The sequence below is a fragment of the Pecten maximus genome, chromosome 10 (genome assembly GCF_902652985.1).
Source record: "Pecten maximus chromosome 10, xPecMax1.1, whole genome shotgun sequence".
NCBI lineage: Eukaryota > Metazoa > Mollusca > Bivalvia > Pectinida > Pectinidae > Pecten > Pecten maximus.
The window spans coordinates 26857358-26985318 of NC_047024.1; the positions used below are offsets into that span (position 1 = coordinate 26857358).

Sequence of the window (127961 nt, forward strand, 5' to 3'; positions counted from 1 at the left end):
ACTGCTTTGTATCTGCAATAGGGTTCTAACATTTCATTCCAGGGTTTCTGGTGGTCAATTATTGTTTCCATGAGTTCGTATAGAATAATGTTTTGGAAAAAAAAAAAAAAAAATTTTTTTTTTTTTTTTTTTGTTGTTGTTGTTGTTGGGTTTTTTTGTTGTTGTTTTTTTTTAATTTTTTAATTTTGGACCTGGACTTCTTTTTATTCCAAATCTGTTAACCTCATTTTAATGTATAAGGGTACTAACATTTGTTTTGAGGGTTGATGTGGGGTTTAGCTATTACTTCCAGGAGTCAAACATGTTTGATAATAATGATAGGCTCAGTGCTTTCTATGATGCAAAACATTATTTATACTTTGTCTATTTTACCTTTAGGTATTACAACATGTTTTTGTTAAAATACCAATATATTACAATATGTATTCAAGTTGTTGAGCTCATCCCCTAATGCCAGTGATATACACTATGTAAGGCGAGCGATGGCGGTATACTTGTTATATAAGATATTAAACTAGTTTGCAAAAAGTTAAAATTGCATTATTTATCTTGAAATTAGGAAATAAATCAATATTAAGTTAATATCACAAAAATCCTCTCCACGTGGCCATGTTATAGCCATTGAGAATTGTGGAAAATCGGAACATATCTAGGAAAACCCATTATCATCATATACAAATACAAAAGGTGCACTGCTAGATAAGCAGGAGGCCAGGAGACTATATGCATAGCGGTGATGTTATTAAGAAAAATGAAAATACAATGAATATATTTATTTATATACATGTTCTTTAATATTTCAGCATTGAGCCTTTTGATACTCAAGAAGCACAACAATAATGTATAATTAGGTATGAAAATCATAATTTTCCAATTTAACAAAAGAAATCCAAAACAGGTATAAATCTCTTCTGAACTTTGATATTCATCTGACCACAACAGTTTGTGTCCTTAGATATGAAACAATTTCGTTTTGATTTTATTCTAGAAAAATGGAGTTCCATGGAATGCTGTGCTGTGATTTTCTTCTTGTATTTGGACTAGTCGTATTGCCATTGGTGTCTTCTAGTAATACCAGTGAGTACTTTCATTTTATATGACATTTTACTACGCAATCTCTTAACTCGACTCCCACCTTCCATTTCACATTGACCACCTCTCTCTCATATTAATAATATGTAGTAAAGCAAGTTTGAATTGACTTGATAATTTCTTATAGTGCATCATATACTTACATACTTATCTTTTTGTATTTACAACAGCGGGACCACCGACTGTGACAGCTACAAATACTAATCATTTTTCAACAATTGGTGTGGATGTTGACTTACCATGTGATGCGCACGCATCTCCAGCCATTGAGTCTGTCACGTGGTATCTTTATGTTGGTGAGGTATCTACCACAGTGGTGCAGATTGATGATGTTTCGTATTCCGGAGGTACCGTAACCTATCCGGCCCTCACAGTCATCAATCCGGCCCTTAATGACAGCGGCAGGTACTATTGTGAGGTCGAAAACATCCACGGTGTTGCTCTCGGTCAAGTGCTAACACTACTGGTGACTGAAACAACAGGTATTATTAGACGAGAAATGTTCTTATATAATGTTATTACACTTATATAATGGTATTACACTTACATAATGTTATGACACTTATATAATATTATTACACTTATATGATGTTATTACACTTATATGATATTATTACGTTTATATAATGTTATTACACTTATATAATGTTATTACACATATATTTACTGTTATTACATTTATATGATGTTATTACACTTATATAATATTATTACACTTATATGATGTTATTACACTTATATAATATTATTACACTTATATGATGTTATTACACTTATATAATGTTATTACACTTATATAATGTTATTACACTTATATTTACTGTTATTACATTTATATGATGTAATTACACTTATATAGTGTTATTACACTTATGTAATGTTATTACATGGAACTATATATAATAAAATAAAGAAGTAAAGTAAAGAAAGAGTATGATTCAATGTATTTATATTGTCTTTCTTAAGGCAAATATAAACTAACTCTCCCTACAGGTCTTCCAATAGTAACGATGTCGAAAGAATCTTACACTGTGGGTGCTGACTCTAACGTGATCCTTGGCTGTACCGTAGTGTCAAACCCGATATTGTATGCCATTCAATGGCGCTTGAACGGAAGTCAAATCTTTATAGATGATATCAAATACTTTGGCGGAACAAACACGGACCCAAACTTATCTATCATCTCTATAGGCTATAACGAGGGTGGTTATTATACCTGCGAGGGAACAAACAGCTTCGGATCCGTGCTGAACGGAACCACGGTGACGGTAACATCAGGTGAGGCATTGACATTAATTGGTAACAGTGTGTGAGAGGGTGAATTTCTACTGTCAATAGGCAGGTACAATCACGAAACAGAGTGTGCGTGGGTGAATTTCTACTGTCAATAGGCAGGTACAATCACGAAACAGAGTGTGCGTGGGTGAATTTCTACTGTCAATAGGCAGGTACAATCACGAAACAGAGTGTGCGTGGGTGAATTTCTACTGTCAATAGGCAGGTACAATCACGAAACAGAGTGTGCGTGGGTGAATTTCTACTGTCAATAGACAGGTACAATCACGAAACAGAGTGTGCGTGGGTGAATTTCTACTGTCAATAGGCAGGTACAATCACGAAACAGAGTGTGCGTGGGTGAATTTCTACTGTCAATAGACAGGTACAATCACGAAACAGAGTGTGCGTGGGTGAATTTCTACTGTCAATAGACAGGTACAATCACGAAACAGGGTGCGCGTGGGTGAATTTCTACTGTCAATAGACAGGTACAATCACGAAACAGAGTGTGCGTGGGTGAATTTCTACTGTCAATAGACAGGTACAATCACGAAACAGAGTGTGCGTGGGTGAATTTCTACTGTCAATAGATAAGTACAATCACGAATTAGAGTGCGCGTGGGTGAATTTCTACTGTCAATAGACAGGTACAATCACGAAACAGGGTGTGCGTGGGTGAATTTCTACTGTCAACAGACAGGTACAATCACGAAACAGGATGTGCGTGGGTGAATTTCTACTGTCAATAGACAGGTACAATCACGAAACAGATATCAGCAAATAAGCAAGCGGAAGAAATATACATGTATTTCATTAAAATTCATAGAATATGTCAACAGTTCGGTAGGGGGTAAAATTACTGGTTTGATAGAAGATAATATGTTTAATTGAATATAATATGGTCAACAGTTCGGTAGGGGGTTAATAACTTATTAATGGAAGATAATATGGTCAACAGTTTATCTACCGATTATCTAGTTTGTTTGACGGATGGAATCATATGTGTTGAACAAGAACATTTCTTCTTACAGGTCTTCCGAACGTAACAGTGTCACAGACATTATATTCTCCCACGGAAGGGGGGAGTGTAACATTACTCTGTAATATAGTAGCCAGCCCTTCTGTTTCTACTGTCAGTTGGTCCCAAGATGGCGTTAGTGTAACTATAGATGGCGTCATTGTCACAGGTTCAACCCCGTCTCAACCGTCTTTAACATTACACAACATCTCTTACTGGCAAAGTGGCGTATACGAATGCACAGGAACGAACGCTTTAGGATCCAGTACAAAAAATCTGACCGTGAACGTATTACCAGGTGAGCGACAATTTAACATGTTTGTACTAGAAGTTGAATCAATGGTCATAGAGGTGGGGAGGGGGGGGGGGGGGGGGGGGGGGGGGGGGGGGGGGGGGGTCATGTGATCACCTGATATGTACTTCCATAGAAGATTATCGAATGTAGACTCAAAACATATGTTATTAAAAACAGACCATAGTCAATGTTCACTGTAAAATATAAACTTACCTTCTTACTAAATGAATTTCATGATGGAAAGAAAATGGCTCTGTAAATGAAATCTCATCTAACGCGTTAAGTTATAAGATGAGTGTCGTCTGGTAATATGCAGAGTATATTTTCAGCGCTCGGTATGGAGGCCGACATGTAAAAATCAGTGTTGGCCATTTCCTAACATCGAATCGTTAACAAAACCATAATTGTCATATACAAACTACATATACTATCAATCTTATTTTATTTGCATAAGTATTTTCAGATTTATTTTCAGATTTTTTTTTTTTTTTTTTTTTTTATCTCAGCCATATAAACTGTGTAACAAGAGGTTGATGATACAATAGAATTGCGAAAAATATATCACATTGTAAATAAATTGCAATCTAGGTAGAGACAGTTAGAATTTAGTAAACGTATGCACACTTTTACCCCGGTACTGAATGGTTGATTATGATAACAGGATATTTAATCTCGCTATATTCGAAATATTTAACCAAAGTGCGAAAATAAACATCAAGGTAATATTTGTATATAAAAACAAAAGTAAAGAATTGTTGATTTGTGTGTCGTTTGTACAATCCTATAAGCTTTTGTCTAAAGTACGATAAATGAAATAGGATGTTTCAACCACAGGGGCTCGGTTTCGGGTTTTTGAATAACATATGACATCAGTAAACAACCACAACACTATAAATTAAGTATTCATGTATATGAATACTTCATTGATAGTGCTTTTCCACCAAGGGGAGATAACCCACTCCAGTTGTTTACTGATCTCATATTTAACTCAAAAACCTGAAACCGAGCCCCTGTGATAATTTCCTATCTTTGATGGTTGCGTTAACAATAGCTAAACATAGACTTTGAAGATGTTATATCGCCTACAGTGTAAACCGTAGCTGATTCTCACAAAAATCACAAAATTGCACCAAAGGCTTAGAGTGGTATCTAGCATAACACCAACCAATGAACGAGAAAGTAACTACAAAATAAAAAAAGCGGAGCACGATAGAATTCCTTTAGGATGCATTTAATTTTGTATCTATCCACTTCGATTCAAAAGAAAAAAAGAGACCGTCATTGTTTTGGAAGATGGTACAGAAGATATTCAACTGTCTTCAAAGAAAAGTTACTATTTGTAAGCGATACAGCAGCTTTAAATGACAAATAAACTAACTCTACTATTCAAAAACACTGATTCGGTTCAAATAAACTGTAATATAATACATAGTCAAGAGGAGTCAAGAAGGTATTTAAATAACAGATATTCAACCATCTAAGTATCGATTCGAAGGAGATTTAGTATCTGAAGTAAAAACAACCTTAAAAATCTTGTTTCTTCGACAATATCAAAGACGAAACAAAACAGAAAAAAAAGAAAAACAAGCAAATAAACAAACAAAACAGTAAAACAAACGATATGCTAGAGTGTCCTTAAATAAAACTATCCAATTCAACAGAAACAACAACAGTAGCCGAAACAACAGTAGCCGAAACAACAGTGGCCGAAACAACACTAGCTGAGACAACAGTAGCCGAAACAACAGTGGCCGAAACAACAGTAGCTGAGACAACAGTAGCCGAAACAACAGTAGCCGAAACAACAGTGGCCGAAACAACCGTAGCTGAGACAACAGTGGCCGAAACAACACTAGCTGAGACAACAGTAGCCGAAACAACAGTGGCCGAAACAACACTAGCTGAGACAACAGTAGCCGAAACAACAGTAGCTGAGACAACAGTAGCCGAAACAACAGTAGCCGAAACAACAGTAGCCGAAACAACGGTAGCTGAGACAACAGTAGCCGAAACAACAGTAGCTGAGACAACAGTAGCCGAAACAACAGTAGCCGAAACAACAGTGGCCGAAACAACCGTAGCTGAAACAACAGTGCCCGAAACTACGACATCTAGCGGTATGTGTGCATACTTTTCATTGCATTGGGCAAAAACATCAAATGTATTATTTTTACATATATATTAATCGTATTTGTCATAAAGATTTTTAAAATCAGATTTTAGACTCTACCAAGATCTTTCCGAAAATAAGATCTATAGTAAACATGTCTCCCATTCAAATCGGAATTGACATGCAATTTTCTTACCCAATATATCAAAGCATGACAAGCAGTTGTTGTATATTGTCGATTGTTGTATATCCTTCATGCATTTAATACATTGATTCATCGGTCAAAAACGGACAAATTTGGAAAAAAAGGCACCCGCCAAGTATATAGACTTTTGATTTCATATTATATTTTATTGTCAAGATGGTACAGACAAAGGGAATTGGGCAACAGGACAAGCATATAAAAGCCCTCACCTTAAATATAGACTTCGAAGATACCATGTTGCCTGTTAATAGATAAGTCTTGTTCAGGGAATAAATTATAATTGTTGGATATTTTTCATTCAACGCTTACAACAGTTATTGAAACAACAACACCACCGCCGACAACAACAACGACCCCGCCCGTAACAACGACAACACCGCCGACAACAACAACACTGCCGATACCTCCGACGACAACGACACCGCCGACGACAACAACACCGCCGACAACAACAACACCGCCGACAACAACAACACTGCCGATACCGCCGACGACAACGACACCGCCGACGACAACAACACCGACGACAACAACAACACCGCCGACAACAACAACACTGCCGATACCGCCGACGACAACGACACCGCCGACGACAACAACACCGCCGACGACAACAACACCGCCGACAACAACAACACTGCCGATACCGCCGACGACAACGACAACACCGCCGACAACAACAACACCGCCGACACCGCCGACAACAACACCACCGTCGACAACAACGACAAAGGTTGTTATACCGCCGAATTCCAACGTTGATCAGAGTGAGTATTTGGCTTTTGACTTGTTTACATCTCACGTGTATCGGGGTTATGTATCGATATATGATATATGTACCAGAGCTCCTTAAGTTAACAATGCCTCCGCTAGGTATCGCACCTGAGACTAACGTCCTACTGAAGATGATACAGAAAAAGAAGTATTTACCAGAGACGCAACTAAATATGTTGAATAAAGCACAGTTAACCTTATATCAAAACTCTCGCTAAAATTGTGATTTTGTTTCGTTTAGGACTAGTTGACTTAAACAGCCAAGCCAATGAAAGTACTTCTGTAAGTGATGTTACCACTTCTATATCGTCAACGTTAAACGTACTAAACACCCTGGCTCGAGACAAAGATATATCCAAACAATTGGTAAGTCATTGTCTCTTTCATGTTTTAAAGTTCAAATACTTTTATTGATAAAGATAAATAGGAAAGTACGATTAGGGTCAACGCATACGAGGAGATTCATCGACACTAATCATTCATACATTTCAATTTGTGGGGAAAATATTCCATATTACAATCTAGTATCTACCATTTTACCTCTGAACTGCGGTGTAGATTCCAGACAAAGTTGGTTTTAACATAAAATAGAACAAAAGATATTGTATAATAAGACGTAGTATACATACATGAATAGGGGTAGAGCCAATTCGATTGTTTAACGTTATCTAAAGAATGGTGTCTATGTATGGAATATGTTAGTGCTGGCTACTTACATTAGGAAATAATTCAGCTTCAGTTCAACCGCCGAATAGAATGATATCTTAACCCATAGATAGTTTACTGTTTAGACCTAAACCATCTCACTTCTTATGCCTTGGAAGATATTATATTTCCTAGATTGGAATTAGTAAATTCCAAAATTATTAATTTTACTGGATAATTAAAAGGTTTTGATACAAACAAATACTGCATCCCAACAGCAGAAACTTTTTAATCATGTTTGACCTCTACTGTAACAGGAATATGTTGCCAGTATAATGGAAAGCAATGTCAGAGTCACGACTTCTCTAAATGGTTCGTCGGAACAAAATAAGCAAGTTACAGAAGGTAATGTAATACTATATTTTGAATAAAATAAAATAATTCCAAAAAAACGAAAACCAATAAAATGAGGGCTGGAAATTATATTTACAACTTTAAATGCTGTGAATGTGTAAATGTTGATAGAGTTAAAAGTTATTTTGATGAACAAAGAGTAATTTATAATGTCATGATCATCTCTAAAAGTTACATCTTTGTATGTACGTACTAATACGGTGGTTCCATATTAATAGCTACAAGACTTGTGGTGGGTTTGTATACATACTTGATATCATAGTTTGGTTTTACTAAATCTCCTTATTTATTATATCATTTATACACTCCTTTCTACTTATTTCAGAATTACTAAAACTGACAGATAGAGTGTCATCTTTGTCACACACCTGTACTGGAACTTGTCCGGTAGGTAACTTTTGTCACATACATGTACTGGAACTTGTCAGGTATGTATCTTTTGTCATACACCTTTACTGGGACTTGTCAGGTAGGTAACTTTTGTCACATACATGTACCGGAATTCGTCAGGTATATGTCTCGAACTTAATTGTTTTATCATTATTACTTAGTCACGTTGTATGTCGTAGGTGTATTTTGGAGGCCGCGATATTTGATCTTGATTTTCAATAGCGGATGTCGTCCACAGACTTATAAGCATAATGAACGATTTTGAGTTCGAATTACGAATTCGTTTATGTTTCGGTATTTTTTTTCTTGTTTTGATTGGAATGATATTTTAACAGAATGTGTCTGAGAGTTTCACGAAGGTCGAGACAACCACACTGACTATGATCAAGAGGGTGTTGGACGACGATGAGTACTTCAATCAGTCGCAGTCCAACGTATACGCGAATGGTAAAAATGAAAAAGGTGATGAGCTTCCGCCGACCTTATCAACTGACTTTGGTGATGTTACTCTACCCGTTTGGGGAACACTTCAGAAGACACTGGCAGAGGAAAAGGTCAAATTGGTTGTAAGTTTCCTATTCTGGTGGGGTATACTGAACAATCTTTTTGTCGGTCAAAATTTGAAATGTTGTCCGATTGAGCTGAAAATTGGTATATTAGGTATAAATGTTTTGACGGATGGCAATAACAATGAAATAATAATAATAATAAAAAGGAATATTGCAATTCGTATGAAGATGTTCATGTACTCACTTTACACAGATTTTGGTATAAAGGCAAATAGCTCATGCAACTCTTTCATCAATTTTGTTCAAACTTGGTGGGTGGTCGGGTGGTAACACAATTGCCTTTCATCCAGGTGGCCGGGGCTCGATTCCCCGATCGGACGTGAAAAGGTATTGTGTCACCTCTCCGCCCACGTGGGTTTTCCCGGGTTCTCCGGTTTCCTCCCACACTAAGATCCCTCGCGCGCTTCAATCCGGGCCAACAAGCGTGATTAATATAAGTTGTTATAATTTCGCAATTGTTGTAACATAAACAAAGTTTACATTACATTCAAACTTGGTCAGATAATGTAAGGTCATAAACTTTTTACTCATCACCATTGACTAGTGTATATTGCAAATGGTGGGCAGCTGGAGGGGATTGCTTAATTGTCGCTCGCAACGGATCAGTTATTTCGCTTCTGAATCAAGTATGCGTGATATTTCTATTGTTTAAAAAGATAATTCTTGTTTCCATCAGATGCTGACGTACAAAGATAATCCCTATCAGACCGGAACTTCCGACGTATCTATAAACACAGGTGTTTTGACCATTGGTATGTACCATGACGATAGAATTGTCGCTTACGTAGACAAAGAGGACCCCATTACCTTGAGCATCGCCGAGGAAGCAGGTAATTCAGAGATACCGGCTGGAGAGTGGGAGAACGTTCTGGAACTCGAGTCTGAAAAGGGGTCATATTTGACTGTGGTGAGCTTCACACCAGAGAAAAATGCAGCTATCGTTCTTCTGCGACTTCCAGGGACAGGGCCGTGTGTAATATATGGACTGGAACGCGGACAGAAACCGTCTGCCACCCAATTTGACTTCTATGTTAAAACCATCGGCCAAAACCGAGTGACCAAGTACAGACCGTATGGTTTAAAACATACTTACCGAGAGGGTGTCCTGACCCTCTCTGTTGAGGGCACAGTCGACACCAGTCCTCTTGTTCTTCTTACGCAGTGTCAAAGTAAGTACATTTGTATCACACTGAAAGCAGAAGTAAATGATAAAGTATGTCAGTATGAAGGCCTCACTAGACATATCAACACCCTTATGTATCACAAAAATGCCATTCATCGAAATGATATTAAAGTTGATCCGTATGCCAAATAGAGGATTATTGAAAAATGAATATATAAATCTAGTATGGAGGCATATTTCATTTAAAGCGTAAATAAATATGGCAACTAGAATATAGGGTGGCGCCACGATTTCTACATGCATATCTTCTTAACGAAATATTTGTATTGTAGTTCCTGACACAACGGTTGCTAAAAGAGACACATGTAAGTAAACGTGGATTCCTAGTAATCGTTATGTAATTTACACATTTCAAAGGCATGTCTATAGCGACAACTTCCTTTATAACACAATATTTGATTTTTTGCAACACTAAATTTGAATCTGGTTTTTACTATTGAGATTTTATTTTTTATTTTTTTTAATGCGAATGTGAGTCAACTTGTACTCATCACTCATGTTGGCCCAGATAGAAGCGCGCGAGGGGTCTTACTTTGGGAGGAAACCGGGGTATCTAGAGAAATCCCACATGGTCGTACAGGTGACACTTTTTACGTCCTTTCGGGAAACCGCCTAGGCGAAGGCAAGTGTGTTACCACTGAGCCACCTGACCACTTTTCGGATGTCATTCTAATAAATGAAAAAAAATACTTATGCTGTAGTAACGCACTGTTCACTCCAAGACGATCGTAATTCACCAATTTGAATCTGGATACTCTAATTTCCTTCCAAAGTAAGACCTATCACGCGCTTCCATCGTGGTCATCAAGGATGACTAATACCGATATATATAACTTGTTTTGTAATTGTAAATTAACAAGTTAATATCAAAATATCAAGCTGGGTTTTTTTCCGACAGTGCAAATGTATATTAATAGAGCATGTGAATTAGAACCATGCCGAAACATCAAACGTGAGCTTATAATTATAAATAAGACAATTTCCTTTTGAAACACTGTAGATACACATATGCAGTTCCTTGAAAACATCAATATTGTACCCACTTACACATTTTAAACATTGTATACATGTATCTTGAAACATTTGACTTCCTATAAGCTGAAATATTTCTATATATTTCATTACAGCCCAGACACTGACACAGAGGGTGGTAGGTGTAGATCTTCGTTATTTCGATACGGTGTCACAGACCTGGAGGAAGAATCCCAACCTCAAGGTATGGCATTGCATGCTTCCAATTTGTAATAGAACAACCTATGGTTAATAAAGAAATACATGTTTTTAAAATATGTGTGATATAATTTATAATACGCGGATTCATACAGTTTGCAAACAAAATTTTTTTCATACCCTGATGAAACTAAAAAAAAACAATGACATCAGTGCTTAAATAATAATTATGAATTGTGCAGTTGTATACATGTAACTGTTGACAAGCATATTATTAGTAGAACATTCAATGCAAACCTTGTATATTATTGTGTATAAAACATGCATTAAATACAATTTCTTTTGTGAAATAAATGATTTATAGATAACGGCGGGAAGCACAGGACGAGTAAATTTCCAGTCAAACTTTTTTGGTTCCTTCTCTGCTAGTACTTTATTGATTCCACCAAGTCCTATCCAGTTTGATGCTATTTTCCTGAATTTCGGAGAAAGACTGGCATCCACACCACATGTGCTCATCACAATCATAACTGTACTTTTGCTGTTTGTACTGTTATCCTTGGTGTTAAAACAACTTGATAGATCCGACGCCGAACTGGTAAGTGTTAAAAGAATCGATTTATATAAAAATTATATTTCTATCATTTGAAATTATACATGTACATATGGAATAAATTCATACATACAAAAATACAAAATGTACTGTTAATTATCTTGTTTTTTGTTTGTTTTTTTGTTTGTTATACAATTAAAAAGAAGCTCATTCATAGAAGGAACTGATCACATTACTTTATCAATACAAATCCGTCGTATCACGCTCATTGCAGTGGGATTACCTTCCCTTGATAGACAACAAACCTGGGCACATCTTTTTGTATTATTTTGCCGTTGCGACTGGTCTAAGTTCATCTAAATATCTGACAGCCACGGTATACATCAACATGATAGGAGAGTTTGGGGAGTCTGGACCGCGTATTCTGGTAGACGGCCGACGAAAGGTGAGTGATCAAATCAAAGTATGGAAAAATGAAATAAAGTATATCAAAGCGTCAATGTCACAAAGAAAATCATGTCCAATATAAAAAAAAAATATTATGCAAAAATAAAACATACACGAAAGAATTCTTCGGGTCATTGTAGGAATTAAGACTATTCAATTAGGATGAGAGGGTGGGGTGATATCTAGCGTAAAGAGAGCTACTATAGAATGGCTATTGGGAGTTATCAACAGCCCTGTAATCACACAAATATTCCTAAAAGAGGAAAACGAAAAAGTATAAGTGGGAAGATAATTTCTCTGAACCTGTAATAAAATTTTAAAAATTCAATATCAAACTTGTATGGTTATTCAAAATACAATAAACAACACGTGTTGATATTACAAAATTTCCAATTATGATCAAACTATGTTGAAGAATTTTGGTCGTGGATCAACTTCACATTTTGTGATGGCAACAGAGAACTACCTAGGCCAGATACAATCCGTACAAGTCTGGCATGACAATAATGGATCATCACCAAGATGGCTACTCAATAAAATTATTGTTTGTGACGGGATGGACAACGAGAGGTTTGTTGTTGTTGTTGTTGTTGTTGTTGTTGTTGTTGTTGTTTAACATCTCGGATTATTATACCATAAAACAACATCAATATTTCTATAGTTGCAGAATTTGAACAAAAAGAATGAAATAACGAATCAGGCATATTCCATTCCTAATTCACCAATAAATGGACATTTTTTATCAACAGGTATGTTTTTGGATGTGGTAAATGGTTGTCTATGGATACTGAGGACGCGCTGACATTCAGGACTTTACACATGATTGATGAGTCATTGGTCGACATGGACGCCGTATTCGTTGATGTCAGCACGCGCTACATGTTCGACGAAAACCTATGGTTCTCTCTCCCAAAGCGTCCGTGTTTCAGCAGATTTACTCGTGTGCAGAGACTCTGGCTCCTTGCTGCCATTTTATTTCTCTCCATGGTAACATCCGCCATGTTTTTTCGGTCGTCAGGGGATGACAGTCGTTCTGTAACAATAGGACCAATTAGATTAAACTACAAACAGATATACGTGGGGTTCCTATCTTTCATTATAACTATTTTACCTTCTCTGATAGTTGTGTATATATTCAAATACAGGAAATGTAAAAACGAAATGAGACGATATAATCGGTGCAAGACAGAAAAAGAAAACTGCTTACCATGGTGGTCCATTTTTATTGCTTATGGTATAATTGTCTTAAGTATTTCATCTGGAGCCTTCTTCACAATGCTTTACTCTTTGCAATGGGGACCGGACACAACTGTGGATTGGATTATGTCATTTTTTGTTGGTATTATACTGAGCATCTTCATCATGGAACCATGCAAGGTAATGTTAATATGCAACAATCATGAAGTAAATTTTATTATCCTGTGGTACCATGTGAAACAACACGTGGTAAAGCAGGTTACCGTTACATCATATATAATCAAGGCCGACTAGGAAATCAGAAATCAAAGTTTATATGGCATTAAAAATGTAATATACTGAAATGAAATCTCAGAATATTTACATTCTCCGACTTGGTGTAGAGAAAAGGGTCGTCTACAGGCAGGTGGTCTTAATGAATAGGGTCATATGCAATGAATGTTTTGCAATTGGAACCAAAACATATTTTTGTAATATAGAGATGTCTGTTTGTTTAATCTGAAATTCAACTGGTACATTGTATGCTTCATATGCATGCATCATTCTTTTCTAATGGAAATTCACACAACACAACAATTCAGGAGGCAAATCTTTATATTATATCCATGTTTTCATGTTTGATACAGGCCGCTTGTATGGCGATCGTCATGACAATGCTTTGCACAGGCGCAGCACAGAGAACTATGACAGAAATACCATCTTCTGACAGTATGCGGGTCGCCTACGGTAGGTCTGATAACTTACCCTTTTTCTTATCTTTTTTTAACAATATCGATATTAATTATCGTATGTTAATGACAGAGCATTCTACACAACGGCAACTGCATTTGTTGTAATATCGTGTCAAATGGCAGTTTCAAATTCGTAATTCTACATTAATACTACATCATATATTTAAGAAGGGCTCGTCAATGATGGTAGGGACTAGGGGTCAAATGGGGGTCAAAATTGTTGTGTCCTACGTAATCTTTCCATTCAGCGCCTTTTCTTCTATCTGCAATATTACTTAACTGTTGTATCCTCCTACATCTAGTATTGTGAAGCATACTTGGTTAACGTATGATTACTACTCGTCACAACCAACCCCACCCCCACCCCGCCACCACCACACCCAGTAGTGTTTGGGGTTTGGAGTGGTTTCTCATTTATGCTCTGTTCAGGGGACATTGAAAAGGCCAAGATCGTACCGTGTAGAAGTGGGGCCCTAAAGAATCGGAGATTTTCATCCATATCTTCTGTTTAGGTGACAATGAAGAGAAAAGAGAGAAGAGAACAAAGTTCATCGACTGCCCCTATGACGTTAAAAACTTCAAAACAAAACAAGCATATTTTATTTTTCACTTTACAACCATATGATATATAACGTGTTTGTTTGTTTACTTATTTACAGGTGATTGGTACCTAGATACGTCTTGTGTTGCTCCTCCGAAGGTCGGGGGTACACAGGCAGCTGACCTACACGAGAGAAGGCGGAGGTGTCGCCTGGATAAACGCCTCAACAGTGTCCTTCTCAGCTGGCTGTTACATTTCCTTTATATTTTTATTGTCGCCATCATATGCTCACACAACTACGCGACCATAGCATTCCATCAAAATGTCGCATTGGGCAATAGACTGAATTCAGACTCATCTGTAAGTAAATGTATATATTATTGTTACAATAAGAATAATTGAAACTCATTGTGTTATCATTACATGTTTTAGTTTTAAATTCAAAAAATATTAACCATGGCTGAAATTTCGTTAGATTTGACCGTATTTAGGACTTTGATATGTCACCAGAAATGAGTATGGTCATTAAGGCGCTTACATCGCAATGCGCTATATCAAAACAACACACTAACCTATATAGTAACCCTAAATCAATGTAAATAGCCATGAATTATCATGTCGTACAATTTGACTTGTAACACCATATGAGACATTATGTGACAAATATTATGTAACTTCTATTTTTTAGCCGAAAACAGTGCCGGATGTTTGGAAGTGGCTGGAGAATTCACTTGTAGACAAGTTATTTCCTTTCAAATATTATAATGGCGACGTCATGACGTCATATGTACAACAGTCAGCTGATCAGTTTTATCGCCTTGGCTTAGTTCGACTTCGTCAGGCGCGTGTTCAAGGTACGTTAACAGATAGACTTTCGATCATACGATTTGTTCAATATACTCTGCAATCTGCTCTAGAAAATATTCATGATAATTTAATACTGTGCTTTAGGTAAATTTTCAGAGTTATGGAAATTTAGACATTTCTTAAGAGAGTTCTTGTTTACTGTGTAGGTTCATGTCACATTCCTAGCGTCATGCAACGCTGGTTGGAAAGATGTCCCCCGGAAATGACGTCAGAGACGGAGGACCGAGCTACATACTGTATAGGCTGGGCGAAATACGACTCGTCGTGCTTCAATGAGATTGACGAAGATCAATTCGCTTATACGTACAAGACTGCGACAGAGACAGAATCACTTTATCATATGGGAATGGTGGGCAGCTATGATGGCGGAGGTTATGTCAGAGATATTGGTCATACGCATGAGCTCGCGCTCAACACAATATACCGCCTACGTGAGCAGACCTGGATTGATGACAACACGCGTGCACTTTTTGTAGACGCCGTCTTTCTTAATGGTGACAACATGCTTTTTAGTCACATCAAGGTTGTATTCGAACTCCCATCTTTTGGAGGTGTTTTCATGAAGTTCCATTCAACCACATCTAATCTATATCCGTATGTAGGATCGATGGATTATTTAGTCCTCATATTCCAAGTTATCTTTATAGTAATCGTATGTGTAAGGATTGTATTGCTGATTGTTTCTGTTATAAAGACGAAATGTTACTGTCTGACATCATTCAGTACTTGGATTGGAATCTTGGAGATAGTGTTATCATTGGCGGCTATATCTGTGTACATTCTCAGGATAGATCGTACCATTGAGGCAATAGAGAGGGTATTCAATGATATCGGTGAGTAAAATATCTTATATTAAGGACGTTTCTTAATTTAAATGGATAGTGTTTCTTTTTTTTTCTTTTTTCATCAACACGATGTAAGGGAGGTAACCAATATTTTACTATTCGACATCTGATTTGTATACTACATTGTTGAACATTATTGATAATAGTATACTACATATGTATACAGTCCATTTTTTCACCTTAGGGATATTGCTAAAAAAAAGGTATAAGCCTGTTGTCCTATACCCAATGATTTCTTTCAATTAACTATTTGTGAAATGAAACGAAAAATGAAATAAATTTGTATTTGATTATATGTATTTTATATACGCTTTTTGGGGTGGTATTCATGATAAAGGTGATGAAAACAATGAAAAATATAATACCGTTATTATTAATCACAATCGATTAAATAAAGCCAAAATATTAACCTAATATGCAAAGAACCCCTTGAGAAAGTACAACAGACCTATATATCGTTCGTAGTTACCAATTCAACATTTCGATATTTCCCATAGTAAATACGAAAGCAAATACGAAAATAAGGCTGTATGAAATCTTCTTATTTTAACGTAACTAATCTATTTTTGCAGGGTTTTTCGTGTCCTTCGAGATGGTGGAGATGCTGGATATTCTCTATAGAATGTTCATCGGGAGCGTTTGTTTTATCGCCATTTTGAATCTTTTGAAACCTTTATCGTTTAACTACCATTTACACCTAATGAGGACAGCAATTTCAATGTTTCGCATGGAGGTTCTAAATTTTTCAGTAATTGCTTTTTTGTTCATAATTGCGTTTTCCTGTATCTTTTACTTGATTTACGGGTACCATGAACCGGGATTCAAGGACTTCAAAACCACATTCCTCTACCTATTTCGTATAATGATTGGGATGATACATTTTAAGGAGATATTAGTGAACGAAAACATTGGTGTTACAACATTGCTTGGATTATACATAACTATATCAACTATCCTTACAATCAACTTTTTCTTGGCCGGCCTAAATTTTGTTTTTACGGAGGCTCGATCAAAAGCAGGTACAAAAGGCAAATATCAGTTTGACGAGGAAATAAATAATCACTTCTGGTGGAAAATGTCCAGCATGGCTAGTAAGGTACTTGGAAAGAAGGAATCGGTTCTGAAGAGGAGGAAATCCTCGTCTAATGGTATAGGTACGGTGTAGAGTCCAAAAAATCTAACTTTGTATAAAGTCTGTATTCTTGTACACAAATACAACGATACATTTGGATTATATGCTCTGTACATTATACATGCAGACCGAGAAGTGAGAGCTATCTTACCGGAAGTACTGACATTTTCTCTACTGTCTAATCCTTATGGGTTCCACTTGACATGAATTAAATCAATCTCATCAGACGATTTGGCCATATATAGTTTATTTCCAATAAGCCTGCTATAAATCCACTAATATGACGGTTCATTGATATACTTTGTATACTTAAAGTAACTGGTAGCTAACTCTATTTTTTCAATATTTTTTCATTAATCACAATATATGCATATATCATTGATTTTCTTATATTTTGTTCATTTATAGATGACGGCAAAGTTGAATCGTTAACGGAAGAGGTTGGTATATGTAAACAGCAAATCATAAAACGTGTGTTTGTATAGTATAGACATCCCAGTATGTATATACTGTAACTGTACACATTTTAGTGACACTAGTGATTTCATAGCACGAAACCATTCCGCTATATTATGGTTGCGCTAATTATTTTTCATTTTTTAATCTGATACAGTAATGCGCCAAAATTAATACATTTGCAATATATATACATTTCCTCAATTTGTAGAATAATTTTGTAGCAAAGTCTTCGTGAAATCTTTTTGAAGTCTTCTTGAAAGAGTATTCTGTAATTGATATTGATAAACTTGACTTAGCAGAAGTTTCCTCGAATGCTATCTTTACGTTATAACAATATGTAACTTAAGTTGTTAGCTCTTAAGTGATTTTAAGCTTGAATTACATATGTTTTTAATCATTATTATAACATTTATCTGTAAGTATTACGTTTTGTAGCTGAAGTATTTAGGTTTGTGTTGTGGGATTAAGTAAAACAGTCAGTGAATTTTGGACAAACTTGTGTATGTCTATTAAATATGCTGCTATCTCACGGTTAAAACAATATGGTTGGATTTTATTCCAGCTGGACTTCATTTTATCTTCGATAACTGATCGGGTATTGGTTGGCGAGAACGAGGAGGTCCGAGTAGAAGTGAGGAAATTAGCACACATCAATAGATGGTATAACAACCAGCCGGATATAGTAGAACTCGAGTGTTTCCGAAATGATACTCAGACCAATACTGAATTTGTGTAAGTAGAACTTTCCGAATCAACATATGAAAAGCCACACGTTGTATTTGCTCGATAACGTTGAGCTCTTAAGCAAAAAAATCAAATTACCTGATTTTTGTAATAATTTCACACATTCTCGTTCAATGTCAGTAATTCCATAACATATACCTATAATTTGTCTTTTTCTATTTGATAACTTATCTTCTGCTTGCCCTTCGATTGTGTAAGTGACCTAAATTGATTATCCGGATATTGCTTGAAAATGATGTTCCAACAGACGTCTTTTTTCGATTGTTTAAAAACATTTTTTAACTTATATCAAAAACTGGACACAAGCAGTGGATATTTTTCTCAGAAGTCTGAGAACAGCTTAAAATATGTTCTAAGGTATCAATTTGTAGTTATTATATTCTTCGAAAAAAGCAAAAAACCAAACTCCGAGAAATTACTTTCTTTACGGCGCCCAGGACGTAAGTATTATATTTATTTATTCATTTATATATTGTTTTATTATTGTTTATTTATTTTGTGAAATAATGCCATTAGAAACAATCTAACAGACATGTTAGTGAATATTGATCTATAAATTTATTTACAGATATGAGGACAAATTCGGCCAACTTGTGTGCAAGTTGTCCTGTTTGTCACTTGATCAGGGGGACGGAATTTTCGGGGCCAATATGAGCGTGGTGACGTCAAAGTGGACACATATCTACCCATGTGGTCAGGCTTCCCGCCCATGTAGCAGGGTCATCGTTCTGACTCAGAACTTGACCAATGGACCGACGGTAGGTACATAAGACACAATCTTAAAAACTATCTTGGGAAACTTTTGAGATATACATCGACGAATTTTAATTTAAATAAATCTTTTAATTGGAATTTTAAAAGTATATGAGGATATAACGAGGAAACCAAACCATTTAAACATATACTTATTAACTGAAATGTTTTATTCTATTTTGATTTTTAATGCAATGCTTTAGACGCTATGCAAAAAATCTCACAAGGTATTAGTTCCTTTCCAACAGATGAGAATTAGGTATAGTAGAGCCAAATTGAATTAGCGATTTTGACCTAAAGACACAGAACTTAACGTATCAACAGCTGATGATTCTATATTACGTATAGGGTTCAGTGTCAGTGACTGTAGCAGACAAGTCAGAACCACAGTTAGGGGAGAGTGATCTTCCCCTGTTTATGGTTGCCAGTTTTGATGGTGGCATTTCTTGGCAAATGAAGGCAGCATGGCGTAAAACAGTTGAGGTAAGCATAACTTTGTGTTAAAAAGAATTTCATTGGCAATTGTACCTCTTTTGTTTAGGATAAGTAGGACTGGTTTGAAAATTGAGTAAACAAATAGTGCTGCCATGTAAACGGAATCATAATTCTTACTCAAAATCGATAAATGAGGGGAAAGTTTGGATAAAATATAGACTTCCAAGACTCTGATACAATGAAATTAAGACCATGTGTTCCTGGGGAGTAAGCGTCCTGCTTCATCGGCGACACGTGTCATGTAAATCTCGGTCATATCCAGGATATGACAGACTCTCAAAACGAGAATAGTATACGGAAATCGTATATGTTCAAATTAAGTTATAATGTCGACCATAGTCTTCATCCGCCTTCATCTACCGAAAACCTGTGTGGTCAGATTTTACGTCAATGAAGGCGTGCAAAATACAAGAAGTAGAAAACACTTTTGACACAGGAAATTAGTTATCAAAATGCAGCATATGCTGAATAACACAACTGCATTATACAGCTCTTTTGTCCTTCTATGCCTCTTCAGTGAAGATGTGAGCTAAACTTATCTTGTACGGAAATTTAGAAGGACAGTGAGGAAAACAGAGGGGGCCTTAATAAGTGATTGACTAAAGAAATCGGGGCACATAGAAACCCAATTAGGTAAAATTGTGTCCCTTCAAAGACCAAGGACGAAGTTTGTATATTCTAAAATGTTATGTCACTATTCATCAGAATTAAACATGTTATATCAAGTAACGAAACAACTCCAGAACTGTAAGTCCACCAGCAGAGCTTACAAATCAGCAATCTCATGTGATTTCCATTTGTATTACCATAGTCCAACATAAAAAAAAAAAACCAAAGAAAGCGTCAGAAAATATCCCAAATTATATGTATGATAAGAGAATTGTCGCGTATGTAAATGAGTTTTTTTTTTCTCTCTATACGGTAGCTGGTAACAGACATGGCAAAAGTAAAATTATTACGTGCGAACACAATATCATTGCATTGGCATAAAATCTTACTGCATGCCAACAAAATACATTTGTATTATAGTGTTCGAACGGAATATGATTGCGCGGAACGAAATAGTATTGCGTGCGAACGGAATCTTGCTGCGTGCAAACGAAATATCATTGCGAGGGAACGGAATGTAATAACTTTGGAATCAAATATTATTACGAGGGAACTATATATTATTGCGTGAGAACGAATTAAGTATTATTGCCGTATGTGTCTTTCCAATATCTTGACTCCTTTGCCATTCAATGACAAAATAATGTCCCTGTCAAAAACACAAACGTTCTTGAATTACATTGTAATATGGCCTCCAAATACTGTAACATTTCAGCGTAATAACACATTGCGTTCACACGAAATGATAATGCGTTTCACGTTTGTCCGCACGCAATAATTTTATTTCCATCATGTCCGTTCTCAACCATCGTAAATCTTTGCTTCTATGTGAGACAGTTATCGTGGATTTATTATCTATACACTAAAATTAGGTTTATATATGTAATGATTTCCATGCTGTTTATATACCATTTATTTCGATATTGGTTACTGCATAGTTGATAATATTTACGGGATATAATTCCACTATAAACACGGTCGTTGAATTTAGCCCAAAAACAAATGCAGCGCAAATACTTGTACTATGAACTACAATCTATGATAAATATCGTATGCATCTGAACATACCAATTCCAAAAATTGTTTGTATATTTATTTCAGATTTTTGAAAATGTCGTGTTGCATAAAATTTAAAACCTGCGAACTAATGTTAACTGGACCAACCGCGAAATGAAAGCTCCGCAAAATTAAAAACAAAAACAAAAAAACCATTAACAGTACTATTGTTGTATTTGTTTTCCACTACAGAATCATCCGTGTATATGCTGCGATCTAGATTCCTGTCCTACACACCTAATAGCTGTATCATGTGATCAGTGGCCATATCTTCCACAGAGGTTAAAGGGACATTGGGAGTCGTGGACAATAGACAGGAGTAGATACACTCTTCAATCTGTCTTTCCACAACTCAGCATTAGCTTTGATAACGGGTCTATAGAAGACAGGGCCAGTATTTTCCTAATAGTGAGTTCTAATAAACATGCGGAATGAAACGATTGCTTTCCATTAAATAAAGCACCAGATGACAAGACATTATTTAGTTTGGGCACTCACTTTGTCAAAATGGTTCGACCATTTTAATGAATGTTTTCTTATGTCCACGTTTCTTACTTATAGTTACCAGGATAATATGAGTCATTTTTCTTTTTTTTTCTTCAAATAATAGTTACTTGTTTGGGCAGTATAGGTGCAAGTAAATCAATGAAAATTGCTTCCTATCTCTGTAGATTTGAATAACTCTCAACCGTTTTCGTCATTTCTTTTCATGTTAGTTGGAACCAACAGACTTCTTGCCGACAATCCATTTCTTGTCGTCAGAGACCTTTATAAAACCAATTACTGTGAGATTCTCCTGCACAGTTAGTGAAAGAGGTAGGTCGGGATGCTAATTAACTTCTAATTAAAACTACACGTGCATACATTAAATGGAAAGCTATGAAAACAGTAATATAACAATGCCGTTATTTGAAGATAATATGGTTCGTCCTTTTCAATGATAGTATTATAGCGTGAAGAACAACTGCATATAAAATGAAAACTACAGACAAATTGTGTTTTTAAAATTTGTTTGAAAAATACATTATATATACACATTTGTTTAACAATGTAGAACAATGTCGAGTCGAACTTGGGCCTTGAATGTTAATATTTTTAACAGGTTGATATTACACCATAATGACGTCATCAAAAGTTCTTTTTTTTAATGTGGGCATGTATTTGTTTATAATACCGTTTGCCATAAATTTTCGTCCTAGACTCTCCACAAAACGTATTTGTGCTAATGCAAGACGGAGATTTGAAATGGTCAAGAAAATGTACCATCACTATAGTACCAAATCTTGGCGAGCTAAACATTGAAGTTCAGAACATTAAAAAGGGGTAAGTGGAACATATCTTATATAACTTAAAGCTTCCATTCTTTTTTTAAAAAATCGTCTTTGTATGACTATAATGCTAAGAGTCTTAAGTGTACCTAGGAGGCGACAGAGGAAGGTCAAAATAAGTAAAAAAATGTGTCAAAATTAAATATTGGGATATGTACACAATTTTTTTTTTTTTTTTTTTTTTTCATATTTTTCAATATTGGATTTTACAAGAATGTCAAGTTCATATGTAACTTCTGAACCGTGCTACTATTGTATTGACCTCTGTGATTACGTGACATTTTGGTTTTGTTTGCAGAGTAAGAAGGGCAATAGCTGTTGTCCCATCAGACCTGAACAGGTATGTTTTCAAGCTCCAGCAGATTTAGTTCTGCTATATAAGGCCTGTAACATTAAACAATAGTAGAAACTAATTTTAGAGTGACGTAGGTAAATCATTAATCAGCTGAAAATATTGTTTCAGACTGATATTTTAACATGACTGAAAAGCCTTTCTTTTGACTGTTCAAGTTTTGTAAAATGGATTTGCAGATGAAATTATAAAATGAGCTATAAAATGTTATTGATTTTATTTTTAGAGTATATAATGTATTTGATTTCCGCGATTTTATCTGTCCTAGAAATTAGTTTTTAAAAACGACATAAAAGATATACTAAACATCCTTTACAATGGTTCGTACTCGTCATAATATGACACATAGTTATACATATGTAATATGTGTTTATATTGAACAAAACCAGCATTTTTGTTTTTCAGTTCCTCTATGTCAGTGTATGGAGTGAAACGTTACAACGGACTGGTCAACTATTCCTCCCATAGACTGGTCAGCGAGCTACTGAACTCATCCCATATTGACAATGACGTCTAATTTACCATACAGTCAACGTGCAACTCAATTCTTCACATATAGAAATTGACCTCAAATTTATCATGCAATGGAAGAACTCATCCCACATAGACAATGACGTCTAATTTATCAAACAAACTAGTCAAGTTGCAATTCAATTCAAGCCAATGGCCAACTGTATATATTGGCTTTCGCCTTCTAACAAAAATCTTGAATTATGGGATTTTCGGCATTGTTTTTTTTTGTTTGGTTTTTTTACAGAGGAAGAGAGATTGTTTATCGACATTCAAACGAAAGATTGATTCCAAATTAACAAAATGAGAACAAGAAGTCCCTTGAAAATGTAGATAAGGAGAATAAAACAATACGCTCCAGAAGGGTATGCGCGCCTTCTGCTACGACACCAACCATACATATCAAGGTCCGATCCGGGTTGTCATATTCTCAAAATGGGAGCTAGCGTGATGGCCTTGTTATCATGATACTGAAATACTGTATTGGTATCGACTTTATAATTGCAAGGAATTTAGAAATCGATTAACTTATTTAGTGAATGTTTTATTGTAGTGACAGACCTGATATGTTACTAAGGCTTCTTTAAATAATATACTTGAAAATAGAAAACACAAACTATTATTTATTAGAAAATGGATTTTCCAACCCGAGAAAAAAATAACCACTTAAAGTTTAAACTCATGCCCTCCAAAAATAATTTACCATACTCGTCTACATTGTGTTTCAATATTTTCTTTGAACATGTATATTTTATATGTCAATGATCGAGCGTAGTAATGATCCTTGAGTAAAAGTAAGATAATGGACAAATACATTACCAGAGCAGGACTAGTAATTGACATTATACACCACGTTCGCCTTGGAATCCCTCTCAAAAAGCATGATGTAATCGTGTGTGATATGTGAAATAAAGACAGATATATTCCTGATATAATACGGTGCTATTCATGGGACATTGGTGAAACTACATAGGTTTCATCAACATGAAGTTAACCTGTTATTGATCTCTATTTACCCCTGGGAGAGAGGTTTTATAACAATACCAATGTTGACAATATGTATCATGTTTTTATTTTTCACTGATTTTCCATTTATGTTTATTTATAGAAACTAAGCATCAAATCTTTTATACCCACTCATTAAAATATATATTTATACACTGCTTAATGTTACGGCTTATTAAATTCATGTATGAATAAAATTATTGAACAGTTGATGCAAAACATTTGTATTTTTTTTATTGAAAATGTTTGATATATTTGCCATTAAAGGAGTTTTGGGTCGACTTCAAATTAAGAATAACAGTAGCGTGTATGGAGCAGTGTCGTTACCTGGCAGGTTTAAATCGTCGGACAAGTAACTCCGTTATCGATAAATGTCGCGGGATAAGATTAAAAAGTAAGACTCGGACTTACCGAGAAGCGAGAGGTGTATCCGTCATCTTGTTGTTTTCTTAGTAACATTGTGGCGTAGTTTCCCCACCGTGGGTAAGGATGTTATTGCCGTCTCAAGAATGAAACCTTGTTTTGGTGGCATGCTCGGCTGGTGGTTCATTTCGCAATGTTGATGGCTATTCACAAATAAGTGTATTGCACAAAAGTTTTGGTGATCGATGGTGTTTACTGGTGTTGCACCAGTACGTTGCCTCACTGAAAAATGGGCACCAAAGCCGTGATGTATCCCATCTTATCCATTAATCTCTTCGCGATATGTATCGCAAACCTGTTAATTTACAACAAGTCTTATAGGTTTCCATCACAAATTCATCCCATTCTAACTAAGTCAGTACAGTTCAGCCTAAAAGCGGTCCCGTTCTGCAAATACATGTATGTGCTTTGCGAAAAGTGTCATCTATGTATGTATGCATACGTTATTTGCCTTCCCTCACCACATTCTGTCAGCAACAATACGAACTCTCTATAAATAGATAATCATTCCATAGCCCTAAGGTCCAACCATGCCGGTGATAGACTGGATTCCAGTTACGACGGCTTCTACGGTACCATCGCAATGTAAGGTTTGGACTGTTTGGGCAGAGACACCCAAAGTCCGTATTAATGAAACGATAGTATATGCTCAAATCCGTGTGGTGATAAATCTGATATCTGAATCAATATGCTTCAATGATTCGCAGCCTTCAACTGAGAAATTATATTCGATGTATAGTTTTTTGGGTGTTTTTTGTTTTTTGTTTTTTGGGTTTTTTTCTAACTGCTAGCTATTTCATGATTTAAGCGAGATTAAAGGAAATAGCTTTACGAGCAGACTTCATGTTTGAACATAAAAATTGTTTCCTGAATACGGGTCCTGGTCGCCTCCACAACAACCGTTTCCGCAAGGGTAGCAGTCGCTACGCGGGGTTGCCCTCTTCGGGAACGACCGGATGTTGACCAAGTGGCACAATACTAGCGATCATTAGTTCCAAGGTTCGTGATGTCTTCTTAGATTTGAGGACCTGAATGATGAGTTCAACAAAGTTTTGACATACACATGGCACAAAGACTTGTAACAACTACTTAAACGGTCCTTATTATACGTATTATACGTATATATGAAATACGTATTCGGACCATGGGATGGAACATTGTGCCAAGTCCCTGTGATACTTTGAAAAAGACTTCTTCTGGAGATGAATTCAATATTGTAAAAACAGCATACCTGATAGTTTTTAATAGAACAGTAACTTCTGTAACAGGAAACATCGTCATAACAATTAGGTCCTAAATGCTTCGTATGCATATTTACTCCAGATGCTTGAACAATATGCCGTGATGATTGATAGTACATGTACAAATGTATTGCAGTTCCTGAAATAGTGTTAGCTGCAGTGGGACTAAAAATCCGTTGTCCATGAAAAACGGCTGCAATAAATTATCTGCCCTCCAAAATACGCCATAACACCGGAATATATATATTGATCTCAGAATCAGATTACTTCTATTTCGACAAAGCCATCTGTACTGTTCTTCTAGCATTTCGCTCTGTTGGATCACAGAACCTGGTTTACCTGGAGTTTTCTCTTGGAACCAAACTTGGACATTCTAACAGATAGGTGTCTGATATGGCGTCAACATCAGACAGTGACACACCTATATGTTTTGTATCAGAACCAGGTGAAATTTGGGTTAAGACATGTGTGGTTTTATATTGATAAAATCAGCAATAAATATATTTAAATTGCCTTTATATATAGGTATGTCTGGCTAACTTGATCAATATAAGACTAGACACATCCCTGTGGTTGTTTATCAATAACCATTGAGATCATCAGGAACGTTGTTGGGTTTTTTATGAACGCCATATAAATAATCTGATGTCGAAGGATCAACAAGTCTGGAAATCGACAATCCGGAATCTTACTTTTTACTGCTTAAAAGCGACATCAACATATAACCATTACATTAAAACCAATTATATCGCGCAAATCTTAATTACTGCCTAAAAATCGGAAACCCTATTCTACAAACATGTAGTACAGATATATTTGAAGAAAATGCTCGCATGCATAGCGAATTTAGCATAGGTATTGACACTGTCACATTCAACAGGGAATTGCACTAAATATTTTAGACAGTTAATCACCGAAACATTTCCTCAACCCATGCACAGCTTGGTGAGCTTAAGATCGTGGCCAAAATCATCAAATTATATTTTCTACATTGTATTTGCTGCCACAATCTGCAACTATATCAACTCAACTTGAGACGTAATTTGCAAAGCCGTCAAGCCTACCAAAGCAGCAATCTGCAAATTCGCCCATTATCTCTGAGCCACAGTCTGCAAATCCATTCATTCTACCTGAGTTGCAATCTATCAATTCATCAATTCCAATTGAGCCGCGATCTCCAACTCCTCGACCATTGCCAGCAAGGAACATTCGTCTCCGCAGAGCCATGCTCCAAAACGATATGATTGCGAACTTTAAAGACCCAGCAGTAATCGAGCAGACGGTCTCATTTACATGTATGGATGAACAAGGCGTTGATGTACAAGGCGTTTCTAGAGACGCATGCACATAATTTTGAAAACACTTTATTAGTTCATCGACAAAAGGCGAACAAGAGCGCGTTCCATCCATCATGCCGACATTTCAAAAAGAAGACTGGGTGGCGATAGGGCGGATACTTGTGATGGCATTTTGTGATCAGGGTATCTTTCCAATACAAATTTCACGAGCATTCTTTGTCGCTATGATCTCTGTTGAAAGAGAGGTTTCTCAAAAACTCCTTTTAGAGTCATTTAAAAAGTACGTGACGGATCCAGAATACATCGTGATAGAAAAAGCTTTGGAAGGTGCTCTTGAAGATGACGAAGACAAGGAGGAGTTTTACGACTATTTAGGTCGTGTGGACTGTTCTGCTGTTCCTACTGCAAATACCAAATCCGTTATCATACAGGAAGCTCACACAGAGCTAATACAGCAAGGAAGGTATGCTCTTGATGCGATAGAATGAGGGTTGGATGAGGAATTTTGTTTATAGCCTTTAAAAAACGCCTATGCCAAACACCCCCCCCCACCCCTATGGCATCACCACTAAATTACTGGACCCCCCCCCCCCCCCCCTTTTTTTTTCTCAAAATTCCTGGATCCCCGCCTGAAGCTTCTGTATAATGCTAACTCAATTTTGACTTACAACAAATCCTTGCTGCAAGTACCTATGGTACATCCATCTATACCCATATAGCTGACCACAAACCAGCTGTTCTTCTATATACAACGCAACTGTTAGTAAATCCGTTTGGTGATTTCTTCTCCGCAAACCTTGTTCTTTCAACAATCGACGCAGATGTCTTTGACTTATAATAATTCAATGGTTCTGTGCTAGACACGCCAATATTTCTTTCTGGCTATATCCGAGAGCAGAATATACACGAATGTATTCATGGCGAGATTATCCTGGCAGCCCTTTTTAGTAGTTTATCTAGCCTGCCAGTGTTATTTTGAGAGGTATTTCCCCAGATGTTTACACAAAAATAAAAATGGGGATTCACAAAACAGTTAAAAAATGTCACACAAGAAGTCTCACTAAGGAATGGACTAAAACGTTTCAATTAAAAAATGTAAAAAGACAGTTTTTTATACACATTTTCTATTTGGCTATTCCAAGATAAACAATGATCTACACTGATACGCTGGTGCGTACCAATCAACATTGATTTGGTCTTGTCAGTATTTTTTTACACATTATATTTAATTTGCACCATTCGGAAATAAGTTGAGTATCAGCATTTAAGTTATCATTGATGACATCAATAGATTTATTGGAATATTCAAAAATATCACCTGAGAGTTTCTCAGAAGTGAAATTACGAATACATTGTATCATATCTGAAGGGTCGCAATTTACAGTTTCATCAACATATTGCTGTGATATATTTGTAAAGTAGGAATGGAATATATTACCAATATCCTTAGGATTGGTAATATTACTGCCATTATCATTTATAAATGAGCAAGTATTGTTCAAAGACTTGGGACATAATTTCCTAAAGTTTTTCCAGTAATTGGCCGAACTTTTACATTTATCTAACACAGCTCTGTAAAAGGTTTTTTTTGGAACTACGTATAAGTGATGTAACCTTATTTCTCCATTTTCTATATAAATCAACATGGTTTTTCTTTTTGTGATTATTACTTATCTGTATAGCAATGTTAATTTCATCCGACCACCATTCTGGAATAGAATTGTATTTAACTCTTTTTTTCTCTAACTGCTGAATGATTATCTAAAACATTAAGAAATAATGACTGAAAACCATAGAGCATATCATTCACTGAATCAAATACATCGAGGCATGACCAGGGAATACTGTCAACGTCTTTCTGGAAACTGTTGACATCAAAGTTTTTCATATGTCTGTATCGGATAGTTTTTATAGATTTCTCACTCTTACCTGCACAGTTCCGTATAACACTTACAGGAGAGTGGTCACTAATTGCAATGTCTGATACCTCAGAATGGGCAACTCTTTTGGGGGCGATTTGTCCAAATGTGGTCGATACAGGATCCTCCATTTTCTGAGTAACGGGTAGGGGATGTTATGACGTTTGTCATATTGAATGTGTCCGACATTAATGAAATAAAATCCTTGCAGAGAGGTGAATTGCTAAGAGTGTTAATATCATAATCACCTATTATAATCGATTCCTTGTCTTCACAATAAAAACTTTCAAGCGAATCTTCAAAGGTGTCCAACCAAGTATTAACACTACTTGGGGGCCTATACACAATCCCAATAATAATAGAGTGGGTGTATTCAAGTTTTAATTCAATCCAAAGAGATTCCTGGGACTCGTGGCTAATATCGTTTCGTAAAACATAAGGTAAGTCACTTTTGATATAAAAAGCCACGCCACCACCACACTTTGCGTCACGATCCTTACGGATCAAGTCATATCCAGGTACATTTGTATATGAAAATCTTTGTCATCATGATTTGCATTAAACCAAGTTTTAGTAAGTCCAATAACATCAACATTTGATGCCAAAAGAACTTGATTAAATTCATCAAATTTGTTACATATGCTTCTCAAATTCCATGATGAAATTTTCAAACCGGACACTTTGGAGTTAAGTAAAAGTTTTTCAGGAACAAAACACTTTTCAGATGTAGCTTTGTCAATGCAAGCATTATCAATGCAAGTATCACAATACCATTTGTAAATGGTTTCCGAGTCACCTTCAATATCATAGTCAGAGAGACATTCCTTGTGCCAGGTGGTCAAACAGCCAGTACAGTAGACCTCTGTATGTGTCATAAGTACAGGTTTAGTATTCTGTCTCAATAAACATAATAAATATTTTTTTCTCTCGTGTCCTATATACGCTTCCATACAATTCACAATACTCAAAGTCGACGGGTGTTCATTTAAGTCAGTTATAACATTTATTTCTGACGAAACTTTTCGCGTGAGGCAAGTGTGTACAAAGTACTATTTAAAGCATCTGACGTGTATAACGCATCCCCAATTGTGAGGCTGCACACGGTGGACAAGGGATCAGAAAGTCAGGAAAGTAAAACGTGCCAGAACAGACAAAAATATATACAGATGCAACAAATCCATACTTAATCAAGTCCATATTATATATTTGATAATTTTACAAGAGGCCGAGAGGACTTATATCCCTCACCTGGATATTGAATAATGTTTATAAGTAAAAGAACTTCTACATCGAATATATGTACGTAATATGAGATGGTGACACTATTATAAGAACTGGAAACCTAGGAAAGAAAGCTGTTATTGTCTTCTTATTTTCTTATGTCTCCTTTAGTCCAAATACAATACTCCAACATATGTCCCAAGTGTTAAGAGACCTGTAAGGTCTGTAAAAATTCAGAGATCCATTTATCTCAAGAATTACCATACTTGCATATCCCAGTATATATAGGAACATTTCATGTTGATCAAAATCAAAACAAAATACTCTAATAATTGAATCTCCTTATCTGGATCGACAATTTATCTGTCCAAATCTAAAACTACTCTCAAAACTTGTTCTCTTTGTATCTACAGAAGTATTGTAAAATTCAATTTTAGCTTATTTGAGATAGTCTCAAGTGACCTCTTGCAATATTGGGCCAGTAGCATTTTGAAATGAAGGGCTACCAAATTGTTCAAATGAATGACCTTGACCTACTTTCAATGTCACTAGCAGTCAAATATGCTGAAAGCATCAAACAACATCATCTCAGAAACCAAGAGACCTAAAAACCTTATTTTGGCCTGAAACATGCTGGGATGAAGGGCTGCAAAGTTCGTTCAAATGAATTACCTTGACCTATGTTCAAGGTCACAGGTGTCAAATGTGCTGAACTCTTTTCAAACTTCTCAAAAAGAAATTTGGTTTGGTTTGGTTTATTTTGTTTAACGTCCTATTAACATCTAAGGTCATTTAAGGACGGCCTCCTGTGCGTGCGACATGCATGCGTGTGGTGAGTGCGTATGTGTGTTTTTGGAGGCTGTGGTATGTTTGTGTTAAGTCTCCTTGTGATAGGCCGGAACTTTAGCCGATTTAAAAGAAAGAACCCGAGAGACCTGAAATAGGGCCTGTTGCATGCTAGGATGAAGGACTGTCAAATCTGTTCTAAATGTAAATACAAGAAAAAAGTTTTCTTTTTTGTTGTTTCCTCGTGTGTAAACTGCATATTCACAGTAATTTCAATTAAAATACTGAAATGCCAACAAGGGCCCTGACGGATTGCTACATATTCCCATTAATTATCAAATATCCATATTGCAGTCAAGAAAAAATATAAATTACACATGTACTATGATGCAACTCTTATTTCTTTCCACTTTCAATTTTGCTGGTTTAATAAAAGTGTAAATATGAATATAATGCTTATTTGTAAGCTTCTAATTGTTTTTTATGAACCCCACTAGCAGTCAGGGCTATTGTCAGAGATCAAATTTGTCCTTGAACTTTAGGCCCAAATGACCATGACCTTTGACCCAGCTACCTTGGTCAGTTGACTACTTGTTAAGTCATGACAAAACAGTGCACATGGTGAAAAGACATTTTGACTTTGACATTTAGGCATAATGATCTTGACCTTTGACTTCAGCATGTATGCACATCTACAAACATGGTAGTCGTTCATCTCAGCATACTACAGACCCAATATCAGGTCCCTGGGCCTCTTGGTTTGTGAGAAGGCATTTAAGTAGAAAAGTTGATAATGGACAGGCGGGCAACAGGCACATCACACCATGACATAATTAAGCTCACTTGCACTTTGGGTAGTAATCTGAAGGGTTCCGATGTTGATCAATACAGCCTTTACTGTAAGGCTGCCTTGCAGAGATTTAACTGTATAGCAAATTATTCAGGAAATTCTGACTATTTGGTGAGGGGGCTAACAATTTATAGTAGATTATACTCTACTTAGTATATCAAAATATTTTACAATTGATAAACTCTATGTAAACAGATTTACACTTGCATTTGGAAATCTTTTTTGTTTTTTTTTTATTTTCAAAACATCACTTTGAATTTCATTTCATCAATAAGCCTACAATCAATTGCCATAAGTATATATATTGTCACACAATGGCAATGTCATTTTGACACTTGGTGAAAATTAGGCAAATCTTAAAAACTTAAAGAGGTACATTTTTGTTCAGTGTATATGTACTTGGTAATATGTCCTTTCAAATTACACTTTGTGATCTCTAGCCAGGAAGCTGTAAAGGGTTTGTAGTAAACCGTCAGATCACAGGGGCATGTGTAGTCTTTTATTAAAAAAAATAGCCAGAAATACCAATACAGTTGTATATTAAGTCTTAAATATATGGGTATTTCTGGCTATTTTTTTAATATTATACTAAACTTGCCCCTGTGAATGCAGTGTTTGGATATAGATATTTTCCCACACAGTGCTTTCTCTCGACACATGACACAAGAGAGTTGTCTTCCTGTTGAACAGTTCTTCATTCAAGCTTAATAAATAAACAATTTTTCTTTCAGAAAGACCAGTCCTGAACAATCTTACAATATCATCTTTTTGCAGCATATACAATGCCCTTCCTCTGCAGGTAACCATTGACTGAGCAGACAACAATTATTACTGCGTGGGGGAAGGGGAATAACTCGTGCATGTGTTCACCTGAATATATACACCATATAATTTGTTCAAGTCTTGATCTTATGCAAAAAGGTGGTCTAGAAGTGAATTGAGATACCACACTTTTTTACACAATGATGTTGCCATTGTGTGACAATATGTATGGCCACTGACTCAGACTGTATAATACACTGTATTTGTAATATCAAAATGATTTAAATAGAACAGTGACATGTATTAACACAAAGCAATGTCACAATATGAAATATGCAATAGCAATACAAATATTTATTGCACATTAAAATATGTTTAATACTTTTTAAAACAATTTCTTTGTTTGACATGTAAAAACAGACACAATAGCAAATAAATAAATAACAATACCTATTTATAAAACAATTATCATATGTCATCAAAAGGTATCACATTTTCAGAGGTATTCAATCCTAACGCACCAGGATTTTCACTTGTTGCCAGGATATATTCATCCAACGTCCGTTCTGTACAGTCTGCTACAAACCTAATAAAGGGTCTCACATCGCCATTATTGGCTGTTTCTATTGTTTCATAATATTTTAATCTATCTTCAACTTTTATTGAAACTGGGGGATAGCCAGCCTGCATGAGTATGAGATTCATCAGAAGGCGCGATGTCCGTCCATTTCCATCATAAAAAGGATGTATAACAACCAGTTTAAAATGAGCTAATGCTGCATATTCTATTGGATGTAATTTCACTGCCTCCTCAGAATTTAACCAGATAACAAATTCGTTCATCAGTTTTGGAACTTCAGCTGGAGCAGGGGGTTGGAAATCTCCAATGAACACCTGAGTCAAACGTATCCTTCCAGCTTCAGTTGGATCAACATATCCTAAAACTCTTTTGTGTATTTGAAGTATGGCTTCTAGTTTTATCTCACCCACACGGCCACACAAAGTATTGTTTATGTACTTTAGCGCTGCATCTAGTCCTAAAACTTCATTTTGCTCCACCAGGGACTTGCCTCCTACTGCCAGCCTTGTCTCAACAATTGCCCGTGTTTGCAATAAAGTCAGAGTATTTCCTTCTATAGCATTTGTGTGATATATATGGGAGTAATAGGCCTCTTTTTTTGCTCTCCTTAAACCAGGATGGTGTAAAGGAACTCGGATAAATGCTTCTAACTTTTTACCAATTCTTTTAAAATTGGCGAGGTCAATTTCTTCAACAAGAGGTAGAATTCTCTCTCTGTTTGTAAGAGCTTTGGTATGTTCTGGACATATTTCCAAAGCCATTCTGTACAAGTGTTCAGCCTTCACAATATTTTTTTCGTGTTTTTCCAGAAATTCTCCATAGGTGGTGAGGGTGTCTGCATGAGAGGGGTCAAGTTTGAGTGCATGTTCATAAAGTCGTGTGGCCTTTCCATGTTTGCCCTGTGCTTCCATATCCATAGCCAGGTTCATAGCTTGTATGGCTTCTTTCTTCATTTCTGCCCCAAAAAAAATTGATATTAACATTTTTTGGGCAAGAACAACTGTTTAAAAATCCTTAATTGAAAATATTAACTAATTTATATTTCATTTGGTTAACAAATTATTCTTTAAAAAAGTAATTAGACTCTATATATATATATTTATTTAAAAAAAATATGAAATCAGATTACAGACTTTTGAACAGAACAATTATTTCAAATGCTATTTTATTTTTATTAATTAATTTATTAATGATATATAATAATGTTTAACATAACTTTGTATTTCTGATCATCTAAATACAAAAAAAATGTGATAAGTTAATCATATCTTTTCACTAAATGCATACAATATTGGCCACACTGACAGTACAGTTGTGAGCAGGTGAGGGAGTGCCGATGACGCAATTACCGGTTTACACAATTCTACACAGTAATATTCGATTATAGATCACCTGGCGCATTTTATTTAAATAAACCCGGTCAAATATATCAATTAAAGAAGTTGCCATTCATGAATACCTGGACTTGGCGGAAGAATGTGTTGTCGCACTCGTAACATAACAGATGTGTCATGCTGTGATACCGGCGATAGCAGTTGACGTTTGTCAGATAGAAGTGAAAGTAGAACTGTAGGCAATACGGAGATCAGACAAGCCATTGCCATTCCCGCCAGGAACACAAAGGAAATGACTGTTGACGACAGCATTGGGTTGGTTATGTATTTCGCCTTGATGACCTTGATATTGTCGATAACCGACATGTACTTATCGTCGGTTGCCGTTGATGACATTCTGCCATTTTTCCACGTAGCTTAGGGTGAAGGTCATTTGACAGGAAACAAAATTTGGCACGTTTTGATTGGAAGGTTTTCGCTTCCGGTTCCCATCAGGCCCTCTTCAAAATGCCTGCATCACGGATAAAGCATGTGCTCTTGCTTGTAGTTTAATATTGTTCGAATAACAGACGACTTTAAAATGGCACTTTTCTCAGTCTCCAGGTAATACACCCAAACAATTTCATTGTAAGATATACGCATAATATGTTTGACCAAAGTCGCTCCAAACCAGACATTGTCTGAAGCTTGGCCTTTGCATATTGTTAAGTCTACAATATATTATGTCCCACAGTTCAAGGGGTAGATACAATATTCACCTTTTTCAAACAGACAATGGTAAAGACAGTTTGCCACTATATGGAGAACAGTTGTACCCGTTGTGATATACAATTTATGGGATAGAAATTTATGGCCCTCTGTGGAGGGATATATCCGGAATTATGTTGCTGGTAACAACATGATCTATAATTATAATAACTAAATTGTACTATGACTTTTAACAGTAAAGTTAACAAATATCAAAGTAAAAATAACAGAAAAATAAAACAATTATATCTCCTTTGACAGTCACTTGAATCACAGGTGCCTGACTCGTTATATAAAATAACCACATATAAGAGTACATATTAATGAGAAAGGTTCTGAACTTCCTCAGGCTTGAAATCTGATGTATTTATTTCTAAGTACCATAGCTTCAATTGTATTGGGTGGATTTATTCGAAGTAGGCCTTAAATTGAAGAGAAATTGCCAATCTTTAAAATAAGCCACAACATGTTGTCGATTTCTCGTTATTAGTACATGGAATCGGGCGTGAAACTTCAAAATTCTCTCGATATATTGTTCACTCTGACAAGTTGACATATTTGCATGGGTCACCATACTAAAGCTTCGACTCCATTGGACATAGCTTTAAATACGAAGTCCACAGGTTAATCAAGTGGTATGCTTCATCACCGAATACAACTGTTACATACACTTACTTGATGTATACAAGCACCCTGTCGATGGCCCTTGGACTTTTTATGCATACTGATAGCAGATTTTCCACTTGAGTAGCCATTTTGTGCCAGCCGAGGTAAGTTTTGAAACAAGCATTCTGATTGGTTAAACACATTTCTATAACCAATCAGAATCTTATTTCAAAACTTACCTGGGCTGACACACTTACAGTATATCACTTTTCCACAGTCAAAAGTTCCTTACTAAAGTAGTCAGCAAGGTGGTGTGTAGCAAGCTAGGCGCAAAGAATTAATATAAGAAATAAGTTAAAAGCCAAACAAAGATTTCTAAGATGACTTGAGGTTTATGTATTGTATTGGGCTGGAAGTGCTCCACTAACTAGAGAGAAACAAATCAAGAATAGGTTGCTGACAAAAAGGTCTGCCCAAACATGACATCATACTTTTAATATACTGTATACCCTGGTCATATTCACCCCCGTTTAATTTTCGTCATTTTCCCCCTTTGATGATGGGGCGAATTTAAGAGGACGGGGAAAATTTCAAGCTCAATTAAACTAAAGGATTTAAAGTTATCGTACATAGGTCAATTGTAGTCGGATCCAAAACATACGGTTTACCCTCATACTTTTCAAGTGTTTTATTCTATACAATCACAAGCAACACGTGTTATATATTTTAATTTACACTAAATTTATAAAATAATTGTTTTATTCCAATCTATGCATGTGAAATAATATCTAGATCTTAATCTAGGCCTAGTAAATTTGCAACATAATGTTGAGTTAAATCGAGAATATGGGCTAAGATAGCATACTAGGTTTAGTATATTTGAATTTTTTTTTTTTAAACTATTAATACTAAATACAGTAACTTTAAAAATCCAGTCATCTTTTAAAATGATGCACACAAAATAGCATCAAATTCTTGCCATTGTGAAGGCTGATTTAATGATCATGAGTTCACCGTCGCTTGTGGCTTCCATTAAGTGAACAAGAGAAAACACTGGTCAGTAATAATTACTAGTTACGACACGGTGAACTTAAATTCATAGTGTTTGCTTAAAATCGACCATGCATATACCTGATACTATTTGAATCAATATAGACTTAAAGTAAATCTGAACACAGGTAAACGTACATTTCATACCTGATTACATTTCACACCTCAGTGGGATATGCAAAGAAAAGAAAATGGATGGGGGAACTTGATAAATCCCTGAGTGTTCCGAGTGCAACTGTATCGAGAATTCCGAACGGAATTTCCAATTGTAAATGAGGAAAAGACATTTCTTAAAAGTAGTTTAAGGCGAATTTAAAACGGGACGAATATCTTTTTTTTGTGTTGCTCAAGGGCGAAAATAACCTGGGGCGAAAAATACCAGGTATACAGTATCAACAAGTGAGATGAATATTTAGTTATCCACCTGGACTCTGGCTGGTGCTTTATAAAGCTTTTTTTGATACAATATATCTGATTTTGATTATCTGTTGTTCAGCTCTGTCCAGTTTCTTTCATGGCTTCAGTTTTGCAGAATTTCGTAAAAATTCCTATTAAATCGTTTATGAAAATTCTGATGTTTCAAGAATTGTCTTACAAAAATTGAAAGCTACTCCTTGGTTCTTGGATAATGATGTTTGAACTACCACACTTGTCCAAAACTAAGATAAATATATTGTCTTCTGTTACCAATTTATTTATGTTATACAGTACAAGATCTATCAGGATCTATACCTTTGATGTAATTTTACTAGCACTTCCATTGCTTTCATAGCGAATGAAGATATAAATACAAATGTATTTTAAGTATTTTTGACAATGCTTTATTTTAGGTACATGGGAGAGGAGGATGACCCTGACAAAAATGAAAAAGATTTGACGGCTTCAAAAATACTAGAGAAAATAAAAACAGAGGCGAAGCAACGCAAAGCTGACAGGGAGTCCAAGAGGAAAAAGGCTGAAGAGAATGACAATGCTACAAACAACAGAGAGCAAGTCTCATCAGAGCCAGAGAAAAGTCATGGGAGTGAAAGAAAGAAAAGGAAAAGAAAAGCTGAGGAGGAAACGATGGAAGTGAATGAAGGATCCTTGAAAGAAAAGAAGAAAAAGAAACGTAAATCAAAAGAAAATGGTAAGGAAATGCAGCAAGAAGAAAAGACGGATATTGGTATAGAAGAACAAAAATTGATGGATGAGCATGAACATAAACAGATGGATGAGCATGCAGTTGATATGAAAGGAAAAGACAGTGTTGATGTTGACGACATAACAGAGATAGACAATGAGAAGAAGTTTCCAGTGCTTGGGAATTTTAAGCATAAAGCTGTCCAAAAGGTATAAAATTAATGTATTTAGTATAACAGGTTATAACCATGACTGAAATTATTGTTGATGAACCGATATGTATGTGGTTGTTTGAAAGTGATTTTTGCTCTTGGGTTTGAAAGACGATATCTATTTTATTTTAGTTTTGACTTTTGCAATTTCATAGACAAACTATTTGACTTCTAATATTGCTAAATGCCAATGATTGATTGATACCCCTGAGTTTTGAGATGTGATATATATATATATTTATAAATGATATCATGATCAATAATGTCTCAAGTCTGGCAGTACATGTCCCAGGATTGGTTCTTATTGGATCTTGGATGATAATGTAAGTTGAATGTAGAATATATTGATGACTTTTCTGCTGTGATTTCAGGGTGCTGTGTACCACAGATTAGTTCTCTATGGCAGGTTGTGCCAGGTGCAATATTCATTAACCAATTGAATTGCACCTGTCCCGGCCTGCTATGGTTGACAAGAAACAACAAGACGCGGCACCTAAGGACAGAAGAAATGAAGTCTTGCTGAAGTCATTTCTCACCTGAAAGTTTTTTTTTATTAAACTCTGGGAATTATGTTATTTCAAATTGTATATTGTGAATATCCTAGAAAATACAATGTCATTCATGGTGAGTCGAGACAAAACATGGCTGTGGTATGATTTCGTTTTCATTCTCCTAGTTAAACTTTGCAGACTTGCACAGGTGATGTTAGATTTTCTTATTTTGACGGGTACATGTTATCAATCCTGGTTTCATATTAAAACGGGGATTTTCCTACAATAGAATCTAGGCTCATTAGAAGGACCCTTTCCCCTAACGAAAAATCTTCTGAAAATTCCCAAATTACCACTGAAAATTCCCAAAATAAAGATTAAATATCCTTGATGTGAAAAGACCTCGGGCAATTTTGAATAAAACACAGATGTAACTACCAAATGAAATAAAAAAAGAATAAAGGTATATCAAGAAGAACATGAATTTGTTTGAATTTCACTTTCGTCTGTTTTCCCAATTTCACATTTTGTCACGTAAAAAATCGCAATTCAATGTACCCAGACAAAAAATTATAGGAAAATCCCTGCAAAACAGGTATGTTTTCAGATGACTTGGTATAGCCTTCTTTATAAACATGAAACCTATAGGTACACACGATATCCTTACAGGTGTTAATTGTGTAACTCTTCCATTGTTCAAGGTAAACCGTGTCCTCCCTGACTGGTTAGCAAGTCCCAGTATCATCACCACTGATCTACGATCTAGTACACTTCCAGTGACAGAGATGGCTGGACTTGATCCCCAACTTGTGGTACAGCTACAAGAAAACAACATATCACATTTTTTCCCTGGTAAGCAGTCTTAGGTATCAACAAGATAAAAGTCATTTTCTTATTGTACTCTGCAATGACATGTTGTAAATGCTAGCATCTGATGTTGGAAATGTATGCATGGCCGTCTGTTCTACTCTAGAGAAGAATATAGATCTGACCTTTTTAGGTCACCTGAGACGAAGTCTCAGTTGACCTATTGTGATCGCCTTTTGTCGGTCCTGCGGCGTCCGTCGTGCGTCGTTAACAATTTACATTTTCAACTTCTTCTCAATTACCAACAGGCCCAGAGACCTAATATTGGGTCTGTAGCATGATGGGATGAAGAGCTACCAAATTTGTTCAAATGAATGACCTTGACCTTCATTCAAGGTCACACAGGTCAAATATGCTAAAATCTTTGAGCGACTTCTTCTTGATAACCAAAAGGCCCAGAGTCCCAATATTAGGCCTGTAGCATGCTGGGATGAAGGTTAACCAAGTTTGTTCAAATGGATGACCTTGACCTTCATTTAAGGTCACATGGGTCAAATATGCTAAACTCTTTTAACGACTTCTTCTTGATAACAAAAAGGCCCAGAGATCTAACATTGGGCCCGTAGCATGCTGAGATGAAGGGCTACCAAGTTTGTTCAAATGGATGACCTTGACCTTCATTCAAAGTCACAGGGGTCAAATATGTTCAAATCTTTGAACGACTTCTTCTTGATAACAAAAAGGCCCAGAGACCCAATGTTATGTCTGTATCATGATGGGATGAAGGGCTACCAAGTTTGCTCAAATGGATGACCTTGACCTTCATTTAAGGTCACAGGGGTCAAATATGCTAAAATCTTTTAAATGACTTCTTCTTGATAACCAAAAGGCGCAGAGACCCAATATTAGAATATCTGTAGCATGCTGGGATGAAAAGCTACCAAGTTTGTTTAAATGGATGACCTTGACCTTCGTTCAAGGTCACAGGGGGCCAAATGTGCTAAAATATATCAAAACTCATGTGACAGTTAAGGCCCATGGGCCTCTTGTATTACATAGGAATTTACCTTTGAAACTGTTATGAATATAGAAATAATAAAACTATTTTCATGCTTTGTGTAAGGTCATGGTAAAACGTAAAAGCATGAAAGTACATTTGATTTATTTACAAAGCTGTTTTAATAGCTATTGCTTGTTTCTGTTCAGTTGCAAAGTTAGCACAAGGAGAGAGAGAAAAAGAAATCTTAAGTGTTCAGATGATCGACTTTCATTGCATATTAATGTGTCATATTTCAGTGCAGATGCAAGTAATCCCCATGCTGCTGGACACACTATGTGTTGGAGGAACAGTAGGCAAGGCTGGCTATTGGCCCAGTGACATCTGTGTGTCTGCACCCACTGGTAGTGGCAAAACACTGGCTTTTGTCCTCCCGATAATCCAGGTATAGTAAATCTTTCCTTTCTGATACCAGAGTTCCCTTCCTGCAGGTAGATACTACATACTATCACCTGGTCCAATGGACTGGTGAGCTTCTTTCATTCATCCATCGTCCATCTGCAAATCTAGACTCAAAACACTGATAGTCAAGAACACCTTTAAGGATTTTGACCAAATTTGGCCTGAATCATCTTTGAGTTAAGGAAAATCAATTTTGGGTAAATAAAAAGGTCTGATCTCCATAGGGGCAGAGATACAGGGAAATACTGGTAAACCTTCAAAATTCTTCCTACAATTAATGCTGTGCCATGGCATAAGCTCACTGGTCAATTTGGTGCAGTGAGATAATACTGGTAAAGCATTGTGTTAATGATAACGTTATGTATACTATGTTTGGAAGAGTGAAGGAAGCATACTCAAGTAAATGTTTCAAAGTAATCTTTTTTATGTTTGAAAACTGTCCAGGTGTTCTTATGTAAAACTCACTGCATGATTTTTCTGAAAGTTAAGTCTGCCCATCACAAATTGCTGACACTTAGATTGGAATATTTTCCCTTCCCAGGCTCTGAAGGGACGTGTATACAGACAAGTTACTGCTCTGGCAGTTTTACCAGTGAGAGATCTGGCCATACAGGTGTACAAGGTTTTCCAGACCTACAGTAAAGGCACAGACCTCAAGGTAGGTATTAAATACTGTATAGGTAAGGTAGATAACAATGTACAGGTGTTCAGACTTACAGACCTCAAGGTAGGTATTAAATACTGTATAGGTAAGGTAGATAACAATGTACAGGTGTTCAGACTTACAGACCTCAAGGTAGGTATTACATACTGTATAGGTAAGGTAGATAACAATGTACAGGTGTTCAGACTTACAGACCTCAAGGTAGGTATTAAATAATGTATAGGTAAGGTAGATAACAATGTACAGGTGTTCAGACTTACAGTACCTCAAGGTAGGTATTACATACTGTATAGGTAAGGTAGATAGCAATGTAAGGGTGTTCAGACCTACAGTAAAGGTAAAATTCTTCAGGTATATTGTCCCAGACCTACATCAAAAACTTAGTTTTAATTGATCATAAAACAATCTTTCACCTGTAACTTTAAGGTGGGACTACCAACACACAGGTAATTTTAAGGTGGGACTATCTGTTGACCCTGGACATTTAGCAATTGCATTAGTCAATAATATAATAATATAAATAATTTGTTATTTTTCAATGTCACAAAGTGACAGATATGATAATTAGAAATCAGGACAATTTTATCTGTCAACTAAGATACTACCCATGCAAGATTGGTCGATTATCTTTATATAACATGATTGATAATCCATCATAATTAACTAATGCCAACATATGTGTTCCAGAGTATTTACTATTTAGCAGTCAGAAAAGCCTCATTAAAATCAAATCTCATATATATCATAGATCTAAATATAATGGTTGATTTCATGTACATAGGAATACTTCTGTAAATAATCATGTTTGTGATGCATTTTCACTTATGAGGATTTGAAGATTGTCATTATAACTCCATGCTAAAAGTAATGATTGAGTAATGTCTGATGAATTTTTTTCGTTACAGGTGGGCATTCTCACTGGACAGAAAGCTTTCAAGCTGGAACAGCAAACACTAGTCAGAAGGAGGTGAGTAAGCAACACATTACTGGTAGAATATCTTAAAGCCTCCCTGTTTTCCTAACATATGAATTATGACAAAATCACAACAGTATGTTGAATGAAAGAAAATATATACCAAAAATTACAAAAATATGTTGAATGAAAGAAAATATACCCGTATGATGATATATTATGAGTCAGTACTGTAGTTCTTTATAATTACAATAAAAACCAGGAAAGTACCCACTGATGACAGGGAATCTCTAAAACAGTGCTCCACTCTATAAGTAAATGAGTTGCAGAAGATATGTCATACACACATGAGCAAACTGGTTTGTTTTGAAGAATGTTAGATTGGTGATCAAGGCCATGCATCAGAAGCCTAAAGTCAATCAGGCTTGAATTAATTACGTCTTGGAAAAGAATTCAAAATTTAACTGTGTCGAAAAATATATTCAGTTGATTTCAGATTATGAATTATCTGCATTTGTTTTGTATATCTTTTTTTTTTTATTGTTTTCCTGACAGTCTCCGTGGCTACCAGAGTCTAGTGGATATTATTGTAGCAACACCTGGCCGACTTGTAGACCACATCAACCAGACACCTGGTTTTGATCTCTCAGGTCTGCGTTTCCTTGTAAGTTATTTTAATTTTATTCTCATGTTCTTTTTGATACCATTCTGTTAATAATTGTTTTCATATGTTAAATTTGGCTGTGTACATTATCTATACCAAGTACTATACCCTACCGACAGTTATGTAATCTGTGGATACTGATACTTATCTTGGCAATTGATTTAAATTTATAACCTTACCAGGTGATAGACGAAGCTGACAAAATGATGGAACTTATCAAACAAGATTGGCTTCTTAGGTTGGAGAATGCTGTCTATAAAAGCTCTCGGCCACGACCAGAAATCCTTACTCCCAACAGGTAAAGTAGTGACACCAGGACACATTTTTAGCTCACCTGGCCCGAAGGGCCGGTGAGCTTATGCCATGGTGCAGCGTCCGGCGTCCGGCGTCCGTCAACTTTTCTTTAAATTGCTACTAGTCCTAAAGTATTGAAGGGATTTTCACAAAATTTGGTCAGGAACATCCTTGGGGGAAGGGGAACAGAGTTTGTATACATTTTTACTCTGAACCCCCAGGGGCCTGAGGGGCGGGGCCAAATAGGGGAAATAGGGTTAATCCTTTAAATCGCTACTAGTCATAAAGTTATGAATGAATTTGAACCAAATTTGGTCAGGAACATCCTTTGCAGAAGGTGAACAGAGTTTGTATAAATTTTTACTCTGAACCCCCAGGGACCTGAGGGGCGGGGCCAAATAGGGGAAATAGGGTTACTCCTTTAAATCGCTACTAGTCATAAAGTTATGAAAGAATTTGAACCAAATTTGGTCAGTAACATCCTTGGCAGAAAGGGAACAGAGTTTGTATAAATTTTTACTCTGAACCCCCAGGGGCCTGAGGGGTGGGGCCAAATAGGGGAAATAGGGTTAATCCTTTAAATCGCTACTAGTCATAAAGTTATGAATGAATTTGAACCAAATTTGGTCAGGAACATCCTTGGCAGAAGGGGAACAGAGTTTGTATAAATGTTTACTCTGAACCCCCAGGGACCTGAGGAGCGGGGCCAAATAGGGGAAATAGGGTTACTCCTTTAAATCGCTACTAGTCATAAAGTTATGAATGAATTTGAACCAAATTTGGTCAGGAACATCCTTGGCAGAAGGTGAACAGAGTTTGTATAAATTTTTACTCTGAACCCCCAGGGGCCTGAGGGGCGGGGGCCAAATAGGGGAAATAGGGTTAATCCTTTAAATCGCTACTAGTCATAAAGTTATGAATGAATTTGAACCAAATTTGGTCAGGAACATTCTTGGCAGAAGGGGAACAGAGTTTGTATAAATTTTTACTCTGAACCCCCAGGGGCCTGAGGGGCGGGGCCAAATAGGGGAAATAGGGTTACTCCTTTAAATCGCTACTAGTCATAAAGTTATGAATGAATTTGAACCAAATTTGGTCAGGAACATCCTTGGCAGAAGGTGAACAGAGTTTGTATAAATTTTTACTCTGAGGGGCGGGGCCAAATAGGGGAAATAGGGTTACTCCTTTAAATCGCTACTAGTCATAAAGTTATGAATGAATTTGAACCAAATTTGGTCAGTAACATCCTTGGCAGAAAGGAAACAGAGTTTGTATACATTTTTACTCTGAACCCCCAGGGGCCTGAGGGGCGGGGCCAAATAGGGGAAATAGGGTTACTCCTTTAAATCGCTACTAGTCCTAAAGTATTGAATAGCTTTTCACCAAATTTGGTCAGGAACATCCTTGAGGGGAGGGGGAACAGAGTTTATATGAATTTTTACTCTGTACCCCTAGGGGCCTAAGGGGCGGGGCCAAGTAGGGGAAATAGAGATTAGTCTTTTAATTGCTACTAGTCATAAAGTTTTAAATGGATTTTAACCAAATATGGTCAGGAATATTCATTGGAGAAGGGGAACCGAGTTGGTATAAATTTTTACTCTGAATCCCCAGGGGACTGAGGAGTGGGGTCCGATAGGGAAAATAGGGGTTAATCCTTTAAATCGCTATTAATTATTAAGTTACGAATGGATTTTAACTAAATTTGGTCAGGAACATCCAGAGAGGAAGGGGGGAAAGAGTTTGTATAAATATTGAGGGGCCTGAGGGGTGGGGCCAAATAGGGGAAATAGAGATTAGTCTTTAAATTGCTATTTGCCATAAAGTTTTAAATGGATTTTAACCAAATTTTGTCAAGAACATCCTTGGGAGAAGGGGAACCGAGTTTGGATAAATTTTTAGCTCACCTGGACCGAAGGTCCGGTGAGCTTATGTCATAGCGCAGCGTCCGTCGTCCGTCCGTCCGTCGTCCGTCAACATTTGCTTCAAATCGCTACTAGTCAAAAAGTTCTAACTGGATTTTGACCAAATTTGGCCAGAAACATCCTTGGCAGAAGGGGAACAGATTTTGCATAAATGGTGACTCTGACCCCCGAGGGGCCAAAGGGGCGGGGCCCAATAGGGGAAATAGAGGTAATTCCTTTAAATCGCTACTAGTCATAAAGTTATGAATGGATTTGAACCCAATTTGGTCTGAAACATCCTTGGGGGAAGGGGAACAGATTTTGCATAAATGGTGACTCTGACCCCCGAGGGGCCAAAGGGGCGGGGCCCAATAGGGGAAATAGAGGTAATTCCTCTGAATCGCTACTAGTCATAAAGTTATGAATGGATTTGAACCAAATTTAGTCAGAAATGTCCTTGGGGGAAGGGGAACAGATTTTGCATAAATGGTGACTCTGACCCTCGAGAGGCCAAAGGAGCGGGGCCCAATAGGGGAAATAGAGGTAATTCCTTTAAATCGCTACTAGTCATGAAGTTATGAATGGATTTGAACCCAATTTGGTCAGAAACATCCTTGGGGGAAGTGGAACAGATTTTGCATAAATGGTGGCTCTGACCCCCGAGGGGCCAAAGGGGCAGGGCCCAATATGGGAAATGGAGGTAATTCATTTAAATCGCTACTAGTTATTAAGTTATGAATGGATTTGAACCCATTTTGGTCTGAAACATCCTTGGGGGAAGGGGAACAGATTTTGCATAAATGGTGACTCTGACCCCCGAGGGGCCAAAGGGGCTGGGCCCAATAGGGGAAATAGAGGTAATTCCTTTAAATCGCTACTAGTCATAAAGTTATCAATGGATTTGAACCCAATTTGGTCAGAAACATCCTGGGGGGAAGGGGAACAGATTTTGCATAAATGGTGACTCTGACCCGCGAGGGGCCAAAGGGGCGGGGCCCAATAGGGGAAATAGAGGTAATTCCTTTAAATCGCTGCTAGTCATGCATAAAGTTATGAATGGATTTGAACCAAATTTAGTCAGAAATGTCCTTGGGGGGAAGGGGAACAGATTTTGCATGAATGGTGACTCTGACCCCCGAGGGGCCAAAGGGGCGGGGCCCAATACAGGAAATAGAGGTAATTTCTTTGAATCGCTACTCGTCATAAAGTTATGAATGGATTTGAACCCAATTTGGTCAGAAACATCCTTGGGGGTAGGGGAACAGATTTTGCATAAATGGTGACTCTGACCCCCGAGGGGCCAAAGGGGCGGGGCCCAATAGGGGAAATACAGGTAATTCCTTTAAATCGCTACTAGTTATTAAGTTATGAATGGATTTGAACCCAATTTGGTCAGAAACATCCTTCGGGGAAGGGGAACAGATTTTGCATAAATGGTGGCTCTGACCCCAAAGTGGCGGGGCCCAATAGGGGAAATAGAGGTAATTCCTTTAAATCGCTACTAGTCATAAAGTTATGAATGGATTTAACCCAATTTGGTCAGAAACATCCTTGGGGGAAGGGGAACAGATTTTGCATAAATGGTGGCTCTGACCCCAAAGGGGCCAAAGGGGCGGGGCCCAATAGGGGAAATAGAGGTAATTCCTTTAAATCGCTACTAGTCGTAAAGTTATGAATGGATTTGAACCCAATTTGGTCAGAAACATCCTTGGGGGGAGGGGAACAGATTTTGCATAAATGGTGACTCTGACCCCCGAGGGGCCCAATATGGGAAATAGAGGTAATTCCTTTAAATCGCTACTAGTTATTAAGTTATGAATGGATTTGAACCCAATTTGGTCAGAAGCATCCTTGGAGGAAGGGGAACAGATTTTGCATAAATGGTGACTCTGACCCCAAAGGGGCCAAAGGGGCGGGGCCCAATAGGGGAAATAGAGGTAATTCCTTTAAATTGCTACTAGTAATAAAGTGATGAATGCATGTTCTAAAAACAATTCTTGAGGAGTTTCAGACCTTAGATAGTCTGGACTTCATTAATCTTTATCGCAGTTCCGATTCCCACACTATAACCATATATAGCATTGTTTGAGATTTACAAATAAAACAAATTGAATATGAACATTATTTTGACATTTGGTCTAATTCAACCAGGTGAGCGATACAGGCCCCATGGGCCTCTTGTTACTCTGTACCCTCAGGGGCCTGAGGGGCGGGGCCAAATAGGGAAATAGGGGTTTATATATATATATCCTTTAAATCGCTATTTTTCATAAAGTTATGAATGGATTTGAACCAAATTTGGTCTGGAATATCCTTAGGGGAAGGGGAAAAGAGAGTTTATATAAATATTGACTCTGACCCCCAAGGGGCCTGAAGGGAGGGGCCAAATAGGGGAAATAGAGATTTGAGTTTTAAATGGATTTGAACCCAATTTGGTCAGAAACATCCATGGTGATGGGGGAACAGATTTTGCATAAATGGTTACTGTGACCCTCAATCCAATAACTATGTATAGTATCGATATCGCTGGGCATCAAGGGATAAACACAATTTTTATGTAAAAATAGGCCAAAGGGTTTTCCCCACCCTAAGGGACTTAGTTTCTTTAAACACCATTATGGTGTAAAAATAATCCATATGGTCTTTCAGAGAGTACATTTTTAGCCCACCATCATCAGATGGTGGGCTATTCAAATCGCCCTGCGTCCGTGGTCCGTCGTCCGTCCGTCCCTCCGTCCCTCCGTAAACAATTCTTGTTATCGCTAATCCTCAGAAAGTACTGAAGGGATCTTTCTCAAATTTCATATGTAGGTTCCCCTTGGTGCCTAGTTATGCATATTGCATTTTGAGACCAATCGGAAAACAACATGGCCGACAGGCAGCCATCTTGGATTTTGACAATTGAAGTTTGTTATCACTATTTCTGAGAAAGTACTGAAGGGATCTTTCTCAAATTTCATATGTAGGTTCCCCTTGCTGCCTAGTTATGCATATTGCATTTGAGACCAATCGGAAAACAACATGGTCGACAGGCAGCCATCTTGGATTTTGACAATTGAAGTTTGTTATCGCTATTTCTCAGAAAGCACTGAAGGGATCTTTCTCAAATTTCATATGTAGGTTTTCTTGGTGCCTAGTTATGCATATTGCATTTTGAGACCAATCGGAAAACAACCTGGCCAACAGGCAGCCATCTTGGATATTGACAATTGAAGTTTGTTATCGCTATTTCTCAGAAAGTACTGAAGGAATCTTCCTCAAATTTCATATGTAGGTTTCCCTCAGTGCCTAGTTATGCATATTGGGACCAATCCGAAAACAACATGGCCGACAGACAGCCATTATCGCTAAATCTTAAATTCTATATATAATAGGTTCCCCTGGTTTGAAAAGTACTAGCTATAGAGGGCTGTTTCTGAATTTACACAGATTAGTAAGACTTAGAGGAAGGGAAAAGTAGAGAAAAGATCAATCTGACATGGAACCTATAAAGATCATTCAATGGTGGGCGCCAAGATCCCTCTGGGATCTCTTGTTGTATATGTATTAACAAATTGAACATGAACATTATTTTGACATTTGGTCAAATCCAACCAGGTGAGCGATACAGGCCCCATGGGCCTCTTGTTTGAAATTGGAAAAGCTTTATTCAAATTATACTTTTCAAATTGAGCTAATCTAGAATGTGGAGGATTTATTACATTTTAGTTAAATATAAAATATTTTGTGACATGAGTAACAATTGCCATTTAGACTGCATGCTAAGATAGACAAGTCAGATATCATAGTTATGCAATCATATGTTGCATTGATACACCAATCCACCGTCATGTCAAATATTCGTTTTCCATATCAAATTTTAGATTTAAGTTAAATTCAATTTTTCTTGATGTTTTCAAAATTATCAATCTTATTTATTTCCTACATGAAATTGTATCTTCTATTCATCATTGCTGAAAGGCTTTTAAACAAAACAAAATTTATGAAGTTTGTATTACATAACTGCAGTTATATTATGACAAGTCTGTGTTAATTATTTGGTCAATTTTGTTTCAGTTGCCTGAAACCTCAGATACCTGTAAGTATCATTTGAAAATACACAGATTTATTACATCAGGGATGAAAATGTTCAGTCCGATTGGCTGATTTCAGCCTTTTTGAGAATATCAGTGTAATGTAAACTTGTAATTTTTCCCATTGAAAAGATTGAGTAATCTAATTTTCAGCCTTTTTGCCCTTAGTCCATTTTCATCTCTGTTACATATATAGTGTTACCAATGTTTGTCCATCCCGGTCACTTCCCATCCTGTTCCAAATCAATATCAGAGTCTTACTGTATAATTTCTTGAAGAAGAACATGTATTCCTTTCATAGGAATATGTTGCCCTGTCAGTTAAAATATTATGAAAACAATTGTTAGCCAATAACTAGTGTTTGTCTAGCCTTAGAGGTTCAACTTGTTAAACAGAGGTTGACATATTTTTGTGTTTGGTTTTATATCAAAATAAAAATGTAAAATTATATTGATAAAGTTAATACATCCTACTGTAACATTACAAATTTTGTATTCAGTAATAATGTATTGGTTTATTTTGAATTCTGTGTCAATAATAATGTATTATGTAAAATTTTATGTAAAGTATGAAGAAATCTCCATACGCCTCTGTAAATGTTTTGTTTTCATATGAATGTATTTTACTTGATTGTATCAGAATTATTTTTAACAGTCTTGATTTGTATCATAGTTACAGAAGCTGCTGTTTTCTGCGACACTGTCACAGAACCCTGAAAAACTTCAGCAGCTGAACTTGTTCCTACCCAAACTCTTTACATCTACTGTAAAGGAGACACAGCTGAAGCCTGAAAACATTGTGTGTGGAAATGATGATAGCCAATCAGGTATGTACATACAAACCAGTCCACAAATCAGCTACTAGTTAAGTCAAATTCAGGTATAAACATACATGCCATTCCACCAATCAGCTACCAGTTAAGTCAAATTCAGGTATAAACACACATGCCATTCCACCAATCAGCTACTAGTTAAGTCAAATAAATATCTATCTTTGCTATGTTTAAATTATACCTGATAAATGATTATGAAATGTATACTTGGTAATATTTGTTGCCATGTAGCTATGGTTTCTTAAGCATTATTATGTTTGAACAGTTCTTCTTGTTACCATTCCATATAAAATGTTGTGCATTTTGATACAAGAATCTATATCATTTTTGCATGTGGCGGGCATATATTGTTCTGCCAAACAGTACTTTTGGTTTCTGATTTTAATAGGGTAAATAACTGGATACATGCATGCCAAAAAGGGTGAAATTTAAAATCTTAATTACACCAGAAGTTCTGCATTGATAGGTCAAGTGAAATGGAAAAATAATGCAAATCAACATCTACTCAAAGTTACTGCTGATGCTGGAATTAACCAAGAGTTCATTCTAACTAAACACATTTGTAGATATCTCTGAATCATCTGTTTATGTTACAGCGGACACAACAGACAAACAAGGTGAATTTGTGGGAAAGTACACAACCCCACAAGGATTGAGTGTAAGTACCAACAAATACATGATTATTCTCAGATCGAGGTAGGGGGCCATTCCTACAGTAAACATCAGTGTTTTAACATTTAACAATTGACCTTAGATAAGTGTTGTGTGCATGGATTTCATAAGAAGTCTGTTGTCAGCAAAATTACCAACATCAACAAACATTTGTTAATTTCATTGGCTACTTGGATAATCAGATGTGTAACGAGTTGTTCAGTGAAACATTCAACTTCAAAACGTGTCCCTTGCCACAGACTTGTTAGGGTTATATAGAAAAGATTAGTGTTGGTACAGTTGGGGACGAAGATCATCCTGGCAAGGTTCTTAGTGATAGATATGATCGAGATGTGTCGATTATTATGACCTTTAACCTTACAGGAGTATTATGTGGAATGTACTGCTACCACCAAACCCCTGATATCCGAGTTGTGTTGATTATTATGACCTTTAACCTTACAAGAGTAGTATGCGGAATGTACTGCTACCACCAAACCCCTGATATCCGAGTTGTGTTGATTATTATGACCTTTAACCTTACAGGAGTATTTTGTGGAATGTACTGCTGCCACCAAACCCCTGATATTGCTCCACTTTCTACACAGTCTCATGCTCACCAATGTACTCTGCTTTGTCAACTCGGTGGAAGCTGCACATAGGTATGTATATACCTTGTTTATGTAGATTTATCAGCATTAATGTCAAATGTGGTTCCTTGAAGAAGCTTGCCAACGCGAGATGTTTATTTTACTGGAATTGTCCTTAATTGTTCAAGCCATGCAAGATAAAAAAAATAGACAAGTTTATTATCAGGCTGTTTCATTATGTATGAGTGTATTGTCAGACTGTATTACAATGTATGAGTGTATTGTCAGGCTGTATTACAATGTATGAGTGTATTGTCAGGCTGTATTACAATGTATGAGTGTATTGTCAGGCTGTATTACAATGAATGAGTGTATTGTCAGGCTGTATTACAATGTATGAATATATTGACAGGTTGTATAACAGTGTATGAGTGTATTGTCAGGCTGTATTACAATGTATGAATATATTGACAGGTTGTATAACAATGTATGAGTGTATTGTCAGGCTGTATTACAATGTATGAATATATTGACAGGTTGTATAATAGTGTATGAGTGTATTGACAGGTTGTATTACAATGTATGAGTATATTGTCAGGCTGTATTACAATGTATGAGTGTATTGTCAGGCTGTATAACAATGTATGAGTGTATTGTCAGGCTGTATTACAATGTATGAGTGTATTGTCAGGCTGTATTACAATGTATGAATATATTGACAGGTTGTATTACAGTGTATGAGTGTATTGTCAGGCTGTATTACAATGTATGAATATATTGACAGGTTGTATATCAGTGTATGAGTGTATTGTCAGGCTGTATTACAATGTATGAATATATTGACAGGTTGTATAACAGTGTATGAGTGTATTGTCAGGCTGTATAACAGTGTATGAGTATATTGTCAGGCTGTATAACAATGTATGAGTGTATTGTCAGGTTGTATAACAATGTATGAGTGTATTGTCAGGCTGTATAACAATGTATGAATATATTGACAGGTTGTATAACAGTGTATGAGTGTATTGTCAGGTTGTATAACAATGTATGAATATATTGACAGGTTGTATTACAGTGTATGAGAGTATTGGCAGGCTGTATTACACTATATCATTGTATTGGTAGGCTGTATTACAATGTATGAATATACAATGTATTGACAAGATGTATTACAATGTATGAGAGTATTGGCAGGCTGTATTACATTATAGCATTGTATTGGTAGGCTGTATTACCATGTATGAATATACAATGTATTGACAAGATGTATTACAATGTATGAGAGTATTGGCAGGCTGTATTACATTATAGCATTGTATTGGTAGGCTGTATTATAATGTATGAGTGTATTAGTAGGCTGTATTACATTATAGCATTGTATTTGTAGGCTGTATTACAATGTATGAGTGTATTGGTACTGGTAGGCTGTATTACAATGCAGGAGTGTATCAATTGGCTGTATTACAATGTATAATTGTATTGGCAGGCTGTATCACCTAATCCGATTGGTTGGAGGGAAGGAGGTGCGCGAGTTCTCCTCTGGTCTCCAGACAAACAGAAGGAAGCGAATCCTCAAAGAATTCTCTAATGGAAAAGTGGACATGTAAGTGCAAGTAGGGAAATCGTGAAATCGTCTTGTCACCCATTAATAGTTAGATCCAGCTGTCTGGATTGCTGCAATATAGAAAAACTTATCAGGGATTTAATGAATTAATTGAAGTATTTTCACACACAAAAATCTGGTATTTCTCAAAAAGTTTTGTTCTAAAGACTTATATCCATGAAACTGTTAATAGATATGGAGCCAGAACTTGTCAAAATTCTTAAGTTACAACCTTCTGTTTGGTACACAAAGTTTTAATCATTGTTTACCAAAGGAACTATTTTTTGTACATTAAGAAGTACAGTGGTTTATGTGTAACTTCGAATAAAATTTATAATTGAGTTGCTCAGATCTTTTGTTGTATTGATATTATATTTTTTTTTTTTGTGATTACAGCATCATCTGTACAGATGCCATGGCCAGAGGAATGGATATAGACAATGTCAAGTTTGTGATATCCTACGACCAAACACCCAACATCAAGACTTACATCCACCGTATAGGGCGTACAGCTCGAGCAGGCAAAGCAGGCACTGCCATTACCCTGCTACAAAACAAAGAGGTAAGGCTTACTAACTTATAAAATTTCAGCGAGGTGCAATTTTTTTGCTGCTTTACTATACGGTTGATAATATTCGTGGGGGATTTAATTTCACTATTTATATGGAATTGTTTTACATGCCATGGTTGCCTGAAATTTTGCATCTGCAAAAAAAAGTCCAAATGGAACAAGTAAACAGCAAAGACACTAAAATGTGAACCACCAAGGCACCAAAATATGAACAGCAAAGACACTAAAATGTGAACCACCAAGGCACCAAAATATGGACAGCTAAGACACTAAAATGTGAACCACCAAGGCACCAAAATATGAACAGCTAAGACACTAAAATATAAACCACCAAGACACTTAAATATGAACAGCTAAGACACTAAAATATGAACCACCAAGACACTAAATTATGAACAGCTAAGACACTAAAATATAAACCACCAAGACACTAAAATATAAACCACCAAGACACTAAAATATAAACCACCAAGACACTAAAATATGAACTGCTAAGACACTAAAATATAAACCACCAAGACACTAAAATATGAATAGCTAAGACACTAAAATATAAACCACCAAGACACTAAAATATGAACAGCTAAGACACTAAAATATAAACCACCAAGACACTAAAATATGAACTGCTAAGACACTAAAATATAAACCACCAAGACACTAAAAATATGAACAGCTAAGACACTAAAAGATAAACCACCAAGACACTAAAATATGAACAGCTAAGACACTAAAATATAAACCACCAAGACACTAAAATATGAACAGCTAAGACACTAAAATATAAACCACCAAGACACTAAAATATGAAGAGCAAAGACACTTAAACATGAACCACCAAGACACTAAAATATGAACAGTTAAGACACTAAAATATGAACAGCAAAGACACTAAAATGTGAACCACCAAGGCACCAAAATATGAACAGCTAAGACACTAAAATGTGAACCACCAAGGCACCAAAATATGAACAGCTAAGACACTAAAATATAAACCACCAAGACACTTAAATATGAACAGCTAAGACACTAAAATATGAACCACCAAGACACTAAATTATGAACAGCTAAGACACTAAAATATAAACCACCAAGACACTAAAATATGAACAGCTAAGACACTAAAATATAAACCACCAAGACACTAAAATATGAACAGCTAAGACACTAAAATATAAACCACCAAGACACTAAAATATGAACTGCTAAGACACTAAAATATAAACCACCAAGACACTAAAAATATGAACAGCTAAGACACTAAAAGATAAACCACCAAGACACTAAAATATGAACTGCTAAGACACTAAAATATAAACCACCAAGACACTAAAATATGAACAGCTAAGACACTAAAATATAAACCACCAAGACACTAAAATATGAACAGCTAAGACACTAAAATATAAACCACCAAGACACTAAAATATGAACTGCTAAGACACTAAAATATAAACCACCAAGACACTAAAAATATGAACAGCTAAGACACTAAAAGATAAACCACCAAGACACTAAAATATGAACAGCTAAGACACTAAAATGTGAACCACCAAGGCACCAAAATATGAACAGCTAAGACACTAAAATATAAACCACCAAGACACTTAAATATGAACAGCTAAGACACTAAAATATGAACCACCAAGACACTAAATTATGAACAGCTAAGACACTAAAATATAAACCACCAAGACACTAAAATATGAACAGTTAAGACACTAAAATATAAACCACCAAGACACTAAAATATGAACTGCTAAGACACTAAAATATAAACCACCAAGACACTAAAATATGAACAGCTAAGACACTAAAATATAAACCACCAAGACACTAAAATATGAACAGCTAAGACACTAAAATATAAACCACCAAGACACAAAAATATGAACTGCTAAGACACTAAAATATAAACCACCAAGACACTAAAAATATGAACAGCTAAGACACTAAAAGATAAACCACCAAGACACTAAAATATGAAGAGCAAAGACACTTAAACATGAACCACCAAGACACTAAAATATGAACAGTTAAGACACTAAAATATAAACCACCAAGACACTAAAATATGAACTGCTAAGACACTAAAATATGAACCACCAAGACACTAAATTATGAACAGCTAAGACACTAAAATATAAACCACCAAGACACTAAAATATGAACAGTTAAGACACTAAAATATAAACCACCAAGACACTAAAATATGAACAGCTAAGACACTAAAATATAATCCACAAAGACACTAAAATATGAACAGCTAAGACACTAAAATATAAACCACCAAGACACTAAAATATGAACAGCTAAGACACTAAAATATAAACCACCAAGACACTAAAATATGAACTGCTAAGACACTAAAATATAAACCACCAAGACACTAAAATATAAACCACCAAGACACTAAAATATGAAGAGCAAAGACACTTAAACATGAACCACCAAGACACTAAAATATGAACAGTTAAGACACTAAAATATAAACCACCAAAACACTAAAATATGAACAGCCTAAGACACTAAAATATGAACAGCTAAGATATTAAAATGTGAACCACCAAGACACTAAAATATAAACCACCAAGACACTAAAATATGAACAGCTAAGACACTAAAATATAAACCACCAAGACACTAAAATATGAACTGCTAAGACACTAAAATATAAACCACCAAAACACTAAAATATGAACAGCCTAAGACACTAAAATATAAACCACCAAGACACTAAAATATGAACTGCTAAGACACTAAAATATAAACCACCAAAACACTAAAATATGAACAGCCTAAGACACTAAAATATGAACAGCTAAGATATTAAAATGTGAACCACCAAGACACTAAAATATAAACCACCAAGACACTAAAATATGAACAGCTAAGACACTAAAATATAAACCACCAAAACACTAAAATATGAACAGCCTAAGACACTAAAATATGAACAGCTAAGATATTAAAATGTGAACCACCAAGACACTAAAATATAAACCACCAAGACACTAAAATATGAAGAGCAAAGACACTTAAACATGAACCACCAAGACACTAAAATATGAACAGTTAAGACACTAAAATATAAACCACCAAAACACTAAAATATGAACTGCTAAGACACTAAAATATAAACCACCAAGACACTAAAATATGAACTGCTAAGACACTAAAATATAAACCACCAAAACACTAAAATATGAACAGCCTAAGACACTAAAATATGAACAGCTAAGATATTAAAATGTGAACCACCAAGACACTAAAATATAAACCACCAAGACACTAAAATATGAACAGCTAAGACACTAAAATATAAACCACCAAGACACTAAAATATGAACTGCTAAGACACTAAAATATAAACCACCAAAACACTAAAATATGAACAGCCTAAGACACTAAAATATAAACCACCAAGACACTAAAATATGAACTGCTAAGACACTAAAATATAAACCACCAAGACACTAAAATATGAACAGCTAAGACACTAAAATATAAACCACCAAGACACTAAAATATGAACTGCTAAGACACTAAAATATAAACCACCAAAACACTAAAATATGAACAGCCTAAGACACTAAAATATAAACCACCAAGACACTAAAATATGAACCACCAAGACACTAAAATATGAACAGCTAAGACACTAAAATATAAACCACCAAGACACTAAAATATGAACTGCTAAGACACTAAAATATAAACCACCAAAACACTAAAATATGAACAGCCTAAGACACTAAAATATAAACCACCAAGACACTAAAATATAAACCACCAAGACACTAAAATATGAACAGCTAAGACACTAAAATATAAACCACCAAGACACTAAAATATGAACTGCTAAGACACTAAAATATAAACCACCAAAACACTAAAATATGAACAGCCTAAGACACTAAAATATAAACCACCAAGACACTAAAATATGAACTGCTAAGACACTAAAATATAAACCACCAAGACACTAAAATATGAACAGCTAAGACACTAAAATATAAACCACCAAGACACTAAAATATGAACTGCTAAGACACTAAAATATAAACCACCAAAACACTAAAATATGAACAGCTAAGACACTAAAATATAAACCACCAAAACACTAAAATATGAACAGCCTAAGACACTAAAATATAAACCACCAAGACACTAAAATATGAACTGCTAAGACACTAAAATATAAACCACCAAGACACTAAAATATGAACAGCCTAAGACACTAAATATGAACAGCTAAGATATTAAAATGTGAACCACCAAGACACTAAAATATAAACCACCAAGACACTAAAATATGAACAGCTAAGACACTAAAATATAAACCACCAAAACACTAAAATATGAACAGCCTAAGACACTAAAATATGAACAGCTAAGATATTAAAATGTGAACCACCAAGACACTAAAATATAAACCACCAAGACACTAAAATATGAAGAGCAAAGACACTTAAACATGAACCACCAAGACACTAAAATATGAACAGTTAAGACACTAAAATATAAACCACCAAAACACTAAAATATGAACTGCTAAGACACTAAAATATAAACCACCAAGACACTAAAATATGAACTGCTAAGACACTAAAATATAAACCACCAAAACACTAAAATATGAACAGCCTAAGACACTAAAATATGAACAGCTAAGATATTAAAATGTGAACCACCAAGACACTAAAATATAAACCACCAAGACACTAAAATATGAACAGCTAAGACACTAAAATATAAACCACCAAAACACTAAAATATGAACAGCCTAAGACACTAAAATATGAACAGCTAAGATATTAAAATGTGAACCACCAAGACACTAAAATATAAACCACCAAGACACTAAAATATAAACCACCAAGACACTAAAATATGAAGAGCAAAGACACTTAAACATGAACCACCAAGACACTAAAATATGAACAGCTAAGACACTAAAATATAAACCACCAAGACACTAAAATATGAACAGCTAAGACACTAAAATATAAACCACCAAAACACTAAAATATGAACAGCCTAAGACACTAAAATATGAACAGCTAAGATATTAAAATGTGAACCACCAAGGCACCAAAATATGAAGAGCAAAGACACTTAAACATGAACCACCAAGACACTAAAATATGGACAGCTATTAAAGGCACTAAAATATGAACAGCAGCAAAAATACTTAATATGGACCACTAAAACACTAAAATACCATATTTGACCTAATAAGGGCGCCCCTACCTTTTTTCAAGGAAATAAATCTTTAACTGAGTGTCAAAATGGTGTTAAAAAGTAATAATTCATGTGAAAAGTTTTGCTTCTCTATGTGTTCAATTTTCTTCAACAAATTAAGTCACTGGAACACAAGTTTTCGCCACATTTTGTCTATTCCTACAGATGACATGTCAGTGCAAAGAGCACCCGAAACTAAACACGCATACAAATAATAACTTACCATCTTTATTTGAAGATAAAGTAAAAGACTTCATTCTTGTTGATAATAACTTTTGTTCAGAACAGAAAGCTAGTAAAAGACATTGTAAATCAATTATTAGGTCAAAGAAAACGATGTCTGATCATGATATGATCTGGGAAATCACCTGTGTCTATAAATAGAACACAAAATAGTTCCATTTGAACATAAATGGTGGAACACACGTTTTCTGGTCTAAAGATCAGCTGGCATGGTTTACAAGTTTACAGGAATATTCAAGTGATGTTTAAGCTGAACATATGATAATGAATAGATATCTTCATATGGAATATTTTTATGACTGAATATTTTACCGTTTCCACAGCCTTGAGTATTCTGCTATAAGGTATAGTCTGTTTCATAAAACTTCAGAATAACTAATCTTAATAAGTCAATTACTCGCGCCCTGATTAGGTCAAATACGGTATGAATCATTCAGACACTAAAATATTAACTACTACCATATTCAACAGGCTATAGACCCCCACCCCTAGTAGGAAATAAAGGCATTTTAATGGAAGGGGCTTATTGCAGAATTAAGTCCTGGTGCAAAATGCTGATAGTTATGTGAATATGATACAAACCAGTAAACAACAGTATAACAACATGTCCTGTAGGTGAGCATTGTTTACAACAAGTTAATGTCAAGGTAAAATGACTGATGGTAATTTTAGATTGGACTCCAGCAAAAATTAAACACACTGATAATTAAACCTTGAATTTTGATTTTATAAATGTCGGATGAAGAATTTCTTCATAAAATGTAATGCCTCTTTTGTTTTGCAGTTTTATCACTTCAAAAAGATGACGCGCGAGGCTGGAAAGTCCAAAATCAGGGAACAGAAAGTCTCTGAGGAATCTCTAGAACCCATCATCCCAGCATTCAAGAAAGCACTGGAAGAGGTGCCTCACATTCTCAAGGTAAGTACATATCAGCCTTCAAGAAAGCTTTGAAGATGTGTATCATCCTGGTATTAAGGAATGTTAATGGCATAAATAGCTGTAATGGAATTATCTTATAACTTTATTGATACGTGGAAGAGTGTGAATGAGCTAATTGATTGTAACAAAATTTATCACATATCAAGTGTCGCTTTACATTAATAGTCATGTTTCTTAATTTGTAGGCTGAAAAGATAAAGAAAAGTTCTAATGGATGAAAGCTCGCTGTTGGTGGTAATTTGGGAGAAGAAGTACTTCACTAGCTTGTCACTAGGGACAGCCATGATTCCTGGTCTGTCCATAACTTCAACAATAATTTCCCAAACTTCAACAACGAATTTCCAAATGACTGGTCTGTTGTCGGAGGGGTGTGAACCATCACAAGTGTCCAGTACCAGTGATGTTAAATCCAAAACATGCGAATTTTGGATTTCATACCAGAAAAAAATCTGTCAACTAGTTGTGTTGGAATTATAGAGCTGGCCTCTATAGATAACTTGACTATGGCTAAGTCAAGTCTTGTCCATTGCAATACTTCAACTTCCAATTTTACAATGTTTGGTACAAACAAGAATATTAGAAAAACACCATATTAAACTAATTCTAGAAATTCTTAAAGCTGGCCTCCAAGGAATTCTATATAATTTGAAAACTACACATTCAAAATAAATTACATGAAAATGATGAAATAAGATTTTCTTGTTTTATTCTGGATCAATTTGTTATTCTATTAAACATCTAACCCACCCCAGGACTCCTGGGCTCATATTCATGGACAAGAAATCTGAGAAAGAAACCGTTTTAGAACTAAATCTAGCTCTGGAGCAATATTGCATTCTGGCTCAAAATTGAAGTGCAAATGGTAAAAGATACATTTAGGATGTATCGATCCTGCTTTTGAATTTATAAATATATGACTAGAGATAAATACACAAATATGTAAGCGTATAACAAAATATTCAGTTAATCACTACAGGATCCAATACAAAATGTCCGCATTGAATTTAATATGCTATATAATGTCTTTGAAATCCAAAGATACATTATAGTATTGTCTGCCTCTTTGGAGTATATTGCAACAAAATTAAAGACTTTAATAGCCATTTGACTAGCTAGGATAACGTAGCTTTGGACAACGGACAGACAATTTTAGATAGATGGTTGTCATCAGAACAGAAGAAAAGAGTAGGCCTGGTATGGAGGGATCAAAATCTGAACAACCTCTAGGTTTATGCTTGTCCTTGGAAGACTAAGGAAGACCTACAACCAAATCAGACTGCTTCTGCACAATATCAAAAGATCACAAGTAGACTATCATCCACAAAATGGCATACACAGACATTGATTTTTAGATTGTCAGGACAAAGTCCAGGGACCTATTGCTCTACTATTGTCATCGTTTGTAGACAGCTTGGTTAAGATTTGCGTTAATACTAATGAGAATACAGCTTAGGTATTTGACGTGTGTTCGTTGTGACAATACCTTTCCATTACTAATAAGGATATAGTTTAGATATTTGATGTGTTCGTTGTGACAATACCTTTCCATTGGTACTACTTTTGATGACCTTTGACCTACTTTGATAATTTCAACCCACTTAGCAAATTAACCCACTTGTCTGCTGACAACTCTTTGATTGTGATTACCTATATACAGATCTATGTCACTGCTGGTGTCCTCGGTTGAGGCCTTACTTTATCGTGTGTATTGACCCCTAGCTCAGTCTACTCTCAGGATATGGGGTCCACAGTGATGATCAGTCAATTATGGGTGTCCAGCTACTTTTGTCCTTCTTCATCCACACCCAGTATGAAGATTTTTCTGCTGCCTTGGCCATCCTCGGCGACGCTGACCTGGTCCTGCTAGCCACTGCCAATGTACAATGCAGATAGCGTTCTCCACACAACAAATTGACTTTTCAGGTGGTGTCGTCAACATTTCACTTTAAGAAGGTTTTCATTTATATCCATTTTTCAAAACGTAAAGGTCCAACTTCAACCAAACTTGGCATGTCACATAGTGGACATCTCGATACACTTTCATTTACCGAATATCACCCAGTACATCTCGTCTGGTGACTCTTGAAACTGGGGATACTGGGAATCTGGACTTCAAAGTTTTGGCTCAGTTTCTTAAAAAGTATAGATGTTATTCCAATCAAACCTTGTAGTATGGACATCTGAATACACCTTACAGATTATATCAATTGTATTTTTTGCTGTATTTCTGGGTTAAAAACCTTAGATTTTGAGAAATTGATATATATATTTCTTTGTTTGCTTTTTCAATTGATTTGCAAAATTATTAGTTTATGGCCTAATCTGAATGAATTCTATAATATATCTGGTGACATGTATCTTCATATCTCTTTTCAGAAAGAGTGATTTTTGGAATTGCATACATTATGTATTTAGGTGAATTTTGAGAATAGGTGATTTGCAAAATTTGATATTTGTTTTGCAACGAATCAATATTTACATATGTTTATAATACAGGGTACTTCCATACAACCAAGTGTTAAGTGGAGGTTTTTGGTTGTTTTTGGAATTTCGTTGAATGTTAAGTTTGCCTACTTGACATTTGGGATAAGACATATAATTACAGTTATTACGTGGTATTCTTGTTGATATGAAGTTGTTTTATTTTTTTATAAAATGACCCTTTGACTCTGATTGACTCTGAATATAGGTCAAGGCCAATTTCTTTTCACAAACTTTGTCCAGGATTCATCATATGAACCTATCTGCAAAATATTGTGCTTCTAGGCCTTTTGGCTAATGAGAAGATGTTAACATGTTTTAACAAATTTGACCTTTGTGACCTTGAATACGGATCAATGTTATTTCTTTTCACAAACTCTGTCGGGTCTCATCCCAGGAAGCTTTCTACCAAAAATATCATAACTCTGTGACTCTTGGTTAAAGAGAAGTTGTTTAAATGGAAAAGTTCATGCTGGACAGACAAATTGAAAGCAGACTCCACGTCACAGTATAACTCTAGTTGCCCGTTTGGCCAGGTGAGCAAAACAAGAGGCCCATAGGCCTTAATAGCCATCCAAGTCCTGAAATATTTTTAGTCTATTTGACCCTTTTAGGCCCCGCCCATCAGCACCTGGGGGTCAATCAGGGCCAAAATGTACATACAATCAAACTGCTATGTCATATTGATAATCTTAATATCATTTAGTTTGTATTATTTCCAATGGCAATGAAACAAATTGTGCTCGAATATGTGATTCCTACTATAAACATTTAAATTGTTTACAGAAGGCATTAAGAATAGGTCAATTAAGATCTTTGTCTCAGGTGACCTAGAAGATGTTCCATAGTAGTTCAAGGCTGAGGACAAGTTAATTAAATCAAGAAATCCTTAGTTTTTGAAGATACAATATTTATTCAATATTGAAATGAAAGTATTGGTTTATAACGGGTCAAGATAAAGGTTATCGTACATCAATTACATCAGTTGAAATTCCTTTAAGTTCAAATCTAACACCAAATAACCAGGGGGGGAAAATTGTAGATCAAGAATAGAAACATTTTGAAGAACCAGTAACCAAGTAAAAAACAGCTATCAGTTCTGAAGGGTATGTTTATTTGAGGATATGTAATCCTTTTGCAACAATTGAAAACACAGCATTCCTTTTTTTTTCTTAGTTAATCTGAGCACCTTCATCTGTTTTTTACACTAATTCATAGTCAATGTAAATATATTCATACTTTATACTGAGCGGCAGACTAGTTCTTACAACATATCAGTAGCAGTTTGTCTTCACTAAAGGGCAAGACAGAAAATCTTGCACCATCAAACTAATGGAGGACGACTCTGTCCATGGTTGGAGAAAATACTAGTTATGCCTTGTACCCAAGCTTGGCAACTGTGTTTTACATGGAACAGAAAATATGTATCTTAATATCCATATGTTGGGAGGGATTAAATTTGTGTCCCCTGTCTGACTTGGGGTATAAATATATTACAATGTATCTCGCACGCGTCAGGAGAACAGACCTCGTATACATCAGTCTGCCTTACATGAGACTATACATATGTATATCCTATCAACATGTTGGAGGGGAAAATTCCCATGTGTCCAATACTGAACAGAAAAATATTTCTTGTTTACACAGGACAATATACATCTCTCCCATATGTTGAGAGAAAAATATCTCATCATACTTATTGCCTGTCTACCATGGAGTAGCAATTAAAATTGTCTGCCTGACAGTCTATCTCAACCAAATGTTTGGGAGAAAATAATCATGTTATCTTCTGTCCAACAAGGAACGGCAGTGCCTCACTCATGTTTGGAGAAAAGCATGTTTACCCAGGTACATGTATTATCTGCCTGATTTTGTCTGGAAGAAAATCTCCTCTGTCTGACTTAAGACAGCTCTATACATGTACATATGTGCTAATGTTGGCCTATCAAACACATCCTGGAGTACACATACACTGATTCAACATCAATATCCACTAATTAAATTTTCATCATAAATGTTCATTTAATCAGCTGGCCATTTTGATTTTCTTCTTTATCCTAGAGAGTTTGACTGGTCGTATATATGGATTGTCAATAGATTCTGCATCCTGAGTGTCACCTTGACCTCCATTCTGTTGGCCTATATCCTGATCTTTGACCTTTTTCTCATCTTCACCATGGGTTGATTCCTGGTCCTCGAGGTCTTGCTCCTTACACAACAGAGCATCTAGATACGGAAGGGGACTGGACTTGACAGCAATCACTGAAACCATTCATTATTCAACAATTAAGTATCATCAGAAATTCAACATTAAACAGGTTTCTTGTGTTCACCACAATGGTACTGAAGAAAGGTTTGTTGATTTAGTGGACCAACACAAAAAATATGTGTTCTAGCTTAATTTTCTGATTCAGTATCTTGTAAAAAAACAATTACACATGGCTTACTTTGATTTTATTTTCAGTCATCTATAGCTCTAATGATTTCAAACAATGATAAAGTAAACATTCTGCCTCTTTATATCCTGTGGCAAAAAATTAATCAAAAAAGCTTATTGACCGAGTATTTCCAAAAATAATCTGATGATATATCGAAGTACCCCAGTGGGGTACGTATCAGATATTAAGCTGAAAAGAACAGATACTACACTTTGATCTTAGCCAAAAGGCCGAGAAGCGATATATTACTCCATCGAACCCATGTCACCTAAATTTACTATTTACATAATACATACATGTAGCTGTTTTGCTTCAGTAAAGATCCTCTAACAAACTTTCCAATGTGCACACTAATCACATTAAGGAAGTCTCGGTCTTCTGATGTCCGTACTTACAAGGATATGCTTCTGTACTGTCTGGAAACAACATCTGTGTCTCGCCTGTTTTGGCAATAAATCGTGTCAAAGCTCGCTCAATATCACGCTTCTGTGAGGCAGCCTTTTCACGCACCAACTGGTACTCTGTTACTGGAGCTTTGTTTGTCTGGTCACAAAATTACAAATTTAATATTTTACAAAACAAAGCATCACAAAAGTTCAATCTAACATATATATAGTTGAATCTACATCTCTAACAAATTCTCTTATTTAATATCTTATTTCAGAAATTCATGGCCAACACTGGCAAAAGAAATCACATTTTTACATTAAGAATTTGCTTTACAGGTCTATATGTTTACTTTTAGATTTCAACACTGCATATCTTTTCTATTTTAACAATCTGTTGAACCAGAAATCTCACCAGTGTTCTGATATAGGTGTGGGAGTCTGGGAAGGCCGGTAAATGGTCAGGAATGTGTGAAGGATGCGAGGGCCTGTCCCCAACTTGTAGTGTCTTCAGGGTGGGTGGGGCAGCAGTATGAGCCGCTGAAACAGAAATCAGTGTACTTCAATAGCTCTGTGTGTTTCATATCCTGAAACATTGGATACAAAAACAAGAGATCCCAGAGGGGTCTTGGCGCCCACCATTGAATGATCTTCATAGGTTCCATGTCAGATTGATCTTTTCTCTACTTTTCCCTTCATTTTACTAATCTGTGCAAATTGAGACATCCCTCCAGTACTTTTCAAACAAGGGAATCCTAGCTATATAAGAAATTTGAGATTTAACGATAATGGCTGTTTGTTTGCCAGGTTGTTTTCAGGACAGACTGGTCCAAAAATGCAATACAAGGGACCAAGGGAACCTACTTATGAAATTTGAGAAAGATCCATTCAGTACTTTGAGAAATAGAGATAACAAACTCCAATTGTCAAAATCCAAGATGGCGGTCTGTCGGCCATATTGTTTTCCAATTGATCTCAAAATGCAATAAGCATAACTAGGCACCAAGGGGAACCTCCATATGAAATTTGAGAAAGATCCCTTCAGTACTTTCTCAGAAATAGCGATAACAAACTTCAATTGTCAAAATCCAAGATGGCTGCCTGTCGGCCATGTTATTTTCAGATTGGTCTCAAAATGCAATATGCAAAACTAGGCACCAAGGGAAACTTACATATGAAATTTGAGAAAGATCCCTTAAATACTTTCTCAGAAATAGTGATAACAAACTTCAATTGTCAAAATCCAAGATGGCTGCCTGTCGGCCATGTTGTTTTCAGATTGGTCTCAAAACGCAATATGCATAACTAGGCACCAAGGGAAACTTACATATGAAATTTCAGAAAGATCCATTCATTACTTTCTCAGAAATAGTGATAACAAACTTCAATTGTCAAAATCCAAGATGGCTGCCTGTCGGCCATGTTGTTTTCTGATTGGTCTCAAAATGCAATATGCATAACTAGGCACCAAGGGAAACCTACATATGAAATTTCAGAAAGATCCATTCAGTACTTTCTCAGAAATAGTGATAACAAACTTAAATTGTCAAAATCCAAGATGGCTGCCTGTCAGCCATGTTGTTTTCTGATTGGTTTCAAAACGCAATATGCATAACTAGGCACCAAGGGAAACTTACATATGAAATTTGAGAAAGATCCCTTAAATACTTTCTCAGAAATAGTGATAACAAACTTCAATTGTCAAAATCCAAGATGGCTGCCTGTCGGCAATGTTGTTTTCAGATTGGTCTCAAAACGCAATATGCATAACTAGGCACCAAGGGAAACTTACATATGAAATTTGAGAAAGATCCCTTAAATACTTTCCCAGAAATAGTGATAACAAACTTCAATTGTCAAAATCCAAGATGGCTGCCTGTCGGCCATGTTGTTTTCAGATTGGTCTCAAAACGCAATATGCATAACTAAGCACCAAGGGAAACCTACATATGAAATTTCAGAAAGATTCATTCAGTACATTCTCAGAAATAGCGATAACAAACTTCAATTGTCGAAATCCAAGATGGCTGCCTGTCGGCCAGGTTGTTTTCGGATTGGTCTCAAAACGCAATATGCATAACTAGGCACCAAGGGAAACCTACATATGAAATTTCAGAAAGATCCATTCAGTACTTTCTCAGAAATAGTGATAATAAACTTCAATTGTCAAAATCCAAGATGGCTGCCTGTCGGCCATGTTGTTTTCCGATTGGTCTCAAATCGCAATATGCATAACTAGGCACCAAGGGGAACCTACATATGAAATTTGAGAAAGATCCCTTCAGTACTTTCTCAAAAATAGCGATAACAAGAATTGTTTACGGACGGACGGACGGACGGAGGGATGGACGGACCACGGACCACGGACGCAGGGCGATTTGAATAGCCACCATCTGATGATGGTGGGCTAAAAATAACCTACTACCATTGTACATGCCATGATTACTAAATAATTATTGGCTAACGAAAAGCTGAAGTTCTAGCTGGTTAATATAATTTGAAAAAATGCTTAAGTGTTCAAAAATGTTGATTCGTAGTAACATTTCCACACAGTACATACCAGGTACAGTCCTATATGTCATAGTAACAAGAGGCCTAATGGACCTGCATCATTTACCTGATTTACAATACAATGCTTGTAACTTGGTGAACTTTGAATCATTTAGTCAAGTTTGATGTTTATTGTGCTGGGTCTGCTGATATTCCACAATGAAATAGCATTTTTCTGAAAAGTAAATCTTTGTAGGAATATATCAGCTTTTTAAAGGTCAAAGTATGAACAGATATTTCTTAGGGGAAGTTACAAGTGATATTAATCAATGAATCAAGATAATTTGGCTTCATCCCAGAAAGAAGATAAATGTCCTCAGTATATCTTACGGTAAAATGAAGTAGTCAACTTGTTACTCTATAAGTGTATTAGACAAGCCAGGGAATGTCAACCGAACAGGTTTATCTACACAAATACTTACGTGGCAAAAAGACACTCTTGGTAAGCCGACGAGCATGTGACTGTATGGATTGCACATTCTGACCTGTCGAAGAAAGAAGTATACACTATACATCTATACTCTGAGATTAAAATAATTTATACAACTTGTAGCAAACATATTTGAGTGAAATACATATTTGCTACTGCAAGTTTCCCAACCCAGGGTGTATAACTTGATAACGAACACAAACATGTTAAAGTGAGTAAAATATCAAAATTTTCTATATGGTAAGATATAAGATTTCTAAGCATATTTTTTTTATCAATTTATACCATTGCATGCACAAACAATCATAGTGCACACACTTTCATATGGAATACAATCAATTAAAATATTCCATAGGCAAACTGTACCCATATCCACTAGTGCCATGAAGACATCTGTCATCATGCCTTCAGATCTTCCGGCCAACTCTGCATAACTTCTGCAACCGCGTCCCAGTTCTGTTAAAACTGTAAATGAGATATATAGATATTCAATTTGAAAACATATTTAAGAAAATACGAAATTTTAACATACAACTCGGTATCAAAGCTGGTAGACTGGCCGCCAGTCTCTAGAATATTAAGATTAGAAATTAAATTGAAGTTTATAATTTTGGTCTAGAGGATTTGTCTGATTCTAGTTTCAAACTAGGGGGAGATAATCTAGTATTAGAATTTAGTAGAGCAATTCTGACAAAAAAGTTAGGGGCTGGTAGCTAGTCTACAAAGCTGGTTACAAACTGCCAAGTAACAATCATGAGTTGTAGACGAGTTTCCTCTGGCCTTGTCATCATGGTGACAGGGCCAGAGGAAACTCAGGCGAACTGAACAGTGTCCATTAAACACCGGCGTTGACCACAGTCCATTTAACACCAGCGTTGACCACTGTTCATTTAACATCGGCGTTGACCAGTGTCCATTTAATACTGACGCTGACCAGTGTTCATTTAACACCGGCGTTGACCAGTGTTCATTTAACATCGGCGTTGACCAGTGTCCATTTAACACTGGCGTTGACCAGTGTCCATTGTTACATGAGTTGATGATATATCCATCCATACAGCTAATCATTCGTTTGTTAGTTGGTTTTTTTTTTACAATGGAAAGAACTTTGGAAGCAGAGTTATCAAATAAACTCAATTAGATGAAGTGGTGAAAACGAGATACAATAAATGCATGGTGGAAAAACAAAAATCTAAAATACACTGTAAAGTTTTACTTGCCCGAGTTTCCTCTGGCCTTGACACCATGTCTGCTATGTTGTCAGGGCCAGAGGAAACTCGGGCTAAAATTACGCGTGACTCACTCCTCTTGTAATTCATGCTCAAACCGCAAGAAAGTATGACTGAGACAACTCGATATCTCCTCATTGCCTACAATTTGGTGTGATAAATATGATATATAATTGTACGCAAACTTACAACTCTGCAGCATTTCTGTAAGTGTTTCCAGAACAGATTCTTCAGCTTTTTCATAGCCGACTTCATAAACGAGAGCGGAAACCGCTACTTTGAGGGCTTTTCGGCGAGAAATATCTCGTGGATCTATACTCGATGCCATCCTTTTGCTGTCTCTGATCAATCCTTATCCATAAAATGTATCAAATCATAGATAATCTCATAAAAGTATACTAGTCATCTGACCACACATCGCATTCAATGGGCGACGCCATCTTGAATAATACATACTTTTAGAGCCAAGTATGGATACAATTTCCGGATTATTTTAAACAATCTGGAAGTCCATTGTAATTTGCTCTGTATTGGATAGATTTTGTGATGCATAGCGATATTTCCGGTCGTTATTCTAGAGATTTCTGATTCAGGTTTGCAATACTTTGATATATATATAAATATATATTGATAATGTGAAATTTACTGGCTACATTTGGGACTGTTAAGTCCATGGTTTAGTAAGCACCTTGTTCAGTACATGAGGTAGGCCTTATTAGGCTAAGCTGAGTGTCTCGTCAAAATAAACTAAAATTCAACTAATATCATGCTTGATTGACAGCTCTATTTTTGTTAAGTGTTTGTGTGGCTTAATTATAAAATATACATTTCATAGAATGTTAAAGACAAAACAAAATCACAATATTACAGCTTCTTCCTCACTCAACAACTCAACCTTTTGTCAGGAATATTGAAGCTATAACCCTAACCACAGGGAAATGTACAAGTTTAGTCTTATATCAAAAAATAGCCAGAATACCTATAGGTATTTCTGGCTATTTTTTAATATAAGGCTATAATCATATCCCTGTGTCCAAACATGAAGGCACTATAGGGTTTGTTGGGAGCCTTGTTCAAATAGCTAGTGTAACAGGAGAGGAGAAAATGTAGCGGCCAGACGGGGGTTCGAACCCGGGACCTCCGAACACTAGCCGGATGCTCTACCAATTGAGCTACCTGATCACCGATGATCGACCCAGTCCAGTGACCCGCTACACACCTCCCTCCTTTTTTTCTAAGTCTTTGCCCTCGAAGACACACGAGACCCTTATACCACCACCGTGGGTATTTTAGTTGGGCACCAATTTTGTAACACTGGAGAGGAGAAAATGTAGTCGTTAGCGGCCAGACCGGGGTTCGAACCCGGGACCTCCAAACACTAGCTGGATGCTCTACCAATTGAGCTACCTGATCACCGATGATCGACCCTGTGAGTCCACTCCCACTACACTAGAATATATAGGTTTCAATAACGAATTTCTGTACCCAGGTATCTATACCTAATGATATTGTTATACAGTTACAATAAGTACACATGTACCACCATCAGTTTATTTTGTTTTAGAACTTTGGAACTGTGAAGGCCTGCTGATCAACATAGGGAAGACCATTGCTGTGAGTCCGACATTTCTTAGGTATCGCAGCTGTACGGGAAAGAAAGATGCATGATATCGATCCACTTTATGGATTCATTGAACTAGCTGAACTTTTGGCCAATAACCTGATCATAAGTTTACCTGATGGTGAGTTCTTGGGTACATCTGAACTAATTCAACTTGATCTACACAACCAGAAGATTGTGACTCTTCTTGATAAAGTGTTTAGTGCATTTTCTCAACTTCAAGATCTCGCTCTGCATACCAGACAGACTGTACTTCCCCCTGATAAAATGTTCTCTGGATTGTTGTCATCGTCGAAAACCCCCAAGACTAGCTCTGCTCATGTTAAGAGCAGAGTCTTGCGTGTTTCCAATTATGGGATAAGACAAGAGATTTTCCCCACATGTATTCAATGGACTGTCTGAACTTTCAAAACTTTTAATTACAATGAGATCCTTGTTGTTTTCCAACGATAGACGACTGAACTTGTCCGACTTATATTTACATTTAAAAGTAGTCCAACAGTCAGATAAGAGGTTATCCCACATGTATTCAATGGACTGTCTGAACTTTCTAAACTTTTAATTACAATAAAATTCTCGTGGGTTTCCAACGTCATGAACTGTCGACTGAACTCGTCCAACCTGTTCTGCAGTCTTATCAATAAGATGTGAGGTTTACTCTAGTGTGTTTGTTGGACTGTCTGAACATGTAGCTAAACTTTTATTATCTAATGACAATGAAATGGAAGTTTTCTCCAATCATAACTATATATATTTTTTTTTTTTTTTATTCAATTTTTTGTTGTCACATTCAAAATATACATTATGTATAATATATATTGATAGTAATAGTAATAGTATATTTATACCTGCATTAGAAAAATGGCATATTGTACATCTATGCAATACATTATAAAGTCAGTTGACTCTACAATTAACACTCAGCATGGGCAACAAGCACTGTTCTGGACCTTCATTATAAGTGGACCGACTGAATTTTCCAAACTCGGCCAGGACTTCAATCAGATTGTGGTTTCCTGGCCCTGATGTACTGTATTCATGTATATTGTACAACTACTGTAGTGATGCCAAATGATTTCCTTGAGATTTGTGGATGAATATAACCTTGAATGATTTTTTCATATACATGTATGTCAAAATCTGCTGAGATTAATTTAATTTGATGGATGCATGTACAATGTATGTTTCAAGGAAGGTCAGAGATCAATAGTTGTTATTTTCCAAAACATTTGTAGATGTTTTCAGAATCAAATATATCGACTGTGCTATAAGGGAAGTCCTGAATATTAATGAATGTTATAAAAGGGGCTAATTTATTTGACATTAATGTTTTCACAGATCAGGGGATCAACATTGTATAAAAACATATGATCAGATTATTTTTCATTAATATGGCATACCTGGTGAATAATTATATAAAATGATCTGTCACATACTTAACTTTCCAAATTGGTGAGGGCTGTTTAAGAAGACATTTTTTTTTGTGGTTTTATCAACAAAATTTGTATAATAATACTGAGGTCAAATTAAAACATTTCCATAGTTTGACAGGTGTTTTATTTATTTCTACCTCTCTTTCAATAGGTGGTGGAGGCTGTTCAAATCTCCTTTCGTCCATAGTCTGTTATCTATCAATCTCCAAACAATTTTCGTGATCATTTATCCATGTCACACAATTTTTGTGATCATTTATCATTTAATGATTTTTAGCCCACCATCATCAGATGGTGGGCTTTTCAAATCGCCCTGCGTCCGTGGTCCGTGGTCCGTCCGTCCGTCCCTCCATCCGTCCCTCCGTCCGTAAACAATTCTTGTTATCGCTATTTCTCAGAAAGTACTGAAGGAATCTTTCTCAAATTTCATATGTAGGTTCCCCTTGGTGCCTAGTTATGCATATTGCGTTTTGAGACCAATCGGATAACAACATGGCCGACAGGCAGCCATCTTGGATTTTGACAATTGAAGTTCGTTATCGCTATTTCTGAGAAAGTACTGAAGGGAACTTTCTCAAATTTCATATGTAGGTTCCCCTTGGTGCCTAGTTATGCATATTTCGATTTGAGACAAATCGGAAAACAACATGGCCGACAGGCAGCCATCTTGGATTTTGACAATTGAAGTTTGTTATCACTATTTCTGAGAAAATACTGAATGGATCTTTCTGAAATTTCAAATATAGGTTTCCCTTGGTGCCTAGTTATGCATATTGCGTTTTGAGACCAATCCGAAAACAACAAGGCCGACAGGCAGCCATCTTGGATTTTGACAATTGAAGTTTGTTATCGCTATTTCTGAGAATGTACTGAAGGGATCTTTCTGAAATTTCATATGTAGGTTTCCCTTGGTGCCTAGTTATGCATATTGCGTTTTGAGACCAATCTGAAAACAACATGGCCGACAGGTAGCCATCTTGGATTTTGACAATTGAAGTTTGTTATCACTATTTCTGAGAAAGTATTTAAGGGATCTTTCTCATTTCATATATAAGTTTCCATTGGTGCCTAGTTATGCATATTGCGTTTTGAGACCAATCGGAAAACAACATGGCCGACAGGCAGCCATCTTGGATTTTGACAATTGAAGTTTGTTATTACTATTTCTGAGAAAGTATTTAAGGGATCTTTCTCAAATTTCATATGTAAGTTTCCCTTGGTGCCTAGTTATGCATATTTCATTTCGAGACCAATGTGAAAATAACATGGCCGACAGGCAGCCATCTTGGAATTTGACAATTGAAGTTTGTTATCACTATTTCTGAGAAAGTAATGAATGGATCTTTCTGAAATTTCATATGTAAGTTTCCCTTGGTGCCTAGTTATGCATATTGCGTTTTGAGACCAATTTGAAAACAACATGGCCGACAGGTAGCCATCTTGGATTTTGACAATTGAAGTTTGTTATCACTATTTCTGAGAAAGTATTTAAGGGATCTTTCTCAAATTTCATATGTAAGTTTCCCTTGGTGCCTAGTTATGCATATTGCATTTTGAGACCAATCTGAAAATAACATGGCCGACAGGCAGCCATCTTGGATTTTGACAATTGAAGTTTGTTATCGCTATTTCTGAGAAAGTACTGAAGGGATCTTTCTCAAATGTCATATGTAGGTTCCCCTTGCTGCCTCGTTATGCTTATTGCATTTTGAAATCAATTGGAAAACAATATGGCCGACAGACCGCCATCTTGGATTTTGACAATTGAAGTTTGTTATCTCTATTTCTCAAAGTAATAAATGGATCTTTCTCAAATTTCATAAGTAGGTTCCCCTTGGTCCCTTGTATTGCATTTTTGGACCAGTCTGTCCTGAAAACAACCTGGCAAAAAAACAGCCATTATCGTTAAATCTCAAATTTCTTATATAGCTAGGATTCCCTTGTTTGAAAAGTACTGGAGGGATGTCTCAATTTGCACAGATTAGTAAAATGAAGGGAAAAGTAGAGAAAAGATCAATCTGACATGGAACCTATGAAGATCATTCAATGGTGGGCGCCAAGATCCCTCTGGGATCTCTTGTTAAGTATACTGGATGGATATTGTTTTCAAACTAAGGGTCCCTATCCATGGAAAATTCTTTAGTGGATAAGCTGAGTTTTAAATCCAGGGTTCTCTTAGCATGGTTTGCTCAGCAGTAACCATGGAGGGTTCAATTCATTTATACATCAATTTTTAGATATAACATAGTAATTGGGCCTTGATCAAAGGAACCAGCTGGGAGTTTGTGTATTCTATGGTATGGCGTCCGTTCATCAACTCTTCTGTAAACTGCAACTGATAAGAATTAAGATTAAAATTTTGCTGCTGAATATATATGCTCTCAATCATCCTTGGACCAGGAATTCTGATGTTAACTTTAAGAAAGGTGTCAATTGTCTCAAGTGGTACTAAGAGACTGATTTTAAAATGGGAAAATCTTTGTACTACATGTATATGAATCTTAGCTTGCTGAAATACCCAGGTTAAGGATGCAGGCCTTTTGGGTCACTTAAAGAGATGAGGGCAGTTCATGGATTGATGGAAGAAATTTCTACTGACTGGGTTGGTTGGATGGTTCAATGGACACTGCACACTAAAGGTATGGTGCATGTCATCTGCCTGATCATTTGGATGATCACATGGGTTTGCCCTGGGTACCAGGATGAGAGGAAACCCAGGAATTATGGCCCAAGGCCGGCAAGTAAATAGGCAAACTCATATTTTGTTGTTATCGTTACCCGTTCTTCTATGTTTTCCTCCACAGGGGCTTGGCACGATTTTCCAAATGATGGTTCATATATATATGTATTATAGTGTCACTATAATACATATATATATATATATATATGAACCATCATTTGGAAAATCGTGCCAAGCCCCTGTGTTTTCCTCCACCTTGCAAACCTGGCACGTCCTTAAATTACCCTGGCTGTTAATAGGACATTAAACAAAATAAACCAAACAATCTATGTTTCAACATTGGGCAAGAACTTTTGAACACAATGTTGCTCTAACTAGAAAAGGTGCACTGAGCTGAAATTTTATTTCTTTCCCAGGGTACTCCAGTACTTCCATCAAGGTCAGATAAAGAAAATTTCCAAAATTGTTTTAAAAGAGTTGTTTCATCACGGCCTCACCAGCCATGTATGGGCTCTTTATTGTGTTAATAATCAAGATAAATATAACAAACGAATGAAATTATCCATTTATTTAAAAAGAAACAAAATTTTTATTTCATTAATTCATAACATAAAATATGAAGCTTTTAAAATTCATACCTTCAGTATATACCGGGGTATGCGAAAATAAACAACAGTAGTGAGAAATGTCAATGCATTTTCACTTTGATCTCAACATTTTACAATGTTAACACAAGCTTCAGGGTTAATAGTTAAATATTCATGTAGCACTCGTGTATTCTAGCTAGTCTTCATATTGAATTCGTGTAAATAATTTCCATTTAAGTGAAGGGAAAATCAGCACCTAATGGCCATAATCTTTAAGCTTGTTCTACAACCTGCAAGGATGTATATATACATATATATACAGTAATTCTGGAGGGAGATTTGAAATTATGAAAAGCTTATAGAAGATTTTACTTCTTGTCTGCATTTGTGATGAAACATGTATAAATATGTATATATATATATATAACACATAGTAACACAATTGACAAAGGAAGACAACTTTATGACTCGTGCCCTGACAGGGCCTCGAACTCACAATATACGACACCCAATCGCCTAGCCAGAAATACCTGCAGTTTATATATATATATGCATATTTTCCATTTTCTTTTGATTTAAAATAAAATAGTAAAAGCATTCCTGGTATTTGTTTATAAACAACATCATATAAACATATAATACAATATAGTATATAATTCCTTTCTTCCAAACTTCATCATTTCATGAATACATGTTACTTACAAGCACCACAAAATACAACTACCCCGATAATGCCATAGTTATAGATCTTTTAATTAAAAAAAATGTATCCTACTTAACAAAATGCTCTATTGTTTTGTGGCATGATAATACTGATCCAGATTCTTTACACAGAATTTTCCAGGAACATTGGACTTGGAAATATCCTGGTCGGTACAAGAATCCAAGGTTATATTCCAATTTGGAGACTAAGACACTTGACTAGTACCAACATGTTTTCATATCTTTTTTAATTCTATATAAGTTAGATGTTTTAACATAAACTGCCTAACCTTATAGACCAATGTATTTCACAACAGATCATTTTTGGATACATATGTACATGTATTACAAAGTCTACATTAAAACAAAGACTATTTCATCTTAACATATATTTTAAATATCATAAATAAGTTTAAACATGAACATAATAGTTGAATATTTGATACAGGCATTCACATAATGCTAAAGAATGTATCCAACAATAAGCCTATGTTACCTGGCAATTATAAGCTCACCTACATTTATTGCACTTCAATAGAAATGCTATTTCATTGTCCACAATAAGCCCATTCCCTATCTTGAGTCAAATACCTTTAGACAGCTTTTTACAGAATAATCACAGTAACAGTATATCAATATATATATAGCTATACTTAATAATATATAATATTTATCCACAAATAAACCGCCAAAATCCACGAAGTTTTGAACTACAATTTTGCACTAGGAGAGTTGGCTTATTTGAAAATAAATACAGTATATACCAACAAGGACAATAATATCTTATATAATATATTATATATATTTGTTGTACTTGATTAGATTATAATATTAAAGAGTATAGATGATATATCTTAGAACAGCAGATATTATTTACTGCATCTGTGTTCTCACAACTGACTGGGACACACCACAAATCAAGGATTCCCTGGAGTTTTTAATATTTGTTGTAGATAGATATATATGTTTCCATGACATCTGATTGAAAGAAGCAAAACTAATCACAACAAGTCCTGTGTCAATCCATCTTGGCCAAGACTATTGCAGTCCTGTTAGGGGCATACACCTGTCGAAGCAAAAAACACTTCATATCATATTCTCCAAAAAAACCAGCCATGGAATCAATGTATTGAAAATAAACAATCACCGAGTATTTATCTAAAATTTGACTTTTAAATTAGAGCTTCTTTAACTTTGTATGACCGTCATTTAGAATGAATACAAAAAAATCTTCTTTTATATATTTTGACCTTTGAACTCGTGTAGATCTAAGAACTCACCATCATGGAACATTGCCGATTGTCCCATGGTTCCTCTGAAGTAAGGAACTCAACACTGTGGTCCAGACGTTTGTGTCCTCCGAACTCCTCTGCATCCGAGTCAAGCACAAGCTTGTATCTTAGGGGAGTCAAGGAATGATAAATATCTACAGTCAAATTACACGGTGATTCATGATCCTTGTTTAGAAAGTTTATAGATTTTTTACCTTAAAATCCTTGATTATCTTCTAGCTACAGGGCAAGATTATGCATGGGTTGAACAACTTGGACATTACAAATTTGAACTACGTAAACTAATTCACATACATGTATGTTTTGTGAGTGATTAAAATCTTAAATTTAGGCATAATTCAAGGCAAAACTGTAACAATTAAGATATAATATGCCTCTGCTGGTCCCATATAATTGTCTTAGTAACAGGTATTGTTTTCAGCTACAAAGGAACAAAGCCCACCAGGAATGAATCTATTGTTACGATAATGTTTCCTGTTTTTCAAAAAGACATTTTCATTACTACGTTTGTAATTACCTGTAATATTATTTCAGAAGTGGTCATATGTGACCATTCACCATTTAATCGTAATCAATGACCACCAAAATTTTATCAGGAGTTTTATGTTATGATACTATGGTGAGAATATGGCCTAGATCTGCTTTTTACTTCAGTGGGTAATTTTTACACAAGCTTTTTATATGAAAAGTGGAATTTTGGCTGTTAAACTATCAATATTAACAATGACCGTAAAAATCTAGTCAATAGTAGAACAGTAAGTTATATATTTTCACAGATTTTGCTCAATGCTCACAGATATATGTAATGCTCTTAAAATAGACTATCTATTGACACAGTCTGCGAATATGCGTACAATTAGTTGCATGACAATAAGTGTTTTGCCAGCATCCCTCCTCCACATTCAAAAACTCTGTTTCCACCTCGAAACAATCGCTCACAAGGCATAGTCGTTCTCTTATGCTAATTTGTAATTGAGTACGACGTCATTTTTGTTCAAAAGGGCATGCTTGCGTACAATTTTGAATTGTTTTCGTAAGTTACGACAGGGTGGATATGACGTAAAGTTACGCAAGGTTTTTGCATAACTTACGACCGTTTGTAAGTTACAAAACTTTTGTGAAACTCTTAGTAATTCGTAAATCTGACTTGCGCAAAATTCGTATGTTACGAAGCTTTGTGAAACGATACCCAGGGCAATATATTAGAAAGTTAAGACATCTTCAGTACATCAGCATTAGAAAGGATACTTTCCAGGGTTTTGGACACCAATCTTATAATCAGTATAACTTTTCGTCGGGTGGAAGTTGAACACAAACACAAGTCGATCTGCTCTGTCAAACACAATCACTTTATCTCCCTCATGTTTCCTACTTACAAAGTTCTGTAAAAGAAACAACAGCAAGGTTATACACAATGTGTTACAGCTAGATACACTGTACCTGTAAGTTATCTCATCACCTGTCCATAGATACATGTAATTTATCCCATCACCTGTCCATAGATACCTGTAAGTTATCCCATCACCTGTCCATAGATACCTGTAAGTTATCCCATCACCTGTCCATAGATACCTGTAGGTTATCCCATCACCTGTCCATAGATACCTGTAAGTTATCCCATCACCTGTCCATAGATACCTGTAAGTTATCCCATCACCTGTCCATAGATACCTGTAAGTTATCCCATCACCTGTCCATAGATACCTGTAAGTTATCCCATCACCTGTCCATAGATACCTGTAAGTTATCCCATCACCTGTCCATAGATACCTGTAGGTTATCCCATCACCTGTCCATAGATACCTGTAAATTATCCCATCACCTGCAGTCTATAGATACTTGTAAATTATCCCATCACCTGTCCATAGATACCTGTAAGTTATCCCATCACCTGTCCATAGATACCTGTAAGTTATCCCATCACCTGTCCATAGATACCTGTAAGTTATCCCATCACCTGTCCATAGATACCTGTAAATTATCCCATCACCTGTCCATAGATACCTGTAAATTATCCCATCACCTGTCCATAGATACCTGTAAGTTATCCCATCACCTGTCCATAGATACCTGTAAATTATCCCATCACCTGCAGTCTATAGATACTTGTAAATTATCCCATCACCAGTCCATAGATACCTGTGAGTTACTTGGTAACCTTCACAAAGTTATTTGTAAAACATTTACATGGATACCTTTTAATTACTAGGTAATGTTTCCATAGATATCTATGAGTTACTAAGCAACCTGTCCATAAATACCTATGAGTTACTCAGCAACCAGCCAGTAGATACCTGTAAGTAACTAAGCAACCAGTCCATAGATCCCTGTGAGTTACATGTAATAGGCAACCTGTCCAAAGATACCTATGAGTTACTAGGCAACCTGTCCATAGATACCTATGAGTTACTAGGCAACCTGTCCATAGATACATGTGAGTTACTAGGAAACCTGTACATAGATACCTATGAGTTACTAAGCAACCCGTCCATAGATACTTGTGAGTTACTAGGCAACCTGTCCATAGATACCTGTGAGTTACTCAGCCACTGATATGTCTCCTCTAATTGCATCATGGCACGATCAAAGTTGTTGAGGTATTGATATTTGAGATTCTTGTCGTCCAGCAGGTTCCATTGTCGCCGGCAGTAGTGGAAACTCTCATTGTTACCAACCCGTGGGAAATCTAGCCACTCTGGGTGTCCAAACTCGTTACCTGGATACAAAGACCTCAAATATTAATCTCATATCCTAAACGTTTTGTCTAGGGATGTTACCATAAATAACTTACACAACTACAGGTCAAATAATTACCTTGATATAAATGCCAAATGTCAATTTAATGTATATGTACTCTGTAATTTCACAAGTCATGATTTCAGTCACATTACAGGCCTTTTCTCTAGGGATAAATAAACGTAAACCCCACTATAGTAATTCAATACTGAGAAGACCATTTTTGTCATCATTAAAGAACCCTCATCAGCTCGTTCAATAACGTTAGCAAAAACTGTGCTACCTCTTCCCTGTTGTAGACTACAGTGGACATGCTATGTCGTCGTTATTTACATTTTGATTAGGATTGAAATTGCACACAATTGCCCAATAAAATAGTACATGTGTGTATGCTCAAGATTTCCGAAACAAACTTTTTGTTTGGTCAATACATTTTTTTTTGTTGTGTGACTTATTTCTATCTGAGGACCAGTGACATTTAATGCAAAGACTGCAGTGCTAGTGTAAACAATATGGTGGCTTGTTCTGATTTAGTTTTCGATGAAAATATAAATTTTTAAATGAAATAACACTTATATATATATAGTAACACTTCAGGATTACACTAAACCCTGTGTTTTCCCATAACTGAAATACAACACATAAGAAATGCACATGGTAATCTGCCATTTTGTTAAAACCTCTGCGGTGAGACTAATAACAACATGAACCCAAAGTAAAGGAAGTGTTACTCTAAAATGTGAAACGTTTATTGTGTATAATGTGAAACATTCATTGTGTTTAATGTGAAACATTCATTGTGTTCAATGTGAAACATTCATTGTATTTAATGTGAAACGTTCATTGTGTTTAATGTGAAACGTTCATTGTGTATAATATGAAACATTCATTGTGTTTAATGTGAAACATTCATTGTGTTTAATGTGAAACGTTCATTGTATTTAATGTGAAACGTTCATTGTATTTAATGTGAAACATTCATTGTGTTTAATGTGAAACATTCATTGTGTTTAATGTGAAACATTCATTGTGTTTAATATGAAACATTCATTGTATTTAATGTGAAACGTTCATTGTGTTTAATGTGAAACATTCATTGTGTTTAATGTGAAATGTTCATTGTGTATAATGTGAAACATTCATTGTGTATAATGTGAAACATTCATTGTGCATAATGTAAAACTTTCATTGTGTATGTGAAATTTTCATTATGTATAAACTTTCATTGTTTTCGATGTACGCTAGCTATGGAACCACGAATATAAATACCAACGAATACTGTTGTATGCTATATTATTATATCATTGTTGCATGGGCTAACCACCAAAGTTTATACCCACAAAATATTTTGAAAGCTCCAAACGACGAAAGAAAGTACACAAGAACATTTCATGTGATACAGCACCAGGTATGATAATGACTTCCACCCCCCAACCCTCCCCTCCCTCATAGATAAGTAAAGGAATTCCCACCCCCAATCCCCTATTTTGTAATAATTAGTTAACTTAATGTATCCTTTTTCCTCAAATTATCACCTAAGAATTCTCCTGAAATAATAACTTACAAATTCTCCTCAAATTATCACCTACAAATTCTTCTCAAATTATTACCTACAAATTCTCCTCAAATTACCACCTACAAATTCTCCTCAAATTATCACCTACAAATTCTCCTCAAATTATCACCTACAAATTCTAATCGAATAATCACCTAAGAATGTTCCTCAAATTATCACTTAAGAAAGAAGAATTCCTGTTTTACAATCCTTACCTATAAAGTTAAGATAGCCTTCCCCTCCAAGCCCGCATGTCAGAAGACGAATCATCTTGTGGAGGGCGATGCCCCTGTCAATCACCAGACTGGGTGGGGAAAGGATTGACATATTGGTGTACATTTCCTTGTCCATCAGCCAGAAAGCCACCGTCTTATCACCAACTAATGCCTGGTCATGGCTCTCAGCATAGGCAATACATTTCTCCCCATAGCGACGATTTGTAAGACTGTGACATATTTGGGCCATATCCCAGTCATCGTCACTCTTGTGCTTTAAATACTACAAACAATTATCACAGTAGCTTAATCAGAAGTACCACAAAACAAATAAAATTAACACCCAAACACCCACCCCACCAACACGTTGTTGCAGGAGGGGTATTCATTAATCATAATTTCAATTCTAAAAGCTCAAAAGATATTAAAAGAGAACTGACTGTCAATATAATTGATATAAGTTTCATAAAATGCCCTTTTACCTTGATCCATAAATCTGGTACAGCCATGGCAAGTCTGTAATCGAAACCTCCTCCGCCTTCCCGTACTGGCCTGCAGAGCGCAGGCATACCGGATACATCCTGTAATAGGGGACATAACTCTAGTTATTTCGAACTGACAACTTAAGTATAACAAGGAGGTATTCGCTTCCTCTGCCAAATTTTCAAGTCAGTATGTCTAAATTACCACTTTCATAAGCGGGTTTAGTGAGAAAAGATTACTAATAAATTGCAATGTGGTGTGTAATATGTGCAGATCCCTACTGACGGTTTTTGCAAAGGTTAAGACTAAAGTATTCTGACATCATGTCTATTCTAATATCCAAGTATTCTGACATTCTGTAGTATTTAAAACCTTCATATTCTGACATCATGTCTATTCTAATATCCAAGTATTCTGACATTCTGTAGTATCTAAAACCTTCATATTCTGACATCATGTCTAATTTGACACCTGTATATTCTGACATTCTGCAGTATCTAAAACCTGAGTATTTTGACATTCTGTAGTATCTAAAACCTGAGTATTTTGACATTCTGTAGTATCTAAAACTTGAGTATTCTGACATTCCGTCTAATCTGACACCTGGATATTGACATCCTTCTAATATGATAATGTACATTCTGACATATCTATAATCTGACACCTGAGTATTATAATATCCTGTCTGATCTTATACCTTAGTATTCTGACATTCCGTCTAATCTGACACCTGGATATTGACATCCTTCTAATATGATAATGTACATTCTGACATATCTATAATCTGACACCTGAGTATTATAATATCCTGTCTGATCTTATACCTTAGTATTCTGACATTCTGTCGTAACTAAAACCTGAGCACTCTGACAGCCTTCTAATCTGATAATGTACATTCTGACATCCTGTCTAATTAAGTAATTTGACCAATGTTTATTCTTATATCCTGGATAATGAACAACTATACCAGTACTTTAAAAATCCCATTCTTACAAAAATTGCCAAATAAGACTTCTGTAAACTGATATCCTTTCTAATCTATCCTACATGTCTTATCAATCAGGTTTCATCTTATAATAAAGGATTAACCCATCAGGAATTTATAGGAGTCTCCTGCCCGACCATGTGGGTTTTCTCAGGGTACTCTATTTTCCTCCTACAGTGTATATCAAGGCCAGCAAACAAGTGATAAGTATAATCATAATTAGTCTAGTACAAGTTTTGTAAAAATATGTAAATGAAGTTTTTATATAGGACATCATGTGACTTACCTCTGCTACAGTGATCATGAAGTCAGGGTAGAGAGAGTGTAACATGTGGTTACCTAGCATCAAATACACTAATGCTTCTGTGTCAACATTCATTCCGAAATACTCGTTATAATCACCACTGAATCCATGACCTACAGAGACAAATAACATACTTACACACTGTCATCTTCCCTTACACAGGTTACAAACATAAAATCTGAATGTTTAGCAAAGTATCTGAAACAGCTGATGATCATTACCATGCTTTTTGATAACAATCCTCCTAAAATCCAAGATTTCCTGAAGAAAGTTTGCTATCGTAAACTTAAGCTTTAGATTTTGGGGGGGGGGGGAAAAAAAAAAAAAAAATGTTGCAATATAATTTTTTTACTGAAAATTTAACTCCATAATAATGATTTAACATTCAGCATAGTTCCCTTGCAAAAAAATACACAATAATTGAGTATCAAAGATAACTGTGACAGACCGACAAGGCTAAAAGCCTATAGCTTTTTCTTACCCACTTTTTTTTAAATTTTGTTCAACGTCCTATTGACAGCCAGGCTCATTTAAGGACATGTCAGGTTTTGGAGGTGGAGGAAAGCCAAGAAAAAACACCAGCCTACAGTCAGTACCAAGCAACTGCCCCACGTGAGTTTTGAACTCGCAACTTAGAGGTGGAGGGCTAGTGATCAAGTGTTGGGACACCTTAACCACTCGACCACCGCGGACCCATTTGCTGTTATTACTATGGTTAAACAGTGCCATCCCTCATTATCAATATATTACACACAGGTCCCCTTCTTTGGCCAAAATATACTTGTATGAACATTAATGTGCCAATTTTTCTTCTTTTTTTTCCTTATTTCTTTTGGTTGTTGCTGGGTTTTTTCCCTGAACAGCAGATCAAGTCCGTTTCTCTATACATTAGGATGCAACTACAATGTACATGTATATCTTATCAGTATCATTTAAATTCCAAACCTGAAAATTATTGCACTATAGCATAATTACAAAATTTTATAAATGTGATTTATAAAAGGAAGCTGATGTACATCTTAGCACTGATATATATTTGATATATCTAAGTTGGGGGGCCGTGATAGCTCAGCCAGTTAGAGTTCCATCCACATAACCTCATTTGAAGATCTGAGGTGCATCGGTTCGAACGATTCTCCATATCCCTGTAGGTTTGTGTTTCTCAGGAAGCTGAGAAATGGGCTGTATGTGCTCTTATGGTTGTGTCCTTGGGCAAGACACTTTATCCTGATTACTGTGGATGGCTTGTAATGGGCCTCCTGTATGTTGTTCAGTGAGGAAATCATTAACTGCTACAAGATAGGCCATCAAAATGACCCTGGCTGTTCATGGGGTGATGAACCCAACAAACAGACAAACAAACAAATATATCTAAGTCTGTGGTCTTAGTTTGGTGTGATTAGTAGATCTATGTAAAGGTCGAAGGTTAAAATACTTACCCATTCCATGAGAATGATATAACATGGAGGTGACACCATCAAAGCGATATCCATCAAACTTGTATTCTTCTATCCACCAGCGCAGATTGGACAGCAAGAACCTCAGAACCTCCCACCTGTCAAGTAAACAAATTAACCATTGGGGAAATCAGGTTATATATATCAGCATGCTGGTTGAAACCACTTTAATAACTATGGTCATGTACAAGAGCTGCCAAGATAAAGTGGATTTATAGATTTTAGTATACTTTATGTCTAAGGGATCTTTGATACAAGAATACGAAGCATTACTGTATCCCACTATTTGAAAGGTAGCCAGGTTACAGTGAGATAATTATCATATATAACTAACATAATTGTGATGTCACCAATAAAGCATGTAGTGATGATATACTCTATCTTAAGGTTCCTATAGCTAAAGGTTATTACATAATACCAAATTATTTATAAAATTAACATTTAATGAATTTCAAATTATAGGAATACTGATATATAAGATATGGTTTTGATTTTGGTTTTATTTTGTTTTTATTTAAATTAACGTCCTATTAACAGCCAGGGTCATTTAAGGACATGCCAGGTTTAGAGGTGGAGGAAAGTACCCGGAGAAAAACCACCAGCCTACGGTCAGTACCTGGCAACTACCCCACGTAGGTTTCGAACTCGCAACCCAGAGGTGGAGGTGGAGGTGGGACACCTTAACCACTCGGCCACCGCGGCCCCTATATATAAGATCCTTTATAAACCAATATATATATATAGGGGCAGGCTTATTACTGGACAAGAGTTATTGCTCGATAAATATGGTTTATATATAAGATCCTTTATAAACCATATTTATCCGGCAATAACTCCAGTACAAGCCTGCCCCTATACATGTATATATATATATATTGTTGTAAACTAGAATTACCAACAAATGCTACATTGGTCCATACTAAGCCCACCCCCTCACTTTGAGTGAGAGGTTACAATATGTATTGGACTCCTGGGCTTACTACAGGGTATATACGGTATCGTGGTGCCTTACCCAGTGTAATTAAACAGTCGGGAGTCCCATAGATCGTGGGTTCCTCTTGGTCCGTCATGGAAATAGCAGGAAGTTGTGCCATCAAACTGGTTGAGGCCGTCTACAACATTCTTTGAAGCATGGCTGTGTACAACATCCAGTAAAACGACTAGCCCTGCCCCATGGGCAGCGTCAATCATCTCCTTCAGCTCATCCGGGGTACCAAAACGACTACAGAAAATCGGATATTGGAAGCATGAAGGAACATAGCTTTATGAATGAGAAACTTTGATGTTATCAGCCATAAGAAAATCTCTATATGTTTTCATACATTGTTGTATATTGAGTAAATGTTTTTTTATCATATTGTATACAGATACTGATAAGTATAAGTTGTCACATCAAAACTGAAAGCTGGCTAACCTGAACAAAATATAATCCATGTGGTTGAATTCTGTTTTGCCAGAATGACTTATAATAAATGATTTGGTTCATATGAAAACTGCATAATTAAACACTTCATGAAAATTCTGGTAATAAGCATTACAAACCTAACTTTACCAACTTCATTACTCTTGGGTTTATGATCACATACCTTGATGCAGCGAAAAAACTGGTGATCTGGTATCCAAAACTGGCATAGTAAGCATGCTCCATGACGGCCATCAGCTGGATAGCATTGTAGCCTGTGGGCCAGAACAATCAGTTAAGCTGACTATGTTTCCCAAAAACTTGTAGATAATGGAAAATATATTACACATTTTAGCCTGTGGACAAGAACAATTGGTTAAGCTGACTATGTTTCCCAAAAACTTGTAGATAATTGAAAGTATATTACACATTTAAGCCTGTGGACAAGAACAATCGGTTAAGCTGACTATGTTTCCCAAATACTTGTAAATAATGGAAAGTGTATTACACATTGTAGCCTGTGGACAAGAAGAATTGGTAAACCTGACTATGTTTCCCAAAAAGTTATTAATAATGGAAATATATTACACATAGATTCAAACAAAACAGAAATACATGTACTTGTTGAACTTGTATAAAATGCTTGCTTGAAGGAGTACAAAAATAGGGGGTCATAAAGCATAGGTTGTCACTTTACACAGGTTTAATAGTCAATATAGGAAGCAACACTGATACACTGTCGTGGAATCCAGCAGTCATAGCCCTGACAAGGAGTTTTTAACCTTTTATCCCAATGTGACTTCAACCTTAGGTGCACTGTAAGTGCTGCTTGCCTGTGCTTGACAAACTACATGGTACATATTCCACAAATACATAAAATAATCCATGAATTTTCACTGACAAAGCTTCAGAACCTCAGAAGTAAAGACACTGGACAAGGTCTCAGAAGAAAGGATTACAAACAAAGCAATGACTTTATATATATGTTTGCTTTCCAAAATTGTTTGAGATCATAAAACAGAAGAAAAGCATATTTACAACGCTCTTTTAAACATGATTTTATTACAACATTATTTTAAACATGATTTTATTACATTATTTTAAACATTATTTTATTACATTATTTTATTAAATTATTTTAAACATTATCTTATTACATTATTTTTTAACATTATTCTATCAAATTATCTTAAATATTATATTATTACATTATATTTACAATATTTTAAACATTACTTTTATTATCAATTTATTGCTTCATTATCATTAATGTTTTAGTAACAATGTTTGACCTACACTCTGTATATCATAACTTGTTAATGCTGTGATAAATCTACATGCTAGTCCTAAGTCATGTACTAGTAAAATATTAATTTTCATGTTTCTGGGAAATATTTTCATTTAATATTGTGGGACTCATTGTTTTCAGCAATACAGTCAAAAAGGACTCATGAAAATAGATTGTAGATTATCACTGTAAATGTGACCTTGACCTTGGCTTTGAAACCCTTCAAGGTGAATTCATTCAGAGTATTCTCACACATCATTTGTACCTATTGATGGGTACATGTATTTTGATAAAAATAGGTCATAAAATGAAATTTCAAAATTGATAATTTTCTGTAAATAGTAACAAATGATCTTGGCCTTGGTCTTGGAAGTCTGAAAATGCCTTTCAAGATATTTCTAATACATGGGCATTTATGTAAGTTGATTTAGAAACAATGTACCTATCTGGTACCTACTTACCTAAATTCTTTATACGTGGTATAACATCACGTGAAAATTCTGTGTACGTTGATACCTTGCCTTCCCAAGATGATATGCCTACATGACATTCGTAGATTCGTAGGCTGTCAGGTTTTGAGGGATGAGGATTCTTAAAAGTGTACAGCTGAAATAATAAATTACTGTAATGTTACAACAGTAGAATCTACAGGCTAGTCTAACTGTGCATGAATTTTATCACTATTTGAAATACATGTAATAGGAATTTTGGTTCTCTTATCTATTAAATTTTCAGTAAAGCCTAGAGAGCTATAAGTAAGGGAGGTAACATACCAGGAATCCACTAGGCCCTATTTATACATACTTGTGGGGGGTCCCAAAATACTTGGTCAAATACAGGAACCTTTTCCTGCTTTACGACATAGTTGGCCCAAGGACTGAGGCGATCAACCAGTTCCCCAGACTTTGTGCGGATCACCAGCTGTAACCAGAGAATTTTACGTTAACAGTGACAAATATATACAGTGATACAACAAGCTAGTGCAAATCACAAATAAATATTATTTAGTTATCCAACAGGAAAATCATTACATTTTCTTTATACATGTATTCTTAACATCTAATATCATTTCAATGACGACATCTCAACTTTTTCCGACCAGTCATACAGATGAATTCCAAGAAAGATTACTTCAAATTAATAATGAGAAATAGTCATGATAACAAGAATGGTTTAAGAATTATTATTACAATTGGAACCAATGGGCTGAGAATACAGTAGTTAATTTAAAGTTATGTTACTCTCATTAAACATAGTTTAAAGGTATTTTACTCTCATTAAACAAATGAAAGTAATATAGAGTACAGTACATTTGTAGTTAGGTTTTAAAACATTATACCTAGTACGTGTATTGTCATAAAACAAAGGGAATTGGCCAAAATAACCAGAATATGGTAACAATGTCTATATCAATAAAGGTTGGTTATATTTGTCATTAGTAATCAGTCATCTATATATAAACTGGAGACTACCAGAAAACCTGGTTATTATACCTTGATTTTACTGTTGTGTGGTATCGGACACGAGCCATCAGGTTTAGGTGGCAATGTTAAATGCCACTTTCCAAACTCTCCTTTGGTAAATGGGTACTGTGTCTGCTCCCAGTTATCTAAAACAGTAGTGATATATTTGTACACTCAATCTAATCACCATAAAATCTTCAAATCCTTTCTACTACTGAAAAAGAATACAGTTTTTGTAAACAATATTGCTCAGCTAATACTAATACCAGATTATCTCCCCTAATTTGAAAATTTTGAATCAGACATATATCCTAGAGACAAAAATGATAAAGCTCAATTGTATCTATAATTCTAAAATTCTAGAGATAGGGGCAAGCCAAATTCATTTTAAGATATCTTCCAAATTTTAAAATTTTAACAAAATATCAGGTAAGATAATTCAAAACTGTTGTTGAATGTGATTTCAGGCGACAATGTTTAGTGTTTTAGTTAAACAAAGTCAAGCAAAGCTTTAAATCCTTTTAAAGGTCTAGCTAATAAATGATTAAGTTATAAAATTCACATTTACAGTTATCATTTGAATTTAACAGTGTTATATTGAAATCATCTTCCCTAAAATTAGACATGAAATTGAGAAATTAAGTTTTTCATTAAGAAACACAACTCAAATATATATTATATGATGTATAAAACAAACATATTATTTACTGAAGTCTCCCCTTAGGTAGATGCCCTCTGCTCCTGGTGCCCACTCCATCATGTCAATCCCATTGTCTGGTGTACTATGAATTCCAAAGGTCTGGTAGCCTTGAGAAAATTTCTCCAAACTTCCCTCTGATTGGTTGATATCATTGACAATTTTCTCGAAGCATCCATACCTTATCAAATAATAAAATCAAGGTGAGGGGATATAAATATATGTATAACCTTAAATCCTCATCAAGATGGTGTATATAATTACATATGTAATAAGAGAAGGTGAAAATGTAGCAGCCAAACCGGAATTCGAAACCGGGACCCTGCGAACTCTAGACAGACAGCCAACCACTGAGCTACCTGGTCGCCGATGTCCAGTTCCGCTACACATATATAATACAGGTGAAAGGTCACGCTACATTATTTTCTAAATATTTCAGCAATAATTACATGAATGTACGCAGCAATTCGAAAACGGTTATGTATGACCTTTGAATCTTTTACGTTAACTGATGATCATCCATGAATGCATGCATGAACAAAACAAATAATACTATTCCTCATCCTTTCTATAAAGGCTCAACTTTGCTATCCAAGGGTGTTCAATAGGATACTCTGTTTGGAAAAGGAGGAAATCATGTTTGGAAAAGGAGGAAATCATATTGAACATTCTTGGCTAGCGAAGTTGATAAAGGCTTATAAAGTCTTTAAAACAATTGAATAGTAATGAACTGTTAATTCTAATATGTTAACACTATAACGAGTAAACGACACACTCGTTTCCCCAAATAGGGTCAACAGGCTGCCGTTGGTTTTCTCCCGTTAGTTCGGGTTTCTCCCAAGGTGCTTCGATACAGCCTAACAAGAGTGATTAATCTCAGCTCACACATATATAACTTGTTTACCAATTGTTTTAAAATGAATGAAGTTCACATTTATTAATAATCATTCAAAATTGGGCAATACATTATATATGAATGCATGTAATTTCCATTAATATATTATGCTTACAAATTAATCTTTTTAAGCTGGTTTATGGTTATAAGATAGGTATCTCAAAAGTTCCCGTTATATGACTGAGGAATTTATTTTTGAAGGGCCTTAAGCACCCAAGACCAATAATTATTAAATGTCAAGTTATTGTAAATGACAGGATCTCAAACAAAACCATTCTCTTGTGACCCTAGATGATGGGTCACTGATGGGCTGAAAGGGGATGACCTTAGCGAGGTCAATACTAGTAGCATGACTGTATAGCCTATTTCCCCACATTTTAGATTTACAAATGATGTGTAGAATATCACAAAATTTATTTTAATCCATTTTAAATTAGTTTACCTGTTTTAACTGTAATTATCTGTGTCCGCATCTAAGGTTACTCAAGTCTATATATTTTTTAATGCATTTAAGAAGAGAGCTCCTCTTGATATAAAATATTCTTTAGATAGACAGGTAAGTATATACGGTATATAATCATTATACTCTCTTCATACTCTTGATAGAATCTATTTAATCTATTTTAAACTGATCTGCCCCATGACGAGTGAGGTGATAATTATGATATTTCATAAAACAGTGTTCGAAAGTAAAGGTGGTCCGATGGTCCGAGGCTATAGAAAACCTGGTCGGTCTACGTAAAATTTCCAAGTGTTGGCCCCATTGGCTATGAAAAGTCTGAGCCCTGACATACATTACAATTCATGAAAACAACATTCCATTATTTTCTGACAAATGATCATATGAAATCAGAGCTTACAATAGAGTTTATTTCACCCATAACAGCATGTTATTACTGGATGATGCAAGCATTTGCGTGACAGTTATGCTACTTTCAACAATGCTTTAAAAAATTGGTCTATGGAAAAATGACTTGGGCTATGGGATTTCAATTTTCTGTAGACATATTGTCTAAGGAATTTTCATATATAATTTCATACACTGATAAAATGTTAGCTCTAGCTTAACAAATTTACTGATTTTAGTGCTTTATAAAGACTGCTAACTATAGTGCATCCTAGCCATATCTAAATACGACATACAAGCAAAATACATAGTCTGTACTAGGTACTGGTATACTACTGAGCTAGGGAGATCCTGCAGTGCCATTTTCAACTGAGGCCAAGCATTAGTCTAGTAATTGAGCCAGGGGACCTTGGCTTAATTACTAGTTTGTTGGGTTTTTTTCATTTATTTTGGAACTAATATTTTTATCAAAATTTTTCAAACACTTACACAAGATATATACTGAAGTGATAACAACACGAGCATGTCTACAGATTATGGCAAAGGAAGTACATACTCATTTATCTGACTTACAGATTTCATGCATAACCTCTTCATACAGAATTCCATATTCACTACATTTCATTTCTGTAAACTTCTATATACAGATTTTTCACATGACTGACATTCATCAATTAGCCATAACCTCATTTAGCATGCACATACATACAAATAGTTTAAAATACTCATTTAATTAATTCGTACACATATTATCAGCTGATATATCTTTTAATCAGTTGAAATATCTTTTAATTGGATCATCAATAGAAGGAGAATGCTTGACAGTATATAAGTCACGCACTTGTGGGAAGAGTGACGGGAGGTGTCCCGTGTGGATTACTACAGATTTTATATTTATTTCGTTAGAACAGGTTCAATCCAAAATGAAGTAAATTTCATTTATAATGACTTCTCTGACATCATGACCCATGGATCTTAGGGCTAACATTAGCGTAAGAGTGATGTTGGATAATGGCTGATCTTTTACAATGTTTATAAATTGGGTCTTAAGCTACAGTAGTATATCATTACAAGTTGAGAAAATGGATTGTCAATAGTAGAATCAAGGGGTTCTGTTATCTATTCAATTTTTTATTTAATTGGTTTTATCTTTTAATCTATTTTATTTTTTTCATTTATTTATTTATTCATTTATTTGTTATTTGGGTTTTATTTATTTACTAAGCATACCGTACTGTATATATACACTGTACATTGTATGTGTGCTAAAAATAATCTGCCGAATGCCGCATAACACTTACAGATAACTAAAATATCTGCAGGTTGCACCAGCCAACACTGCCCTTACACTGTGTGATACAGTAAACATGCATGCCGCACGCACTCTTGCCACACGTGTACAAAGTCATTAGGCCCATCATGCATCAAGATATCGCTTCCACTTGTCATGCATAAAATAACACGACGCGTAAGAAAAAAGTCGTTATGTGGTATTCTTACCTTCTTCTGATTTCTTGTTCGACATTTCGGAGGTACGGGTCGATGTCAAACAGTTTCTCGATCTCAGGAACGTCACTTGTACTAGATCCATCACCGGCCATGCTAACACGAGTACTTCAGTAACCGCTAACCTTGACCTCTGATTGAACTGCAACTGTCAAAAATACACTGATTGCAGCTAAGCCTCCGACGTGTTCCGAAATATCAGAGGCGTTCCGAATTTCTACTTTCTTTTTGACGAGGAAGTTAAATCTTGATCATCATGGACCCGGACACACGGACAGAACAACTGAAAGAATGTTTTCGATCAATTGAGGAACGTATTAAACAGTTTTCTGGAATAAGCACAGACCTAGATACAACGGTGAAGGAAGTTATATCTAGCGTAACTACAATTCACGACCATGTGAAAGATTTACTACAACTTGCAAAGAAATCTGCCTCCATCGCTTGCGTGACACCAAGAAGTTTGACAGACAGAAAATTTCTTGGTGAGGGTCATTTTGGAATGGTGTTTGAATGTAAATTGAATGGATCAAGAGTGGCTGTTAAAACATTAAAAGAACAGGCCAAAACTAAATTCCGTGAATCAGATTTACTCCGTTATCTAAGCCATGACAACATTGTCGCATACCGTGGCATGGGTTATATGACTGAGAAGGAAATGAGAGAGTTGTTACCAGATCTAGCTGAAAATCTTTCCCTAGATGGAGACCAGCATTTGTTCCTTGTGATGGAGTTCATGTCCAAGAACTTGTTCCAGTACATCCGGGATTTGGAAACGCATGAGAGACATGGTCTTTCGGAAAGTCAGACATGGAGCGTTGGGAAACAGGTTACTAGTGCATTAGCCTACCTCCACTCCTTGGACGTGGTTCACCGTGATCTGAAGCCCGACAACATCCTCATAGAGGTAGGGCCTAACCGAATCTTGGTGAAAGTAGCAGACTTCGGATTAGCTTGGTACAGTCCCGAGGAAACAAATGAAACAAATTCTGTTAGACCTTCAGGATCAACATCTCGAGGAGGAAGTTCCTACGACTTGAATATCCGATGGGGAGCACCAGAGTTTACCAGATGTGAGATGAAAGAATATAATATCAAGGATTACCAAAGAGGAGACATGTATTCATTTGGACTGGTGATGGCTTATACACTCACAGGAGTGAAAGCTTTAGCCAACATATCATCATCACGTCTTTCATCATCAGAATCGGAAAATGACCTGGAGGGTGACCCAGTTGAATTACCAAAATCTCTGGAAGGAACCCTTCGTACAATTATTGAAACATGTGTACAACAAGATCCAGCAGTAAGAAAAAGTGCCAGTGATCTGATGGCAGAATATTTCTCTGTGGATAGGAATCCATACCAGATTGTGCCCACACAAGTGGAATTTTTCTCTTGTGGATTCCTGGAGAAGACCGACATATATGTAGCAGATTCCTACATAGAAGAAGGTGATACAGCACTGGGCTACTTTGAATCAGACACCAGAAAAAGACCAACAGGTTACGACCACAATAACTTGATGTGTAAGATAGAAACAAGCCATGCACCCTATCGAGACATACCTGACCATTGGACAGAGGAAGAGACCAGTCAGTATCAGGACAACCTAGAAAATTATTTGAAAATGGCCAAGAAAAGAGAGATAGACAACAACCCAACAACTGCACTGAAAGGTTTGATATTAGCAAGGCCTGGAGAGGATGAAAAACAAACTGTTGATCTCCATTTCAAGGAGTCTGATTATTGTCATCATCGCAGTATGCGACAAATTTGGATGTCACTTTCTTCTTCCGAAAAGAACAAGGAAGTACCCTACAAAGGAGATATCCATCAATATTTCAGCAATGCATTTGGACTCCATGTTGCCATCCTGACCAATGAGGGCCCAGACAAACCTCAGAAATTTGTGTTTCCACAAAGAGCAAGACGAAAGGGTATGTCCAGTCCAGGTAACTTTACCTGTGGGGCAGTAGAGAGTGTATCCAAACCTGACTATGATAACATCAAAGGCGAAACTTATGTCAATTTACTGAACACAGCTGCACGAGGATTGATGGAGGAAATAGGCCTAGAGTTGTCTGGGAATGATTTGGATGCCATTTGTCTGACAACAGTATACCTCAAGTTTGACTTCCATGAATGGGGAATGTGTGGATTCGTTGACCTGAAGGATGAGAGGATAGCTAAGCAGCACCGCCTCAGTGCAGAGAATATTAAGGCCCGCTTCACAAGCGGACCGAAGGACAAGTTCGAGCATCAGACTCTGACCTTCGTGGACTTCCAACTAGAGCCAATGGTGGAGTTTGTATCTGAGAATCATGAGAACTTTGCCAGTTCGGCCAAACTTGTGGTGGTCAAAGTACTTGAGTCATTCTTTGGAAGTGAGAAAGTACACCAAAAATTTAACCAAGATATGTAGGTGGTTAAAACAGTAAATACATGAAAGTGTTTTTAGTTTAAGATGAATTAGCTGATAACATAGGGACTTTTAATTGGCCTATCTGGGTCCCCTTAAAAATGCTTAGGAATGATAAATGGCCAAAGGTGGTACCTTGTTTTAACTCATGGTTAAATAGAAATATGGTATGAATTGTGAAAATCTTACTATGACTACTTCTGTGTTTTCATTTTTTCCAGAGACATATGAATTCCTTTTCGTAAAAAAAGTAAATTTTCTATGAGATCTTAATAATATTGTCCATATTTATTATACTCTAAGATAAAAGGCCATTTTCTCCTGAGAGTTTTAATTTCATAACCATGGTATGTCCTTCCAAAAAAAGGGTATCTCTTGAAAAACACTTAGAATATGGATTTTTTTCAAATTTTGAAGTTTTTTCTTATATAGAAGCTTTTTTTGATGCCTCTTGATGTTGTTACTTAATTTCGCATCTTCACATCTTCACAGAGTATAATCATTATACCCACTATATAGATAATGTAACACACTAGTTAAAAACTTGTTGAGATGATTGACCCCATGTCTATGGAGATTAGACTTGATTTAGACAGGAAGTTTTATATCCAAACATCAGATTGAATGTCCATCCCCAGTATATTTGTATACATGTTATATCCATTCATAGGGCATTATTATCACTTGTTTTGTGTGTGGAGATTTTCTTAGGTGCATTTAGCATGAATTTTTAGCATGAAACAAATATTTTTGTTCCCATCACCATACTCTGTTGACTTAATGTTGTGTTTGTTCATGTTTTTTGGGTTTTTTTTATTTCCATTTATTCTAAGTACATACATTGCATTGTATATATTTTCGTACATAGTACAATATTCTATACATTTGCTCACAATATGTACATTTTGTCCTGGAATAGGCATTCACATATATTTATATTCATGTTTTTAACACACTCAAATATTTCCATGTTTTCATTAAAACTCTTTTTACACTAAGTCATGCAATGGGTTCACATATTCCTAGAATATAGATTTAATGTATTGTTTATATTTACATAATACTAAGTTTTATAGACTGTGTATTAATGTTCACAGGTTAAATACACTTATTTTGAGTATATTTTTATTGTACTTGTATTTTGATAGGTTGTATAAATTTTATAATTTTAGTGATGAAATCATTTTGAAGGTTATATAATATATGTCTTACAAAGTTTATGTATACTTATTTTTGTGTGTTTACTTATATGGCATAATGTACCAAGATACAGATTTTTTCATAGGTAATATATATACATGTATATACTTAAATATGTACTTATCTTCATGGTATAGTTAGGCACTTTCTTTTGCTATGTGCATAATTTCATTGTTTATAATAAACCTTATGAAAATATTCATATATTTGTTTGTGCATATTTCCATTATAAATCATTACTCTTGTCTTCCCATTTTCATGATAAACTGAAAGTGAACATCACTATATTGAAGTGCCATCTCTCATAGTGCTGTGATGTGTATCCATTGACACCTGTCTAAAGGTGATACTAGTATGCCCCTACAGTCCTTACTCTGTGATATGTATCCATTGACACCTGTCTGTAGGTGATACTAGTATGCCCCTACAGTCCTTACTCTGTGATGTGTATCCATTGACACCTGTCTAAAGGTGATACTAGTATGCCCCTACAGTCCTTACTCTGTGATGTGTATCCATTGACACCTGTCTAAAGGTGATACTAGTATGCCCCTACAGTCCTTACTCTGTGATATGTATCCATTGACACCTGTCTGTAGGTGATACTAGTATGCCCCTACAGTCCTTACTCTGTGATGTGTATCCATTGACACCTGTCTAAAGGTGATACTAGTATGCCCCTACAGTCCTTACTCTGTGATGTGTATCCATTGACACCTGTCTAAAGGTGATACTAGTATGCCCCTACAGTCCTTACTCTGTGATATGTATCCATTGACACCTGTCTGTAGGTGATACTAGTATGGTACTGGGACTCCGTGATGTGTATCCATTGATACCTGCCTAAAGGTGATATGCCACTACAGTCTTAAAATGGATCTTTTCCATCCTTTCTTTTTTGACTTAAATTATTAGTTAAAAATTTCAGCTATCCATAATTTTATATTAAAATTTCCACTAAGTCAGAAGCTAATCAGAAGGAAAGTTTTGGTATTGCTTTGTCAGAAGCACAGGGGCTTGGCATGATTTTATAAATGATAGGCATTATATATACATTGTATATGGACTATCATTTATAAAATGGTGCCAATCCCGTGGTCAGAAGGCCTAAAATGTACTTTTCTATGGTTTAAAATTTGCATATATACATACATGTCAAAATGCAGAAAATATTATCGAAAATCTTATCCCCGAAATATTGCAAAACTTGCTATAATCATTTCATTTTCCGAAATTTTAGCCCCCAGACCCCTTCCCAAAAAAAAATTCGCCTAGCGCCTATGGCGCTCGCATTACCACTAAATCTCTGGACACACGTGGCTCTGTTAAGGTTCATGACCAGACATCCAGTAAATATTATTTGCTATTGAAATAATTTGTACAAACACCAGGGTGTTTGCGAGATTAGCTATGGTTTTACCGGTGTTTCTTTTGAAAATGGAGCACTCTTGTATTCATAATTAAATGCCTACCAACTCTTCCTAATAAACCAAATTGTTGGTTTGTTTATTGCGAGAATAAGTAGAAACTTCAATTGTTTTTATCTCAAAACAGGTAACAGGTACGAAATTATACTTTTCTACGGATAACCATATGGCATTTACAAAGGTACTCCTATGCTTGAATTCTAAAAATACATCTTGGATTTTGACTTTCAGTGTTGCAAACTCACCTACCCTATGTATCAACAGACCACTTCAGAGGGGTTATCCCGAGTTTCCTTTGGCGCTAAACAAGACATAGTGTCAGGGTCAGAGGAAACTCGGGCTAAGTTAACATAAACAATTAATCTTGTGGAAAATGTGTAATATTATAATTTATGATTCCGTTTAAACGTCTTCACGTGAACGACTGTTCGTTGTTTTGTCAATGAAATGGAAGGGAGTCGTAGCTATGACGACGACCATATATCGGAAATCGAGCTAATTAATTACTTATCGCAGCTCAAAGCCGCCAACATACATGTACTTCTTTCTTATTATTTAAGGTAAGTTTTAAACGTTTTAATTATACCGGTATACGGAAATACGAAACGGTTTCGTTCCCATTCTTCTCCGTATACCCACAGGGGTTCGGTTTCGGGTTTTTGAGTAACACACTATAAATTAAGTATTCGTATACATTCTAAAAGCTTATAAAAAATCGGGCTTATCGATTGTATAAAAAAAGAGTACATCGATAACCCCGATTTTTTATAAGGTTTTAGAATGTATACGAATACTTAATGTATAGTGTTGTGGTTGTTTACTGATGTCATATGTTACTCAAAAACCCGAAACCGAGCCCCTGTGCGTATACCTTAATTACCTGTTCATTTACTGTCTACATATGACTAAACTGTGACCACAGATTTTTCTCTCCCATTCTTGTAAGATACGAGCTACAACGGAATGCTCCAAGTTGACCTCGCCGTCTCAATTTAAACAAACAGATTTGTTTGTTATAAACACGTGAATATCTGGTGTTTAAACTGACTGATATCACCCATGCGGAGTTTTTTTTTCTTCAAAAAAGCAACAAACCAGAGACATATATCTCTATATATGTCTCTGAACAAACTAATTATTGACACATCACGGAAACAGAATGTATAAAGGAAGTTTTGTTCAAGTTTCGCTTTGGCTATATTTAGCTAGGTCTTTACAAATATCACAGCCTGTGAGGAATGGCGCTTTTCACACAGTGCATAGAAGAGCGTGGAGATCGCTGTAGGTCGGACTGCGGACACATAAACGTATGTGTTGTCCTCTTAAAGCTGAACCAAAATTAGATGTTACACGTGATTTGAGGAACATATAGTATTTAGTGTATAGAGTCACTGAGTGAATGGAGTCATTGGAAAGACACAAAGATTCTCAGATTCCGGAGGTATAACCACTTACCATATATGGTCAACAGGAAGTGAACAGGGTGAATATTGCAGCCATGTTTAGCTGTCTTGTAGCGCTCATTCGCCAATGCTGAAGACTCATTAAGCATTTTAAACGTGAAAGTATGGACCACCAACTTGGGTTTGTATTTTTCTACAAAGTTCGTGTGTTTGAAGCTATAACAATATTACAACAACTGAATTAACTGGTGAACGTTTTATAGATGATGTGAGACTTGGTCAGTTGCTTAACAGCATGAACCTACAGGAAAGAGAGAAATGGGTATATGACAATCTGCATAAACTACGCAATATATTGGATACCGTCAGTAAGTTATGTCTCTTGGATCACAGTCTGTCCACCAGTCTGTCGAATGGCGCACTTATATTGGAAGAATTGCAGACACAAATACGCGAATTGCTCTTACTGCTCAAACTTGTTCCAAACCCCAGCACCCCTGCATTGGTTGATCCTCATCAGCTCTCTGACTGGACGTTGAAAGGAGAAGGAAACTTTGGTAGAGTATACGAATGTCGCCTCCAAGGAGCGCGGGTTGCAGTGAAAATTTTAAAGGATCGTGCTAGCTCCTCCTTTCTGGAATGTCGGCTGCTCCGAGAGCTTCATCATGATAATATTGTAGCCTTCCGTGGGATGGGATTAGTGCATGATCATCACATTGCCCAAAGCGTCTCTTGTCCGCCGGATATGGAAACAGCTTCCGGACAAGCAGCGCGTTCTGGTAAAACTGTCTCCACCAACATTCTGTCACAGCCATATATCGACAGCGGTGTGTTCATGGCTAGCCCAACAGTGGTCTCGACATCAGAACAGCTAATTTCTTGTGAGAGTGACATAGATATTGATGGCGTAATCCAACAAGGAAACTATTCCGGAAACAGAGATCCTAGCTGTAGCTCGACTGGCGTTTTGATTCGCGACGCGCGAGGGTATATAGACGAGGCCAATGTACAAGAAATGGACACTTTGCCATCGGACGTCACGAATGCTCAAATGTCCCAAAATCTACTGCCTGGTGTTCAAAACGAAAGTATGGCTTATTTACCACACCAAGTAGCCGAGAAACCTATCAGCTTCTCTGTTGCCAAACAGTTGCAAACAGGACAATTTGGGTCTTTAAAATCATCCCCGGTTTCACACGTGTTCGAGCCTGAATTGAAAGCAGGATATGTTCTCCCTTCAAGAATCTCTAAAACACAATCAAACGTAAGGCACTCTATTGTACAGCCGAAACAAAAATCATTAACTCAACAAGTGTTGACAAAACAAGCAATGGGTATGTTCGTTGTGATGGAGTACGTTGATTTGAACCTGTTAAGATATTTGCACATGCTTGCGAGTCCGATCAGTTATGCTCGTGCCTGGGACATTTCCTGTCAAATATTCCACGCCATTGCTTATCTCCATTCTAACGACATAGCACATCGAGACCTTAAACCCGATAACATCCTCGTCGAGGTAGGGCCTGCTAGATTGAGAATCAAGGTTGCCGACTTTGGGCTCGCATGGGGATGTGGCATTGAAAAACTTGCATTGCCATCCCTTTGTAAATATGGTCTGCTAGAAGGCCCTCGGCGTGGATACGTACATGTGCGATGGGGAGCACCCGAATTCGTGTTTAGGAGCCAAACTGGAAAATCTTACGATCTTCAGGATTACAAACGTGCCGATATATACTCGTTTGGGTTGGTAACCTGCTTTTCGATTACTGGGGTGAAGGCAATGGCTAAACTCTCAACTGGACAACTCGTGTCTGTTGTACAAAAAGGCAGGAGATTAGAGAAATACAAGACTAGCTTTGTCGAGGGACAAGGTACTGACGAATATCAGGTGCCGGATTGGAATGATCAGACGAAGGACTACAGTTTCTGTAATATCAAGGAGAATCTCGACAGCACCGAGCCACTCATTGGTGAGTTTGTATCCCTTCCAGAAGACTTGAGTGGTCCCCTTCTAGATGTCATTGAATGGTGTTTAAAGAATAGTCCTTCGCAGAGGCCAACAACAGAAGAACTCCATTCCAGTTATTTCACTTCGAAGACAAACCCTTATGAAAGAGATCCTACTACTGCTGAGCTTTTCTCTTTTGGATTCCTAACAAACACACAGATTTTTGTGGCTGATTCGCTTTGCTCAGAGCCAAATGGCTTTTACAACATGGGAGTTCGCAACTCTGGATATAATCACGGACAGTTGGTGTGTGAAATAGAAACTGGTGGTGTACAGCAATTTGATGTACCTGATTGGTGGAATGAGGAACAGATAGATTTGTTCATGCGCACCACAGACAAATACAATATGTTAGCAGCTGGGAAGGAGATCGACAACAATGTCTTAGCTGCCCTGAAGAAACTTACGTTCTCTCGGTCTGGTACTAATGAGGATCAGGATATAGAACTTCGCTTTCGGGAGTCGCTCTACTGCCATCACAGGACAATGCGAGAGATTTGGATGTCTCTCTCAGACAGAGAAAAAGATGAAGCTGTCCCCAGCAAGAGTGTCGTCAGTCCCTTGTTCAGTAACTCATTCGGCCTCCACGTTGCTGTTCTGACCAACGAGGGACCTGATAACTCACAGAAGTTCGTCTTTGCGCAAAGGTCGAAGAAATCAGGAATGCCCAGTCAAGGTGCATTCACGTGCGGTGTAGTGGAGAGCGTGTCCTCGATGGACATGTGCCGACTTAACGGTCAATATTACGTGGATCTGGTTAATACAGCAGCCAGAGGTTTGATGGAGGAAATTGGACTGGAGCTTACCGGAAGTGATTTGGACGCCATTTGTTTGACAACAGTGTATCTCAAATACGACTGCCATGAATGGGGCCTCTGTGGTTTTGTTGATTTGAAGGATGAAAGGATAACTGAACAGCATCGTCTCAGTGCTGATAATATAAAGGCCCGCTTCACTAGTGGACCAAAGGACAAGTTCGAGCATCAGACCTTGACCTTTGTCGACTTCCGGCTCGACTCGATGACCAAGTTTGTATCGCAGAATCATGAGAACTTCGCTAGTTCTGCCAAAATAGTTGTGGTCAAAGTCCTCGAGGCCTTCTTTGGAATTGAGCAAGTTGACAGGGCCTTTCACTTCTCTCATGGATAGGCCGACTCAGGCAAACCAGTATTTTTTCAATGTTGGATATACAAATACATTTCTCCACATTGGGATTGTCAAACATTCCCTTTACATGCCGTCGTAATAAGATTATTGACTGTTCAAACCTTTTTTGTCCATGTTGCCTCTTGTTCTTTTGACTGACTCACCGTGCACAACCTTCGAGATTGCTAAAGTGTAAGCACTTGGGACTCCAAGTTGAAGCGTTTTAAAATGAGGTCGGGTAAAAAAGCGTTACAGTATCGATCTTAGATCATTCTTGATTCACCTATCAAACAGTGCCCGTACCTGTGGCTGAAACCCGTCGGAGCAAATATGACATTTCAGTTTTGAGATGTGTATTTTGTATTCAACTGCAAGTAAGACACGTGTATATGTAAACAAAGTTCACAATGTACAACGTCAGAGGATGGCCATCGTCGGATACCCACGTTGATTGCACTACGCTACGCCAAGTGTAATAATTATTAAGAGACTTTTAGCTAGCTGAGGTGGGGTTGTTTAATATCTGATTCAAAGATATACGGGAGTGTATGGGAGTGCACCGGCCGTTACTAGCCCTTTATATATGGGTGAGACTTCACCCAACAACCCTGTGGTTTCCTATCAGTGTATTTTTTTTTTTGGGGGGGGGGGGGGGGGGGGGGGGGGGGGGGGGAGATTGACGACCTCATATGTGGAATAAAAGCATTGCTGACTCACTTGAGTTTGACAATATACTGATCGGGCGCGTCGAGGAGGTAAACCGTGCCCCATCGTTGTGCGATTTATATATAACATAAGAAAGATGATGCTTTCAAACTCAAGGGTACACCTTTCAGTAAAAATGCACAAATCCCGGCTATCATTGAAGATGCTCGAAAGAAACTTTATCCTATTATAAAAGGAAATCATTTACATTAGGATCCGTGGGGAGACCAAATGGTACATTGGAATTTGACCAAACATCGGTTAATTTTCTCCTTTTTTTTCATTCGGTCGTTGATTGTTACAATTGTGTAGAACAACAGGTTTACGTATTTTGAATGCCTTGGGCAATAGTTTGATTGATAACACATTTTATAGTGTGCTATGTAATACTGATTCCATGAATTTTGTTAACACTTGTGAAGTCGGAGATGTTAATGCATTTTGACCACGTACAACATTTTTGTAACTTAATAATCAAGGCCGAAAATTGCAAATGTTGTGATAATGATAAAAGATCTACTACAATAAATACTATCTCTAAGACAATAGTGTTACCAAGGAATTGAAAACAGTTTTGTATATGCTTTGCCATCAAAGAACCATGCGATTCCAGTAAAAGTACTGATCATTGTCTTGAAGTTTTGGTTGATAATATCAATTCATTTAACCGTTTTTGTTTGAAAAATAATGAAGTCCTAAACCATAATTGTTCCAGTCACGAACTGGATATTTCTCTGATCGTTAACCTATACCGTAATTTATCTAATTGCAAACCTGTTCAAACGGGTGACTTGTCACTTGATGATTTTTTCAATCATTTTAAAGACTTAGCTGATATCACAGCTGAGTCACATTTTATGATCAGCATAATAAGTAGTAATGATTGTCTGTTCTGTACTAGCCGATCAGTCTAGTACACTCGAGTTAGATACAGCTACGAAGTGTCTATCTATAACGGGAAGTTTGGTGGTATAGATATGTTATTAAACGAGTATTCCATTGAATATAGTGACTTTTATCCTGTATTTTAAAATTATTCAATACTATTTTGCGTGATTCATATTTCCCAGTCATAGGTACATGGTTTTGTTTACAGCCATACATAAAGGGGGACAAAAGCCATTATTAGTCATTTGGCTAAGCTTTACATGCCCCTTCTAAATAAACGTTTACTGACAAGGAGGGAAAATGAAAATGTAATTTCTGACACTCAATTTTTATTCCGACCCGGAAGTGGAATTTTTGTGCTAAATGTTTTAATTTATACAAAACTTTTCAGAGTAACAAAAACAACTCTACTGTATTCCTGTTGGTTATAAAAGGTTTTCGATGAAAGCATATCGCATGACAGATTATGGTTTAAGCTATAGAGGTCATGGTGGTTAATGGGTCGACTGTTAAATGTCATTAGATCTATTTATACGTACGATTCATTCTGATCTGAATAATATCAGTAATTGTTAGATAGCTTATACTTACTAAGTACTAATTACTAAATGTGACGTAATCCGATACCGCTGTAGATATTTGTATCTTGTATTTAACAGTCTAAGTTTACATCGAATTACGCGATATACATTGTAAAACTAGGTTGTGATAACTATGTCGGATTTTTCACGTCGAAAATCTTACTTGTTTCTGGGTTAAGTATTCTTCTCATCACTTTCGGAAATATTTATCTAGGCCGTTATATCAATTTCCCTAACAATCCGACTTTTAAATCACTGTCAGACTCAGTTTTGCCTATTGACAGTCTGATCACGTTTATAATTGAATAGATATTGTAGATTGGAAAAAGATTGACATTTCATTTATTACCACATCTAAAACGTCTTATACCATACAAAACATGTTATTACATACCCCCACTACGTTGTAGTAGATATCGGATAATTATTTTACACCATTATCCACGCTGTATTGATTTAAACCAATGTCGATTTCCTAACTTCTCTTCAATATAATATTTTTGCTCATACCATCGGTATTAGTTATATCTAACGAGTACTAAACATGTATAGTATGTACCATGTTGTAGTGCCAGCAGGGATAAGGATACTTCCACTATTATCCAAAATTTGCCAAGTTAATTAAATTACGGGGGTATAAGTACATATGTATTCTACTCCTCCTTTATTTTAACATTTTTTGTTTGTTTTTTGTTTGTTTTTTGTTTTTTCGGGGTTTTTTTTAACAGCTGTATAATGCCGTTTTATATCGGATGTATGTTGTATCACAGAATTGATGTATGAAGGCACTAACCACTGGTGTGTCTTTTTGTACAATACTTCATCAATCAGTAAAACATAAAGACTGTTGTATCAAACAATCCAAGACATAATGTGGCGATTCTTTTAGAGCAAAGTTAGATGACGGACAGGAATTGTATTCATATTGTCTGATGTAATCGATTGCCATGTGCAGTGTATTGTTTTTATAATGTCAATGAAATAATAGTGTTCATAAGTAAATAGACGTTATATATGTTACTAGTAAATGGTTAAATAATTCAATCAGATTAATTACTTAGAACAGTAAATTGTAAAGTTTATGTAAATAAAACCTTTTTAAGAGATTAAAGATAATCACAATTTCTATATCATAAATGTTTGCATCAATTAGGCCCTATCTGTGTCGATGGACCGTAGAACTTCTAGTAATTAGCAGAACGGTAATGTGTGTACCCCTTAATGTGCCTCATAAATTGCTGACCTAATTCATTCGAGACATCTCTAGACTGATCCTTCCTTCAGAACGTTCCAGACGTTCTAGATCTTTCACGATTTACCAGCACGTTCTAGACACGCGAGATGGTTCATGAAAACATCAGCGAAGGGTATATAACCATGGCGTGTACAAGTTGTGGTCAGAACCAGAAAAGTGATCAGTCCTACACGGAAGCAGCAGAGAGAAGACATTTTATATCTGTGTACAGTAAACATACACAGTGTCAGGACATACTAAACGGTATATATTCTACTTTCGATTTGACACTTTATAACGGACATGGCAAACACACGTAAAGCTCCAGCTATTGGAATAGATCTGGGTACGACATATTCCTGTGTCGGAGTATTTCAACACGGGAAAGTGGAGATTATTGCCAACGATCAGGGCAACAGGACCACGCCTAGTTATGTGGCTTTCACAGACACGGAGAGACTGATTGGTGACGCAGTCAAGGGTCAAGTGGCTATGAACCCACAGAATACTGTGTTTGATGCAAAACGATTAATTGGGCGTAAATACGATGACCAGAATGTCCATTCGGACATGAAGCATTGGCCATTTAAGATCGTCAACAACGCAGGTAAACCAAAGATTCAGGTGGATTCCAATGGCACCACAAAACAGTTCACACCAGAGGAGATTAGTTCCATGGTACTTACTAAAATGAAGGAGACGGCCGAAGCCTTCCTGGGTCAAAAGGTCAAGGATGCTGTGATCACTGTGCCGGCCTACTTTAATGACTCTCAGAGACAGGCGACAAAGGATGCTGGGATGATCGCCGGACTTAACGTCCTCAGAATTGTCAACGAACCTACCGCTGCCGCTCTGGCCTATGGACTGGACAAGAATATGAAAGGAGAGAAAAATGTCCTCATCTTTGATCTCGGTGGAGGAACATTTGATGTGTCCATTCTAACTATCGACGAGGGGTCAATTTTCGAAGTGAGATCAACTGCTGGTGACACACACTTAGGTGGGGAAGATTTCGACAACAGGATAGTCAATCATTTTGTGCAAGAGTTCAAACGGAAATATGGTAAAGACTTGAGTCAAAACACCAGGGCATTGAGGAGACTACGCACTGCATGTGAACGTGCAAAGAGGACTCTTTCGAGCAGCAGTGAAGCAAGCGTTGAAATCGATTCTCTGTTTGAGGGAATAGACTTTTACAGTAAGCTCACGAGAGCAAGATTTGAGGACTTGTGTGCCGACCTATTCCGTTCTACTCTAGAACCTGTGGAAAAGGCACTTCGCGACGCCAAAATGGACAAATCGAAAATTCACGAGATCGTCTTGGTTGGTGGATCTACACGTATACCAAAGATCCAAAAGATGCTGGAAGATTTCATGAACGGAAAACAGCTCAACAAGTCCATCAATCCTGACGAGGCAGTGGCGTACGGTGCTGCTGTTCAGGCCGCTGTGCTCAATGGTGACAGTAGTGACGTCATAAAGGACGTTCTTCTAGTGGACGTGGCCCCTCTGTCCCTCGGAATAGAAACAGCGGGAGGTGTGATGACGAAGCTGATCGAAAGGAATACTAGAATTCCAACCAAAACCTCACAGACATTTACCACGTATTCTGATAACCAGCCAGGCGTCAGTATCCAAGTGTTCGAGGGAGAGCGAGTTATGACCAAGGACAATAACCAACTAGGAAGGTTTGAACTAAATGGTATCCCTCCAGCACCACGAGGTGTTCCACAGATCGAGGTCCAATTTGACATCGACGCTAATGGGATACTCAATGTGTCGGCCGAGGACAAAAGCACGGGGAAATCCAACAAAATCACCATCACCAACGACAAGGGGCATCTGAGTAAAGAGGACATTGAGAAAATGGTAGCCGACGCAGAAAAATACAAAGATGAGGACGAGAAACAAAGGAAAAGAGTTTCCGCCAGGAATGAGCTCGAGAACTATATTTTCAGTGTCAAACAGGCCATGGAAAATGTTGGAGACAAACTTTCGTCAGAGGAAAAATCAGCTGTCAGTCAGGGATGTGATGATAATCTGAAGTGGTTGGACAGTAACACAATGGCTGACGTGGAGGAATACGAATTTAAACTAAAGGAATTCCAGAAACTGTGTTCACCTATAATGAGCAAACTCCACGGAGGTTCCCCACAGAGTAATACCCGAGGGGCACCCCAAGGGAACTGTGGTCAGGAGACACGAGACAGGACAAGTACAGGCCCTACAGTGGAGGAAGTGTACTAAGGAATCGGTCATTAACTGTTAATTGTATAGTTACATGGATATTGTATATTTATAAGTTCGAGTAGAGATTTACGTAAAACTTTGAAATTGAAATATATTGTACATGCCTTAACATTTTTGCTCAAAGATTTTTGTTTGTTTTTGTTAACTTTGTTGATTATTATTTTGATATACAATTATTCTTACGTGCACATACGTTGTGTTTCAGTGTCAATATTTGCCATGTCATTAAGTTTTTATCGTTGCCTTTTATGTTCATCTTGTTATTAATAAAATAAGATTAAATGTGTATCTGTGTTCTATTATTGATAAGCACCATTTTGGAAAATGGTTTCAGCCTCGCGGAAAACAGGCTTTGTTTCATGTAAAGCCATATAGCTGTGGTCACCATATATTATATTCGGCATGTGATTTAAAGACAGGATTGCATCTTGTGTTGGAATCTTAACCTTTGTAATGTATGAAGCTTAAAGCCATACGTGTATGCAAACACGTATTGTATTCTAATCGCATGTATTCTATTTTGTTTCAAACGAGTATGTTAAAATGGAAAAAGCTTACATATACATTGTAAAACCTGTATCGTGGTAACGAGGGGAAAACACCGCTATACATAGAGCTGTGGTGTGGTAACCAAGATAATACACCGCCATACATACAGCTGTGTTGTGGTAACCAAGATAATACACCGCCATACATACAGATGTGGTGTGGTAACCACGGTGATACACGGTCATACATACAGCTGTGGTGTGGTAACCACGGTGATACACCGCCATACATACAGATGTGGTGTGGTAACCAAGATACATGTAATACACCGCCATCGACATACAGATATGGTGAGGTTACCATGGTAATATACCGCCATACACACAGCTGTCGTAACCATGTCGCCACATCGCCATACATTTACATATCTATAGCTGTGTTGTGGTAATCACGGTAAATATATCGCACATTATGTTTTAGATTGTTTGATACTACAAAGTATTGGGACGTTTTGATACTGATCTGGAAATACAAAAGAAACACTAGGCCTAGTGATTAACGTCTTCATGCATCAATTCTATGATACAACATACAATATAAAACTGCATTACTACAGCTGTTTGATCCTTTTGGGCTCTTCATCAAAAATGTAATTCAGGCAACCTAAGAAACATGAAAATAAAGGAGGAGAAGAATACTTACCCCAATAATTTAATTGATTTCGTAAGTTTTGGATGATGGTTGAAAATAGTCTGATCCCTTCTGCAATGTATTTCTCTCATATTGTGCATGTACGTGGTAGGTTAGAATTTAGATACCGGGGGAAATCTACCGTTATTGTATTGTTTCTTTGTTTTTCTGAATTAAAAGTGCATAACGTACGATGATCCCGATTTTGTTTTTTAACCTGAAGTCACATTGAGATCACTGCAACAGGGCTCCCGATTTGGGGATGAACATGGTCAATTACTGGTCGTCGAAATAAAAAAATCATGTCTAATTTTTCTGTTTAATATTTGTTAAAGTTTCTTTTGTATTTTATAAATCACAATTTAAGTGTCTGGTGTTAAATTACGATACTATGAGATCATTAGAAAGTTTGAATGACGCGAACCAGACAGAGTCTTAGAATACACCTTTTGTTCTATGATCAGGTCTGTAGACAATATTCAAAATTCTTTCTCTCTCTCTCAATTTTAACGAAATTATAATAGTGGTCAAATAATTTTCACGTCGAGTGACATACATGTGGAACGTACTTTATTATTGTTTATTTTCTAAAAAATGAATATTGCTCATATGCTGTCATAAAAATAAAATAAAACGTTTTTGCTTTGTTTTGTTGTTGTTGTTGTTGGTTTTTTTTTTTTTTTATTATTAGATTTTTTCTATTATTATTATTTAAAATAAGGACATTTACTGATACAGGACTGAAATAATTGTAAGATAATGGACATCTCCAACAGAGACTTGTATATACGTCTCTGTCTCCAAATATGGACGTTTGACAAGAATGGTATTATATTACTAATAATAGACTATTACGAATCGCCATACAGACCAGAGACCACGTTTTAGCGATGATGGTATAAGTTCCAGCACAACAAGAGTTATCTAACTTGTTGTGAGCAGAGCTATTGAATCGCCGATAGGGTGGAAAGAGAAAGGAATCTGAGAAAAGGACGTGTATCCCGTAGACATTAAAGTAAGTGTTGTTTTAAACTGCGATTTAAATAACAATACATCGGTGAAAAAACATCTTTCAGAAATAATTCTTCAATGTAAACTCTCTTAATTAACGATTTTGTCCAAAAAGCTAGTTTTACAATAAAACGTGTGCTCGCTTGCCAACAAAAATGGCGGATTGTTGACAACCTGAGAATGATGATACTGTTTGAAGGTTTAGATGAATTACTTAAATATTAAAATTCAAAAACAAACGCAACTTGTTGAAGGATTAATATGTACATTTACATCGATTTTGCGTGACTGTTTTCGTTGAGTTCGTTGTATTGTACGTGTGCATTACGAAATGAGATGGCCTGTCTGCACTCGTTCTGAAAATTGGTTTTCTATTAACCGGTTTCTATATGAGGTTCCCGGACAGAATGCAAATCAGCTGCAAATCCATGATTTGCCAATTTTAGAAAAATAAAACCTTGGTAAAGATTTGGTCAGGACATATGAATCTTATAAGTAAACATGCATGCACACGCACCACGCATGTTATTAATTATAATTAATCAGTAATATAATCGTCTGTCCATAACCTCTGCTCATCCACGAGCACACATGTACACAAAACTGGAACAAATTTGATTTGATGGAAAGAACATTATTATTTAAAAAAGAAGATATAGATCAAATGTAACAGGAGAGGAGAAAATGTAGCAGCCAGACCAGGGTTTCGAACCCGGGACCCTCTGAACTCTAGACGGACACTCTTCCACTGAGCTACCCGGTCGCTGATGATCGACCCAGTCCAGTTCCACTACACAAACATACATGACATGACGATGATCATGCACCCTAAATGACCCTATGTGCAAGCACAACATATGAACTTGGTGCATGGTTTTTTTTATCCTTGTTTGTTTATGGACGTGTGTGTGAAAGTGTAGAGAAAACTGACGTGTAATATCACCAGTCTTCGGTCTTCTCTGGAAGACCAGTGAAAGATTCTTAGCTTCCAGATCCAGGCAATATGGAGGTTAGACACGTCTGCACAGTTTGGGAATTGGAATTAATAGCCAGGTTTAATCTTGTGCACAGAAGCGAGTTTCCTGTACTAAAAATACAAGGAAGAAGTTCCCATCAAGATTCTGTCAGGAATCAAACCCAGCTTGCCTCTGATGTGATAATCTTTGATTCTACCTTTGAATTTGAACCAAGCAGCATGCTAGATCAGCTTGAGAGACTGATCGTTTTCATGTTTACTGATCATGATGTGCAACTTAGATATAAGCTACTCTTAATTGTAGTAACCTGCTCTCGATCCTTTTACAAATGTATTGCACTGGCCATAGACAGTAGTATATTTGTGGTAGTAGTAGTAGTAGTAGTAGTGCATAATCTGAAAATGATGATCATTGATCTCTTTGACGATACTGGTAAAATACATGGATGGCATTGATGAGTAGGCACTGATGACTGAAACAACAAAGAAAACCAAGTAACAAACCAAAGTTGAAATTCAAATTTGATTAATCAGCGGATGAATAAACAAGAAAAATTAAAATGCATGGAGACTCAAAATGTACAATGACAACATGACCATGTATTTTGGAAAAGTGCCCTTCCTCTGCTTCACCGGCAACAACCGCCATATATACAAATCTAGCTATGTCAAATCTGGGTTAGGTCACAATCTGAAACGAGACATAGGGCAATGACAATGGAACTATTAGCAATATCAACAAGCATCAAATATACTTAATGGTATATATATTGGTAAAGTGATATACATTATTGTAATGCAAGTGTCATTAAAACAACAATTGGGATTCAAAAGGACAAAATTAAAGTAACTTAATGATTTCCCTGAAACATTCAGATTCTGTTGTCTTTAATTAGGACTTGATATTGTATACAGGTCGCAATTGATGAAAACAAATGTGACAGTAATTCAATTCATCAATATGAAATTGTTTTCTCATTTTCAATATTTTGATATATATATATATATATATATATATATAAAGATCTTATTACTGAATATAGCCAATGAAAAGAAACCTGTGATTGGTGTTTTCTTATGATAGCCTCATCTGAAATGCTTGTACACATTACCAGATCACCCATGGCCACAGGCCAGACTTGAATGTAATGTAGAGCCATATTAAGTGCATGCACAGTTATCATGTGAGTGAGGCACCGCTGGGATCATGCCTTCATGCTCATCGGTTTATGGTCTTTTTAACTCTTTTCTGCTATCAAAACCATTACACACTAATTATTATAAGATTCTTGTACAAACAGCTGTGCATTTATGATATCTATGGTCTTCAATTCATACTTTTGATGCACTTCCTACCCATGTAGGTTTGCATTTCTCTGGAAGCTGAGAAATGGTCTGTGGTGGTTATGTCCTTTGGTACAACACTTCACCCTAATTGCCCTGGTAAATATGCGACAGGATATCTTGTGTGTTGTTCAGTGGGGTAGCCACCAGCTACTACAATGAGATGATTATTACTCATGCATCGCACTTAGCAACAGACTAGTTGTCTGTGCTTGTTATGTCCTTGGGAAAGACACTACCCTATAATTGCCCAGGATGACATGCAACTGGTGTCTCATATGTTGTTCAGTGGGGTAGCCACCAGCTACTACAGTACAAGACATGATTATTACATACACAAATATATATGTAGATATCAAAATAGGTAATGCCATACATTATTTGCATGTACATTAAAATTTATTCTAATTACCTAACTATATGTAAGCTTGTGGTATACTTAAATTTAGAGTACATGATTTCATTAAAAGGTGCCATAGCTCATATTATAAATCAGTTCAATAATCATGAAGATTTAGTATAGATTCACAGGTTATAGTATGTGAAGATTAGAATGTAAAAAATCTTCACATACATTCAGCTTAAAAAAAAGTTTGGAACATGTAATGATGTAGTTTGCAAATATATATCTTCCAGATGCCGAACATCAAGTTGCAGAGTTCTGATGGGGAGACATTCGAGATAGATGTGGATATTGCGAGGCAATCAGTCACAATCAAGACCATGCTGGAAGGTACAGTATACTGTTTCCATTCCTTAAAAAAGTAGCACAAGAAAAATTTCATTCCCAGTAGCCTGAGACTACTAAAAAGTCAATTTGGACTAGTTTATTTAATTATTAAAGTGTTTGCCATAAGTGCTAGCTTAATCTTTCACAAATATTTTTTTTATGTTATTGTTCATTTATAGCTGGATTTATAGTTAGCGCTTGTATAAATAGGGGGGAAATGGCTCAAAGGACATGTTGATTTTGAAATATGTATATTAGTTATAAAAAAATATATATAACCTTCTTTAAACAAAAGTATTAGCAGATTGTCTATTGCAAACAAGTTAATTTTGCAAGGGGACAACTATAAAATATTTGAAGAAAAAAACTTGTTTCATAAAGTGTTCAGGTTTATGAAAACTTTGATGATTTATTACTCCATGTGTACTGATATATATGGAAACAATGTTGTGTTGCAGACTTGGGTGTGGACGAGGATGATGAAGAACCAGTCCCCCTTCCCAATGTTAATGCAGCAATTCTAAAGAAGGTGGTGCAGTGGTGTACCTATCATAAAGATGATCCCCCACCACCAGAGGATGATGAAAACAAAGAAAAACGCACCGATGATATCTGTTCTTGGGATGCCGAGTTCCTCAAAGTTGATCAAGGAACATTATTTGAATTAATTTTGGTTAGTAAATTGTATTTAATTAGTAAGTTGACAATTTGAAAACAAATGTTGAAAGTTGAATGATCTAGATTCGACAAGACGTTTAATTTCAAAAGCTTAATGACAATCAATGTAGTAAGCATCTGATTGCTATAATACAATTTATTCTTTTCTTACTTACCATATTTAATGAAAAATTACACTCATGTCAACAAGTACCTGTGGGTGTATGTCACTAGAAAAGTAGAATATCAAGACATATCAGCATGAATTGAAGGCAAGTTGGTTATGAAACATCATCATTGTTATTGAGATTGTAGTAAATTGTAGTAAGTTGCTTATTTAGAAAGAATCTCTATACTACCTGTGACAGATCTGTCAAAACATCATTATTCCGAGTGGTGTCAGCTGGGGAATCAAAGCTTTCTTTAAATTCAACCAACTATAATACTTGTATATCAGGTATCAGTTAGAAACTTTGAAAGCATAAGCTTTTGAATCCTAATTAGAGTATGAAGAACTTCCTTGTTATTCCATGATCTGCTTGCTAATATTGAACTTCCACAGATTCCTGGAGAATACCTTCTTATGGTTTTGATCTAGGTTACTTCTTATCATGTAGATAGAAAATTCCAGGTATCAACAGTCTTCAGTTATATGATGGAAAACTGACACCAAAATACAGAAATCATAGAAATGTGTGTGAAAAATGTTATAATTACTTAAAGCTAACTACTTATTTCAGGCATATAATCCTACATCAGTTTCCTGATAGATCTCGAGAGAATTTTGCTATATTTAACGTCAGGATGCCTTTGGCATCTGCTGTTATAGCCGTGGTGGGTAAATTTTGTTAGTCACACTTTTGTTTCCGGCTAACAACTTCTCTTTTCTGCAAAAATACAAATGATATACATTCACAGCCTAATATAGTTCCTATTTTGACAGCAATTATTGACACAATTTAACTGATGGTTCCTGTTTTTAGTGCAATTATTTAAAATGAAATATGAATGTTGGGTGTTCTAGACTATTTTAGGTTATAAATATTAACATTTCCCTCATCAGTATATGCAATTTTGTTGGCGTAGGATAATGTAGTTCTGTCTCAATCCTGCCTTGAAAATGAAAGTGAAAAATTCAGTTTGATCGTGGAAATTTATATGCGTTCACAGAGAAACTATCTTCATGTCTTAGACTCATATGTTCATCCTAGGATCATAATTATGCAGGAACATTTCATATAAGCCTAAAACCAACCGTGTTTACGTAGTCAAATGTTTACAATTCTATAAAAAGCTTTGCAGCAAAACAGGGATAACTTCAGCTGTCACGTGACTAATCACATGGTCATCAGCCAAAATGGTGGTTATGTCTAACGATGGTTCACAGTTTAATATTTATTTGTATGTCGCTAGAATACGCAAGAAATATCAACAGGAATTGAAGGCAAGTTGTAACAAACTACATTGCCATTTTTCATGAGGATTTTATTAAATAAGATTATTATTGGTTTATTTGAAAAGAATCTTACAATCATGATCCGTGACTGATGTAATGGTGTCTTGTTTGTCAAAACTTTAGTCTTATATTCCCGGTATGTTTCGTCAGACAGCGCGACCACAGTTTTCTATCATAGTTTAAAAATTTGCATTTTCGATGTTACTTCGGGTCATAAAATAGATATTTGCTAGACCTAATTAACATCTTATAATATAAATTTAAAAAAAACTTAGACTGTGTACATCTTGGATTTTATCTCTGGTTGTACATGTAACTGTTAATAGACCGATTTGTCCTTCGGTTGATTTTTTTTTTCAAAGTTTACAAGCAGCTTTACTGATTCAGAAGTATATCAATAATCTTCCACAAGCATTAAAGAAATAGGGAAAGAACTATACTCAGCTATTTGCAAGTTGTCAGCAGAAAACTATTTTATACATGTTTTCTTGAATATATATATATAATAGGAATAACCAGATTAAGACATTTCATCTGATACAAATATAGCTGTCTGACTATAAAATCCAATTTTAAATTCCTTATTATATGACCTCAGACCCTGACGTTTCTCAGGGCCTTTGGTCCTTTGATTTCTTCAATTCAAGCAACATTACTATAAATATGTCCTGTTGCTTCTTCATTCTTGTGTCATGTTATACAAAAACACAGCCATAGGTGTATGGATAAAGTTGTTCAAGTAAAGATCTACCAACAACACCTCTTTGGCTGAGCCATTTGTTTATAGACGTCGTATATAAAACAAACTATGCTAAAAATAATAGTAACTATTATAATTAGTAATTCTTAACAAGTTTTATTATTGTATATTCTTTATTTCCAATTTAATGATTGCATCAGTTCGATTTATCAAGTTACCTCCCCTGACACATATTCATTCACTCTTATAATAATAGTGAAAATTGGATTCTTTTACAGAAAAAAGAAATATGTGTACCTCAAAAGGATTTTCCTATGAACCAGATAATAGGTTTTAGACATTATGTCTGATAGCTGTATATGTCTGACCATAACATTCGATTGTAGATTCTTATTTACAATCTCAAACCTTGATGTTTGATGATTTTGTGATATATGTGTTCCTGGACATATTTATTGATAGGACTAACAGGCTGCTTATTTTAATCTAATACATTTGTATCTGTAAACTATCCATTTCTATTATGACTTTAAAACAAATCCAAATATAATCATTCCACAAAACAAATTTCTGATTTATAATTAAACACAAACATATATATAAAGTGAAACAATTACGTTATGTGTATTGAAAAATTGTATACATATATATACATGGTGAAAAAATTCTTTAATTGTTTTTAGTTTCATCTTTTATCTTCACGAAAGGAAAAGTTACGCTTTCTGTTGACTCTGCTCTAATTCAATCATTAAAACTTGGTTGTAAACTTCATGGCCATTAACAATACTTGTGTATATTTGGTCTGTAATTAGGAATGAATGGATTTTTTTGGAAAAGGACTCATCTCTTTCTAGACTGATATATGTCTTAACTTTAACTCTTGAACCTCCCATCCATATGTTTCTTAAAATCTCCAAATCTTATTCTCCTTGAAGATTTGCTATTTGCCTGCACTATGACATGAAATGTTTGGTTTATTACGCAGGCTGCCAACTACCTCGATATCAAGGGTTTATTGGACGTCACCTGTAAGACTGTAGCCAACATGATCAAAGGCAAATCACCTGAGGAAATCAGAAAAACTTTTAATATCAAGAATGATTTCACACCAGCAGAGGAAGAGCAGGTAAGCTTTAATGTACAAGAGGAAATTACTTTTTACTGGAAATGTGTATATATGTGATCCCCCACTTATAGTGCTTTATTACTGAAATTAAATAGTTGAAGTATGTACAACACAAGATGTTTTTTTCATGTAATTATAAATTGATAGTGAATTGGTTTCAGAGGTTGTAATAATGACCATCCTGGTATGTTGTCGTTGATCCAGTGCAAAGTTTTTGTGTACCAGATACTTCTCCCCAAACTCTTTTTGTGATGTCTGATTCTTGTTTAAAATCTCTAACCTGGCTATAACTCTTCCAAATTATCATACATAAATAAATCAAATTAGTTATATGGATATCATATAAACATATATACGGTATTCATAATTAATTTGATTGGTTTTCAACTGTTATAATACTTTCAATGCTTTGATTTTTTGTCGTTACAGGTACGAAAGGAAAACGAATGGTGTGAGGAAAAATAGACATGGAAGTTGTAAATATATCCTGTTTCCTTGTATTTAAAAAACAACTAAGATATTTTATAAACTGGTTAGACTCACCTCTTAAACATCATTGTATATCTTATTCACAAACTAAGCCTGTTTCAAGGTGCGTTTCTTGTCCAACTGAAAGGAATAGAATCTGTAGTGAAGCAGGTGATCAGGTTTATGTGATTTCACGTATGGGTGTTAATTTCCAATCTGTGTGGCCAATACTACAATGAGGATGAAGAAGCATTAAATGGCTTATATGTAAGAAGACACGTGCATACCCCCCCTTGCAGTATTCTGTATGTTGACATTGTAATGGTGACACATGGAATTACTTTGAGTATCTAATACAAAAAAGGCAAATATGTGAAATACATCTGGATGCTAAAAGCTTTTAAATTGTTTAATGATGCATTTCATTAAACAATTTACTGTGTAGTGCATCTGTTGACCTATGATTGAAATTACCACAAAATCCTTTTCAATATTGTGATTCTGTAGACATTTTTTTTTATTTGAATAATGACATTCGTGTTTCACCTATGGTTGTTCTATTGAAAGGAGCCTTTTTTGTACATTTGTATAGATAGATCTTTTAATTTTGTTGATTTGCTTGTAGAAAAACATGTTTGTACCTGTTATTAGGCTGAGTTTGAACCTTTTATTATATATGTTTACAATATGACATCTAGCAAGAAAGCGCATCCAGATATACTGTATTACATGTATTTTGAATGGTTAATCCCAATAACTTAATGTACTTTACTGAATTAAGCCTACAGGGTAGTTGTACTGTAATTTATTTTCAAGGTACTTATTAATTAACTACAAGTACATACATATTAGCAAAATATTACTTAATCTTTCAAAGAAAACAATGATGAACATGGAAGTTAGATAGTACTAAAGATTACATAATTGTGATGGATTTCAATATGACATGTAACTCTTTTAAACAATATTTAAATCTTCCTTCAAGTTTTAAAAGAAATACTTAGAACTGCCAAATTGATACAAAATTTCAAAGAAGGAAACTAGGTCTTTTGGGATGTATTTTCTTCCTTAAAGCTGTCTTTGCTTCCTCCTCTTTTGTTGGTATGTAGTATACATGTATGATAAAATCTAAAGACAAACACGACGTACAGTGTAAGTATTTTTATGTATTTATGTTAAAAGTTGGATCAAATAAATATAGTGGATTGATACAAAGTTAAATTTGCAACAAGCAAATAATAAAAGTAAAGTACATTGTATGCTATCAAATGTGCCATATGTATTCAGAATTTCTTGAACAGCTTAATTTTAGAGAAACACTACATGAATGGCATGTCCCTAGTAAGTGATACTTCTTAAAAGACATTGACATCATGCTGAAACAGATAAATTTTAAAAAATCAAAAGGAAAATTAAGCTTTTCTCAAAAAAAATTCCTGGATGACCATTTGTGTGCTGATAATATTTCCTTGTTTGATGTATATTGTATGGACAGCATTCTTCCCCTAATGATTGTTTTATTACTTGTTTGCATCAATACAATATACATGCATCCACATTAAAATCCATGTCAATATTTTGTTTTTGTATTTGTTGTCATTTGTTTCCTTAATGATTGAACATTCATAGATACAAAGTACAAAAAGTTGCAAGTAACAGAACTTGATAAAAAAAAATCATGTCATAATAAGCAAGATTATCTCCCCCTATCAAGTTTAGGGACAGTCATTGCCAGAAATGAATCAGTTCTGCAGTAAATCTGGTAAATTGTGGCCTGCAGTATCTTTATTAGTATTTACCAATATACAGGTGGATATTTATGCCCCTGCTGTAAAAAATGTCATATTATTGGAGAGGAGGGTTGGGATATATAGTGTGGGCCATTTCCTTATATTTACCATTGTATGGCACTGCCACTATATAACCCTACCAATTCAGTTGCAAGTTCACCAGCTTATGAACTGCCAAATTTCAAAAAAAAAATCGCACGACAAATAAAAAATCGCAGATGGTAAATATAAGCATTGAACGGCTTTCAGTTGGCATTCATATTGACTATGAATGCCAACTGAAGCCGTTCAATGCTTAACTGTCCTGTTCACAATCACTGACATATCCTGAGATAACCACAATAGATTTGGTTTATATTTACACTAGAGTGTCATAAAATCAAGCTCTACACCTGATCGCATTGTAGTGGTTATTGGACCTCAAAGGTCAGGCCTTTTCCTGCAGAGAAAAAATCTTTTTCATCTCTTTCCAAAATGTGTTCAATTTTAAGGATCTGTTTGGTAATGAACCTGAAGACTGTGCTCTCCCAAAACCAGAGTACATATTGGCACACCTTGCCATTAAGTCCAATTGTATTAAAGTCATATCTTGATCTGTACTCTTCTCGTTACATAAACGACACATTTATGATTTTAATCAGATTGCATTAAATCTAATTGTTGCTCCACAGACGTCGGCCATGTATACGTCCTCTCCTGGTGATTTGACTTCCATCCTGGAATATCGTAAAGGTGTAGAAGTGACAAGGGTTGGCCAAATCACTGCCCATCGAGATGGTTTCCAGCTCCACCATAGCCAGTTGCACAATTTCTCTACCATCTTTGCCTATCATCCCATTGCTGTTTCCTCATCTATGCCCTTGATTCCTAGTGCCAATAACATTCTCTCCATAAGGATTTGGCCAATAACATTCTCTCCATAAGGATTTGGCAGGAAATCCTTGGCATCCTATCTCTACAGGAAGACCCAATCCTTCCGTCCTACTGATTTCTCTTCATAAATTTCTTCGTGCTATGATTTCTTCCTTTAGAATAACTCCTCCCACAGTAACGTCAACTCCACCATGACTATTTTCTTGATTTGAAAAAGTTCTTCTCTGGGGAGGGGGTGAAAAATTTAGCATAGTTTACACATTTGTGTTGACAACCAAACCCACACCCAAACCCCACACAAAAAACAACAACCGATGATGTATGAGAACTTGGCTAAATGTTAAGGCCCATGGACATCTTGTTGAGATTTACAGTAGACCTATTTGAGTAGTGAGTAAACACCACTAATTTATGCTTTTGAACATGCAGAGATATCCACTATTTTTTCCATTTTGGTGAATGGTTTGATATACCGGTATCCCTAAACAAATGAAAAGTGATTCCTAACACAAGCACTTATATAATGACATTTGGATACATACAAAGTATTTCTAAATATTTGTGATGTTAAAATTTCATCAGGGTCAACATCATTCCTGAATTGGATGAACATCATAAGACACAAGAGGAGGCAAATTTGGAGAAATAGAACCCATAGCCTTAAAAGTCATTTAGAATGGAATTCCCTTTGGTAAAATTTATAATGAATTCCCACTAAAATAAAGATAGTGTTGAATATCACAGCCACACTTTTATCTAGATCACCCTAACCACATCACCTGTCTATAAAGGTCACCATACACAATAAAACATGTAGAGTATGTCACTCTACACATAACTGTAGAGTATAGGTCACTCTACACAATAGAACCTGTAGATATAGGTCACTTCACCATAGAACCTGTATATATAGGTCGGTCTACACCATAGAACCTGTATATATATAGGTCACTTCACCGTATAATCTGTATATGAAGGTCAATTCACCATATAATCTGTATATATAGGTCACTTCACCATAAGGCCTATATATATAGGTCACTTCACCATAAAGCCTGCATATATAGGTCAATTCACCATAGAACCTGTATATATAGGTCACTTCACCATACAACCTGTATATATAGGTCACTTCACCATAGAACCTGTATATATAGGTCACTACACCATAGAACCTGTATATATAGGTCACTTCACCATAGAACCTGTATATATAGGTCACTACACCATAGAACCTGTATATATAGGTCACTTCACCATAGAAACTGTATATATAGGTCACTTCACCATAGAAACTGTATATATAGGTCACTTCACCATAAAATCTGTATATATAGGTCACTTCACCATATAACTGTATATATAGGTCACTTCACCATAAAGCCTGTATATATAGGTCACTTCACCATAGAACCTGTATATATAGGTCACTTCACCATATAATCTGTATATATAGGTCACTTCACCATAGAACCTGTATATATAGGTCACTTCACCATAGAAGCCTGTATATATAGGTCACTTCACCATATAATCTGTATATATAGGTCACTTCACCATATAATCTGTATATATAGGTCACTTCACCATATAACCTGTATATATAGGTCACTTCACCATAGAACCTGTATATATAGGTCACTTCATCATAGAACCTGTATATATAGGTCACTTCACCATATAGAACCTGTATATATAGGTCACTTCACCATAAAGCCTGTATATAAAGGTCACTTCACCATATAATCTGTATATATAGGTCACTACACCATATAATCTGTATATATAGGTCACTTCACCATAGAACCTGTATATATAGGTCACTTCACCATAGAACCTGTATATATAGGTCACTTCACCATAGAACCTGTATATATAGGTCACTTCACCATAGAACCTGTATATATAGGTCACTTCACCATAGAACCTGTATATATAGGTCACTTCACCATATAATCTGTATATATAGGTCACTTCACCATATAATCTGTATATATAGGTCACTACACCATAGAACCTGTATATATAGGTCACTTCACCATAGAACCTGTATATATAGGTCACTTCACCATAGAACCTGTATATATAGGTCACTTCACCATAGAACCTGTATATATAGGTCACTTCACCAGAGAACCTGTATATATAGGTCACTTCACCATAGAACCTGTATATATAGGTCACCATATAATCTGTATATATAGGTCGCTCTACACCATAGAATCTGTATATATTGGTCACTTCACCATATAATCTGTATATATAGGTCACTTCACCATAGAACCTGAATATATAGGTCACTTCACCATATAATCTGTATATATAGGTCACTTCACCATAGAACCTGTATATATAGGTCACTTCACCATATAATCTGTATATATAGGTCACTTCACCATATAATCTGTATATATAGGTCACTTCACCATATAATCTGTATATATAGGTCACTTCACCATAAAGCCTGTATATATAGGTCACTTCACCATAGAACCTGTATATATAGGTCACTTCACCATATAATCTGTATATATAGGTCACTTCACCATATAATCTGTATATATAGGTCACTTCACCATAAAGCCTGTATATTAAGGTCAGTTCAGTTTTTCGAGTTTTCCGAGTTTTTTTTACTAGGATGAAGAGAGAATTCGGCCGGGACTGACGTCACATCCATATATAGAGGTCACCCTACACCATAGAACATGTACAGTCACACCTGTATATAGAGATCACCCTTCACAATAGAACATGTACAGTCACACCTGTATATAGAGGTCACCCTTCACAATAGAACACGTACAGTCACACCTGTATATAGAGGTCACCCTACACCATAGAACATGTACAGTCACACCTGTATATAGAGGTCACCCTACATCATAGATCATGTACAGTCACACCTGTATATAGAGGTCACCCTACATAATAGAACATGAAAAGTCACACCTGTATATAGAGGTCACCCTACACCATAGAACATGTACAGTCACATCTGTATATAGAGGTCACCCTAAACAATAGAATATGTACAGTCACACCTGTGTATAGAGGTCATCCTACACCATATATCATGTACAGTCACATCTGTATATAGAGGTCACCCTACACCATAGAACATGTACAGTCACACCTGTATATAGAGGTCACCCTACATAATAGAACATGAAAAATCACACCTGTATATAGAGGTCACCCTACACCATAGAACATGTACAGTCACATCTGTATATAGAGGTCACCCTAAACAATAGAATATGTACAGTCACACCTGTGTATAGAGGTCATCCTACACCATAGATCATGTACAGTCACATCTGTATATAGAGGTCACCCTACACCATAGAACATGTACAGTCACACCTGTATATAGAGGTCACCCTACATAATAGAACATGAAAAATCACACCTGTATATAGAGGTCACCCTACACCATAGAACATGTACAGTCACATCTGTATATAGAGGTCATCCTACACCATAAACATGTACAGCCACACCTGTATATAGAGGTCACCCTACACCATAGAACATGTACAGCCACACCTGTATATAGAGGTCATCCTACACCATAGAACATGTACAGTCACATCTGTATATAGAGGTCACCCTACACCATATAACATGTACAGCCACACCTGTATATAGAGGTCATCCTACACCATAGAACATGTACAGTCACACCTGTATATAGAGGTCATCTTACACCATAGAACATGTACAGTCACACCTGTATATAGAGGTCACCCAACACCATAGAACATGTACAGTCACACCTGTATATAGAGGTCACCCTACACCATAGAACATGTACAGTCACACCTGTGTACAAGCACCGTCACACCTGTCGGTCAGTGACAAGTTGTCTTTTAGATGATATGAATACCTGAATGGCAATGTACTACATACAGAGATGAAAATTGTACACATATTAAATTTCTTTACCTTCGGATCGTTGTGCTTAATTGTAATAAAATAAATGAAATAGTAACACAATTGACAAATGATGATGATTGTATGTATGTATATTTTATATGTATGGGTAAAACTTTCTCTATGATATATATATATATTGAAATATCCAGCCCTTTTCCAAAATGATTTTCGTTTTCGTCAATACGATTGTATATGTAATAGTTGGGTGAAAGATATAGCAATTGTTAGGATGGAAAAGACAACGAAAAATAGCATTTCTGTAAACTAGCTGTGATGATTTAGTATTTAATCACGAAAAGATTGCATGCGTCAATAGTAGGATTATTGTTATTTTTTATTTATCTATTTGTTTGTTTTTATTTAAAAAAATGTATACGGTCAAACAGCGATTTTTCAGTTCTCTTTTGAGCGTCGAAATTCCATGTTCCTTCAATTCCTTTACACTAATAGAGTCAAGAAGTCTAGATATATTTTGATAAACGTCAAATCTAGAAATAGTTTGATAAACGTCAAATCTAGATATATTTTGATGAACGTCAAATCTAGATATGCTTTGATGAATATTAAATCTAGATATGCTTTGATGAATGTTAAATCTAGATATGCTTTGATGAATATTAAATCTAGATATATTTTGATGAACGTCAAATCTAGATATGCTTTGATGAATGTTAAATCTAGATATGCTTTGATGAATGTTAAATCTAGATATACTTTATCTAGATCTTGTTTGAATAACGTTAAATCTAGATATACTATAAAGATCTAGATCTAGTTTGATGAACGTCAAGTCTGTATATGGGATGGAAGCGTGGGGACCGAATAGTAAAGTGATTGGGGTTTATAATTCCTTTTCATTGTCACTGACTCGCTGACTGACTGACTGACTGACTCGCTGGCTGGCTGGCTGGCTGGCTGACTGACTTGCTGGCTGAATGACTGACTCGCTGACTCGCTGACTGACTCCCTGACTTGAGTGACTCGCTGACTGGCTGACTGACTTGCTGGCTTAATGACTGACTCGCTGACTTGAGTGACTCGCTGACTTGAGTGACTCACTGACTTGAGTGACTCACTGACTGACTGCCTGACTCGCTGTCTGACTCGCTGACACACTTACTCGCTGTCTGACTCGCTGACACACTGACTCGCTGTCTGACTCGCTGACACACTGACTCGCTGTCTGACTCGCTGCCTCACTGACTCACTGACTCGCTGCCTCACTGACTAGCTCACTCACTGACTCGCTCACTGACTCTCTCATTCACTCATTGACTCTCTCATTCACTCATTTACTCGCTCATTCACTCATGACTCGCTCATTCACTCACTGACTCGCTCATTCACTCACTGACTCACTCACTGACTCGCTCATTCACTCACTGACTCGCTCACTGACTCGCTCACTGATTCGCTCGTCCACTCATTGACTCGCTCACTCGCTCACTGACTGACTGATTGACTGACTGACACACTGACTAACTGACTGACTGACTGACTGACTGACTGACTGACTCACTCACTGACTCACTCACTGACTCACTCACTCACTGACTCACTCACTGACTGACTGACTCACTCACTCACTGACTCACTCACTGACTCACTGACTAGCTCACTCACTGACTCGCTCACTGACTCTCATTCACTCATTGACGCTCTCATTCACTCACTGACTCGCTCATTCACTCATGACTCGCTCATTCACTCACTGACTCGCTCACTCACTGACTCGCTCACTCACTCACTCACTCACTCACTCACTCACTCACTCACTCACTCACTCACTCACTCACTCACTCACTCACTCACTCACTCACTCACTCACTCACTCACTCACTCACTCACTCACTCACTCACTCACTCACTCACTCACTCACTCACTCACTCACTCACTCACTCACTCACTCACTCACCCACCCACCCACCCA

General features: G+C 36.1%; 8 protein-coding genes and 1 non-coding gene across 9 annotated transcripts; 5 read left to right on the forward strand and 4 right to left on the reverse strand.

Moving 5' to 3' along the window:
- The first annotated feature begins 929 nt into the window (after nt 1-929).
- Nucleotides 930-24969, forward strand: LOC117336617. Its single transcript, XM_033897228.1, has 31 exons — nt 930-1077; nt 1263-1574; nt 2086-2370; nt 3402-3686; nt 5345-5800; nt 6313-6765; nt 7014-7138; nt 7735-7822; nt 8157-8218; nt 8557-8787; nt 9467-9959; nt 10246-10278; nt 11101-11189; nt 11508-11741; nt 11971-12141; nt 12559-12713; nt 12893-13520; nt 13967-14066; nt 14731-14972; nt 15301-15466; nt 15626-16312; nt 16897-17478; nt 17865-17896; nt 18478-18647; nt 19228-19417; nt 19761-19895; nt 21765-21980; nt 22289-22388; nt 22772-22895; nt 23199-23240; nt 23658-24969. The coding sequence occupies exons 1-31, from the start codon at nt 993-995 to the stop codon at nt 23767-23769; spliced, it is 7083 nt and encodes a 2360-aa protein (XP_033753119.1). The 5' UTR covers nt 930-992; the 3' UTR covers nt 23770-24969.
- Nucleotides 24970-33601: 8632 nt separating this feature from the next.
- Nucleotides 33602-35618, reverse strand: LOC117335646 (protein adenylyltransferase FICD-like). The gene is made up of 2 exons (XM_033895785.1): nt 35307-35618; nt 33602-34802 (listed from the first exon to the last, which is right to left on the reverse strand). Exons 1-2 carry the CDS (start codon nt 35575-35577, stop codon nt 33736-33738), a joined length of 1338 nt encoding a protein of 445 aa, XP_033751676.1. The 5' UTR covers nt 35578-35618; the 3' UTR covers nt 33602-33735.
- Nucleotides 35584-61552, forward strand: LOC117335645 (ATP-dependent RNA helicase DDX51-like). The gene is made up of 16 exons (XM_033895783.1): nt 35584-35784; nt 38415-38916; nt 40111-40261; nt 41513-41658; nt 42217-42333; nt 43245-43306; nt 43808-43916; nt 44099-44214; nt 50168-50189; nt 50857-51010; nt 51613-51674; nt 52214-52329; nt 53744-53860; nt 54257-54422; nt 60703-60837; nt 61044-61552. Exons 1-16 carry the CDS (start codon nt 35762-35764, stop codon nt 61074-61076), a joined length of 2031 nt encoding a protein of 676 aa, XP_033751674.1. The 5' UTR covers nt 35584-35761; the 3' UTR covers nt 61077-61552.
- A 2872-nt stretch (nt 61553-64424) lies between these two features.
- Nucleotides 64425-70824, reverse strand: LOC117336191 (transcription initiation factor TFIID subunit 8-like). Its single transcript, XM_033896643.1, has 6 exons — nt 70562-70824; nt 69510-69608; nt 69136-69198; nt 66579-66703; nt 66173-66320; nt 64425-65601 (listed from the first exon to the last, which is right to left on the reverse strand). Exons 1-6 carry the CDS (start codon nt 70698-70700, stop codon nt 65366-65368), a joined length of 810 nt encoding a protein of 269 aa, XP_033752534.1. The 5' UTR covers nt 70701-70824; the 3' UTR covers nt 64425-65365.
- Nucleotides 65835-66019, reverse strand: LOC117336949. The gene has a single exon (XR_004534728.1). It is a non-coding gene; the product is annotated as a U2 spliceosomal RNA (small nuclear RNA).
- A 5835-nt stretch (nt 70825-76659) lies between the features above and the next one.
- LOC117336045 (1,4-alpha-glucan-branching enzyme-like) lies at nt 76660-94657 on the reverse strand. Its single transcript, XM_033896388.1, has 15 exons — nt 94515-94657; nt 91284-91453; nt 90606-90721; nt 89917-90033; nt 89574-89718; nt 88009-88099; nt 87435-87644; nt 86405-86520; nt 84948-85078; nt 83676-83774; nt 83194-83476; nt 81219-81403; nt 79936-80069; nt 78676-78793; nt 76660-78461 (listed from the first exon to the last, which is right to left on the reverse strand). The coding sequence occupies exons 1-15, from the start codon at nt 94613-94615 to the stop codon at nt 78414-78416; spliced, it is 2064 nt and encodes a 687-aa protein (XP_033752279.1). The 5' UTR covers nt 94616-94657; the 3' UTR covers nt 76660-78413.
- A 103-nt stretch (nt 94658-94760) lies between these two features.
- LOC117336326 (carbon catabolite-derepressing protein kinase-like) lies at nt 94761-98344 on the forward strand. Its single transcript, XM_033896820.1, has one exon. The coding sequence runs from the start codon at nt 94777-94779 to the stop codon at nt 96943-96945; it is 2169 nt and encodes a 722-aa protein (XP_033752711.1). The 5' UTR covers nt 94761-94776; the 3' UTR covers nt 96946-98344.
- Nucleotides 98345-104804: 6460 nt separating this feature from the next.
- On the forward strand, nt 104805-111273 carry LOC117335963 (heat shock protein 68-like). Its single transcript, XM_033896256.1, has one exon. The coding sequence runs from the start codon at nt 107838-107840 to the stop codon at nt 109779-109781; it is 1944 nt and encodes a 647-aa protein (XP_033752147.1). The 5' UTR covers nt 104805-107837; the 3' UTR covers nt 109782-111273.
- Nucleotides 111274-111832: 559 nt separating this feature from the next.
- On the forward strand, nt 111833-121007 carry LOC117335666 (S-phase kinase-associated protein 1). The gene is made up of 5 exons (XM_033895820.1): nt 111833-111978; nt 114931-115027; nt 115483-115697; nt 118823-118963; nt 119393-121007. The coding sequence occupies exons 2-5, from the start codon at nt 114931-114933 to the stop codon at nt 119426-119428; spliced, it is 489 nt and encodes a 162-aa protein (XP_033751711.1). The 5' UTR covers nt 111833-111978; the 3' UTR covers nt 119429-121007.
- Nucleotides 121008-127961: the final 6954 nt, after the last annotated feature.

Excerpts from the sequence above, each read along its gene's own strand:
- LOC117335645 (XM_033895783.1), top strand. The coding sequence starts at position 35,762 with ATGGCACTTTTCTCAGTCTCCAG. Across the intron at positions 44,215-50,167 it reads GAAATCCTTACTCCCAACAG|TTGCCTGAAACCTCAGATAC; the intron begins GTAAAGTAGTGA and ends ATTTTGTTTCAG. Across the intron at positions 60,838-61,043 it reads AGGTGCCTCACATTCTCAAG|GCTGAAAAGATAAAGAAAAG; the intron begins GTAAGTACATAT and ends CTTAATTTGTAG.
- LOC117335963 (XM_033896256.1), top strand. The coding sequence starts at position 107,838 with ATGGCAAACACACGTAAAGCTCCAGCTATTGGAATAGATCTGGGTACG.
- LOC117335666 (XM_033895820.1), top strand. The coding sequence starts at position 114,931 with ATGCCGAACATCAAGTTGCAGAGTTCTGATGGGGAGACATTCGAGATA. Across the intron at positions 115,028-115,482 it reads AATCAAGACCATGCTGGAAG|ACTTGGGTGTGGACGAGGAT; the intron begins GTACAGTATACT and ends GTTGTGTTGCAG. Across the intron at positions 118,964-119,392 it reads CACCAGCAGAGGAAGAGCAG|GTACGAAAGGAAAACGAATG; the intron begins GTAAGCTTTAAT and ends TTGTCGTTACAG.
- LOC117336617 (XM_033897228.1), top strand. The coding sequence starts at position 993 with ATGGAGTTCCATGGAATGCTGTGCTGTGATTTTCTTCTTGTATTTGGA. Across the intron at positions 1,078-1,262 it reads GGTGTCTTCTAGTAATACCA|CGGGACCACCGACTGTGACA; the intron begins GTGAGTACTTTC and ends TATTTACAACAG. Across the intron at positions 19,896-21,764 it reads CATGGCGTAAAACAGTTGAG|AATCATCCGTGTATATGCTG; the intron begins GTAAGCATAACT and ends TTTCCACTACAG.
- LOC117335646 (XM_033895785.1), bottom strand. The coding sequence starts at position 35,577 with ATGTCATCAACGGCAACCGACGATAAGTACATGTCGGTTATCGACAAT. Across the intron at positions 34,803-35,306 it reads CATTCTTCCGCCAAGTCCAG|AAATGAAGAAAGAAGCCATA; the intron begins GTATTCATGAAT and ends TTTTTGGGGCAG.
- LOC117336045 (XM_033896388.1), bottom strand. The coding sequence starts at position 94,615 with ATGGCCGGTGATGGATCTAGTACAAGTGACGTTCCTGAGATCGAGAAA. Across the intron at positions 78,794-79,935 it reads GGTGTCCAAAACCCTGGAAA|ATACAAGCTTGTGCTTGACT; the intron begins GTATCCTTTCTA and ends GACTCCCCTAAG. Across the intron at positions 78,462-78,675 it reads ATCGGCAATGTTCCATGATG|GTGTATGCCCCTAACAGGAC; the intron begins GTGAGTTCTTAG and ends TTGCTTCGACAG.
- LOC117336326 (XM_033896820.1), top strand. The coding sequence starts at position 94,777 with ATGGACCCGGACACACGGACAGAACAACTGAAAGAATGTTTTCGATCA.
- LOC117336191 (XM_033896643.1), bottom strand. The coding sequence starts at position 70,700 with ATGGCATCGAGTATAGATCCACGAGATATTTCTCGCCGAAAAGCCCTC. Across the intron at positions 69,199-69,509 it reads CATGGCACTAGTGGATATGG|GTCAGAATGTGCAATCCATA; the intron begins GTACAGTTTGCC and ends TTTCTTCGACAG. Across the intron at positions 65,602-66,172 it reads CAGTACAGAAGCATATCCTT|TGATTGCTGTCAAGTCCAGT; the intron begins GTAAGTACGGAC and ends GAATGGTTTCAG.